Source organism: Lycorma delicatula, chromosome 7 (assembly GCF_047948215.1).
Source record: "Lycorma delicatula isolate Av1 chromosome 7, ASM4794821v1, whole genome shotgun sequence".
In the NCBI taxonomy this organism is placed as follows: Eukaryota; Metazoa; Arthropoda; class Insecta; order Hemiptera; family Fulgoridae; genus Lycorma; species Lycorma delicatula.
In genome coordinates this window covers 143,814,741-143,943,599 of record NC_134461.1, presented here as the reverse complement: position 1 = coordinate 143,943,599, position 128,859 = coordinate 143,814,741, and the positions used below count along the sequence as shown (strand labels likewise).

The following is a 128,859-nucleotide window of genomic DNA, read 5'->3' as shown; positions in this document are numbered from 1 at the left end:
ATGGAATAAAATATTTTACAGTAACATCATGAGAAACTTATATTTTACTCTTTCTCAAGCTCCTTTCAATCATAATTTCTTTTTCTCTAAGAAGAAATTCATCACATAACAATCACTATAGTAAAAAGTCAAATGAATTAATCAAAAATACATTTTATAACACAGATTAAATACATAACATGCATACAAAATATGTAAAATTATCTGAAATATTTTTAAAAGTAACTTTTTTATGAATTAAAAATATATAAGTAATTAAATGGTTTGATGGTTTTTATTACTAACGTTAAAATCAATTTTTTTTAAACTTTAGATAGTAACAATAAAATATAAGAAAATTTAAAAACTATTCTGAGTTTATATAAATTTATGCAGTCTTTAAAATGAATTTGTAATTGTAATGTTTATATAAATGTAATCTAATGTAATGTTTATCTAATGAGGAAACTTTTTTATTATATCAGAAAGTAGTCCAGTCATAAACTCATATAACAATATGTATAAGACTAAAATAATCTTGTTAAAATAAACAATCTATTTACAATTATATTTTGTAACGCTAACTTTGTTTTTAATTTTGTCACGTTTTTTCATAATTATAATGTGTCATTAAAATATTTACAGGAAGGGTGTGGGTTTATCAGAACAGTAATATTTTTATTTTTATATACATTCTCATACAGTTATATGAAATATTATTAATATATTACACGTTTGTTATTCAATTTAACAAACACAATTATGTTTCTTGGTAAATATTCTAATACAAAAACATAATTTAACAGTTATTGAAAGTTTTGATAGAATTATCTATTCACTATAACACCTTATAAAAAAAGTATACTAAAATATGCAATATAAATAAGTTTTTAACAAAATTTTTGTTCATGTTTTCTATGGAATAATGAAATGTGTATTCACACAAATTGAAAGTTCAATAAATATCAAATAATATTTGTATTAGATAAAATATTTCATCAACAAGCTTTATAGTCCAAACACCTAAAATGGATGGATATTAATGTATTAATATACACATCAGATGGATACTAAATAATATTATTTAAATAAACATATCCTTCTTCCTTAAACTACTGATTGCATTTATTAATGGTTACAGCAAACAATACTAGTTATTATATTCAAATAATTTTAAAACACACTCATCAAATTATGTCAACAATTTTAAACTGAATGTAATAAACAATGACAGAATTTATCCCATACTCCTCCCTTTGTGAACTACAATTTTTTCACCTCTGTTTTATGTACATTATTATTTTCACTTGCTGTACTTTATTTAAACTGTTATTTTACGTGAAATATTAGAGTAAAAGAGCTTCTCTGCTCTTTTACACAGCCTCTCTTTACATTATCAAATAAGCTTTCTTTTCCTGTTTAGTCTCTGGAACCAACATAAGGTATTACTTCAGAGGATGATATCTATGAATGTAATTGAGGTGTAGTCTTGTACAGTACCAGACTGATCATTCCTGAGATGTGTGGTTAATTGAAACTCAACCTCCAAAGAAAGGGGATGCTACTGGAAAGCTGGCAGGCAAGATGGTATTGGTTACAGGTGGGTAGGTGAGCCTGGAGGCTAATCCCGGAGTTGAAGTTGTGGCTGACAAGACATGGAGAACTATCATTTGAGCCAACACAATTGTTGTCCAGCCACGGCTGTTTCAATAAATATCAGAGAGGAAGTGGAAGAGGTCAGATCAGTGTGTGCTTCTATTGCAAGAACAGTGACTCTGCAGACCACACCAGCTTCTATTGCGCCAGGTGGACTGAGAATAGAAGGGAGGTTCTTGTGGTAATTGGTGAGGTTATATCTGACAATATCGTAGCAGCTATGCTCCATGGTCCTAGAAATTGGGCCTTGATCCCTGGCATGATTGGTGATATTCTGAAAATGAAGGCTTTTGAAGGACTATAATACAAGGAAGATGGTGGATGAAGAGAGTCTGGAGGGGAAGAGGAGTAATTGGGCAAGGCAGGGGATTGCAAAAGACCATACACCTGGTGGGGGTACTCCCTTCAAAGGCCCCCATTGGAGGCAAGGCAAGGAGAAGACCTAGTCCTGGCGGTGCTGCTGGAAATGGCATGGCCATGCCCACTCAGATGGTTAGAGGCAGCGGCAACTGAAAATACCCCAGACCCGGTGGGGATCCCCTTCCAGGGAGACCATGACTAGAGGTGAGGCATGCAGAAGTTATTCCTGTTTAGATCAAGTAGAATTATTTCATTTTATTTATTAATTAATGAAAACTAGTTTTTTAATTTAAAGTGACACTTTAATAATTTTTGCCATAACCTTGTTTTTTATGAACGTTTTTGAATAAACAAGGTGTCTGTTTTTGCCATGAAACGCTTAAAATTTTTTGTACAACATTTAAATAAACCAGCCGTTGCAAAGATATTAACAATTAAAACGTTTATATGGCCACTGTGATCAAGTTCATTATTTTTATATAAATAAACCTCTAGGTACTTAATAGTATACATTTCAGCTGATATAATTTGTGAGAAATAAATATCTATGTAAAAAATACAAAATGGTGGATAGCAGATAGTGTTTCCAGACATATTATAAAGTTTTTTACCCTGTATATTTGTGTTTCTGAGTGTAAGGAAATTAATTAAGCAGATATACAATTGTCAGAAGGAATCTTTGACAGAAGTTTATATTGCATACAATTAAGAGAATCAATATTATGTAAATTATTGTATTTAAGTAATTTTATAATCTAACTTCACCTGACATTTTACTTATTTGCAATTACATACTGGACATTTTAAATTAATCAATTTATGAACTAAACAAACTAAAAATTTAAAACAGCAAAAAAATTCTGCTGAATAAAACTCAATAATTAACATATAGAAAACAGAGTTAAAAAATTATACATTATATATTTAAGTATAATCACACAAGAGTATATATATATATATATATATATATATTTTCTTGCTATCAACATGAAATTTGGTAAACATATTTTGTACATGGTATACACAAAACCACACAGACTGTCAGCAAATCCACAGTATTTTACTAAATATTAAAATAATCCATGCTTTTTGTTCAATGTAAATTGCGCAGTATAAAAAGGTGAAATATACTTAATACTATCTTTAACAAATCCAAAAGATGCTAAAATGCAACTATTTTTTGAAGCAAGTAAACAATGCCACCAACAAATCTATTGTGGAAGAGTAGGGTATCAAACTCAAGAGTAGGGTATGTACAAATAATATTACATTTCTTTTCTGATCGATGTCACTAAATTATATACATTTATATTCACCTATGTATTTATTACATTCAGATCATCATAATGTGAAATCAAAATATTAAAAATAGTTTTTTTTTATCTTCAGAAACATTTAATTAGAATTTTGAAGAGAAACTTTATTGTACAAAACTTAATAGAAAAGGTACAATTAAAGTTAAAATAAAATTTCAAGAACTATCATTTTACAAAAAAGCAGACTTTTAGTAGCCATTTTCCTAGATTACAACAGAAATAGCTTGAACTCTATGGATGTATTTTATACCAATGTATATTGCATATGTAAAACAATATTTTTGTAATGTCTTCACCTAATAACATTAATGTGTGTAAATTACAGCAAGCAATATTTATATTCTAAATGACTGTAATACAATAAAGAAAAAAAAGATAAATTATGAACATTTACTAAATTATAACAATAAATTATTAAATAGTCAAATATTTAGATACTCAGAAATAATTAATGATAATAATTACAAAAAACATAATTAAATACATCATAGTTTCAGCAAAAAAATGAATTATACATAAATTACAAAATAATCTAATTATATAAATTTGAATAACTACAAAAGGCATCCCATGTGATAATTATAATCACACGCCTTCAAGATGCCATATAAGTATAATGCAGGTCAATAAGGACGCCAATGGGTAAAGGCATGCTGAATAAATTGGTTTTTATATATCCATAAGTAATAAATTTAAAAGTTAAATAATATTGTTAACTTTATGTAGGTAACAGGTTGGTGGAGTTTACTAGCTGTAACCATAGCAAATACAATTACTGAAAGTTAATTACTAAATAAATTAATTTTAGATAAACTGTATTTATTAATCTTGAATACAAATTATTTCCTGATGAATACATATTTCTCATAGTCACATTATGAACTTATCTAAAAACATAAATAAAAATCAAATCTATCCACAAATTATTTAACAAAGCTCCTGTGGTTTGCAAGTGTTAATATGTAAGAAAAAATGGAAAATTCATGCTTTCAAAAAAAAAAAAATTATTTCAAATAAGTTATTTATTCATAAAAATAAAATATTTTTTTATAAGTAAGCATATATTTGCCGATGTAAATGTACCATAATATGAATAGGTAACTTGACTGGCAAACCCATTTCCAAGAATAAAAATATTCTATGCCAGGCTTATAGGGGAAACTGAGGAGTCAAATGGTTTCCTTCACAAGCCAAATATACTATTGTGTACTATATGACAGGCAACACTGAAAAACATGTGATGTTCAACCCTACAAAAGACATTCAATTTATTCATCATAGGACTGACTATATAACAAATATTACAATCAGAGAAAGCAACTCAGACTAATATTTGATTGTATGTCTATCACAGCCATAAGAAGGAATTGTTGAAGTTACTGTTTTACAACAAATACGTCTTTTTCTATTGAAAAAATTAATAAGTTAGAATGAAATAAGTAAATCTAATTTTAATGGATTAAAAATAAACCAAAAAAAATCTTAATGGGAATTTGCAAACTTAATTTTAAAACACAACGCTCAAGAATTTGGCATTATTCTTTTAACACCATTAACACTTTGATTAGTTCTATTGTAAACATTGTTTATGAATTATGGTTTAAAAAAAAATTAATCCTAACTTGAGGGCTAAACGAGTTTTTCAATTTTTTTTTTCCAATTCAGTATGACTGTATTTTTATATTAATATTTGTGCTAACAAAAGTTTTTGCTAGCATAAAATAGAATTTTAGTAAATATCTTTTTTCAACATATTGGCTGAAAATCAAAATTATAAAGGCTTGTATCTATAAATCTTGTGTCCTCCTACAAAGTAGTATTGGTTATATAACATAAATGCTATTTATAATTTAAGCATTTAATGTCTGAGGAATAAAAGTGGAAAAGATTTTACACTCAATGAAAAACGTACTACACTACAAGCTAAAATAAAGTCAGTGTGTACAAAACAATTATGAAAATGGTTCCTATTAATTATTAATAATTTCATTACATTTAGTAGAGGAAATAAAAACATGCAAAAAAATATCAACTTGCATTACAGTGCACAGGTGTAAAATTTTTGTTCAAAATAAAATGTTTAATTATTTAACCAAAAAAATAATTACAAAGATACTAAAGATTAAAAAATTAAAGATGGCTGCCATTTTGAAATCTTCTAAGCTGACATTGTCAAAAAGTTTTATTTTGCAGGCTAAAGACACTAGTCTTAGATTTGCCTAATTTTTTTGTTGAAAAACAAAGCAAAATAGGACTTATGTCGATATTAAACTTTTTGCTAATTTTGGTGCCCTGAATCATTTCTGGAAGTTTGGCTTTTTCCGAAACGCTCCATATTCCTAACATACTATCACTGATGAGTTTTTTTTATTAATTTTAATAAAAAAATATAATTTGACATTGTAATTATCAAGTAATTACATATTCCTTTATTTAATTGTAAAAAAAAAATTAATTACTGTCATTATGTAACTAATATTTGAATATGGTCATTATAACTTAATAAATTATTTCTGCAACTATAATTATAAAAAAAGAAATGAGCACACATACACACCCTAATACATATATGCCAGATAAAATAAACTACTGCATACCACTAGTGGCAGATAATTTTAAAATCTATACAATTACTACTAATATTCTAATATAAATTTATGACATCAAGTTTTAAATATTTAATTATGTATAAAGATAAACAAACCATAACCATTATTGCAATAAAGTGAATATTATATTCATTTAGAAACAGACGATGAGATACACATTAAAAACTCTTACACTAAAAAAATAAAGTAAATTGTAAATAACTCATTTGATAAAAAAATTTGACCAGGTAATTTACAAAATAACAAATAATAGTTAAACAATTTTTTTATGTCAATAAATTGTTGCTGTTTATGTACACTAAATTTATTAACTGAAATATTTATTTTAAAATAAAAATATTTTTATAAAAAGGTAGAAAAAGGGAGTTATGCACTTGAATATATATAAAAAAAGAAAAAAACAAATTAAATGTACATATTAAGTTAATATAATAAATTTTAAACAATGTTGGCTGTATTCATTTTGTTTATATTGTGATGTCTGACCAATATAATCATTTAATGATAGTTCAATAAATGATGAGAAGCATTATTTCCACTTTTTCTCAGATATAATTACTACACAAATAATTACTTATTTTTAATATTTAATGAAAGTTATAATTGTGAATCAAATATGAGTGGGATCTAAACATCAAAGATACTTGGATGACTTCTATTTAACTAAAAATAGTTCACAATTTATAATGATCAATATTACTCATTTTGTCTTTTGTTTAATTTTACCAAAATATTAAGGGTTGGTTGTGAGTAATTTAAAGTGAATAAATAGATAGACGATAATTGAAATTATCAAGTATGAGATTGATTATCTCATCAATCAATACCACATCAATATTTTTTATTGTTAAAAAATATTAGTATTGCTGATCAATTACTTGTAATATATCTGAATTCTACTAAAAATACATATCATTAAAATGACCCATGCATAGTCGGGCAAGCTCTCAAGTGTATAGAACTTGTATTACTGATTATTACACTAGAGGCCAAAATCCAATTGTTACATTGTATAAAGACAAATCATTCACAGTACATCTGCAATTGGTCTGCTCAGTTAACAGATTCAGCCTTGAACTGATTACATCCACAAAGAAAAGAAAGAAAACAGTGGAATTAGATACTGCTTAAATAGTAACAAGTGAAAAGAGAAAATTAATATTCCCTAAAATAACATTAAAAAATTAGTTTTAATAAAATAACAGTACTATTATTATAAAAAAAACATGAAAATTTTCACATTTATCTTATGACTTGCAGAGCATAGTTTACACCTAAGCTAGCATGTGGTTAGTACATCTTTGGGGAAGAATGAAGTTAAGTTAAGTAGTGGGTTTCTGATAAAACAATCATAAACCCTACAAAAGGTTTACCACTTTCTCATTCAGGAGCCTCCAGAAAACCTGAACAATTTCTTTAAAAAAATTGAAGATCTTTTTAAAAAATAACTCTGACTCTATAGTGAAGACTTTGGAAGAATTATGCAAACATTCAATGAGGCTGTTAGGTATCTTTTCCTAAAATGTGAGGGGGGTTTCAATATAAACATTGATATTTCAATATAACATTGATAAACAAATTTGATATTTGCCGTTAAAGATCCTCTTTCCAGTTGATGGATGTGCAGTTTAATTGAGATTCTGCATCTTTTTAAGACATACAGCTAAGGTTGAAGGATCAGAATAGACACATAAAAAATTCTTTTAGGCTGAGGTATTTGAGCTTACTCACTCCTCTAATATAAACTGACAATCTTTGCAATCTATACATAAATTCATCCTTAATGTTTAAATAATACTTTAAAAATTTATGAAATAAAAAAATTGTAAATTGTTATAGTAATTAAAACAAGAATAATATTCATTCAAATAAAATAATCAAAAAAGTAAATAAAAATTCAATATCACAGATTTCAGTGATTTAATCAACAGATTAGTAAACAAAATTTAACAATGAATAACTATAACATAATAAAGAATAGCATTTAAGAATAAATAAATTTATTAAAAATATACTGTCAAAGTAACATAATAAATTTACCATAAGAGTTTTATCATTTTATTAGTCAACTATATTTCAAGTTATTTCATTAACATATTTTAATAATGATCTCTGTTAAGTTGGGTTTCAATCAATGTAATATCATAATTGTTTGCCTGATAATCATATGGCATGTTTTCCAAGTAGATTATATAAACATTAGTAAATGTTTATGCACGCGCACACACACACATTAATATATATATATATATATATATATATATATACTATATATATATAGTGTGGCTTTCAATATAAATATTGAGTTGGCTTAATTAAACACGTGCAAATGAAGTAAAAATGACTCACAAATATGGTACACTATTAATTTGTGATGAGGGATTGATAAAATTATCTGGTTTTCACCATAAATTCCAGATTCCTTTATCTGCTAAATTAGTCTCTTAATAATTAGTATTATGTGTATTTTATAAATAATATAATTAAAACCCACCTGGTTGTCAAAAAATACAATATTAAATGTAAAGTGTAAATAGTCAAAGCAAATTTATATATATATATAAAAATTTGCTTAATGCTAATCTATATATATACACACGCAATAAAAAAATTATGTGAGTTGGTTATTTTTAATTGTCAACCCCTAAGCATCATTATACTAGCATGGGACTGATTCTTGGATCAAATGCAGTTTTTTTCATCCAAGAATGACTCTTCTCAAATTTTTATATCAATCTTAATTTAACTTTTCTTTAACTGGCCTAATGCTATAAAAATATAAAACTTATTTTTTATCAGTATCATATGATTGATATCTATTGTAGATTTCTTATAACATTAACTTTCTAATACTTAACTTAATTCATCTGTCAGTAGTTTTCTAACAATTATCTAATGATTTAATTTCTATTTTATAAAGTTTATATTTTTTAGACACAATGATTCAAATATTCAGACTCAATGATTCAAACCAGGCTATATAAAAAATAATGTAAAGTATGACAAGTCAACAATTAAATTAATTTAATTTGATTACAGTACTGCTCTTATCATTAATACAAAACACTTACCTTACAGCAACAATGTACTGCAGGATAGACCCAATGACTAAAATAAAAATTATGATCCCAAGAGAATGTCCTTGCAGCAAAACAAATACTAAGTATGTTATACTAGTCTTTTATACATAATTACTTCTTCCCTACAAACACTAATACTTTCATGTTTCTTTTTTTTTTTTATTGGCAGCTATAATGAAAAACTTTTAAAGTGTGATAAGTACAGAATATTATTATAAGTTTGTAATACTTCCACCCAGTACACTACCACTGAATTTCTGTATAAATCATGTTATTTTTACATTAAAAAAAATATATATGTATATATAATTTTTACAATAATTTATTCTGTAAAAAAAATTAACATAATTATAATTTATAAGTTGGCCATAATCTTACAGTAAGCAATCCTTAAGAGACTGAATACTAAAAATACTTTTGAATCAAAATATTCAAAAGTATAGTTTAAAAATTTATGATTCTTAAGACATGCCACTAGACAGACTTTAATGAACGTGTGTAGATAGAAATATTTTCATAAATAATTGAATGAGATTTCTAAGTACTGTTTTTACAAGGGACTCTATAATTAACAAGACAAGTTGATGAGAAAAACCTGTTCACTCAGTGACAATGAGAGTCAAGTTGGCAACCTTGGAATACATTTAATCAGCTGTTCGATCATAATTAATCTAACATAACCTCTTTTGTTGATTTCAGAATAACAGCTCCAATTGAAACTTGTTTTATCATTCAGTGATAAAACTTTTGCTATCAGCAGGTATGAAACAGGCAGAAATTTACTCAAGAATGTTGGAAAAAGTGTTTAAACTGCTGTAACGTGTACAAGTGAGTGGAACAGTTTAATTCAGGCAGAACAAGTGTGACAGATCATCGCCCAAGACAACCAGTTGAAGTTTTCGACTGCTGCGTTGCAAAATTGCATAAATGATCTTATTTGCCAAGTCAAGCGAGTCAAAATTTCCCAAATTGCTAGTTTGTGTAAAATTATTGTTGGAACAAAGCATTCAATCATTCATCACATGTTGAATTATCATATGATGAGTTTCAAGACAGTTGACTAACACTCATAAAAGACACCTGGATTTGCATTTGTTCTTAGCTCAAAGAATGGTTTGAAGTGGAAGGTATGACTTTCCATGTAAGAAGAAATGTGGATACATCGTTTTGAGCCTGAATCCAAATGGCAAAGTCTTAAGTGGAAACATCCGGATTTGACCACAAAAAAAATTCAAAACTCATGCGTCAGCCAGTAAAGTGAGTCTTCTGGGACTCGCAAGACCTATGACTATTTAGAAGAACAACATAACATGAGACCCGCAATAGGGTGAAAACATCAGGGTACTCTCTCAAAAGGTGCTGTCTTGCATGACAACACGCACCTTCACATCGCTCATAGAAAGGGAGAAAAATCTGAGAAGTTGGGTTGGGAGGTGTTGTCACATCCTCTTACAGCCCAGACCTCGCCCCATCTGATTTTCATTTGTTCAGCCTGCTCAAAATGTTTTACAGGACAAGATGTTTGATGACAATGAAGCAGTCAAAAAAATGGAACACGAATGGTTCAAACAACTTAGTAAAGACTTCTACGCTGTGAGAATCAGAAAGCTCACAGAATGGTGGATAAGTATCTAAATGTTTCTGGAGACTATGCTGAAAAGTAATGTAAGTTTCATTGTCATTGAATAATCGTTTTTTCTCTACATCAATTTATCTCTTTAATTATCGAATGTCCCTCATACATTCACTTTTAATTTTTTTTTGTAAAACAAAGAAACAAATCAATAAACAAATAAACTGTTAGAATATTAAGACATTTTTACTTAGTACAGTATTATAAACTGAACAACCATTAAGAGAAATATTATATATTACACTCACATTTCAACTGAGAATCTTTTTTTGCAATGTTAAATATTCTTTTTCTTTAAAAAATCACAGTTTACAATATTTTTAATAATGTCAATACTAATCACAATATAGACAGTATAGTTATATTTCTTAAAAACAGGGAAAAAAAGAATTGTGCGTAAAAATTATTTAACAAATCTTGATCATATTTTATTTATTATTTTTTTTGTAATAATTAAAACAAGTTATATACATTTGTAAACAAATAAAAACTTTTACTGAGAAAAATGTACTATAAAAAAAATCAATTAAAAATATAAATAAAACATATTTTTCATTCAAATAAAAACTTATTCATGCTTTTTGCAGTATATATATCCTTTAAAGAAAATATATACGTATTTAAATATTTTGATAAGTTAAATACTATTTTTTTTTCTACAAAATAAAATTGATAACAGTTAATTTGTTACAAACTAATGCGATTAAACTTAATCATTTTACATGTGTATGTATATTTTAATATAAATATATAAAAAACTGTTCCAAAAAAAGTTCACTTAAAACCTGAAAGTATCACACAATCTTTCTTCTTCTGCAGCTCTTCAATGTAATAAAGATATATTATAAAGTACTTGATGTTTTTAACACTTACAACATGTGAAACAGAACAACTTAAATAAATATTAAGTATAAATAGAATTAACTTCCTTTTAAATATAAATAATTTTTTCTTTTTCCTCTTCTAAATTCTTTCTGATCTGATACACACAAATAATAAATTCTACCTACCATTTCTTCTTATGTTCATCCATTGAAACACCACCAGGACCAAGTAAAACGATCATAAGAAGTCCACCCACTACGGATAATGTCTAAAAATATATAAAACAAGGATTATGAAAAAAATAATTATGAAGATATTTTATAGTAGGATTTTAAACATATCACAACATAAACATAAGAAAAATATATACAAGATTAATATTTTCATAAATTTATCAGGACAACATAAAAAACCAGATGGAATATAGCTGGGTAACAGGATATAACTGAAAGTTACATGCTTATTTATTGCAAACTGATATCTCAAATGCACAAAAGTCTAAATGTCGTACTAATTCTTTTAATTGCAGTCTAGACAGTTCCTACACAAACGGGTATCAGTACAAAAATACTAATCATAATAATATTGATATTTTAGGCAAGTTAAAAAAATTAATGAACGGTATGGATATTATACTAACAGTGGTAGTGGGTGTATGTAAGTTAATCTGAATGTAATCTAAATGTAAAAAAAAAAAAAAAAATACCGTAATGAAACAGGAAGGAAACCAATGAGAGATTAAATACTATATATAGAGGAAACTTTTATACCAGATGTCGAAGAATTTGTTACTCAGGTAATAAAACACAAAGAATGTACTAAAAAAAAAAATATCAAAAAAGCAACCAATACAAGGCCTGAAATATTTTAGACAGAAAAGAGATCTGGTGCTATCAAATACAGATTGTGGAATTAAAACCAGAATGCTGAAAAAATATTTATATGGAGTATAGCACACTTTATGGCACTAATCATTCACAACAGGAAAACCAGAAAACAAACAGAAGCTTTGTAGTTTAGAGGTTTAGACAAATATTGAGTAAGTTTATAAAACAATGGACAAGCCTGATAGGAAGGTAAAGAAAATGTAAGATATAAGGTGAGACTGAGCAACAAGAGATTGACACTAAAATAAAAGAATGGGGAAATCCAGCAAACCAGTTAAAAAAAGAGATTAATGTTATAATTTATGTTGATTGTAATTCAGATTTCAACTTTATAATATTTTATATAGATTTATTCGTAAAATAAACCTACTAATCTTGAAGAAAGATTTTTTTATAAAACAGGCTTGGGTATATTCCAGAAATGGAGAAAGAACTGAAAGAGAAAATTTTTGGATTTTGAAAAAATTCATGCGATTAATTTTATAGAAATATGGAATTAAAAAAAATGAAATTTCTTTTTTGGCAGTCTTTTATTATGCAGAATTTCTGCAGTGTATTTCCTACTAATTTCTTGCTATTCCATAGCAAGAGTAGTAGAGAAAACTGTGTGCCACCTTACTCAGTATTGATGGATTCTTGATACAATATACTGAAATTATGTTGAACTGAACTAGGTAAAACGATACAATACAATATAGTGGAATCAAATAATCAATAAACATATAGATTCATTTGTATATGAATGTGAAGAAAATAACCTAAATGTAACTAGTAAACAATAGGCTTCGTTCATTTTACGTAAATAAATTTTGTTCTAAAACAAAACAGTAAAGTATTTTATTTAATAAATAAAATTGATTCTGGAATGTCAAGCCAAAAAAATTTTAATATACTACTACCACTGTATGCATAGTTCTCTCTGGAAAAACTATGACTAGGAGGAACTCCCACTTAACATTTTTTTCTTCTTCAAAACACTTTTAACTATATCTTATCATTATTTAATAAAATACATAATGAAATTAATAAATAAAAACATATAATATACACAAAAACACCAACCAGATGATTGCAACAAATGATAAATAGTTGTAGTTCTCCCTACAGTTATATTGACCCACTTTTTTAAAACTTACAATTTTATGAATAATTGTTACATAAACATGGTTCCACCTAAAAATAACTTTACTTTCATAAAATTGTAAAACACGCTTGACTGTAACTGTTTCAGAACAAACTAATGCCAAAAGGCTGAGTTAAAATGGGTGTTGTTTTGAACTTGCTCGGTCAATAATACATCTCTACAAAACTTGTTTATCAAAAAATTTTTAAAAACATTTATATGTTTTATAAAAGAAATGGTACAAAGGTAATTTGTGCTTTTAATCATAATCACAGCACTTACTAAATATATTTGTAAAATATAAAAACTACCTTGGAGTCTTCTCCAAGGTATACAAGTAGATAACCTGAGCTTTTGGTTTTTTTTTTTTTTACTAAGAAAATAAATAAATTATCGTTTAGAAAATAATATAACAGAAAGGTAGATCAAATTGCTCTTAGTCTATTCATAGACAAAATGTAAGAATTTAACAATTAGAAAATTAAAAATTTTCAAGCAATTACATATCAGTAAATTATACTAATCACGATGTAAATTCCTGGTTTTTAATACAACTGAATCAATATACAGCTTATTTTTTGCCAGTACATGTGTGCATGTGCAACATATTTGAACATATTAAGTAACCAGATACACACATAAGAAAAATAAAAGTGTCTAAATCTGTAAACAATGACAAGTGATATTGAATGTATTATATTCAGAACTAGCATTACTATGAATGATCAGACACCTGTTAACACAGACACAAATCAACTATAAAAATTTATTCAAGTGTGATTAATGATTGTTTTGTTTCGTAATAATATTCGATTTTTATTTTTAAATGTACAACTAAGCAAGTATTGACTAAGTAACCCATGGTTATTAGCATTTCACTTTCTTTTCCCCTTCCACAACAACTTATTTTTCCACAAGTCATTTTTCTCTACTCAAAGCCACAGAGAAGTACCCTAAAAAAGCCACAAAAAAAGATCCTCAATCTTGTGGAACTTAAAACTTCACAGCAATCCCAAAAATCTACAGGGCTCATTGCACACTCCCACTTCCATAGAGGGATTATACTGAACATTTTAAAGAGTTTTATGTGATTCACTTCCACATGTCACTAATTCCAGAAATAGTGAGGCTGTCTTTTAAAGAATGAACTCTGTATCTCTTCTGAAATTGCTCTTAAATTTCTGCACGAAAAGCAATTGGCATTTGAAGCTTTGTAAACAAAAGTTTCAGTAATGCACTACTTACTGTAAAATATATTGCACGGTATATTTACCACAGATGAATAATGTTAAAATATACCATAAATAATGTTGAGATGGATGGGCATATGTAATTAGAGGAGCCTTGAAGGACTGCTATGGAGTCTTGTTGCTATGGAGTCTTGGACTGCTATTTTTTTTGTCTTGTTGACCCATCTGCGAGCAGATGGTTCATCATTAGCCACTCTTTCAGTTTTTCTTTTAACTCTTCGTTCCAAGTTTCTGATAGCCAATCATTGATTCATTTTCAAAATTATGCTCAATTCATAATCCATGTGGTTTTAATTTTTAAGGCTTTAGTGTCTCAGGAAGAGACAACTGAGCTAATATTCCGAGACAAAATAATGTTAAGAAAAAATAAACATAAATTAGAAAATACTACCTTTACAACTGAGTTGGTAGCTCAATTTGCTTCATAAAAAGTAATCTTTAGTTACCCTCACCACATTTACCTTTACAAATAGATTTCAGAATGTATTTTAAGTTCCTATAATTACATGAAAAATATGAAATGCATGGATTCTGCTGATTTATATTTTTCACGCTTAATGATGTCTGCTGAGTTCTCAGTCTGCTTCTCAGAGCACAGACTTATGTTTACACCATAATTCGCCCCATGTCATTTTTCTAACTACTCACTTTCAACAGGGTTTGACAAGTTGTAAGATTCGTCTGTCATTGTTCTCAGATTCGTGTGTATAGCAGTCTGTTTAGAGTAATGTAGCTCTACACAACTCTACAGTCTAGATGTGCAGTGAACTAATATTATTTAAATAAGACAAGTGTTTCAAAGCGAGGTAAGGTAATCCTTTTGGGACTTTGTTTAGGTGCACTTATTTTAGTGATATATTATTAATTAGTTCATTTATTTTTTAGCTGTGAAGCATGAATTCAAAGAAAAGAAAACTAGATGAAAAAAAATTAGGTGATTGTTGGAAAGATGATTATTTCTTCATAAAGCATAATTCCACATTATCATGTTTAATTTGTAAAGAACAGTAGCTGCTTTTAAAGAATCCAACGTTAAATGACATCATGAAAGTAAACATAGCAGCTATTTGAAATTTGATGTGGAAGTGAGAAAATAAAGCTTCCCAGTCTTAAATCTAAATTAAAAGCCTAACAAAGTACATTAATTTCATTGTTACAACTTTTATTTTTAAATATTGTTAAAGCAGGTTATTCTGTTAGATTACCAATTGAAAAAAAAAATGAAGCCATTTTTGGAAGGGGAATTAGTAAACAAGCAAGCCATTGTAAAGGATATTCAAATATAAGTCTGTCATGTAAAACAAGAACTTTCTGCATTAATGATATTTCATAAGAAATAGTTTTAAATTTGCCTTACAATATTAAACGATTTTATAGCATATTCTTTAGCTTTAGATTAAAGCACAAATTATTTCAGACATTTTACAGCTCGCAGTATTTATTTGTGGTGTTACAGGTTACACAAAGATTGTTAAATTCTGCAAGCTTGAATGATACTAAAAAAGTTGAAGATGCAATCCTAACCATAAAAAATGTTGTCTGGTAATGGCTTACATTTTACATTTTACAGCTGTAAGTTGATCAGTGAATTTGAAGGAGAAATTAAGTTATGCCTTAAATTGGCAATGTAGAATTTATTTTACCAGTTTTAGATAGTTGAGTCGCTGTTAGATGAGAATGTTTAAGATGATTTTTTGAGTTATGGAAAGAAATTTAATTTTTTAAGACTAAGGAGAATGTGCCTGTTGCCAAATTAAGTTATTTTATGTTTATTATCATACAAATACATATTTTGTTGTTGGTTCAGTGGGTATTTTCTTTCCATAACTGACAGAACACTTTCAGTTTATCCCTTGCATTCAAATTATTCACTTACAAAACAAAAAAATCTCAATAAGCACTAAATTTGTGTTATAAAGCCAGATTTTGAAAAAAATTGCAATTATTCTTATTTATGTGGTCCTTGGAAAATTTTAGGTCATCAATGCAGCTCATGGTGCAATTTGGGTTGGCCAGGATTGACTAACACAATTACTTCACTTCATTTTCAAATTTTCTCTTGATAAACTGGGGCAAAGATAAGTGCAGAATAACTCACTCTTGTATTCCAAATTACAAAGTAATGACAAATGTGAAGGAAATTACATCTGATAATGCTCATAATAAAGTTTACAGATTCAATTCATAAATGTTCAATGTGGTTTCCTATGGCTGCACAGCACACATCTAAGCGGAGTCTGAACTTGTCCCACACGTTACGAAGAATCTCTTGTGTTACTGAGTTACTAAAGTTAAATCTGAGATGAGATGTATGCTGCACTGCAGTTGCTGACAGATTTACCATACTCAAGAACACAGAAAACCTTACAACTGACATGTAATGGTGGTACAAGTATGCTAGTGGTTGTTTACAAAAATACATGCACTCTAGCAATGTTATTTTAAACTTTCAGACCTACTCTCTCAACTACTACATAGATCAGTCAGATATAATTTATAATTCAGGAAATATAGAATTACTAAATTGAGTCCATCATTTAGAATTGCCCTGTATATTTTTTATCTCAACTTTATGTCAGTGTGAAATACACAAAAGAAAAATCTAAACATTTTTTTCATTATTGATTGAAATGGACATTAATGATTTTTCATTATTGCAAACACTTTATCAAGTTTTTTCAAAACATACAAGTTTTTTTATTATCAAACAAACCATTCCTAATTAACTGCCATTAATTGAATAATGATAAAATTAAGATATACCCTAAATTAGACAAGGGTAATTAGGAGTGATAGTTATATATTATAAAAAATGTCAAAAATGGTACTGCTCTTTTATTTACTTGGCACAATTTCAGAAACTGAATTTGAATGTGTAGGTTAAGAGAACAGTGAATAGAAAATAAAAACCGTATTATTTTCCATTTATTACCAAATGAGTCATTAAGTTTTAAGCTCGACAGTGATAGGAAGTAACTAGTTAGTGGTAAACAAGAAATACCATCAATTATGTTAAACGAGAGGTACTAAGAGAGAACATAGTTTCTAATTATAACAAAATTAAAACTTACCTGGAAGAAATCAATAGATAATTATTTCGGATAACCTTAGCCAGTCTTTTATCTTTTTATATATATATTTTTTTTGAAGTTTTAGGGCCATCAAGTGCTATGGTCATTAGCCCCTTCCACCTCAAAAAGAAAAAAACATACTTTAAATGTGTTTTGTAACGCTTTTTTTATCAAAGTTTTATCCGTCCAAGCAATAGACAATTTATTTTCATCTGTGGAGAAGCAAACCTATCCATTTTCTGACGTGATCTATTTAAGAATTGTTATGTAATGGTCAGAATAAAATATTTAATATATTTTAAATTACGCTATAAAAGCTTATTTACATTAAAAGCGTAAAAAATAAAAAATAGTTTATGCGTTTCTCGATTTCCAAATCACATCATGAGATAAATATTAAGATAATAATAGTAAGTGAAGTTATTTAAGTATGAAGTTATATAATGAAGTTTTTTCAGTATTGAAGTTATTTTTATACAACTATCAAAATTTATCCTCTTAAAAATTAAGGAAGAATATTGCAATGTACATTATATTAAGAAAATAATATTAAAATGTTTTAAAAATTAAATATTGACCCAATACCAAGGATACGAAAGACAAGGATAAGATAATGGACTGGGTTCCTTACTGTGCAGGAAGCAATACACCCACAGCAAGGGATCTGTTATAAATGGGATAATGTGGTTGGAAACATCCATTAATGGATAAGTAGAGAAAGAAAATCCTCTCCTTGACACCCATTTATTAAAAGGAATAAGGTATTTATACTTATTTCTTATTCTTAAACAATAAAAACAAATAAAGAAAAATAAAATTTAGACACAACAGTTTACATATATGTATAAAAAAATTGCAAATTCTTGATAATTGTTAATAACGAGGCTCTGCATTATCCGATATCTTAATAAAAAGCTGGAAAAGGTATTATATGAAATTTCCGTTTCTAAATAATTAAAATTAAAAGAATTAGAGAAAAAAATAGAAATACATTTTTTAGAGATGGGGAAAACTTTAAGAAACATTTTTCTAAAAGATATTCATATATATATATATATATATATATCGGTTAAATTTAACAAATTCGCTTTAGTAAAGAATTTTTTCCTAAATCTAAACATCCTCTTCAATAAAAACTAAACTAAGAAAAATAAATAAATAAAAAAACATTTGTGCAATTTAGATCCGGGGTCGATAATTTAAAAAAAAATTTTAGATATTTTTTGATAAGTCTGTATATATGAAGTATAAGCTATAAAAAAACTTTTGAAGAATATTTAAGTCGTAGGGAGATAGAACAAAAGAACAAAAACTAATATTTCTTCCTTTTAAGAGGTGGCAGTTGATTTTCTGAAGAAAAAAAATTTGGATTATTTATTTATACATTGTAGGTATGTATATTTTGCTACATTTAAAAAACTTTTGTATTTTTTTCTATATGTTATCAACGGTTTCTGCAATAAGCCATTGAACTCAGCTGCAACTTTTTAATAAAATTCATTTTTCTGCTATAAATTTCCAAACCAAGAGGCATCTCTTTTGCATTGTAACTTATTGTGTTGGACATTGTCAATTAACATAGCACAGGAAAATAAATGATGTTGATATATAATATATATGGTTTTAAATATAATATACAAGGCTCAGCTGATAAATTTTGCACACTAGTATGCTACACGGAGACTAAAGGTACTATCGAGTTGGGTGTAGCAGCACATGATAACTAAAATTCCCCTCTACAAACCTGTGATAATCTCTTGAAATCCATTCACCAGTTTGTTTTCAGTAGCAATTAAAATGGAGTCAAGCACAGCCAATATGTCAACACGGTTAAAACAGCGTCCAGTGATCAAATTTTTAAAGGCAGAAAATGTGAATAGAATATTTTTCATCATTTAAAAGCAGTTTACAGTAGTGAAACTGTTGATAGGAGTACTACTGTGAATAGGTGGGCGTTGAAATTTAGCAAAAGTGAAGCTGGTAAAGTGACAATTGAGGGTGCACCTTGCAGCAGACAACCAGTCTATGACTGACGAGAAACATCGAAAGAAGGTGGGCAATTTAAAGTGTGGCGACGCACTTCAAATGCTTCAAAGTGACTGGCGAGTTACCCAGCAATGCATCGCTATTCAGTTAGGCATATCTAAAGAACGAGTAAGCCATATTATCGAGCAATTGGGTTACCGTAAAATCTATGCACAATGAGTAATGCACGAACTCTCTGATGACTCTCCGCAAGCTGAAATTTGAGCCTATTCCCATCCGCCATACTCGCCGGATTTGACTCTGTGCTACTTCTACTTCTTCCCTCATCTCAAGAAGGATCTCAAAAGTAATCATTACACCACCGACGATGAGGTGAAGGAAGCTGTGGTCACTTGGATCTGAGAAAGACCACCAGAATTTTTCTGTGAAAGAATGCAAAAACTTGTCACACGCTGGGAAAAGTTTATCAGTGTAAATGGGGATTATATTGAAAAATAAATACTGCATTTTGTAGCTACGGTATTGTACTTTTACTTATTTTTTATTTTATTTCAATACCTCTTTTCATGTCCATGCTATGTATGTGCAAAATTTATTAGCCGAGCCTCATATAAAAATGAAGCTTATTTAAATTTAAGTAAAATAAATTTATAAAATATAATAAATAATAGAGCAAAGTTGAAAATAACTTTTATAAAATATGTATACCATTGCTGTTATTGCATAATAAATATCCCAGCATTTTACTCATATCAAGAAAACAATGTTGGTTTTGAAAGCTGGTTAATCACCCAGGTTCTTGGTTCATGTAAAGTAGAGGAGTGTATAAGATAATAAGTTATAAGATATAAGATAATGATAAGATATAAGTTATATATGAAACAACACTTTTCAATTAAATTAATTTTATAAGCAAAATGATGTGACAAAAGTAGATAATTCCCTGTCTGGATTCTTAGTTATAATATCTTTATCGGTTTATTTAGAAATGAAAGTTAAAATAATAATTTGTCCACTGACCTGATCCACTAGTAAACTTATTGTCACAAATCAATTGTGTAACAGTTGATTTTCAAAGTTGAAGGTTTTGAAGAGTTCAAATTCTAGTTTACATTTGGTCACTTTTATACGGATTTGAATATTAGACAGTGGATACCAGTGTACTTTGGTGGATGGGGTTCAATTAACCACATGTCTCAAGAGTGATTGACTTGAGTCTATACAAAACTACACTTCATTTACATGCCATACATATCATCCTCATCTCATTGGCCTGGTGAGGGGGTTGCTCATTGTTCAGTTGTTTAAGAACTTGATTGAGTTCCATAAATGATATTTTTGTTATTTATATGTTTTATCACACTAAACATTTTATTAAAAAATTAAACCAAATTGCCAAATCATATCTTTTGAAAGCTATGAGCCATTACAATGAAAATTTATTAACTTGCAGCTATCACAGAGATATGAATTTTAATTTCTTTTAGTTTCATAATTAACATTAGTAATCATGTAATAAAATATTTAAAACAAATTTAGTTTTGTTCAATATTCTAGCCATTCTACTACAATGTGTGTATTTTTACTTTGAAAAATTTATTTGAATGTTTATGAATGTAGTATTCTTTATATAAATATCATGCAAGGAACATCAAATTAAAATGGAAGAAAACTAACTGCAAGAAACATGTTGAAAATTTAAATGCATGGTTTATATGGTCAGATCATCAGAGGTGACTAAATGAGACTATGAATTTGAAATTAAGATTGGTAGATGAAATAGAATAAGAAGTTTTATGTGTGTGTGTGTGTGTGTGTGTGTGCGCTTTTATATTTATGTGTAAATCAGTGTACATTCCTTTTCTGTAAATATCAAAAGTGTTTTTATAATCTTTAGAAATTAATTTTAAATTAGAAAATGGTAACATCTGTTTATTTTCAGTTTCTTATGTGCTTGTGCAAAATTAGAATCATGTGCAATGTCTGTTTAGACTCGCTGGACCCATTTTCAAAGTCTTTTCAAGACATCTTTGTTAAAGACACTACAAACTGTCTGTCCTAAAATTGCAAATTCTTTGTGTATAATGCACAGCTCACATCACTTCCATATTTTCATTGTTTGTTGGCAAGGTTGATCTTCCAGAGTGAGGGTCGTTTTCAATATTTTCTCCGCCCTCTTTGAAAGCTATGTACCACTTAAAAACCATAGTTTTCGATAGAGTGGCATCTCTATAAGTTTTGGTTAAAGAATCAAATATTTCTGTAGCAGACTTGTTGAGTTTCACATAAAAATTGATAGTATAGTGTTGTTCAATGTTTCCTCCATCGCAACCACGTTGAGGTTATAAAACATGACTACACACGAACAGCAGTAATACGCGACTGACTGAACCAATCCAGTTAAAACAAGTATACATGTAGAGCCAAGCTACATGAAGGACGTTTTACATTACCTGTTTGTAGGAAAATCAGTACACTTACTTTTGAGACAAACCTCATAAATCATTATTAATAAATAAATAAATAAATATATATATATATGTTAATAAAAACATTAATACTATGAAGGCCTGAGGATTGTTGTACATAACTCATATACATGATAGTTCTGTAACATACAAGACACTCTAGATTTTCAAAGACCACAAACAGTATCCTGGAAATTGAAAGGTGAGAAAAAAGGATAAAATGCCAATGGCCAGAAAATTTTTAATTAATTAAATCATTGAAGTTAAAAAAAATACACCTAATATCATTTAAATTTAAAAAAAATATATATATAATAAAGTAATCATGATCATTAATTTAATAATATCATTTTTAATACTGGTAAATCATTAAATATGAACATACATTAATTAATCGTTATAATCATTATTTGATTCACTCTTCCAAATTTCAAAGTTTAATAATGTTGGATGCAATTTCTATATGGGTAAGCCCTTTCAGATCAAATGCTGCTGGTATTTACAGACTATTTTGATCATAGCATTTAATGTTACATACTAAAGAAGAAAATAATGGAGAATAAGTACACATAAATTTTATATAAAATGTATTCTATTTCAGATTAGATGCTGTTAAATTTAACTTTTGTGTTAATATGAATCTTTTTCAAGTTCTTTGTTATTTAAATTTCATTATCTGTCACAATAAATTATATTAACAGTTTTCAATTAAAACTTAAATTATTACAACAGCAATCTACTACAACTTTATGAATTCATAAAACTGAGGAATCTTAGTTTTATATTAAACAAAAACCAAAGAAAGCTTATTTAAAATAGCATCAACTTATTACAATATACTTTTTGATTCTAAAATAAATTATATTTTTTATTCAAACATATATAGTCTAAAATTAACTACTAGTAATTTTATATTTCATTTTTTCATAATTTTTTTTAACGTCACATTTCTCTTCTTTTTTTTAAATATGAGAGTATATGACTGAATAAGTTGCATTGATATGGACTTATAAGCTAGTTTATGTATGTTAGAAATATAACTTTTATTACATCTTAAAATTATTTTTGGCCATAATTTAAAGATACAAGCAACAAAAGAATAACTGCAGTACAAAATAAATAAAATCTAAGAATGGAGCTGAGTAACTATAAATTAAAATGTTTGAATTTTAAATAAAAAATAAGAAAAACTATTTAGAAACAGTTGCCTTGATTGATGGATACAAACATTATAAATGGGACTGTGTTAAACAAACTGATACAAACATTGTGACAGTTTATGTTACATTTTAACTTTTCTACTATTCTCTAAAGTATTGTGTACTTAGAAACAATAACATGAAATAATTTCTTTCAATACAACATAATTTTAATAAAATAATCAATTATTATTAAACAGCCTATAATGATTATCAATCAGAGCACCTTAAGTTTACATCATTACCAGAAGAAGTAAGTCAACCTAAAATGAATGCAAGATCTTCAATCTTGAATATTAATTATAAAAATTGTTATTTTAAGCATGGGTTCCATTCAACAGTGTTGTTTTCTGGTGCTTAAAAGTTAATTATTTAATGGAGTAATTATTTACTACCAAATCAGAATTGATGTGGTGTAATGTTATTCAACAAGGCTAAAAGAAAATTATAGCTTACCAGTTAAAAAAATACAGGAACTGTGATACTCCTTGTTCTGTGGGATCAGAAATTAGGCCATAGTTGGGATATAATACACAAATATTTGACGCAAATTTCAAATTTGTAGTCAATGAGTTTTCAAAATATTTGGCAAATAGAAATAATATTGAATATCCCCAGCCCTAAATTTGATCAACTTAAATTAAAACTTTAGAACTTTAAATAATTTATTAAGTATTTTCATCTTAACAAAGCTCGGTTTTCTACAAGCACTATACAAAATTAATGTCAAAAACTACCCCTCCCTCTTTTTAATTTTTTCACAATTTAGCCATCAATGTCCCACAAGTAGAATTTTTTTGAGTCTTTAGAAGAATTTTGTTGAGCCAATCTGGAAATATTAATCAAATCACAAACCAACACACCCATGTAAATACATGTTACAGAAATTTCTACAATTTTTTGTGTTTTCTTTTTGGTAGTCTTGAAAAATTAACGTTTACCAAAAATCTTGATGTAAAAAATTTGGCTATTCATTCCCTTTATATTATGCTACTTCATCAGTAGTAGAGTTATAGTCGGAAAAGTGAAAAAAAAAGTATCAAAATTAAATTGTAGGTATTGTGCTAAATAAAAAAAAAAATTGAATAAACCAAATTTCACATTCAGCTAGAGGTGCATAGATTACATGCACACACTACTCAACATCAGAATTTTCCAACCTTCCCAACTCATAGAAACAGGACACATAACCTGTCTATATAAAAATATTTACCATAACATGTAAAAGTCATAAACTCAACATGATTTAGCAATATGCGATTTACAAATAAACAAAGTTGTATAACAGAAACAACATACTGAATGAATGAACACAACATAAATAAGAAAGAAAAAAAATACAGTATATGACCACATACTGAATAAGTTTCCATCTCTTAACATGCATCATCAGATATTCCTTAAAAGAATCTTATGGAAGCATATTTTCAAGTGACAGAAAGTTGTTTAACTTATCAATTCATTTAATTGTATTTTAATTTGTACATCCAAACATAGGAAATATAGGCACTGCTTCCAATGATCAAGCTTAATCTCTTAAAAGCATTCTACTTCGCAGAATAAAACACACAGGAAGAATTTTTTGTTATTACAAAATATTTTTACCATCAGATTTCAATAAATTAGAGCCTAGGTGAGTGATTAAAAATGTTATTTTCATTCATTGTCAAGTGCTAGTTTTTACAGCTTACTCTATCAAATCTTTTATAATTGTTTGAACATTGCAGAATCAACATGTATGTTATAAATATATTTTTATAACAAATTTCATAGTTATATAAAAGATATTTTTTATTTTATTTTAACTGAATTCTACCCATAAAAACTAGTACAGTTTTCCTTTCCAACTTGTTTCCACCTTTTCTTTTACAACTTGCCTTATTGAGAATTATATGAGTATGATTTGGACATATATTTTAAACTGTAATAGAAAACTGTTCATATTACTTTAAAAAAATTTAATAATTACAAAGTAAATATTTGGAGAAATGCTCAGATCAGAGAAGAAATTTGATCAGATTTTTCAGTTTAAAATTCCTAAAGCAATGTTCATTATAAATAATAAAATTATAATCAAGATACAATATACCAAGATAATAATTATCATCTACTTATACAAATTAAATTCTGTGTCTTTTCCAAAAATAAATTAAAATAAAGATATGTTATTTGTTTCAGGGAGATGTAAATTGTTTGAAATGTTTCCAAGTGATGCTATAATTAAGAGCAATCCTATGTTGGATAATACAATTTTACGTAAGTGTGTATTATGTTTAATTTCTTGACTCACGAAAAAACAAAACAGATAGGTGTAGTGCAGAATTTATAAATTTTAATTGCCTTTTAGAAATACCTTGAACAAGAAACAACAGTAACTCCTTAAAATATCCATATTCTCATTAACATTGTATACATAGCTTCCAATAAATCTGGAAGGGATATACAAAAAAAAAAGATTCAAACAAAGATTGTTACAAAATCAGAGAATTTCGTCTTTAATCAAAATAAATTTTCATCAAATATCCAATGAAGATGTCAAAAAACCTAGTTATATCATAGTCTAGAAATAAAGCAGAGGGTAACAGCATACCATCAAAACTAAATCAACCACCTTTTTTTATCATACCAGCAACATAAGAACATCTAAACTAAACATCTAAATGGATTGAAATTATTAATTTATACGTACAAAGTTGGAAGGAAGAATATAATACATAGCCAGCTACAAGGCAGTTTCCCCAACATGCAAATGTAAATTCTATGACAGGTAGAAAATATTGGTTTAGCAATCAACTGATACATCATTACTTCATGAAGATGATTTTGTTAGGAAGCTGGAGTTTTATGAGGAATTAAATTAATTATTCATTGTAAAATAAATCATCATTTCTTAAGCTCAGTGATAAAGTCTGATGAAGCATATTTTAAGATTGAATGATCAAGTAATCACTCTTAATGTGGAATTACAAAAAATAAATGTTGAGATCTTATTTCTTCAACTGAAACAGAATTCACATCTTAAAATTTTACATGAGTAAGATATTGTTATTGTTATCACAAACATACATCATTATCCCAAACCATTTAACTACTCTATGTTTGGCAGCAAAATAGGGCATCTCCTCACTGTGCTCTTCAACTTAGAAACTACCTCAATCAAACCTTTTCTTGACTGGACCGGATACCAAGGAACAATTAATTAATGAATGGCTACACCATTTTTTGCTCTGAGAAATTTTCATAGACATGGTATTTTCTTCAAATCCAAATGGCTGAACCTCTTCATAATCTCAACTGAAAAACTTGATTTATTTTAAAAATAAGGCTGAAGTCTTATTGGAAAAAATGTGTAATTCAGTGGGTTGTGAATTATGGGTAATCAATGGGTGGTGTAAACACCACTTGTAAATAAATATAAACACCACTTTAACCTGTATATAGTACAGGTTAACTCTAGTTTACAGTGAAATAAATAGCACAGATAGGAATTAAATACCTTTTTATTAACAATTATATATATTTCTTGACAGCAACAGCCAAACAAAAGTTGTATTAGGCAATGTTATTATGTAGTACTTTTCATTAATCTATTACTAACGCTATTATTACTCAAATGTACAGAGTGTGAATTTAAAGTTACGGTGTTGTGCTGTAGCTACTGAAACAACACAGAAGTATGCAATAAGAAAAATTAATACAATAATATGGCCAAATTATCACCCAGCCAATATGGTTACTTTCACGTTAATCTTAAAACGATAAAAATTAAATTGATTCATTTTAAAATTATTCATTCAACATGAATTTTCCTACAGAATGATGTTGGACTTATATGATAGCAATTACAGGTACTATATATCTAACTCCGAGTGCTGACACCTCGGATCAAAAGTATAACTTCAGTATAACAGATGAATGATACACTAATCCATCGGATGAAATTAATGTGGTAATTACCTTTAATTAAAAATCTGAATAAAAAGTAAACATGTTATACCATGAAGATGTTAGTAAAAATTGGAATTCTTGTTAAAGAAAAATGTATTATAATAAACAGATTTAAGATCCCAGGCAAAGTAGTTAACTTTTTCCTTCAGTATTCCAGCCTAGAGTATCTCAGGGAAGGTTTAATTACTGAGCATTAATTAACCTATTACTACCATTTTATTTTTAAGTTCTAATTAACAATACTTCCTAGCCTGGTGATAATGGAATGTAATAATCTACAGGTACACTTACTAACTGGATGCAGGTGCAAGTGGACTCTTTTCCAAAAAGTTATCTGGACACTTATGGAATATCATAAAAATCTATCAATATAAATTACTCAAGTTGAAAAATATTAATGTGTGCCTTACGTAGTTAACTTTATATTGCTAGAAATTGTTAGTAATAATCTAAGGAGTAAATGCATTTTAAGCAGTCCAGATTTTCTCAATTAATAAATGATATTGAATAAGATATAGAAAAAATTGCTTTATTGGCAATTCTACAATGAAGTCTTCAGCCAGAAAATGTCAAGTAAATATTTCAACAATGAAATAGGAATTGTATCCACAGTCATTTAACTAAGAACTGTTTTGTTAAAAGTGACCATAAAATCCTTCTTACTCGACATTCTTTATTTATGATTACCGTTCTTACTTTATGATACATAAATAAATTTATTGATTAAAAAGATTATTTCAATTAATATATTTTGATGCAATACTTGTAACAATATACCGCAATCCACTACTTGCAAAATATTATTTATTATTCCTATTATTGTTGCATTGTTGTTTTTGTTTTCATCTTTTATGTTTCTTTATTCTACTTACAGATTATACAAGGACAGAAATGATATTCTCTGTAATAAGTTTATTATTAATAATGATGGGATTTTTCTTTTCATTCTATACATTTCGCAATCCAAGGTACATGTTTAAACGACTAGCTGGTGGTATTCATTTTATAACTTGTAAGTATTATTTCAACCGGTTTAAAACTATTAATTCTAAAAAACTCTTTTTACAAAAATTTTACATTTAAATTTTATGAATGAATAATATTTTAAATGTGAAATGAAAATTAGCATAATAATCATTTTAAAATTAAAAATTACTCAGTAATACGCTTACTTAAGTAAATAAATAGAAATCTTTTATTTTGATCAGTACATAATACTTTATACAGATCATGTTAAGATGGGTAGATATGTGTAGTATACCATAGATAAAAAAAGTAACTGCCAAAGACTTTACCTGGCGGGATCATAGGAAATAGAGATAAAAACTTGGATCACAGCAGCCCTTCACAAAATACACAATTATAATTTTAAAATAGATATTAATTATTTAAAATCTAAACACATGAAAAAATTTAAACATAAATACATGAAGGTACTCAATATAAAAAAATAAGTATAAAATATTTCATAATTCAAAAGTCATTTATGAAAATTATTTGGATTCATATTTATTTACAAGTTGAACAGAATGCAGATTTAGGTTTTTATATTTTTTATTTAGTATTATTTGAAAATTCATCGACCACGTGTTATGTTTCTGTAAAAGAAAATCTTTTAATTATATTTTAAATATAATGGTGGGAAAATTTTGTAAGTAGTTAAGTAAGTTATTAAAAAATGGTAATGGAAACAGAATAAGGCCCTTTTCTCAAAAGCAGAAGTATTATATTGAGTTAACATGAAAAAATTTATTTTCTCTGGTTTGATTGACATTTTAAGATTAAATGACTATTCTTTTTAACAAAGATTGCGCATCCATAAATACAAACATTTTTAATTTTCTAAATATGGTTTACGTAATTCATACTGATGGGCTCCAGATAATGACCTGACAGCCCATATTTGTATCTTAAAAATTTCTTCAAACTTTTTAAGGAAGCCCGAATAGTTTATGTTAAACTTCACATAATAAATATTAAATAATGTTCATTATATTTAATAATGATAAGTTTAACATTTTATTAAAGCACTTCAAAGGAAAACAGGAAGTTTGATGTTGTTCCAAAAGAAATCAATTTGATCATGTGAGAATTCCAATTAAATCTGTTTTCTAATAAAGCAGCCAGGAAATCCATAATAATAATTAACAAATAATAATAATAATAATAAATAATATACAGTACTAATAATTAATCCATATACAAGGAATTTTTTATTTCTATGTTGTAGCTGCACTGCTTGAACACACCCATAATGCAAGTTGTCTGTCTAATCTGAGATTATTTTTAATTGTTTCTCTTCTGACCATACCGACTCTGTATGACAAATATAAATATAATAGAGCTGTTGTAATGTCTTAAATTATTTCCATGTTTTTATATTGTATATATCATGTTTTTATATATCCATCTTTTTTATATTTAATAATGTCATAATATCTTAAATAATTTCATATTAAATAGTCATAATTAGCTATTTCATGAATGTATCTTGGTAGAATAACAAAATTGTAGAAATGGTTTATTATTCATTATCAAAAACAGTAGAAATAAGGTATCAGGAAGTGTCCTTACTACAAATAAGAACAATCTTCTTTTTTTTTACTGACATTTTAAAACCCCTGATTAAATATTTTACAAACTCCATCATTTATGGGATTGCATAACATTATATTATTGCACCAGTCTGTAAAGGTTATTTGAGGTATAAAAACAACTTATATCCATAACATATTATGTTATTTCTACCTGAATTAAATTATCCCAACAAACACAATATATATATATTAATTTCTTGCTGAATATTACTATTCTGTTAATGGCCCATAAACTGTACCAGTCAGATATTTCAATAATTCTATTTCAACTGCTTCAAATATCAATTTTTCTGACCCATTAATTAAGGCCCAACATTTCAAATCATGTAACAAAACAGATCTAAGAGGGTGTAAAGTTTCAAAATATATCGTTTTACACTTTAGAGACTAATTTTTTCCTTTATATATAGGTCACTTAATTCTTAATGAACAAAGTTTTGGGTATTTATAATCTTTTAACATTTTCATACAAAAAGAATCCACAGTTTTTAGATCCATTTAGAATCATCAAATATGATAGCATGAAATATACTATTAGATCTGTTTCTGACAGAAGTGAATTGGCATACGTCATGCTGAATGTATACTTAAATATTAATGTTACGAAAATATAAAGTGGGGAATTTTTTTGTTTATTTCTATGTTGTGGCTACATTTCTTGACCACACCCATTCTGAAAGTTGTCTCCGTAATTTGTGGTTATTTTTCTTTGGTTATTTATGAGTAGTAATTTTCATGTTATAAATAGTGTTTTGTGTAAGTTTATCCCACTTTTTATTAAAAAATCATATTTTCATAACTTTTGTCCTGTGTGTCTAAAATAATGGACATAACTCCAAGAAAGTGTAAAAAATTGTTTTTCTTCTGAGCATATCAACTCTTTCTATATGACACAACTACAAATAACTACTGAGTGTAGTGTTGCACTTGGAATAGTGAATAGTATCTTAAAATGATTTAAAGACATTGGTTTCTTTTCACCTCAAAGGAAATGTAAATGTGGCTGTAAAAGAAAAACTATTCCCAACACAGGATTGGTTATTAGCAAGAAAAAGTAAACGTGACCCAAAATTATTTGCTGCAGACCAAATTGAGAATTAGCAGCCAGTGGAACAGATTTACACATGACAACTGTTAGATGACGACTTTTGCAGCTGGATGGAAAGCTTGTCAGCTAGCTAAAAAGCAGTTACATTCATATGTTTAGGAGCAAAGAGTTCCATATATTAGAAAAGCATCAGATGAAAATACATTATTGGCTCATACACAACTTTCACTTAAACCTCCCCAGAAAAAAAATGTCTTGGAATTGTTTCACATTTGATTGTCCTTGTTCATTACTTCCAGTAGATGGTATGTTGAAAAGGTTGTGATACAACTTCAAAAAAGAAACTCTCACAAGGTAACAGAATGTTTCAGTAAGATCATACCATACTGCCAAAAAAGCGGACAAATTTATCAAAGAACAAAATTAAAGTGTTTTCATGGCAGGCAACTGGCCAGATATAAACCAGATTGAAAATCTTTGAGTAATAGTAAAAACAATGTCTTTCAAAACTGAATTGTACAACAAAAACTGCCCTCATTAAGCAACAATATTGATATGATTTTATGATGAAGAAATTAAAAAAAAATGAGTAGTGTGCTTGTTGATTCGATGCCAAATTGTGTACATGAAGTGATTAAGAATATAAGAGGAAATATTAATTACTAGATATTCACAAATTCTACAGGTATGATTTTTTTCTAAATAAAGTTATCTTTTATTAAATAATATCTGTGTTTGGATTAATTTGCATGCTAATGAATACTCCTGTTATAATACAGTCTTACACTCTTTAATGCCATCAAATGAAAGTTGAAGAAGTAGCTTAATGAGAAGAATGTGAAAAATATTTGTAACCAACTTATTAAAATATAAAATTTGGTAAATTAATTGATGATTTTAGAATTTTTCGTTTGTACTTCAAATTAAATGTAAATCAGAAATGTTTCTTAACTAACTATCCCACCAAAACTATCCTCTTTTTACATAATTATTATATCTTAAATTAAATTTTTGTTTATTCTCCAATTCACTTATAAGAAACTTTAAAACTAAATCATTAAAGCTGTTTCTATTTTTTTCAGGAAATAGATAGTACACAAGTGCTAATTAAGCAGGCATTACAGCATTCATTTACACTATATTTTAGATTAGTTAAACCTTACTTGTACAAAAATCTTGATATATATTTACCAGGTGAGAAACTTAAAATTGAACCACTACAGACTAAACAAAATTGTAGGCATGTAACATTTTATGAATTAAATGAAAAAATGAAAACATAAATTAAATTCTGTATTTGCATCTACAAAAGTTTACATATTTACCATATTTAAAAAAAAATTCAAAGTAAGCAATATATTTTATGTGCTCAAGTGTTCATATTGAGAGTCAGCTAATGCAAAATATTGTCAATACCCTTTCAACAAAAAATCTACAGATCTCTTTATTTAATGTTTACCTTCATTTCATTGAGAGTGTGGGAATTTGATTCCTAAACTCTATCCTTCAAACAGTCCCAAAGGAAAGAATTGCAACTAGACAAATTTGGAGAACATGGATGCCAAAGCACTCGCCTGACAGTTTGTTCTCTTGTAAAAACCGCATGAATGCATGCTAGTAAATCTTTGTTTGTGACTTGTTACTCTGCACACTTTTAAAATTGTGCAGCACACTTTTAATATCATACACCAATTTTCTCATAGTGAACTGGACACTCAAACATCTGGTGAAGATTTTCAGTCATAAAATACCTAGTGTTGTAAATTAACATGCCCAGATAAAAGAAATCATGCCTCATCTGAATTAAATACAGCATCAGGTCTATCTGTCCTTCAACAATGTTTTTGGGAAGTCAGTCGCATTAAGACATTTTGGTTTGTTTGTTCTCTTAAGTTACTGCAAAGTTGCTCACGATATTGTTTCAAATTTAAATCATGAAGAATCTTTACAACAAGATGTGTATTTTACACCTCTGTTATGATAACTTATATATGAATTTTTTTCAGATCCACAGAAATTCTTTTTCCGTTACAGAATCTGTTGTAGTCTCTGGAACCTGATGGAAGGTTGCCTATTTTCTGTTGCATTTGAAACCAACTCAACATGGCATTTTTTAACCAAATCATGTCTGCTAATCTTTACTGGGATACTGGCATTTAGAAATTTTTCCATAATTTTTTACGGGTTTTTAGAAAGAATCCAGAATTCACATAAGCTTTCATTAGCATTGTTTTCCTCTATCAAATAAAGCATTTTAAAAAAGATAACTGCAGAGAAAGAGACTATATTGAATGGAACATGCATGAACAGTTTACAGCTGACAATAATAGATAAGAGTAGTAACATACACAACTAATAATGGCAGTAGCAGGAACATTAGCATCATTAAAGACAATACTCAAACAACTGCAATTTGGGCCGATTTGGTTCGGTTTTAAATTCTTCACCTGGTATATCAAATTAACTAACTAGTAGTATCAACAAACAATTAACTATTATTTTAATGAAAGTAATGATGAAACATTAAGATTTCCAACATATTTTATTTATCTTTCTGGTAAACATAATCTCCTAATTTCTTTTTTAAGGTAAAAAATAAAATTTATAGCATATGAAAAATGCCAAGCTAACCAAGATTCAAATCTGGAACTTACTGAATAAAAGGTAGACAAATAGACATAACCATTCCTGTATGGAGGTTGTTAATATGTAAATATTATCAAAATTTGTAAATAAATAAATTTTAAAAAAAGTGTTATATATAGTTCTTAAGCCTAACCTACCTTTGTTAATGTCATGAAAGATTATTAATAATTCAAAAATTATTTTTAGGTTTATCAGTAATGGTGGTCATAGAAGTTTTAATGAGTTCAATTGTCTATGAGAAAGAGCATCTTCCAGTGGTACACCCAAAGAAAGCTGATTATTATTATGGCTACTCATTTTACCTAGCATGTTTAGTTTTCATTTGCAATTTATTGGCTGGCATCGTATTCTTTTGGTATTCAAAGAAACGTAAAGGTAATAAAGCACCTACAGATGAAATAGCCATGGCTGATGAACCGACCATAATTGGTCGGTAAATTTAATATTAAATATAACTAATACACTCATTAAAAAAAAAGAAAGAAAAATTTATTGTCATGATACTATAAACCTATGTTAGTAATATAATTGTCAGATGTCCCTCAATATTCCCAGTGTGTTCATTTCTCTTTCACAGATTTTAATTAAGTTTATGTAGTGTAGAATTTTTATAATAATTTAAGAATTCAGAATTCTATTTTTTTCCTCAACTTTTTAATATATCTATAATTATGTAAATGTAAGAAACTATCTTTACTAATTATAAGACCCCCTATTTTTATCTAGGTCCACAATTTGAAAATAATGAAGGTTTCAGGTATAGAATTAACATGAATTATGCTATTCTACTTAGTATTTAATCAGACTTTGGCTGGTAAATGAAAAAAGTAATTGCAAAATAATTGAGAAAAGAAAAGGTGTGCATATAATTTGTATTCTGTATAAAAATACTATTATAAAAGTAATTATTAGTAATTTAATTTAAAGTTTTCAAAGTAAATTTTTGCCAATGAAATCATTGAAGTTTATTTATTAATTATTTTTTGCACTTATTAGTTTTATGATGATTTTGATATCTGGATAAATCATTGATTTATTTTTAAACTGAGCAAAGTTCATATTGCTGGACATTACAAGTCTACAACTAATGTAATCCTTTTTTACTATCAAATATTATATCACCAAGAATTCTAATGTAAATAATGGCCTTAAGTGAATATAGATTAATGTTGAATAGTTTTTATATATAGCCTGTATAGAAAATGTGCATTAGAGGATAATTTATATATCCTCTATAATTCGTCAGATGAAAAATGTTTATGTCTGACTGATCATAGCTACTTTATTTACCAACAATTTGGCTGAAATATTTGAAAGGATATCAAATTAATTCATGTCACATCTTAGGTGCACAGCCCATGCAGGGCCCTGGCCTGAGCCCACTGGACTGCTCTAGTATTTAACTCGTCATCACAGATCAGCTGATTTCATAATCAAGAGTTCAAAGGTTCAAATCCTAGTTACTACTACATCATGGATACCGATGTTCTTTGGTGGTTGGGTTTTAATTAACTACATATATCAAGAATGGTCGACCTGATACTGTATAAGGCAGTATAAGACAGTTATTTACATCATCCTCTGAAGTAATACATTACAGCAGTTCTGGAGGCTAAACAGGAAAAAAGAGGACCCTGGCTTCACCTTTCTTTGAATGTCTCTGCCTGATGTTCATCAATAAAGGTTGTTTTTAATCATTTTCATTACATTTTGACTTTAATTAAGATTCAATGCATTCTAAACCTGTTGTTTGTTCTGCACAAAGCAGCAGTGTATTTTGCAGTCTAGACCCATCAAAATTACACCTTGAGGATCACTTGATTTTATGTACAGGTTTTTCCCCCCCAACCTTCAGAGAAGCAACTCTTATGTACAAGCCAGCCATACCACTTTGGATCAGCCCTGACTATATTATTTCCCCAACCCCACCATAACTGGAAAGTATTTGCCATGTGGAGGGGAGACACCTGATTGAGGACTAGAAACATCTCACAGTACTGTTCTACACTGTTTGCCTTATATTTCTTTCATCTCTCTTTTTTCTGTTTAGCCTCCGAAACCACCGTACGGTATTGCTTCAGAGGATGAATGATATGTATGAATGTAAACATGTAAACGAAGTGTAATCTTGTACAGCCTCTGGTTAATTGAAACCAACCACCCCAAAGAACACCAGTATCACGATCTAGTATTCAAATCTATATAAAAGTGACTGCCTTACTAGGATTTGAATCTTAGAATGCTTGACTTCAAAATCAATTGATATGCAATAACGAGTTCACCACTAGACCAACCTGCTGGGTTATATTTCTTATGTCTGTGTTATATAATACTATCTGCAATAATAATATTTAAAATTGCACATGTCAGTGTTACTTTCTTTAAGAGTAATTATATTCATTATAAAATTAGTTCCAGTAGTGGACAGAAAGATGCTATAATTTGTAAGATTCATTATTATCTGCATTTTAGTAAGCTTAACATCCTGACTTCCAATAGTATGTTCTGTCGATGAGTCTTATATATACATACACACATAGACTAAAATATATATTGTTATTAATTATACTTTCCCAAATAAAACAGCAGTTCAACAATATGCTGAATGGTTACAATCTAAGATATTGACTACATCACAATAAAATATATGATTTTAGTTACCACAGTTCTATTTTCAAAGGTTACTATTTTGTGTATTTTGTAAAAAAAAAAAGACTGATATTATTTGATTATTTGTTTTTTTCTTAGTGTTTTATTTTGTTGTCGACACAAAACTTCAACCAAAACAGTAGGTAAATAAGATAGCTATAGCTAACCAAAGACATTAATCTCTTCTTCATTGAACACACCGAATTAGATAACGCTTAATTTTTTTATTTGAATATTTCAGAGAAATGAGGGGTCTTATATATGAATAAATATGGTAGTTAGTTAGTTAATTTCTTAATTAAATTTTTTTTAACATTAATTAGAACAAAATATTACATCTAATAATTTATTTTATAATTAATCTATAAATATTTTTGCATAAAAGTTTTCTTTATGATTTTATAACCATTTTTCATCTATATTTACATATACTTCATGTATGCATAAGTAACAAAATATTATAGATTTAGAAAATATATTTATTCATAAATGTATATATACAATTATATATGGTTTTTTATTTTAAATATTTATTTTGCTTTTCAGTTAAGATTAAAGTATAGTTTTATAAATCTCAAAAGACATTAATTACTTTTATACATATGATAATTTTAATGTAGAGCATGTACATATTTATTCATAAGAAATGAACACTTCAGAAATTACTTTTCTTGAAAATGTAATACAGTGATACTTTTTGTTTTTAATTTTTTTAAATTATACAACAAAGATCTATAAGCAAAAGTAGATTAATAATGTTACATAGTATGATTATTTTTTATTTATTTTTTTAAGGGGTAAAATAAATTATATAAACATCATTACTCAGTTCAAAGATTATAACTATTTCTTTATTATCTATTTTATTACTGTGGAGTAATACGATTTTACTCCCCCTGCTAATTTGAAAAGTGTATAAAACATACTATTTCAAAACAGAAAGATAATGCATTAATTCGTTGCGTTAAACTATTTGTCTCAGTCTTTCTTGAGGCTGTATTGTATGTAAAGCATTAAAAGGAATCAATAGTAATAGTCATAAGTTCTTTCTCTGACAGTAATGAAATCCACTAAACAGCAATTCTCTGTGGTGAATATATATCATTTGCACTTTGGTGAGCTTGATGGGACTAATGTAAAATCATTTATTTGGCTTGGTCAAGAAGGCAATGGTATCTTGTTACATGGCATAGCAGTAATTCTGGTATGGTAAGGCTATTATTTTTGAGAATAGTACATCATTTTAAAGAATGGCCAGAACTAATTTTTGATTCTGGTCAGGTTGATGATCAGCCGTTATCATTATATTTTTAGTGCTAAACATGCATATTATATACATGGGTTTTAATCATTTATATAATAAAATTATATGTTTACATGCAATGAAGGTAGTGAACATGCAATGAACATTTTACTTATCTTTTTTGTGTACTGCATTAACTACGTATGATACTATAATTACATAAAGCAATGAAATTCATTATATCTAATCGTCATAATTTAACTGCATGTATGAATTTATATATATATATATACATAAATCCTGTTTTTGTGTAAAACAATAAAATTAGATAAAATAAGTTAGCAGAACTAAAGTACATACATAATAATTTAATTATACTGAACAAAATAACAGTAAAAAACTGTCAATAGTTAAAATTAAATTTTATATTGAACTTGAAGACTCAGTTCAATTTTTCACACTGACAAAATAAATTCGTCAAGTTAAGTTTTTAAAATATGAAATACCCTGATGATCTTTGTTTGTAAAATCACAAATAGTTGCCAGTTTCATCCTCTCAGTTTACAGACAGACTGCATGCAAACTAGCCAGCCAGATGTTGGTATGATGAACATGCTGGCTCTAATTCATTTAACCTCAGATTCAAACCCTGGCAACAGTATAATGTTTTTCACCCATCATTTCAAATCATATCAATAATGGAAAAACCCTCACTGTAATAAAAACTGAATAAAGTTTGTAAGTAAAGGCACTTAATACTTTACTAATGCCATTAGTTTTCAGTAAAATAAACTGTGAAATTTTAAGAAGCCAAAATACAGTTACTGCATATTTATTTTTTGTTACATAACTACTGACCAGTGATACCTAATGAATGTATTTGCAAATATATATATATTTGCAAACACGAATTTGTACACAGAGCTTTTTCAGGCTCTCTTAATTAAATAATGGCTGTCCACATCCTGTCAATTTATTAAATGTTGAAAGCATGTTTAATCCAAAATCCAAAATGCGCTGTTAATGCTTAACTCTTCAAGAATAGATATCATACTTTCTATGATTTTATTGTTTTATATATTTTAACAATATTAATATTAATATTCATTGCATCAGCAATGGAAAGAAGCATTTTGACAGTTTCTTTGAGGAACGGTTTTTTCATTTTTTTTCGGAGTAGGTTGCAGGCCTGTTATTACTGGATCTGAGCTAAGCAACAATCTACATATAACATCTAGATTGCAGAATTCTCTGCTGAACTTACAAGCAAAATCTTGATGGTACAAGCGAAAGTGTTTTTTTTTAGCCTCAGCACAGCAGCCTCTTCTGACATCATTGCTATGGGTAATAAAGCTTTTCAATGATGATAGATCCATGGATTAATATTTTATGAAGAGTAGGTATAAAAAAAGTAAGACTTCATGAATATAATTTCACATACAACTTCACCATACCTAAACAAAAGGCTTTGAATTTATCAGTGTCTATTTTATGGTCATTAGATATAGCCTCTAAAATGGTTTTTGACAATGTATAATGTATAATCTATGCCAGTTATTGCCGCTGATAGCTCACAATCCATAAAAGATCTTCTACTCATGTTTCCATCATTGTTATTTCAAAGTCCTGCTTTAGGAACAGTACTATTAAAGCCAATTGTGTTTTAAATTCCTCTTGTATCTCCATTTTTCTTTGTTGAATGATTTGCTTATCACTTTGAGTTCTTATTTGCCATTTTATTACTAGCAATTTATATGTAAGATAAAGCAATCCTTCAAACAATCTTATTTTGGCATGCAGTATCAATAAGCCAAATTTCAAAAAATCTTCATTTATCTGCTTTGTCATTGTTGAATTATTAAAATCCTCGAATGATGTTCCGCAGATGTAGCATTTCATCTCGGCATTGCATACTTTATTGACAACCATTGTCAGCATCATGACATGTTTTACCAAAAATGTTTTGTTTGTTAGTGTGATTCCAACTTGTTAGTGTAAGTTGATTGCAATGAACTTATTTTATTTTCTACATAACTAATTCTTCTTTCATAATATTTGTTTCTTTTACAAATCTTATTCAAATTGGTCTGCAAAATCGTGGAGATGAAGGCAATGATTGATTGCATTGAAACTGTTCTTTCATTATTGTTTCTTAAGATAATGTTATGATTTTTTTCTGTTATTTAACCTACAATCATTGACTTCATTTGAAAATCATAAATACTAAAAATAGAAATTACAAATTTTATGTTAAATTACCATTTAAAATATCCTTTCAAGACTTGATAGCTTTTTTATTTTCTTAATATAAAAGAATATATATATAAATGATTTTCTCAGGCCTATAAAATTAGAAACATATACAACTGTTTGTAACAAGCTTAGTTTGTTTTTTTTTTAAATAAAGATTACAAAAGAATACTGAGAAAGTATAGCTTTTCATGACAATAGACACTAATGAAGAAATTCAATACTAGTTAAGAAAATCAAAAGATAAAAACAGAATTACTGAGTACTTTAAAACAAAAAAAAGTAATATTAAGAAAGATACTGCAATTAAAGGATAACATATAAAGGTGGAGTGGTAAAACCTCAAAAGTAAAGAAGAAAAAATGAGCAATGAAAAGCAAATAAACCCCTTTTGGAAAGGAAAGAACACATGACAAAAAAATTAAATTAAATAAAAGAAATAGAAAGGTAACTAAAAGGAGATAAATAAATGCAGAAATATAATGAACATAGAAAAATAGCCTGATAGTTTTAAGTAACAAAAAAAAATCTAAATAATGCTATAAAAAAGGCTAATGAATACGCGACTAACCCTGAAAAAATTTTAAATCTTAATCCAACGATTTTGAAACCACTAATTTTTTTATATAAATTCTTAGAGCAACGCATAAAAAATTTATATTGGGTTGGCAAGAAGTAATTCCGGTTTTGTAGTGCAAAATAAAACTCAATTTTTTTTAAACAAAGAATGAATGAACTTTTATCAATTATATATTTTCTATTTTGCCCAATAACCTTTTGTTATCTTTCTTTCAACTTCATGATTCTGTCTCTTAAAATTTCTGGTCCATATAAGCAAAAAACTGAATCGAGTGAAATTAAGGGTCATCATTACCAGTGAAAATTGTACCATTCAAAGAGTTTTGCAAACTTCAAAATAAAAATTGTAATCTGATAGTCCAAGATCAGGGCTATACGAGGGATAAGACATTACTTCCTGACCAAGCTCCATTAACTTTCTTTGAGTTATCAAAGCTGTTTGAGGCTTTGCACTGATTTTTCTTTAAAACTTTCAGAACCATTTTTCTTTGATTGCTTCTTTCATTAGTTTCATTAGTTTTTGACAGTAAATATCTCAAATTATTGTTTGGTTCCTTGGAAGCAGTCAAAATACACAACACCTTTGTAATCCCAGGAATTGATATGATGATTTTTTAATGAAATTCAGTTTTTGATTTGGCTTGAACTGGTTCATCATACTTGGACAATGATTGTTTTTGATTTATGTTATTGTAGATGATCCATTTTTATCACTGGTCATAATTAATTAGAAAAAAGGGGTCGACTTCATTGGATTTGTTCATTGATTTTTCACTGTGTTAAATGAATCTCTTTTAATTCGTATGAAATCCGAATATTGATATTCTTATTAAGTCTAAGACATTTGATGTGACTTTCAGTTTGTATGATACATTTAACCTCTCTGCAATCTCTTGCACAGTTACATGACAATCTGATTCAAATATGGCTTAATTTAGCCTTCATCGACTTCTGTAGATCGACCAGATTTGATCATCTTAAAGTGAATCTTTAAATGAAAAATCTCCAGAATGAAGTTTTTTAAACTAATTCTGACACGTGTGTTCTGTTAGGCTTTCAACACAATAAACTTCACATATCTCTTTGTGAGTCTTTATGGATTACTTTAAAAAGTAAAATAAATTTAAAATGTCCATTTTTGCACTCCATACTATAATTGACCATAAACTAAACATTTTGTTTAGTTTAAACAAATGTTTAAACATAATTACACTCAATTTGCTTCTAAATTAAGCTAAAATTGTCAGCTATAAAATGCCAAAAGAGAAAAATCATAACATTGACAGAAGTCATTCAAAACAAACGTAAAGTTAACTATTTGTGAAAACTGATTTTACTTTCTTGCCAACCCTAGTATATATGAGAATGGATATCACATGAGCTGAAAGACATCAGGAACTAAGAAAAAGATTCTTTTCTAAACATTATTGTTTTCATATTACAGTACTATTTTTATATTTTAAAAAAACTGTATAACTTATTTATCTAGATATTTAATTTTAACTTATTTTGATGTATACAAATTTTTATTAAAAAATCTCAACTTACATACAATTTTAAAGTTTGAGATCTAGAACCCATCTACCTTACATAATTACAAATTCTTGTCACAAAAAAAAGAAAACAATATAAAACATTCAATTTTTTTTTAAATTACTCAGAAACTGAAGTTTTATTCTGTGACTAAAAAAAAAAATTAACGCAATATTTTAAATATTCAATCGTAATAAAAGAAAAGTAAACATATAATTCTATTTTATTATTTATTTTTGTAACTTTTTATTTATTAATAACATGCTTTTTTACTTTTATACTTGCTAACACTTCTTTTTTCTAGGTAGAATACTGTCTTGTAATCATCTACAGAGCATTCAAAAATCGCAAAAAGAACAAAGAGTTTTATTGAAAATATTATGTTAAGTAGTTTCTTATTTAATAGCAAAGTAAATATGTTACACTTTCTCTAACAAAACTTTAATTACTAAGAAGTACCAGGGTAAAATTTATCTGATATCTCATATTTTTAATTTTATATGGAGTATAATGTTTGGCAAGTACGTGAATTCTGTGTAAAATAAAAAGAAATTAAAATTACAGTAAACAATTTATTTTCTTTCACATTTATATTACACAGAAACATTTTAAAATGCTGGCACATTTATTGAATAAGTTAGGTTTGATTATAAACATGATATAAATATCTGAAAATGAGTATTTTTCTGTTCTAAAAAAAATTTGGTACTTATTAGAAAAGTACATAAAATATTCTTCAAAAATACACTACATACTCACTCATATACAAAACAGGAATATCAGATTTAATTTTAAAAACTATTAATTCATATGAAAATAATTAAATTTCAGATGGCTATAGAAGCATTAAATATAATGTGCTATATAAAATTAAAAAAAAAAATATTTTTACAATAAAGAATACCATTAGGAAAAAAAATTCATATTTAAATATGTCACTAGTAATCAATAATGTAAACTAATAAACATCAGAATCAGAATCACCTTAGCAATGTTGATACTCGTATTTTCCACATAAATACACAGTAGCTGTTGATATATTTCAGCAAATATAAAACAAATCCAAAAAAAAGAATAATAATATATGGTACTGTGTAATCATAAAACAGCATAAAATATGTAACTTCCTAATAAAATTGGTAGTACTTCAAAAACCTCATCTGGCTGAAATCAGAAACATTAAAATGTGATTTATTTATGTACTTTACACCTTTACATGAGTAACAATCATTGATTTACATAACTTAATAATATTAATGGTTTATGCTTAAACCATTTTATACATGAAATTACCTGTTGTTGTTGTCCATGACAACAATTGTATCACAAATGACTGCTAATAAATAAAAGTAAAGCTATGCCAGTTTTCAAGGTTTTTGAAGACTACCACTATCAAACTAAGGACCTTTTGTGTTCTCCATATTTAAATTTTTTTATGATTAGGCAATCATCAATATTACTTGTGTATTATTCAATTAAACAGAGAATATATCTCAATCTGCCATATAAGGCTGAAAATACCTTGTCGTCCATTTAAAAATTATTACAATTTGAAGAAGCATTAATATGAAAATATGCAAAAATATGAAAATATGCCTACATAATGAATAACAAAGAAAATAACATAAGTTATTACAATTTTTCAACTTACTTCAAATTTAAAGAAAGAGAACCTTTTCTCATACTGTATTTCAAAAATAAGAAATAATGCTTCTGAAACAACATTAAAATATCCATTAGATATATTTTTTTATATTGAATTTGGTGCTCTTTAAAATAAAATAAAAAATTATAACAGAATGCAGATGTAAAACCGAAGTGTTTATTGAAATGATATTACTTTATATCAAAATATCAGATTGCAAATAGTATATTTTCTTCTTATTACATAAATATTTTAATGTGTAATTTTAGGTGATAAGAATTCTAAGCTGTAAGTACGAAAAAAGACATTATTATAAAATTATCATTTAATTAATGTTATGTAATTACTCAAATTAATGTAAAAGGTATGTTTGTATTATTGCTGTAAAAAAAATAAAGAATTATAATTTATATCATTATATATACTACCTGTTAATTTTGTTTTTATTTATTTATCTACTAGGGTTGTCTAATGCCATAAGCAGGCTGTGCCAGTGATTTTAATTCATTTGATATTTATGTATTCAATTTGAATTGAAATGATCAACTTAAGATAAACTTTTGAAAAATATACATAAATTTATAGAAATCACAAATATATAAGATTTTCAAATTGGGATTCATGTATGTAATTTTTATCATAATTTTCAAATTATATTAGTAACATTTAATAACACAAGCCTGCAAAATTTGGGTTGTGGAATGTTTTTTAACTTTAATAGTCGATTCCTACTTATTTTTTAGCGCTGAATCTGAAAAACCTTCACTTTTTTCCATCACATCAGGATTTTTTGCGAATTGTGAATTTCAAAAGCTGTAAAAAGTTGAAAAATTGCAAATATGTAATACTATAAAATAGATATGAAACATTTTTTTATAATAAATTAATATAATATATTCACTTTTTTACTTACACTATGCATACTTATAGCTAAACAGCTGAGTAGTCTGATGAGATGGGTGGTGGGTGGGTTGGGTTGAAAATGACGGTGGAGAGTTGGATCTCCCTTGCTCAGTGAATGCATGAAGTCAACAGCTTGTGACAAGACTTAACAAGATATATGATGTTTACCAGCAGCTTTCTGCACCACTCATGCACCGTGCTACTACTAGCAGTGCCTTTTCAACCATCATCTCCTAAAAAGAAAAAAAATAAATTAAAAAAATAAAAATAAAAAGTCTTCTGGTAAATTGAGTTTTTTCTGTCCTCTGTGATCAGATGCGTTTTTGTCAGTGGAAAATATATTTTTAGGCCATAAATAAAAATTTCTGTTTTCAGAATGGCTTCAAAAGGTTCGCAAAAAATCTGCAGATTCTTTTTTTTACATTTGTGGTGAAAAGGCAAAAAAAATATATTATAACAAGTTTCAATGGACAAGTGTACCTCACATATTTCGGAGTGAAAATAGGAGATCAAGACAAAACGTGGGCACCCACTACTTTTGCTACACATTTGTTGAAGGATTTAGATGGTGAACAAGAAGTGTTCAGATTTGGAGTTCCAATGGTGTGGCGAGAGCCATGAAATCACACCAATGCATGGTGCGATTGTTCAACTGGTGTTCATAGTTACAATTTGAAAAGTAAAAGAAGAATCACTATCCAAATATGCCATCTGCTTTATGCTCAGTTCCTAGTGCATAATCCAGATATACTAGTGCAAATTCCACCAGAATATTTACCTGAAATAGGCGGATTCCAGAAGTGATTTAAATAAAGATAACATCAAGGAGTACGAACCCGGAGGTAGCTGTGGACTAGAGCTTTATTCACAGTCTGAACTAAATGATTTGGTTTGAGACTTACATCTGACCAAAGAAAATTAAACATCGCTTGGTTTAAGGCTTAAAGAGAGGAACCTGCTAGCAGCTGGCACCTCATTTTCATGGTTCAGGTACAGAGAAAAGGATTTTGTTCCATATTTTTTGGAAGAAGGAGAATTAGTCTTCTGTACTGATGTACATGGACTTTTGACTGATTTAACATTCCATATGAAAGTACCAATTGAAGACTTCATAAGTTCATCCAAAAGAAACCTCAAAGTTGTCCTTCTTCACAATGGGAATGTGTAACCATGAATACCTGTCAGACATTCTGTCCATTTAAAAGAGGGTTACGACAATTTTGAATTTGTTGTCGATAAAATTAAATGTCAATCATAAGTGGATTAGATGCAGTGATCTCAAAATAATATCATTGCTCCTGTGACAGCAAGGAGGATACACAAATTTTTCTTGTCTTTTGTGTGAATGTGATAGCAGAGACAGAGAAAACCATTGGATAAGGAAAGATTGGCCAAAAAGAGCGTTATTAGAACCTGAAACCAAAAATGTGCTCCAAAAAGCTCTCAAAGATCCAAATAATGTTTTCTTTCTTCCTCTGCATATCAAGTTAGACATGATCAAGCGATTTTGTCAAAGCCTTACCAAAAGAAGGTAAATGTTTTAAATACATCTGTGACAAATTTCCAGTCTTATCAATCACCACATTAAAAGAGGATGTCTTTACTGGTCATGATATAAGAAAACTTCTCAAAGATGGTAATTTTGAGGAACAAATGTAAGTTGCAGAAAAAGAAACCTGGAAAGCCTTTAAAGACATAGTAATCAAATTTTTTGAGCAATAAGAAGGATCCAAACTTCAAATCAGTTGTTGATAACATTATGACATTAACTTGAACATATGTTTTTAAATCATTACTAAACTAATGACCACAAAAAAAACCAAATAATTTTTTTTAAATTTATGTATTTGGAAAGTAATTTAATAAATCGATTATTTCATAAAAGTCAATATAGCTCTGTAATCAATGTAACTAGTAATACCAGAATTGAATTGTGCAATACTTGAATAGTAAACTCCCGTTTCAGAGGAATTTGTGAACAAAGTTTGCACAAATTTGTTCAAGAAAGATACACCTAATTTCAGCACGCCTCGCTGCTGAATAAATAGTGTATTATAATTATTGATTAATAAAAACCATTTATGAACACCAAAATAATTTACTATAAATTTATCAATCATTATATCATAAGCTTTTTCAATTCATAGATTCATCATAAGTTATAATATTACTTTGAAAAGCTATTTAAAATTAAATCTATTTAAAGCTTGTTATTTTTAAGAGTTGAATGGTGGTGTTTATTAATTATACACATCATTGATAAACATAATTTTTGTTTCCTAACATGCAATACATTATTTTAATCTGATTTTGATGCTGAAAAGGAATATGAATTCAGAATCTTTCTATCACCCACCATTTTAAAAAAACTTTTCAATTTTAATTAAAGGATTTTTCATATTTCAACATATGGTTAGTATTTTAAGCTCCTGTATTGTATTTTGTTAGCTCATTTTTTATTGTTGAAATTTACTAACATAAATTGTAAACTGTAAATAAACAACACTACAAAAAGAATTAAATCATATCATAGTCACATATTATGATATCATATCTAACACCGAAGAGTGAGCCTTAATGGACAAGATTAATCATGACTGTGCAGGTCAAAACATGTAGCTGAAAACAAACCTGTGTTGTTTGTATTAAGCACTGGATTTAGGAATGAATTAATGTTGTTCAGTCTTATTGCTATCTTATGTTTGTTAACAGTGCAGTGTCATAATGCCTCAAAATTGTGTAAATGATGTGGGTGCCTTTTGTTATGTATGTGATGAGTTTACCATAAAATCAAATAGAAAAAACATTACACCTTTAATTAAAAAAGCGTATCATTTGTACTTTCAGTGTAAAATTGGTGATCAGGATAAGACATGAGCTCCTCATATAGTATGCAATATATTAGTATTAGTATTATAGTATACCTATTTTGATAGGCATGCAGTTGCATGCCTATAACAAAAATAGCTATAAGCTATTGACAAATTAATAAATTTGTTAACAATTATTAACAAATATTGTTATTTTGATAGGCATAACTTTAAGCTATGCCTATCAAAATAGCTATAAGTACATGTGTTTTCTTTGCGAATGGGACAGCCGTGGTAGAGATAAACATTATGTTACCAAAAAGTGAAAGAAATGAGACAACTTTTTTTTTCCCATTTGTAATTACAAATGGGAAAAATATGTGCATGAGCCCTTAGTTGAATCCAAAAAAAAATGTTAACCCTCCTCTCCATATCAAGCTAGGACTAATGAAAGATTTTGTAAAAGCAATGAAGAAGGATAGTTCTGGATGTTTTTTAAATCAGGCAGAAATTTCAAAATGTAAGTGAAGGATAAATTAAAGAAGGAATATTTGTTGGTCCTCAAATAAGAAAGCTGATCAAAGATGATGTATTTAACTCAATTTTAAACAAAGTAGAAAGTGCAGCTTAGGCTTCATTTAAAGACGTTTGCAAACAATTTCTCGGCAACAAAAATCCGAAAATTAGCACAATATTTTTAATAAAATTCTTACTTCATACAGAGCTATGGGATGTAATGGCTTAATACATATCCTCCACTCACATCTGAATTTTTTCCTGGCAACCTCACAGACGTAAGTGATGAACACGCTGAACATTTCCACCAAGACATTTTGGTGATGGAAAGCTGCTATAAAAGGAAATGGAATACTAACATTCTAGCTGATTACTGTTGGACATTAATTCGTGATGTGCCTGAGGCTATTTATAAAAGAAAAGCATCATTGAAATCATTCTAACACAGGTATGGCCTTGCAGAATTATAAATTTTACAGATTTTAACTATATTTTCCCTTAATTTTTTTGAATTTAATTTAGTTAAAACTAAGGGTGATAAAAAAATTGTATTTACAGGAAAACAGTAATAATGATAATAATAATAAATGTCAATAATTCAAAAATTATAGTCATAGTAATTTCAACCACAACAATAATAAGAGCAATAATAATAAATGTCAATAGTTATAATAAACAGTGATTACATACAAAACAGAATTTGTAGTAATCGTAAGGATTTATTTACATGTAATTCAGTGCTATTGACAAAATACATTAGCTTGACCGCTACTCTTAGCACTTTTAACCACTAGTCTTGTATTTGGTAGAATAGTAGTACAATACATAAGAAAACCATATTGTTCTTTTACTGCAAATACCTTTTCTGTTCACAAATAAAACTACTACACAAATAAAACTACTCACAAATAAAACTACTCACAATAAAACAATTTATGGATGAAATTTATACATTATCTTTTCCACTAATAGTCTAATATAACTCTCCGAAAAATTTTTTATTTTCATGTACTAGAATTACTTGTTACACAAAATTACTTGTACATCACCCTAATCACGTCAAACTCTCACACTTAGAGAAAGTATTACTCTCACTTAGAGTATCACAGGAGAAACATTAAAAAGTTTTTTGTCAATCACTGTAATCTTAATAAAATTGATGACAGCGTCGAACTCTCATAATAATTCCTAGCTTACAACTCTATCATAGCACTAAATTGCAGACATTCATCGAAATATCATCTTGAAGAGTGATCTCGTAGACACTCCTGGCAGAGCATCAATCTCGCTGACTTACATCATAACGTTTCACTTATGATGTTATGATGTCAACTGATCTTCCCTGGAGTATTTATATTCCTATCTACTTTAACAACAGGACTAGTTTCAACTGCTTGAACAGTTTCAACAATCTAACTGTTTCACTGTTGGATTGTTATCTAAAAAGTACAGTAAAACACTTTTGAAACTACATGTGAAAAACTTTAAATGATGATTATTTTTGTTAGGGTTGTCGTAGTCTGAAGTTTTTACGTTAAATGTTTTTCAATGTCCTTTAAAATGCTGTGTCATAACCCTTTCTTTCCATTTTAACTTTCTAAGTAACTTCTCCGAGAGCTTGGGGTGGTCACATATCGAAAAATACTGGGTTTTGGGGATAGAAGCATTTGCTAAATTTCATTTTTCTGTATTAAAATATAATTATAGCGTTGCCTATTTCGTTAACTCCTGTATATATATATGTAAGAATATTCATATTCGTATTCCTAGTAGACCCTTTAGTAAAGGAGGTAAATTTCTAGTTTTTTTGGGGTCAATTTTCTCAAAATTTTGCTAACATAACTCCACTTTATATCAAACTCAGTATATGTGTACATGCTTATACCACTTAGAAAAAAAATTTCCTAAAAATTAAAATTATCTCCCCATAAAATCAAAAAAAAAAACTATATTTTTATTTATTGCACATTTTTTAACCAATTGTTTTAATGTCTTCCTTAGCATAGCAGCAGGAAAAGCAAAACAATCAGAATTTAAAAATATCGAATTTTTTAATTTTTAAAAATTTTTTTGAGTTTATACTATTCTTTAGTACTTTTTAAACAGTAAACAGAAAAAGTAATCGCAAGCTGAGAGATCAGGCGATCTGGGAGGCCATCTAATGTCACCATTTCGTGAAATGACACGTTGTCCAAACAATCGGCGTACAGCTGCCATCGATATTCGTGTAGTATGTGACGTTGCTCCGTCTTGTTGAAACCAGGCTGTGTTAAGAATTGGTGGAAATTTCTTTTGTTGTTCCACAACAAAGGTTTCAAGCACGGCTACGTAACAAGCCGACGTCACTGTAATCGCAAGACCGTTGTCATCCTCAAAAATATAAGGGCCTATAACACAGTAAGATGACATAGCAAACCACACGGTCACTTTCTGGCTGTGCAACGGACCCTGGTGTAGCTGCGTAGGAATTTCTTGTGCTCAGTATCTGAAATTTTGCTTGTTAACAAATCCACTGAGGTGGAAATGCGCTTCGTCTGATATCCACAGTTCGTGAACAAACTCTTCGTTATCATTTATCTTCTGAAACATTACATTACAGAATTGTGCTCGCACAACTGCATCGTTTGGTTTCAGTTCCTGGACGATCTGCAACTTGTGTGGATGGTATTGCAAGTCCTTCACTAGCATTCTTCGAACACTTGTACTTGCAATTGTAAAGATGCTGATGACCGATGTGGACTTCGTGTGACAGCATCTTGTAAAGCTTGAACATTCTGTAGTGTACGGACGGTTCGCTCACGGCCTGGAGGTTTCTTTTTCATTGCGAACCAGTTTCCTCAAAATTAGATATCCATGTTTTAATTGCATGTGCTGATGGAACACGGTCGTGCCGTCCCAGATTAAAATGATGGCGAAATTCTCTACGCGCTCCCTCCACACTTGTCACTGTCACGACCACTCCAAGGATCCATGACAACTAAATGGCAGGTTAGGTTAGAGAGGACGATTAGTGCCACTTATCAAGTGGTACCAATCGCCCACAGCTACCAACACAACTTTCAAAATTTCCCGTTTCTTTGAATCATCCTGTATTACAATAAAATTTCATCATAATTCCCCTCAACAACACAAAAAAAATAAATTTTGAGTAAATTTTTATTGGCTGAACATTTTTTAGTGGAATTTTTTAAAATTGTTTCCACTTAACAAAGTAAAGTAAGTAAAATCAAAAAATCTTCTTGGAAGATGATTTTAAAGGCGAAGGAGCAGAATAAAATTACTCATTTTTTTTTAAATTTCTGAAGCCTTGGTTTATTTATACAGAAAATAATAATTTCACAATAAAATTCATCATAAATTATCCCCACTCCAAAAAATGAAATCTTGAGTAACTGTTTTCTTGTATAATTTATTTTTTCGCAGTAAATAACCAATACAGGAAGCTATTGCAACTTTGTTGCCACACCTTTTACTTTAACTCTAATTTTAGAATGTTTATATCTGATAATTAAAAAGTTACTCGTTTAACTGTAATTTATAACTACTACTTATTTATTAATAAATAATTTATATTATTATTCCTTTTCTTTATTTAATTTATTTACTTATTATTTTATTTATATTTCTTCTTCCATGTTAATTGTTTAACAATCCAAATGAACACCTAGTTTTACTTTTTTATTTTCCTAATGTGTACGTTGCAATCAACAAAAAAAAATTCAGTTAGTGAACAATAAGCAATCTCCCCTCCCCACGGACCAATGAGGTAAGGATGATATTTGACATGTAAATGAAGTGTATGTAATCTTTTACAGATTCTGGCCGATAATTCCTTAGACGTGGGGTTAATTGAACCCCAACCACCAAAGTACCGTTGTCCCAGTGGAGGATCCCTTTGGAATTCCTCATTTGAGGCGTAGCGTCAAGACCGAAGTCGCAGTGAGAGAATCTCACGAGGTCCCCTCATTAAAGGCATGGCGACTATTTAAAGACCGAGTCCCGGCTGTCTGGGAGAAACGTCAGTTCTCGACTAGGCAGTTTGAGGCGATAGCACCCCCTGGAGACGTGTTCATGCTTGGTTTCGGATCTGGCTGCAGGGGGAGGATAAAACTGATGAACTCAAAAAACCACCAAAGTACAACGGCAAACTTTCTGCATGTTTCTAAAACATAGAAATTATATACTTAACACTAATTACATTAATTTTAGTTTCAATTTTAAAATAAATTATTTTCCTTAATACTTTGTCTTTTCTTCCACATTTGGTACTTAGCCCAATGGGCTAGTCTAGTGGTTAACTTGTCACAAATCAGTTGTTTAACTGTAGCTTTTCAAAGTCAAAGGTTCTGAGATTCAAATAACACTGAAAGTTAGTTGCTTGTATACGGATTTGAATATCAGACAGCGGATTCTGGTGTACCCTGATGGTTCTTTCTTTTTCCTGTTTAACCTCCAGGAATTACCGTTCAGATATTACTTCAGAGGATGATATGTATAAGTGTAAATGAAGTGTAGTCTTGTACAGTCTCAGTTCAACCATTCCCAAGATAATTGAAACCCAACACCAAAGAACACCAGTATCCATGATTTAGTATTCAAATCCATATAAAACTACCTGCCTTTACTAGGACTTGAACACTGGAAGTCTCGACTTCCAAATCAGCTGATTTGGGAAGACGCATTCACCACTAGACCAACCCAGTGGGTTGTACTCTGATGGTTAGATTCAATTAACCACACACCTCAGGAATGGTCAGATGTTCCCAAGGAATACAAAACTACATCTCATTCTCACCTCACTGGACCATGGGAAGATTGCTTATTGCTCACTAATTGATGCAAAAAACACATTTGGAAAAAAAGGATTAGTACTTCACAAAGATTGTTGCCTTAACAGAATGTTTTGTGAAAATTAAATTTAAAATAATGGAAAAATATGTTTAACATCTCAGATCATTAATACAAAATAAATTAACTTCCTGCAATTAAAACTTTAGAAGTTAATGAAATTATTAATTTCAATACCATAATTTGAATATATACAGAGCATTTGTAAAGTTGCTGTGAGTACACTTTAGAATTAAATGATGCATTCTGTCTTTTGGTGTTAGGAATGGAATTCAAGGACAGCAGGAGAATTCTAATCACCCTACAAATTGCAGAACCTGGAAAAAAGCCCCTTGCTGCTTAATCTTTCTTTTATCGAGCGGATAATTATTTATTTAAAGGTGATTATGTTTATTTTGTTTTATTTATGGATGGTATTGTTTGCTGCGTTCCAATCCTTCAGACCAGGGAGTGGGGATTAGGTTGGTGCTCTGTGTTTCTCAGCAATAAACCAATACATCAGTTGTTAAGTTGTGATTGAACATGCTTCGTTTTGTTTATCTTAATCAATAGTTATGAAAAATATAATGCTTCTTTTGGAAGACAAATGCATTTTTCTCGTTGAACACATCTTTAACTGATTTAGTGAAGCACAAGTTTTCGGAAAAGTTTCCAAACACTCCCATTTCTTTCTACAATGCAGTTCAACTCTCATCAAAAGATTCCAGGCAATAGGCTATGTTGTAGATGCTGGCCCAAACTGGAAAATCACCTAAATTAAATGAACAGAAGTTGCTTGATATTTCAAATGCTGTGGCTAAAAGTTCCTCAGTCAACAAGTAAGTTAGCACAGCAGTAAGATATCGGACTTGCTACCGCACATAAATCTTAAAGAAAAGAACTGAAACTATTCCCCCATAAAAAAATGTGTGTTTAAGAACTGAAACTTACAGATTATGCCAAAAGACTAAATTATTGTCAACATTTTAAACATTTTATTGATCAAAATTCCATAGGTATCTTTGACATTATATTTTTAACAGATGAAGCACGGTTTCATCTGGAAGGGTAAATTAATTTAAAAAATACACAACTGTGGTCAACAATTAACTGTCATGAATTACGAGAAAAATCTTTACACAAAACAAAAATTGGAGTCTGGGTTGGTGTGAGAAATTGTGGGTCCAATCTTTTAGAAAATACAGTTTTTACTAGTATTTTCTTTTCTGTTTTTTATTTAGCATAATTTCTTGGGAGTAAGCAATTTAAATTTATTTTTATTGCTATCAAGTATTTGCATGTTTTCTATACTTGAAAGTGCATACAATTCCTATGCGAGAGCATAATTAGATTTTTGTTCATTATAAATATATTCAACTAGATAAATAGGCTAGATTTTTATAGGGCTAGTATTGATAAACTATTACAGTACACAAATTTTAACAGAACGGTGTTTAAATCATCTGGAAATTCTCTCAAAAAGAACTCAGCACAAAATAAATTAATAATAAAAACAAAGAAAGATAGGAATCAGTAGCACAGACATCTATCAATCAATAGTACCATGTCATTAGCATAATTTGAGATATATTTTTTAAAAGTAGTAATTAATTTTTTTACTTTAGAAAACTATAAGGTCTAAATACTTTATTGCAAAATGTTTATTTCCTTCTGCAGTCTAGATTAACCAAAATCCAGATTACCAATATTTTTAATTATATGATTATCATAAAATCTACTTGAGGAACTTCTAAATTACTTTTAGATAAGCATTTGTTCAATGTGCACTCAGTTCACAGATATACTAATACCTCTAAGTTTATTATATATAAAAAGAAACTGCTACAAAACCGCATTGAACCAATCCAGACAGAAAACCTTTAATCTGCCTTCACGTTAACTTTTATAGATATAACAAAAGAAATATTTTATGACAGCGATTCAAAACATCAAATCTAATGAAAAACCCTAAAACTTTATTAAATATAAATAAAAAAATGTTTATATCACAAAGGTTTGCATTCAGTCAATCAACTTACATTAGTTAGTAAAATACAGTATAACTAACAAACAAATAAAAACATTTATTTTATTAACAAAATAAAGAAATAAACTTTATTAAGTTCTTAATTACAAAACAGCCTTGAAATGCAAAGAAAATTACAACAGAACCGTGTTTTTATACAACAATTTAATGTTTTAATTAAAGTAAATTTTATTACTGATTATATGCATACATACATACATGCATATGTTTCTAGATTTATATAATAATTAAAGTTGATTGCAGCCTCCAGAAGCTAAAGTGGGAGAGTAGGTTTCGATGAGAAAGTGTATGTTTAAAAATGTTTTATGTCTGTATATAGCAAGCAATTCCACCAAGCAATCTATGAATAGACAAAGACAAGGACGGAGGAGAGGAGTTAAAAAAAAGAAGAGGTTAAGAAATAAGATGGACTAATAAGTTTTATGATGTACAACAGATGAGCAGGAGGTGTATAAAAAAAAAACAAACCCAACAGGATGAAGAAGTATGATGGAATTTAGAAAAACAAAGTAAAAGAAATAAATAGAAAAAATAAAATATAGAAAATAATTAGCCATAAAATACGTAGTTTTTTTTATTTATTTTTAATAACCAAACCATAATTTATTTTTCTAACTTTAAATTACATACTAATTACTATAATATTAGAAAAATAATGTAATAATAATAATAATAACAAAACTGTCATTAATTTGTAATCAATCTTTTTCAGTAAAACGTATCATAGAGTATAATGATATGGTAATATTAATGTATTAACTACCATCTAACTCATACAAAATCAACAAGGCAGAAATAAATTTTGAGAATTTAAAATTTTTTAACTGCTCCTCAGATTAAACTCTCATATTTCATGGATAAGTTTCTCATTTGAAGAAGAGCAGCAACATATGGTCTGGCAATTAAATAATGAGACAAGTCTTGGAAAAAATAAAACAATCAATTATCTCCATTTTATTCAAAATACTATCCCCAACAAGCATCAATCACTGGTATTACATATCAATGATCAAACTACCTATGTAAGTCATTTATCTGATAAAGCCTTAAGCCTTAGTGTGAATTTCCATTGGATATTTCAAAATCACTAAATAAAACATAAGATATTTAATTTCAATAATAACTTTAATTTTGAATAGAATATATTCACAGGAAAATAAATCTATAGAATAGGGTGCCTGATTGAACAAAGATATTTTCAGGACAAAACAACCTAGATAATTACTGACTGATGAGTTAATGTTTATTGGGAAAAAGGAATCGTCATCTCTCGTGCTAGATACCTTTGTAACAGTTGTTAGTACCCTTCAAATCAAGGTTTTACCATGGTTACACTTGATCTACCCAGGCAAATGCTTTGAGGTAGTTCCTTTTTTCATCTGTGGAGTAGCATATCAACCTAATTCTGATGTTATCTATATAATATATTATGTACCCATCAGAATAAATAAAAAACTTATTTACATATTTCTATTTACTGCCTTTAATTTTGTGGCAATTAAAAAAAAAAATTTAATTAAGCGTAGGTATTTTTAGTTTTTGTTAAAAGTTAACATCAGCTTTTTAAAAAGTTTATTGTGTATGTTTTAGTTTTATTTAAAATATACAAAGTCTACAAACAATGATGCTTCTTTGAAAAAGTTATCCGCTCTTCTTAAAAGACAAAAGGTGAAAAATCAATGTCTTGATTCTTAAAGAAGACAGAAAAACAACAAAAATAGACTCCTACTAGAATAGGCTTTGTAATATAAGATAGGTAAGATAAGATACTTTTTTTATCTAGTATTTCACCAAATTTTATTGAATTTTCTTATGAAAATAATTTGAACATTAGAATGAGCTTAGGGAATACAAGTTATAAGAACGTACCAATAACTAATGATGAGGCCAAATTAACATAATGATCTCAGTGATGGAATGGAAAGTATCCTTGCCTTTCATGTAAGAAGTTTTGGATTCAAATCCTGGTCAAGAATTCATAGAATTGTCATTATTGCTCCTAGCTATTATTTGATATCAGTTTTCTGTTACTGCAATAAATTAATAAATATCAACAAATTGTCTAAGTAAAAAATGTTTTATTTAAAAATATTTCATTTCTGTAATATAGATCTGCACTTAAAAAATAATCGATTGGTAGGTACATATATTGGTAGGTCTATTGGTAGCTTACAATATAGTTTACTGATGCCCCTTTGCAAGGTGATAGGAGAGGAGATCCCTACTTTAAATCAAAATTGGCCTCATTTCTGAGGAAACCCTATTTAAAAAAAAATGAGTTAAAAAGTGATTCAAGTGGCTTATTTGTATATAAACAACCACTTCAGCGGTAGAAGTCAAATAGGGAGCATTTCAGTTTCATAATGAAAAGATCTCGGGTTCAAGTCTTCATGTCAGTTTTTTAACTTTTATTTTTTTTCTTGCATATATACAAGGTTCGGCTGATAAATTTTGCACATATATGCGTAGGATGGGAATGAAAAGAGGTACTGGAGTGAGATAAAAAATGAATAGAAGTATAATACCTTAGCTACAAAATATAATATTTATTTTTCAATATAATCCCAGTTTACATAGATACATTTTTTCCAATGGTTGACAAGTTTTTGCATTCCATCACTGAAAAATTCTTGCAGTCTTTCTCGGATCCAAGAGTGGCCACAGCTTCCTTGAGCTCATCATCGGTGGTGAATTACTTTTGAGAAGAGGAAAGAAGTGGAAGTCGCATGGAGCCAAATCCAGTGAGTATGGTGGGCAGAATAGACTCAAACTTGCAGAGTGCCATCAGAGAGTTTGTGTAGTAACCACTGTGCACAAATTTTAAGGTAACCCAGTTACTTGATAAAATAGCCAACTCATTCTTTAGATATGCCTAACTGAATAGCGATGCATTGCTGAGTGATTCGCCAGTAACTTTGAAACAAATCGTTCACCTCCTTTCAATGTTTCTGGTCAGTCACAGAAACTGGTCGTCCGCTGTGAGGTGTGTTCTCAATTGTTGATTTACCAGCTTCACATTTGTGAAATTTCAACACTCACCTATTCACACCTATCAACAGTTTCACTACTGTAAACAGTTTTTAAACGATGAAACATATTTGTAGGATTTACATTTTCTGCTCTTAAAAATTTTATCACTGCACGCTGTTTTAACCGTGTTGACATATTAGCCGTACTTGACTCCATTTTAACAACTACTGAAAACAAACCAGTAAACGGATTTCAATGCATTATCGCAGGTTTGTAGAGGGGGATTTTAGCTATCATGCCCAACTCGATAGTACCTTTTGTTTCCATGTAGCACACCTGTGTGCAAAATTTATCAGCCGAGCCTCATACATTTAACACAGACTTTTTATTATATAGTATTTATTATAAAAATATTTATAAGCATCTGTAAAAACTGCACTAGTTAATTATTTTATTTGAATATTACAATCAATAACCTAAAAATCTTTATGAAGATGTAATGGAGATATGCACATAAAGAATGAAGGAATAAATAGACAACAAACAGATTTCATTTTATAAAACAAAAAAACAAATTTAAACAACAGTTTATTTCAATTTTCAGTATCACTGTTACAATCAGTAGATTGATCAATATAAAAAACAAATATAAAGAGCAAAACAAATATTTTTGATTGTAACATGCAAGATGAAAATTATAACAGATTTATATATTTACATTTTTTGAAGTTTTATAAAACAAAATCTGTTTGTTAGGTTAAAAAATAATTGTTATACTCAAAAAAATAACAAGCAAACATTAAATTCATAGAATTTTTTTCCAGATTCTTATAAATACTGTTGTTATTATAAATACTATACAATAAAAAATCATCTGCATTAATAAATAGTAAGAAAAAAATTGAAGTAAAAGCGAAAACTTAAACCTAAGACCTTTCAGTTTGAGACTGTAACACTCACCACGGCTGCTTAGGTGAAATGAAACCAAAAAAGATACTTGAACTACTTAAAATCTTTACATAGAAACTGGGTTAAGTTGGAAACTGCCATTTTGGATTTAAAGTAAGGATATTCTCTCCACCCTGAAAACAAGTAAAAATTCACCATCTCTGAACTTTCTGAATAATTCCCACAAATTTCTCGTATGGTTTTGTATGCGACTGTCAATTAGGTCACTGTCACTAATTACGTTACCGGAAGTTCTGTGCTCAGTGGGTTCTAAAAATGCTTAAAGAAATCCATATAACTAAATGAATGGGCTCTGCCTTAGATCCGTTGTAAACTGATTCCTTGCCCTTAAGTTACATGGTAAACACTTATAATGGAATCACCTGAAGAACCTTCTACACAAAACAAAAAATTAATGATTGAAATTAACCCATTTTATGAAGAACAAGTCCTGAACTTATAAAAAAGAAAAGAAATATGTATAAGTTGAATTGAGAAGGTCCATATTTATGATCAACTAAAAACAATTGTTACATCAATTTAAGCTCTATTTTTTGTTTTCTTTTACTTATATCCTTTATAGTTACAGTATTTTAACTATTTCCTTGGGTATCAGGAATAAGAAAGAAATTTGAAAATTTATATGATTTCTAGATGTTAAGATGAGTTGCACAGTTGTTCTTACTACTGATACATCAATATTCTACTAAAAATCAATTCAATCCTAACTATTTCATTGGTTATTTAATTATTATGTTACTACTATTTATAGAACTATGCAGAAAAAAAAGTCAAGTTCAGCAGAACAGGTAGTTTGAATAGTATATTAAATGAAGAAATTTATTACAAAATTGATAAGTGACCTAGAAATACAAGGGCAGTTCAAAAAGTAACCTGTATTGTAGCATAGCGCAAGTAGTAGTGTTAGTGGCACCACCATTGACACATCAGCATACTCTCTGAATCCCTCACCTACCTTTCAAACTGCGTCAGTGAGCTGTGTACTCCCATAAGATTTCTTTAAGCACAAAATGTTTTGGCAGCAGACATCCATCATAAGTTGTGTACTGTGTATGGCCCAAACAATATGAGTGACGGTGTAATATGGTAGTGGGTCTGATTTTTTTAAAAATGGAAGGACAAATATCCATGAAAAACAGAAGAGTGGTAGGCCTTCTTTTGTGAGTGATGATCTTGTCAGTGAAATCGACAAAAAAGAGCATGAAAATCTAAGATTCACCACCTCTGAACATTCCGAACAATTTCTGTAAATTTCTCGTACGGTTTTGTATGAGACTGTCACTGATAAATTGGCTGCCAGAAGTTCTGTGCTCGGTGGGTTCCAAAAATGCTCAAAGGGATCAATAGAACTAAATGAACTTAGTTGGCCTACGTGAATGCAGAAATGAAACAACAGCTGATGGCCTGGGGCCATACCAATTTTCCATGCAAGCCAAAGAAAGTCTGCCAAACTTTGTCAGCAAGGAAGGTTATGGGTACAGTTTTTTGGGATGCCAAGGGAGTTCTTCTAGTCGAATTTATGAACATGGACAACGATTACTTCAGCAGTCTACTGTGAAACTGTAGACTGTCATTCGGCTTGTTTTTTTGAATGATAATGCTCATCGTCAGAGTGCTTGAAGAACTCAAGAACTTTTGAATCAATTTCAATGGTACATTTTTGATCTTCTCTCTTACAACTGACATGGCACCAAGCAATTTTTATCTCTTCACTCCTATGAAGAAATAGCCTGCATCGTAGCACTTTGATGATGATGAGAAACTTCAAAATGCTGTGAAAGGATGGCTAGTTACCCAGTGGCTGAACTTTATGAAGAAGATATTTGTAAATTGGTGAGGCGACTATGTTGAAAAATAGTTAAAAGCTGTATATAATAAAATATTTTTATCTATACATGTTTTTTATTTATAGCCAAATGGAGGTTACTTTCCAAACCGCCCTTGTATTAAGTAACAAATGAAACAGTTTTAGCAAGGATAAATGAGATTATAAACTAACAAACTGAAAAAGAAAAACTAACTCTTTGAGATAGATGCATATTAAATGAAAATGGTATTAAAAGGAAAACTTAACATTAAAAAATGTCAATATAAAAAGATCCACAAGATCTAGATAGAAATGAAAAAGCACCCGAAACTAAAAAAACAAAATGAAATGAAGAGAGAGAACTTTAATTTTTATTTTAATTACTAAATTTATTATCTTATACAATAGCAGAATAATTCAAAATTTAATACACCTAATGTTTTAAAACAATTCAATTAATTTTATTACTATTTTACTTTATCCATGAAAAAGTCATTTGTAGTAAGTCATTGTAAGTAAATCCTGACATTTTTACTTACAATGACTAAAAAACAATTTTACCACATCAAAAGAAAACAAGTTTTTTTTTATATACTATGAAAGAATCCTAAAAAGAATATAAAAAAAAAATAATTCTACTTAAGAAACATACATGGTTTTTCCATAACACGTTCCTTTCAGAATATCAAAAAACTAGACTGTTTGTACAAACTTAACATCAAAGGTGAATTCCTTAAAAGTACTGAGCAATGTGATACAACATGTAAAAAACCAATAAACATCCTCAATATAGTCAGTAAAACAAACAGATACACATGTACAAAAATTCTACATAAGTTTTTCAGTTTTTAACATATAACAGAACTAAATTTAAATTCTATAATATACATTTAAAAAGTTTAATATATTTTAAAAAGTTATTCAATCTGTATAATAGTTGTATGCATTCATTCATTCATAGTGTTCTGCCATTACAGCAGGTTCTGTCACAGCTGCTGCTCACCACCTTGTTCTATTCTTTGCTAACCTCTTTGTTTCTGCATATTTTCCCTTTTCCATAATCCCACCCATCATTGAAATTATTTACAAAAACCATTTCAAGAATTAAGGGGAAGATCCGCCACGATTGAAATACAGACTAAACTTTATATCAATATATAACCGGAAACATTTAGTTTACTGGCATTATCAGTAATTTTGTATTTTTAACAAAAAAATTTATTTCTCCAGAACTGTTATATATCAAGCTGGAATTTTGTTCACTGTACATTTTATACAAAAAATATTTTTAATGTGATATTAGCCTGAAGTTAGTACACAAGGTAAATACAAACACAGTTTTAAATAATTATTTTGGTTACTCTATACTTACAATCCCAGACTAAATTTTTTTTTTTTAAATACAATTAAATTTGTTCTCTTTTTAAAATGACTGAGTGTTATGACCACTGTTATTTGCTCAAGAAAACTTGGATTTCAAATCTCACTGGTATACTTTGGATTAATTATGTCCTATAATGAATTTTTGATGTTACTTGATGACAATTCTTCATCCTATAATGAAAACTCAATGAATAAAATAGTACTAATTAAAAAATGTTAAACTCCCTGAATTTCTTGCATCCCATAAATATGTGCTCAATTACTTTTACTGACACCTCCTGAATGGTGAATGTGTTATATCTGGTATCTTCATGTATTTATCTTAAAATTATTTCCTATCTTAATATTTTAAGGGCTTTAATTATGTCTATTTTTAAAATTATAATTGTGTATTTTTGTATACTGCTCTAATCAAGATTTTACCACAGTTTCCTGCGATATGTCCCAGCAAATCCTTGAGCAGCCCCCTTTTTTTACAACTGTAATAACATATCCACCCATTTCTGATGTGATTTACGATTTACATAATGTATTATTATGTATCGACCAGAATAAAATATTCATTTTATTTAATTAAACCAACACCTGATATAAATAAAAATATCTTATATAAGAATGAAGAGGTCACATAAATATAAATTTAACATTCCCAAACTTATTATAGCAGAAATAAAACTAAATTCAAAGAATCTGGTTTATCCAATTCTTTTTCAAAAGTGTACACATGGAAAAATTCAAAATACTCATTAGCAATTCAATAGTAAATTACAAATTTCAAAATCAGAGAATGTTTTTATAGGTAACAAAACTTTTAGAGCTGAGAGTTTATGACAGGTGTGTCATGTTTCAATAAAGGAAGCGTAAGTAATTACAAGGTACTGTAGAGACAGAGCTAAAACCTGGATAGTCATTTATGGTAATGATTGTGTAGTGACTAAATGCTGAAGAAAAAGAAATTGGATTACAAAAAAACCACAGAGAGGAAATTATGCAAAGTAAAATAAAAGTATATTATTATTATTATTATATTCCTATGTAATAAATATAATCATGTATAATAACTTATATGTATGACTATGATTGTGGAAAATTAATGTTTTCATTAATTGCTTTTATTTTATGAAATTTATTAAAATTCATATTTTTAGGATATTAAGAATATCCTACAGTGTATGTAAAATCTGAAGGTGGGTCCTCCCTATAAGGTGTCTCTACTTGCCTCGCCAACACTACTCTTATAACCTGCATGCAGAACACTTACTACCAGCTGCTACAAAAGTAAGCCCTCCAATGATATTGCTTCATTGATATTTTTTATTAGTGTTTATCCTACCATTCATTTCTTTTTGCTATTATTTATTTAAATTTCTCATTTAATTATTTCATCTGTTATGTATTTATTCTACTGTATTAATTTATTTATTTGTTTGTAAAAAACTATGTATTCATAGTTTTTTTATAATAAATTTAATAATGATTATAATTATATTACTTTTACTAACATTTCTTTAACACTATTTATTTATGTATTTTTTTGTACAATTTAATGTTTTCAGTTTATAGTTTTGTATGCCTACAAATCTCAAAAGAATATTAGTTACTGGTGCGTATATACTATTTAGAAATAATTTTCATAAATAACTATGCCCTGTCAAAGGAAATCATAACTATTATGGCCTATAATAAATAAATAACTCATTTCATACACTTTTGTATTACATTTGTTTCTGTTTCACTTTTGTTTCTGTTTATTTATGACAAAATCTTATTTAAGAAAAAAAACATATACTATCAAGAAATAAATAAATAACTTTATAATATACATCTTGAACAAAAGATTAATCATGGATATGTTGCAAGTGATTGCAAATTAATGGATGTGACTTTTGGAATACACTACTTTGGCTGCTGTTATGAGAAGTCGCTAAGTGATGTTAAGCGAAGTGGAGGGGATGCCACCGTGCACTACTGATCTCCCTTCAGATATTACATACACTATAATAATCTCAAAAATGACTACAGATAATTTGATACTATTTTTATGTATTATTGGTAGTAAGTGCAACACGACGATTTTTTGATTAAACTATATCTAAAAATTTTATAAAATATTAAAAATTATTAAATCTTTGAACAAGCTGTATAAAAAAAAAATTATTTATACTAATATTTTCAAATCTTCAGGCCACATGCTTTAAAAAAGTTCTGATAAACACTAACAGAAGTTGAATGGCAAAATCGTGTATACTAAAATTATGTTCCTAACATTAGTATGGAGAAACACTCCACTTACAGAAATTAATATGTACTGAAACAGACTATAAAAAAAATTTTTAAAGTAAAATAGTTAACATAATATTGTATTTTAAAAAGAAATGGAATAGACTGACAAAACAACCTACAAAAACTTGCAAAAAGATTGCAGATGAAAACAATTAGCATACAAGAAAAGTAGAAGCTTCTATACAGAATATGAAGAGACAACCATGTTGATGAATAAATCTAAAAAAACTGAACCTTATAATATAATAACCAATTATATCATAAAAAGGAAAATGAAGTTGGTGATGGATACAAGATATCCAAGTTTAATTAATTTGGTGAGAGAATGTGTGAGAGGCTCAAAACTACATAAGAAAACAAAAAGTAAATTACTTTTAAACACGTAGTTCCTTCTTTTTATTATATAGATATATATATATATATATATATATATACTACCGTTAAAAAAAAAACAAGACTGCCAATCCATCAAAGTATGTGACAATATCTCTTCCTTTCATCCCAACAAAAAGTTCCAAATTCAAATTAATATAAAAGTTACCAACCATATTGTATTCCATGGACAAGTGTTCAAACTTCTTGAGATAAATTAATAATAATAAAAATTAATATTAATAGATATTTAAGGATAAGTTAAACACAATAATAAAGAGAGAAGGTTACAAATGAAAATCCTTAACATCAATTTTATTATGGTAAATTAAAAAAAAAAAATAACACAATAATTAAGAAAACAAAAAAAATAACAGCACATTTAAAAAATATATTTATTAATAAATACGAATCAGTAAGAAATATAGTAAATTGTAACAAAATGAAATCATAATAAAAAAAGACAATAAGTGTGCAAGTGTTAATAGTATATTTGATAAATAAATAAAAAATCCATTAATAATAAATTTATTGTGCTTGTACTTGCTTCTGAGCAGCAAGCTGAGCTTGAAGTTTTGTATCCATTACATCTATTACAGCCGCAACAAAAAATTAAATACTACAAAATTCATCACAACATAAAGATAATTATCAAATTAGAATAACAACTTGTTTCTAAAGCAGCAAGATTTCAATAATACAACTGCTATTATATCTACTACAGAGTATAATTAATTAATTAACACCTCAAGGTAGGAAATTATTTGAGATGGGTATTCAACCACTTTGGGAATTACCTACCTAGAACAAAGAACTAAGTGCTTTCTTTATGCTTTTATATTAATATCTACGTAAATGGAAATCATCCACAGAATACAGACATGACTAAAACTTAAACGGAAAATGGTTCAAAGAAAAAAGAACATACAGGTCAGTAATAAGAACAGTTAAACTGTATTAGAAATATGCTTCACAAAGAAAACCAAGGAAAAGAAAATCAAATTAGCCGAGACAAAAATCTTAAAAATGAATGCTTGGTGAGAAATTAATAAACAGAATTAAAAAGTAAGTAATGGAAACTATTAAACTGGTTAATTGTCAACAAAACAGATTAAAGAGAGAAAGATGAAAAATATGGACACTTCATAAGAAATAAATTATGCTGTCAAGAACTTATGAAGATGTAGTTTGGGTAAGCAAGAGATAGGCCTAAGAGATGAACAATTATAGTCTCACACCTTCAAATTTGTTCTTATTTGCTTATATTAGCCTCATAATTTTAAAATATAAGGAACCATAAAAAACAAGTAATGCAAAACATATGACTGTCATACGACTTGCATTAATATTATCAACATGATCAATGTTTCATGTTGCTGTGCATAATGCATGCCTACTACATTAAATATCTACTCCAACAGTCCTGAATAAGTAATGTATCCAATCTTAACAACAATTTTAGAATCTTTTCTTTAGAATTTTGCATACTGGATATAAAAACTAACTAATTGGATAGAGATAGTGCTTGCTGTTACTTTATTGCATCACATTTCCACTTCAAAATTTTACCATCACATTTCAATGTGTGTATAAGTGTGTGCACTCCTGCATCACAAAATATAAAGTTGGGAAAATCCTTTGAACTGAAGACTGTTAATTATAATTCTTCCAGTAGTCACATATTACAACTATTACTGCAAGCTTACAACATTTCAGAACAGGAGTCACTTTTACAACCTCATGTTACAGCTAGCACTAGGAAACATTGTTTATGACCAATCCACCAAACACCCAGCTACCTTTAATAATGTGCTTTTCAATTACATTGCTGCTTTTACTATACTCCTCTTTTCAATAGTTTTCTCTCTCCTTCAACACGAAGGAAAGAGAATGCACATGCATTCTCATGCTATTATAATACAATATATATTATCTAAATAACTGCTCCAATCAAATACCATATAATCTGTTATGTCCAATTCACTAAACAGTAATATTCATGTCAAGCCAGGTCCAACAAAACCAATAGAAAAGTAATTTTAAACATGTTTTGTACTTCGAAATGTACTTTAACATTGAACTAGAAATTTCTTTTTACAACTTCTCTTTTCTAACCTATTATATTAAAAAAAAAAAATAGTTGTCTTGCTAACATCCAAAGTATTCTCCATAATGCTTAAGATAGAACTGATTGTCTAATTATGACTCTAAAGATAATGCTACCATGGACTATAACTATCTTATCACCTGCTGTCTGGCCTTGCTGTCAGTTTTGACATCTAATTTTGATATTTTCTTTTCAGTTTAGTTAGTAGCATTACACATCTAAGCATGAAAAGATTTGAAGCCAGCCAGGCTTATAATTATTAGGAGGTGGAATGATTTTTGGAAACTGCCTTACAAAAAGGAGTGAATGGTGAATAGGCAATAGACTACAAAAATTGGAAACTGTGAGCAACAGCAATCACATACAAAAAAAAATTAAAACCCCCATAATATATGTTACTATCACACACACTTAACGACTTCCAACCTTCTTTAGTGAAAACACAAAAATACACTAGATAAAATAAAGTAATAAGAAAATATTCATGCTGCAATGGAAATAATCCCTCCTCAACAAAATTCTTGTAGAATTTAGAATGAATACCTAAAAATAAACTGAATAATTAAAAACAAATTTAAATTTATACAAACAAAAAGTAATATACTCAATAGAATGATATAAAAAAAACAATATTTAAGATTAAATTACCTTCTCTAATTTTACTTTTCTCCATTCCCACAGCTTGGATTTTTTCCATCTGTTCGGTAACAAAAGTAACTTTCCTTTTGAAATAGTCTTTTGCTCCATCAATATCCTGATGAACAGAAAAAAATCAATACACACATATATAGTAAAAAATTAAATAAACTAATAATAATAAAAATGATACATTGATATGAGAAAAATATAATATAAACTAGAGTAATCTTTCACCACTACTTATACACTTGGCTTCGAAACTTTCTGAAATAATTTATTTTATAAATTTACAATATACTGCCCCCTCAGAGTAATTTATTTAAGAGCTAACACTTTAACTAATTTCATAAAAAAATTTAAGACATTCCTGAAGCTATTATTAAATGCCTCTTTCATTTGTTTCATTCTAATATCACCCTTATCTTTTTTTCTTTTGGAATTTATGAATTGTTTCCTTTTATAAACAAGTGAATATAAGATGTCAACTCAGAAGAGAATGTGCTTTAATGCAACACTATGTAATCTTTAATCAGTATTGATCAGAAAATATGATAATGCATTGAAGAAGATAAGATCTAGAACATAAATTGTTTATATATAATTTATTTTATCTTTCTTTCTTGACAATAAAATAACCAGTTTATAAAAATAAGACTTTTTTGTTCTTTGTGGAAAAATTTAATTTTCACAACTACAGAAACAAATCAATAAATACAGTTTTTAAAATTAAATTTAATCATAAATGAGACAGTGTACATAAGAATATTTAAGTTTTAACAAATTTATTGATATATATCAGTCTTTCAATAATTAAACAGTGTTAAAGTTATTTAATAAAATAACTGAAACTACCAGACTTTCAAGTTGGTATTCCTAATATAGGAAATATCAGCTGTTCAAAAAAAATATCCATTATCATAGCCTCTTTTGTTTTAATTTCAAAATGTCGGCTCTGCTTAAAATATGTATTGTGCTGTGATAAGATTTTAAAACAGGCCAAACTTCACTCGCAGATGTTACAACAGTAGGTCAAACAATATATTAATCATTATAAACTGATTGGACAGTTTAAATATAGCAAAACAAGCATCACTGTTTTTTATCACAACAGAAGGCTGGTGGAAGTTTCAACTGATGCTTTGGAAAATGATCTTATTAACAAGGGTAGATACATAAAAAAATTTTAAATTGCTACAATATGTAGTGCAAGTATTGACACTATTCATTCCCTTAACAAAGATAAGTTGAATTAACACAAAACATGTTCAAGGCGAGTTCTAAGATGTTCACTTTAGATAAAAAAAGGTACCTAAATTTACATTAATAAGGAACTAAGTGATGATTTTTTTAACGGAAGGTAATAATACATTTTAAATCACAAAACAACTTGTGTTGAAACTTGGCATTCATAATTTTCAGCAGGAATCCAAACGTTAGACTATGAATATCTGATAGTCATTAAGACTATGATGGAAACATCTGAGTTTACCTACCAGGAAAATAATTCAAAAACCTACATATCAGCAGGTAAAGTGATGCAAACAGTGTTTTTGGGCTATCTAGGCCTTTTTTTTGCAATAACTTGGAAGAACAAGATGTAATTATCAATTATCAATGAATAATAATGTGACATGCTAGAAAATAAAGTGAAAGCCACAATAAGGAGGAAATATCCTGGTTTTCTCTCAAAAGGCATAATTCTTCTGAATGATAATGTTCATTTCTGTACAGTTCAAAAGACAAAGGAAAGCTATAGAATTTTTATATTTCACCAAATTCAATGATAATGAACAAGTAAAGAATGCAATAGAAGAATGGTTCAAATACAAAGGTGAACAGTGTTACAAATACAGTGTTTTTGGACTATCTAGGCCTTTTTTTTGCAATAACTTGGAAGAACAAGATGTAATTATCAATTATCAATGAATAATAGTGTGACATGCTAGAAAATAAAGTGAAAGCCACAATAAGGAGGAAATATCCTGGTTTTCTCTCAAAAGGCATAATTCTTCTGAATGATAATGTTCATTTCTGTACAGTTCAAAAGACAAAGGAAAGCTATAGAATTTTTATATTTCACCAAATTCAATGATAATGAACAAGTAAAGAATGCAATAGAAGAATGGTTCAAATACAAAGGTGAAAACTTCTTTACTACTGGAATAAAGAAAGCATACAGAAAAAGAAAACAAGTGCCCAAATGTCACCTAGGATTATGCTGAAAAGTAGTGTTAGTTTCATTATTTTTGAATACATAATAATTTGTATACAGTCATAAATTAGTCTCTTTAATTACTGAACGACCCCATTAGCGTATAAGGAAAATAATATGTAACATACACACATATATTTTGTCTTTTTTTTTTTGTCTTCAGTCATTTGACTAGTTTGATGCAGCTCTCAAAGCTTCCCTATCTACAGTTTTATATATACATTTTATTTATAATAAATGTATTACATCTGTTTTTAATTTTCCTAGAATTAAAAAAGAAGAAGAAATTTATGAAAAATTAATATGAATATATACACAAAGTTGGGGTAAAACATTCATGAATAATAATTAAGATTACACCTTGTTATATTAACCCTGTTAAAATGAATGTTTTAAATGAAGGAAAACTATTATAAAAGTATCCTTACTTTCTTTTTTCTCAAACACCAGTAAGATTTCTTTTTTGAGTAGTATGTATATAATATACCATAAACAATAGTATTATATTTTAGTGTATTATTTTATTATATTACCTTTTGTAAATAGTAACCAGTTCCAACATCGATAATAACATTTTCACTGTCTGCTATTGTCCCAGGTACATACATCTTAATTTCTTATTCAAGAAAAATAGAGCTTTTAATTCACTTAACATAATTAAACAAGTACAGAAAACAGAACTAGTAATAATAAATTTAAATTATAATATAAATTTTTTTACAAAAAAAATACACTTAGAATAAGAATTTTTTTGTAGTTTTTTTTTTTGTAGAAACTATGATAAAAAACAAGACATAACTTCTGAGTAGATATTTTTTTTAATTACATTACAATAACTGGAAGCCCAATTTTTTGGTGTAATCTCTCATAAGTACAATTCACTCATATTTTGTTTATTCAAATAATTACATGAAATCAGTTTGCAAATTGTAATTAGAGATCAATGATTTTTATTAATATTACTTTTTTTTTATATGCATATATTCAGTCTCATAACAGAATTTTTTTAATATATTTCAGCAGTTAGTTTTGTACCATCTCAGATCAATAATTTATAAGACACTTGCCATTAATTGAACTCATGTGCATATATAACATTGGCATTCAAATTTAATTAAAATAATTCATCCTTTACCTGTTTTTGGTAACTTTTCACCCATTTTTTTCTGCTCCTTTAAAAAAAAATTAACATATTAAGTTCAGTCACGATGACATAAAAATATATAATAGGGATGATATGACTGCATAAGTTATGTACAAAAGCGTAATATTTCTAGTCTCTGTTAGGGAAAAGAATTTTAGGGCTCAAAGCATGTAACACTAAGCATAGAGTAAAGTAACCTTTTAACAGAAGTATAAAACAAATATAATACCACATAGCTACAATGATGGTAGCACAAAATTTACGTGAATATATTTTTGTCCTGTGCAATTAACTAGGCATAGACAATTCAATGTAACTGCTATCAACATATTATTCTCATTTTTAAATAATTTTTTTTTTAATATAATTAAATTTAAAATGTTTTTCTTTGCTGCAACTTTTCTCTTTTGGCATTGGAACAAACAATGCTAGTTTGTAAATGGTTAATTTTTTAATCATTAATGGCTTTCCACATCATGTTCTCAGAAAAACAAACTACCCACAATTGAAGCATATATGAATAGGACATATGCTGATTACAGTATCAGTATTCTTATCTCCCCTTCAGCAAAACACTTTCTCTTATATAAGTAACACAACCAGCTGAACCAGTATTTCCCACTATTCCGGTAAAATCAACACACTAGTGGCATAGTCTGTTAAGAGTTTGGTAACACCAGTACTGTTATACTATGTCAGTTTCTCATACTGACACCTAAAACAAGAAACTGCAATGAAAATGAAATTTGATTTAAGTAAACAGAGAATTTTAAATATGGTATATCACCAAACAAAATCATAATAATAAAATACATGCTACTTCATACATTTATTAAAAAAAACACTGTTTTAACCATAAACGGTCATAACAAAAACATAAATATAAAATTATTAATTTTCTATTAACAAGTAACAGTAATCAATAACCCTATTTCATTTTCACAATTTTTTATTTTTGTGATATTCAGTTCTGCTTTATAATATTCTCATTTTAATGTGGAATTAATCCGATTTAGTTAATGTTGAGCAGCCTACTATAGTTATGGGTACCAAAGTTGGTTTTTATATTTTCTTACATTTTGCATATTTTCATTGTTACTAACAAACATAATGGATGATTATTTTTTTTTAAATTATCAAAAGATAAAATGCTTGAGGAGAATTTGGTGAATATACAGTGAAGACAAAAAATAATTTTGATTGGAATTAACAACTAACAATGAAGACCACCCCAAATTAAAGGTAAGATCGATCCAAACTTGGCAATTTAAATAAAGAGTGCATAAAGAAATAATGGATTCCTCATCATTTATCAAAATATTATTTCTGGTAATGCATCATCATACATTAAAAATGGAAAAATATTTTAAAACTGATGAATCGATGGATTCAAAAGTTTTGGGGTTGTTTCACATTTGAAGGCCCTGTGCTTTGAAGGTAAGTAAGGAACAAGATCTAAAGGTCTTTGTTCATTACTTCCAGTTGATGTTATGGTGCTGGATACTTTAAAATCTGAAGTTAAGGGGTTATGGACACAACTTCAAAATAAATTCCCAAAAGGCTACAGAGTCTTCTAATAAGATCTGGTGCCAGGCCATACAGCCAAAAAAATTGGAAAAAGTTTTCAAAGAACAAAATATTAAAGGTTGAATCCATGTAAAAGTGAGCCTGACTACAAAAAAATAAAAATGTTCTAAGATAAAAGAGTACTCTTTATTATTGTTGTTTATGAGCTATATTTAATTGTCCTGACAAGAATTATATTTAAAATTTTAATTTTAATATTAATATTATTTTGTGGTATTCAAATTAATGAATCATTCCAAGAGTAGTGTTACATATTTTATAATAAAGTTGGAAACAAGTTCTTTTTTTTATCAGCTTACTTCAGACAGCTGATTTTTTGCTTAGATGAAAGTTTAGTAACATTGAAAATATTTAGTAATAATTATTAGTAAGTTTAGTAATACTGGAAACTACAGTAACATCCAGTTGGGGGTAAATATTTAATAAAATACATAATGTATAGAATTGCAGGTATCAGTGTCACACCCATCACAGCAAAAGACAATAAAGTAAATTATATCTACTTTGAGTAAGATAAATATTAAATATGCTTTTATGAAAGTGAGGTTATGTGGATAGGCATTATATCATGTATTAGTTACTTGTTACAAAATCAATATTTACAAGAAAATTAATATATTATTTATGTCATACCCATGACACTTCTATGTTATCATTCCATAAAAATCTCTATCACCCCAATTAAAATAAAATAATTAATACCAGCAATTTTATACATTTACAGAATATTTTTACACTAACCTAAGTCTGATTTTATTAAAGATTTTTCTTTATTTAATGAGGATTTTAACAGAAAAATAAATCTGAATCCAGTTACATAATAATTTTTGGTGATACAGTATACCTTACCATATAAGAATTGGATCATAAAGTAAATCATTTCAGCCTCTTCTGAAAGGTTATTAACTTATTATACACTTTTTAGGCAAAATGAGTTCTACAATCCAGATGAGGAAATTAAGGCAAAAGCTAAAAGGAAGATGAAGAAAGTGCATTTAGTAAAGGAACGGGAGAAGGGCAAGAGAAGATAAAGGAAATTAATTCTAGTACTATCAGCAAGTTAAAATTAAAGTGTTTAAGAGATGCAGAAAGAAAGAGAAGATGTAGGCAAAGAAAATAAGAAGAAAAGGCTAGAAATAAGCACTAAAACTAGGTTCATATCGATGTCCACAGTCACTAGGCAAGACTGTAAAAAATGTGATAGGATCATTACTACACAGTTCTGAGAAAAATTTAGCAGTAATAAGAAAGCTGGTATGTGATACTCCTGAAGTCAAAAAAGATCTTTTCAAGGAGAAAAGTTATCAATAAAGACGGATTTCCCTGAATGAAACCACTCAACAAACAGTAATACAGTTTTATTGTCGTGATGATTTGAGTCACCAGGCTCCTGGGATCAAAGATGTTCAATAAAGGATCCTAAAACAGGTAAACGTTCTTCCTTCCAGAAGAGACATATGACAAAAACAGTCAAAGAAGCATTCAGCTTGTTTCAAATGGAGTTTCCAGAAATTAAAATAAAACGATTAAAGCTCAATGAACTTTGTTCAAAATTATGTTTTTTAAGTTCACAGAACCCTCACAATGTATGCATTTGCATCATTCTAATCTGTTTCATTATTGAATCCCTAAAAAACGGTTGCAACCTTTCCTCCAAGCAGTGGAGAATTACTAAGAACTGTTTGTTGTGATATTTTGAATGAAAACTGCATGATTGGTATGTGTGATTCGTGTATCTGTGATATTAATGTCTTGCTTCCTTCTGAATGTAATCTCTATTCAAACTTGGAAACAGTAGGGTGAATGTGACAATTGTTCAAAACTCTTGGAATTTGAAGGTTCACTAGAGGATGCCATTTATGAATTAAAAGTCCAATTGTTAACATTCAAAGTTCATTCATGTGTGAGAAAGATGCAAGCTAAATCATTTCAAGAGTATAAAACAAATACTGATGAGGACCACATAACTATGCAAATCGACTTGGCTGAAAATTATGTTGCGACCTATCAGGACAAGATACAGAGAGCCCATTGGTCTCAGCACAAGTAAAATTATTTACACGCTGTACCTGGATTAAAAATGAGACTCGCTTTTTTTGTAATTGTAAGTGACAATGTGACACATGACAAATGTGTCTGTCTGGGTGTTCCTGAGGGAAATTATTTCCAGCACTTCAGAAAATTAACTGAGGTTTCAGATGGCTGCGCAGATCAATTTAAAAATAAATTCAAACTCACTAATCTGTGCTTAATGCATTCCAATGTTGGCGTGGAAAGAAACTGTTGGGTAAAATTAACAAAATAATAAAATGAGATAGCTCGTTTTTGCCAAAAGAAATTGGACTTTAATTAAAAAAAAACAATTTAACCTTTTCAATTAAATCATAACCTTAAAAAAATTAAATGAAATTATGAAATAAACTTAACTTAATTCTGTACAAGGAATATCAGCTGAATCAACAAATCAATTATAATATTAAAAGATAAATACATAAATATACATTTTTCAAATAATTATTTTGAAAATCTTTTGCATTAAATACGAGTCTAAAAACAGTTTAAATAACTAAATGCATTATTATTCAAACTAAAAGATGGAATACAAAAGCAATAAATATTACTAGAACAAATCACAATATTAATTACACAGAAGTCCAAAATCATAACTTCACTTCAGGAGTTATTTTCTTTAGATTAATTTAAGAAAAGTAATATGAATTCAGTTCATGAATAAATAATTAATCTCTGCGATTAACAAATTACATTAAATTAAATGATAAGAGTTAATTACAATATAAACAAATTGTAATAAGTAATCATATAAATAGTTCATTAAGTAAGCAAGCTTTCTTGAAAATATTTAAGTTTCTTAGCCATTCTCATGTTAATGACTTCTTTTTTTCTAATTTGTAAAAATAATATAATACTTGAAAGAGCAAAACAATATTTAACACTGATTACAAATATTAACAACAGCAATAATCTAACACATTATAAATTATGTAGAATAGAAGAAGCTCAAATAACAAGTTTTAGTACTTAAATAAAACAAAGAAACAAAATTATAAATAATTATTGTCAAATGACTATAACTGTCTCATTAAAATTGTTATTTTCCAAATGAAATCAAGAGGTTCTGCAGTTACAAGAGTCAATGAAGTACAATAGAAAACATTCCTGGAAGTTGCTAAAAAATGTTATCAACCAACACATTCATGTTCAATAATGTTTGTGTCATACATATTCTTTTATAATCCTGAGGTACTATTTAATTACAAGTCAATTTTATAATAACAATAGTTGGCATTAATAGCACATAAAATATGTTATACATGAAAAATAATAACACAACCGTTATCTAAGCCACCTTTCGTGACTACACTTGAATGAAGAAATGGTTTTATAAGCCAATCTTGAAATTCAAATTCCTAATGTATAATTAGTTGTGTCTTTCACTAATTTTACTAAAAACATAACTGTTTAATATAATAAATGATGAATAATTTGAATTTGCCTTAATCACATATAAATATTTGTAAAAAATGAACTCGTGAAATTAAAGTACACATACATACATACATACAGACTATCCTTGGCGTAGTCTACAATGGCGTATCCAAAATAACAGAGGTAACATTTTGTTACTAGAAATTGAATAATACGGACCATCTCAAAATTGTAATAACCAGCTTGGAGAGATTCTGCATCTATAAAATTGGCTGGTTTGTAGTTACTAAACCACTTTCAATACTAGAGGTTATCTACTGAATTTGAAAATTAACGTATCAAAGAAACAAGGCAAAGCGAACATAGAAATTTGTAAATTCACAAAACACTGACGAGTAGAAACAACAAGAAAATATGGCGACCGAGAATGCTGCACCGTTTATGAATGCACAAAGGCGACGAGAGTAATTAACACACTAAACGAGAGAAAAAGAGACGAGAGCGAAATCGCAGGCAATAACACATCATAAATGTCTGATCTATTCTGTGATAGAGAGAGAAGCAAAAGCTAATCGCAGGCTGGTCCTCCAGGCCGGAGGACCAGCCTGTGCATTCAAACATCGCAAAAGTCTGAACTGGAATGAACAAAAGGTGGCGTGGTGAGAAGTAGGGGAAGCAAACTAGGCAATGGATAGGAGTATGTGTGTGTGTGTGAAAGTGTTAGTATGAGAACGATTAGAGAAAAACATGTGGGAAAGAAATAGCAATAAATAATGCGTGATATGAATACACTGACACTAAAGATGACACAACAGTCAGTCAGACTGGCGCCACGAGTCGAAAACGAAAACAATAGACCAAAACAATCTATTCTATGACAACCCCTATGGAAGTGCACAATAGATTTACCAAGCCTGTAACAACTACAAGATCCAACCCTAACTTTGAATTTATTGGATTAAAAGCTACTTTACGCAATGGCGTAAACAAAGACAATGGATACTCTTTTCTACATCGCATGGACCATAATTTGGTGATAATGAAATGTAGACTGGGGTTTAAAAACCTGAAGAAAAGGTGTCAGATGAATCGTTGGAATTTAGAGAAGCTTGAGGAAGAGGAGGTAAAGAAGATTTTTGAGGAGGACATCGCAAGAGGTCTGAGTAAAAAAGATAAGGTAGAAAATGTAGAAGAAGAATGGGAGAATGTTAAAAAGGAAATTCTTAAATCAGCAGAAGCAAACTTAGGCGGAATAAAGAGAACTGGTAGAAAACCTTGGGTTTCAGACGATATATTGCAGCTGATGGATGAACGTAGAAAATATAAGAATGCTAGTGATGAAGAAAGTAAAAGGAACTATCGGCAATTAAGAAATGCTATAAACAGGAAGTGCAAACTGGCGAAAGAAGAGTGAATTAAAGAAAAGTGTTCAGAAGTGGAAAGAGAAATGAACATTGGTAAAATAGAAGGAGCATACAGGAAAGTTAAGGAAAATTTTGGGGTACATAAATTAAAATCTATTAATGTGTTAAACAAAGATGGTACACCAACATATAATACGAAAGGTAAAGTCGATAGATGGGTGGAATATATTGAAGAGTTATACGGAGGAAATGAATTAGAAAATGGTGTTATAGAGGAAGAAGAGGAAGTTGAGGAGGATGAAATGGGAGAAACAATACTGAGATCTGAATTTAAGAGAGCATTAAAAGATTTAAATGGCAAAAGGCTCCTGGAATAGACGGAATACCTGTAGAATTACTGTGCAGTGCAGGTGAGGAAGCGATTGATAGATTATACAAACTGGTGTATAATATTTATGAAAAAGGAGAATTTCCGTCAGACTTCAAAAAAAGTGTTATAGTCATGATACCAAAGAAAGCAGGGGCAGATAAATGTGAAGAATACAGAACAATTAGTTTAACTAGTCATGCATCAAAAATCTTAACTAGAATTCTATACAGAAGAATTTAGAGGAGAGTGGAGGAAGTGTTAGGAGAAGACCAATTTGGTTTCAGGAAAAGTATAGGGACAAGGGAAGCAATTTTAGGCCTCAGATTAATAGTAGAAGGAAGATTAAAGAAAAACAAACCAACATTCTTGGCGTTTATAGACCTAAAAAAGGGCATTCGATAACGTAGACTGGAATAAAATGTTCAGCATTTTAAAAAAATTAGGGTTCAAATACGGAGATAGAAGAACAATTGCTAACATGTACAGGAACCAAACAGCAACAGTAATAATTGAAGAACATAAGAAAGAAGCAGTTATAAGAAAGGGAGTCCGACAAGGATGTTCCCTATCTCCGTTACTTTTTAATCTTTACATGGAACTTGCAGTTAATGATGTTAAAGAACAATTTAGATTCGGAGTAACAGTAAAAGGTGAAAAGATAAAGATGCTACGATTTTCTGATGATATAGTAATTCTAGCCGAGAGTAAAAAGGATTTAGAAGAAACAATGAACGGCATAGATGAAGTCCTACACAAGAACTATAGCATGAAAATAAACAAGAACAAAACAAAAGTAATGAAATGTAGTAGAAATAACAAAGATGGACCGCTGAATGTGAAAATAGGAGGAGAAAAGATTATGGAGGTAGAAGAATTTTGTTATTTGGGAAGTAGAATTACTAAAGATGGACGAAGCAGGAGCGATATAAAATGCTGAATTGCACAAGCAAAACGAGCCTTCAGTAAGAAATATAATTTGTTTACATCAAAAATTAATTTAAATGTCAGGAAAAGATTTTTGAAAGTATATGTTTGGAGTGTTGCTTTATATAGAAGTGAAACTTGGACAATCGGAGTATCTGAGAAGAAAAGATTAGAAGCTTTTGAAATGTGGTGCTATAGGAGAATGTTAAAAATCAGATGGGTGGATAAAGTGACAAATGAAGAGGTATTGCGACAAATAGATGAAAAAAGAAGCATATGGTAAAATTTAGCCAAAAGAAGAGACAGACTTATAGGCCACATACTAAGGCATCCCGGAATAGTTGCTTTAATATTGGAAGGACAGGTAGAAGGGAAAAATTGTGTAGGCAGGCCACGTTTGGAATATGTAAAACAAATTGTTAGGGATGTAGAATGTAGAGGGTATACTGAAATGAAACGACTTGCACTAGACAGGGAATCTTGGAGAGCTGCATCAAACCAGTCAAATGACTGAAGACAAAAAAAAAAAAGATCGCATGGAAAGAGGGCAGTAGATGGAATTGGCGGGTGCATAGATTGGTGTGGAATGACATAAGGACAAGGGAATTTACTGTGAATTCTGCTGAAGATTTCTTTGAACGTGCTAAATTTGTTGAAAGAGTTCAAGTTGTTTTTGTATCATCAGAAAAAATAACCAAAAGTAGGGAAATGCTGGAAAAGAGGTGGGAAAATGTAAGGCCAATCCCAACTCTGCAGTAAAAGCATGTTTAAAGCATATGTTTAAAGACTCTGACAGTTTAGTTGCTCGGCAAAATAGTAGCTCAAAATTTGAAAGACGCCAAATTTTCAACAGCAAGATGGACATCTACACAGATTCAAATACGAATCTAGAACAAAACTGAATTCTAATAATTCAGATCAAGGAGAATCTAATACATTTTACACATGCAAATTAGAAATCAATGACTTTGTTCTGCTTAAATTTGCAGGTATGAGATCAAAGAAATACTTTGTTGGCCAAATTGTGGGAAAAGAAACTATGATTATCAAATAAATTTCTTACGGAAGAAAAAAGATTCTTAGATTTTCTTCTTTCCACAACAAAAGGACAACAGTCTTGTGTCTGCAAGTGATATTGTTATGAAGCTACCTGAACCATCATTCAGGGCTTCAGGGGTGGTACATTAAGGGCTGCTTCCACCATAACAGTCTGTATGGATCTGTCACAGTATAATGTAGATTGATGTTTCTGTAGTTTTTAAACTAGATCTATGTTATATTTCACAAAATTAAATATAACTACACCTATTTAGCAGTTTTTATTCATTTAATGAAACATATTAATAAATAACTCTCAGCAACTCCTGAAAATAACAAACATTGTTGTTAAAATCGAACAGTGTCACACCTGTGACAAAAATATGTCATACCCATGACAGAAAAGAACCTCTTTTATTTAAAAACCTCTCGTATTTATTTTGGACAGTTAGTTAGTATTCTTTCCATGGAACATGATCACTGTAGAATGATTTTTCACATTATTACTAGTTAACAGATTAAAATCCATTAAATTCACAGATTTTTACAACAGTAAGAATGCAAATGGAGTGAGCTGTCCAGTTTTTGTCACACCCATGACAAAACAGTGTACTTAGGATATCAGGACAATTTAAAAGGAATAACTTTAAAAAAATTAAGTGAATATATTTATACTATTGACTTCTCATGTTCTTCAAATTTCTGAAAGTTGTTAAGTATTGTTATTTAATTCTAGAAAGAGCAAATCCTTGTGAAAATATCACACCCATGACAATGGATTCACCCTAAAGTGCTCCTGTGGCCAGGTAACTCCCTAGACTTAAACTAAATTGAAAATCTTTGGGCAAGTCAAAAATCAATTCTCAAAAATGAATTATACAACAAAAATTGACCTCATTAAAGCAATATCAGTATAGTTTCATGATGAAAAGATTGAAAAGAAAAAGTGTACTACACTTGTTGAATCAATGCCATATCGTGAATGTGAAGTCTCGAACAAATATATTCATAAAATTAATAGAAAAAACTAATAAATGAATTTAACTCAATAACTCACCAAAAGAAATCATTACAAATAAAGGAGATATTAAAAACTAGATATTCACAAATTGTACAGTTATGATCTTTTTTCTAAATAAAATTACTTTTTATTAAATAACATTCTGTTCAAACAATTTACACACTACTGTACCTGGTTTCAACTGTGAATAAGTATAAAGAATCACTGACCTATCTTGCTGCAAAGACTATACCTTAATTAACTCAAATAAAACTATGAACAACAAAGGATACAGATCCTGTTAATGGTACCATAACATCAGATCCTTTTGATTCTGGAGTGACTTTTTCCAAAACTTCTTTAGAGTCCTGAAGTTTATTTTGGGCCATTTTTAAAGACTGAAGTGAATCTTGAAAGAAATAAGCTCCTAAAAAAAAAAAAAAAATTATTATAACATAAGTTCCAGTAAAGATCATCAAACAAGATAAAATTAAATTTACCACAATTAATCTTCTATAGATTAACAAACAGGTTGGTATTCACTATTTAGTCTCCTAAATAAGTAAATAAGTAGTTTTATGAAACAAAGACTATTTTTATATAACAATTACAAAACAAGCTGTTAGTCAGGAATTATTGAAACCAAAGCCCATGGAATATATTCAAATAGAAAAATACAGAATTACAAAAATAGGCAATATCTTAGGAACAAATATATTTAAAATAAGAAGTCGAACTAAATTTGGTTATATTTTTGTTTTTAATAGTGGTATATCATCATACAATTTAGTCTACATCATCTAAACTAAAACTTTTTTATGATCAATCAAAACATTCTTCTAATATTTAAAAAAATAAGTATTTAACATAACTTCTAGGCTGAATAAACTACTTCATCTTAAAAACACATTTAGTAAAAAAAAAAGCCTAGAAGTTATGTTAAAACTTCTAGGCTTAGAAGTTTTAACATAATTCAGATACAATATTCCCAATTTATATTTAAAAATACCAAATTGGCTAAAAGGGTTGCCAAAAATACAATACTTACAATGCTTGTTGAACATTTGAGGGAATTATTTAATATTTGGTTTCTTATTTGCAACAGCAGGTGTATAAGGATGTGAGGTGATAGGTAACATGATCTATAATCTAATCAGTAAAGTTAATGTAATATATTGAATTTGTATTTCGCACCAAAATGCCACACCTGCTAGATACCAATAAGTATGTGCATATGTATAGCATTTATTATTATGATTGTCAATTGGATTATGTCAATGTTTTGATATACACACATACTTAAGCACTTTGTACAACATATTATTATTAAAAGCAATTATTTAAGATATTAACACATATCACACACATATTAAATTAGTATTTATTGAATTCTACAGTCAATAAACTACATATTGAGGATGAGGCAGCAAAATTGATATTTTCGAAGTACATTGCAGTTGAAACTACTGGTAGTAAACAGTGTTCGTGAGGTTAGTTTTTCAAAGGAAATAAGCAAGTTTATCCAAGAAAGGTAAGAAATTTTTTGTTAAAGATTATAAAAATATAATGAAACCTAAATGGCAACCAGCTAAAATTGTTTTGATGAGAGAACTTTCTTGTGCAAACCAGACTTTGAATGTTTTATGTAAATGTCACATGGGTAAAATCTGAAAATCTGATTCTAAATTTGAAGTTTCATCTTTGGAAAATATCTCTAAAAATGATGTGCCAACTTCACTGCTAATTCATACTGTTATTGAAAACACACTAAACTAAAAAAAATCATTCTGAAATCTACGTCATATTCTATTTCAGAGGTGAACAATTCAAAAATTGAATTATCACAAATGTCAGCTCCAAATGTTTCTACTACAGAACAACAATCAGAAATGAAGAAATCTTGTGTTGAAAATGAAATATTTTAAACATTTACTTTACTCTTTTCAAAAAGCCCTTTTTGATGTAAACTAAGAATGCTACAGTTCATGGAAAACGTGATGAAAATGGCTGTTTTTACTTGTTGGCAAGTTAGAAAATAGTCTATTACTCAAGAAAAATTTTTTTAAATATAAAGAAATATTATTTGGCCACTGCAAGATGGGTAGTTATCATACACCAAACATCATCAAAATTAAAAATAGGGATGCAATAAAACTTTTGAAAATCCTTTTCCTGTTTAGCGTCTGGTAATTAACATTCAGATAATACTTCAGAGAATGAATGAGGATGATATGTATGACTGTAAAAGAAGTGTAGTCTTGTACAGTCTCAGTTCAACCATTCCTGAGATGTGTGGTTAATTGAAACCCAGTCACCAAAGAACACCGGTATCCATGATCTAGTATTCAAATCCGTGAAAAAATAACTGACTTTATTAGTACTTGAACACTGGAACTCTCAACTTTCAAATCAGCTGATTTGGGAAGACACGTTCACCACTAGACCAACCCAGATGGCATCATTTATCACTTCACACCCTATGCCATCACAGGTATTTCTCTCATGATACAATGCAAAAATTGCCATTCTACATCAAGTCCAAAATCTGTTTTGTGATAGCTAACATTTAAAAAATTCTTTTTATATATTAGCCCGATCAGAGAAATAGATTGTTTTATAGCAGGATGGTGTTCTTTAATGTAATTTGTTAACTGAAGTTGAAGTGCACGGACTCATGTGGTATTATGTTCTAGATCAGAGGTTGGCAATCATTTGGTCAGTAAGGGCACAAAATAAATTCAAAAGTTATTGGGGGCCCCGCATTATTATTACACAAAATTCAGATACATTTGGGTTTAAAATCAATAAAACAAAATTGTTTTTCACAGTCAACATTAAAACAATAAATTCTCTTTCTTTTTACAATTATTCATGATGGGTTATTTATAATTCCGTTTAATCAGTATGATATGTATTTGATAGTGAAAAACGCGATTATCTTGGGTGATATGGTTACTAATACAACATAAATAATACAATATAATCAAGAACAATAACCCTCAAAATACATAGCACTCTGAATATGGTAAAAAACTACCAAATTTATCAGAAACAAGAAGAGTTAGGCTCTTTTGCATTCAACAACTGACAAGACTTGTTTTTAATTTTTAAAATTTTCCTTGTGATTTTGCAATTAAATGATGAATATTTAGAATTTCAAGTTACAATTCCTTAACCCTACTTATCCCAGACGTCGAAATCAAGTATTTTTTGCTTGAATTCACAATTTTTTTAAAACTAGAAATACCACATAGAGTGGAATACACCAAAATAAAATCTAAAAAAGCAAAAAACATATTAAAGGAATAGAACAAATAGCGTATGGCCGGCCTATTCTTCAATTGCACAATAAATTTTTTGTAACCAACTTAACTAATACAAACTACTACAGTCCTACCTAAAAAGAGCTACTGTAGGAACGAAACAAGACCCCCAAAAAAAGTAATTTGGGCAACCTATAGCACCAAGTGCAAACTGTATATAGTTTTTCTAACTGTTTTTTTTTTCAGAATAATTAGCTCACAGTTAACAGAAAATCATAACATCAAACCAATAATCAAATATCACAACTTCTATTCCTTTAATAAGAATAATCAAATGTGTTCAAGTTGGCTATTTTCTGGTTAATATTTATTACATGTCAGTTGCTAACACAGTTCTGACTAAAGAAATTGTTCTTTTAATTTTGATTTTTTTTTTGCCTATAAAGTGAAAGAGAAAAATAGCTCTCGCAAAGTAGGAGGGAGGGAAAATCAATAATAAACCGTTTAGTTTTACGAAAACACGAACAAAACACACAATTTAGAAAACTGAGGATAGAAGATTTAAAGATATGTCAAAAAATGAATAATTATTCATTTTGTAATAAGATATTTATAACACAAATAAATAATAAAACTTTTTATCATATATTATCTACCTGATCAAGCTGTTGTTTCAATTGATTTAACTGCTGAATATTTAATTTTGATAAGTCTATTTGTTGCATTTCTGGTTTCCCCTCGCTGGAAGCCATTCTCGTAGTAACAAAACTAAATAAATCGAACAGCAGGCGGCTGGTTGATACAGCTACATAAACTAAGGTTAGAAAAACTAGATCACAGAAAAAACATGAGTCTTCGCCAAAGAGATGTTTTTTATCTAACACTTTTTTTTTGACGTGATGAAAAATATTGGGGAACAAAGCCAGAGAAAAGTAATTTTATCATTACATTAATTCGATTTTCCCCTTGAAATGATGACACTTTGATTTTGGAAACCAATTAAGCCCTTTATATTAAAAATACAACATATATAGAGATTCACAATTAAGTTAAATCATTGATTAAAACTTGTTTTTTTTAAATAGAATAAAATAATTCAAAATATTTTCCTACTTAAAGTTTTCTTTACATTATATTGGTACTATATATTTTTAAACGACATAATGTAACCTTAATGATAAAGTTGGGAATTATGTGGTGGGTAGTCGTTTAGTGAATTTTTTTTTTTTTTTGTCTTCAGTCATTTGACTGGTTTGATGCAGCTCTCCAAGATTCCCTATCTAGTGCTAGTCGTTTCACCTCAGTATACCCTCCACATCCCACATCCCTAACAATTTGTTTTACATATTCCAAACGTGGCCTGCCTACACAATTTTTCCCTTCTACCTGTCCTTCCAAAATTAAAGCGACTATTCCAGGATGCCTTAGTATGTGGCCCATAAGTCTGTCTCTTCTTTTAACTATATTTTTCCAAATGCTTCTTTCTTCATCTATTTGCCGCAATACCTCCTCATTTGTCACTTTATCCACCCATCTGATTTTTAACATTCTCCTATAGCACCACATTTCAAAAGCTTCTAACCTTTTCTTCTCAGATACTCCGATTGTCCAAGTTTCACTTCCATATAAAGCGACACTCCAAACATACACTTTCAAAAATCTTTTCCTGACATTTAAATTAATTTTTGATGTAAACAACTTAGTTTAGTGAATGTGATGTTTAAATGAAAACTATCGTTAGCATTCGTATACTGAAATATTTCTTTTCACAGATAATAGCAGGAAATTATGCGATTCTTCCTGTAGGTAAACTTTGATGCAGTGTTAACAGTAACGTTATTCGATTAAGATTAGATTATTTTTTTAAAGGTACAATTGACTGGTGTTTTGGTGTTGTTTTTTTTTTTAAGGTACAGAATTATTATCTTTTAAGCCCAAGTTGTGTGCTTTTACGGCAGTTCCTGAATCACAATTTTAGTAGTTTTACAAGCAGAGCTGAATAGAAACAATCCACAATTTTAAACTTCGATCTTTTTCACTAGTAGAAATTTATTAATTCATAAATAATCTACAAAAAATATTTATATTAGATGGAAAGTTTATAGATCTTATTTAAAAATGATAACTATATCATTGCAGATAATGTTAGTCAAATATAAAGGCATATTTATCTAATTTTTTTGTGGTATGTTTCATTATATATTTTTCGAGTTCATTCAGTGTGGCGGTACTGTAGTGAGCCTAACACCTTTTAAGTAATCTGTTGAAAAAAGTCTTGAGGTAAAGTGTCAAGAAAACTAATTTTACTTGTCAGTAATGCAATAATGATGAGTGACATCAAGCTTGATGTTATTTTTATGTTGTTTGAAGAAACAAATTACATACAGCAGCCAGCTAGTTACTTGTTTGCACTGTGGAGTATTAGTCCATTACTGCTGAAAATTTCATTCTTTTGATTAGAGAATTAATTCAGTTGTATTATTATCATTAAATTTTGGGGAAAAAATTTATTTAAATGTCCATGTAACAATTGGTTTACACATTTCTGTATTTTCTTGGTGATTTCAGAAATAAAGCCCAGTTATGAAGGCAAAACACACAGAACTTTAAAAACTTTGGATAATGCAAAAACTGTTTATAAAGATCACATATTTTCAATTGTTGTCATAATTATTTTAGTTATACTTACCAATTGGATTATAAAATAAAAATGTGCATAAGAACAAAATGAATTCTGTGTCATTTTGTAAGTAGACTATAGCAGCTCTCTTCTCAGTTGTTTTACTTGCCAGTTATTTTATTGTCTGAATGGAAATATAACACTGGCAGTTTATTAAAATGCCTACAAGATTAATTTAAAAGTAAACATACTAGAACTTAATATGAGGAAGCTGACTTTTTTTGTTCTTAAGTATCTTCAAAAAAATTTAATTTAGAATACTGTATTTATTTTTTAAAACTTCATATCAATACTAAATTTTAAAACATTTAACAACTTAAATATCCTGTAAACACTTTACCTTGGTAGGTTCGGATCCACAGCATTATCACTTTGGATCTTCATATAGTCTGGTGATTACATTTAATACTAGTGCAATAATATCTTCTGTTCATTACTTATTTATGAATGTAGTGGTTTTGTATCAACAAGAGAACTTTCATGAAACTAATATCCATATGAATATTTTATAAGAAAGCTTCACATTCATCAGTTTCCCATGATTTTTTCTTTGTCATTTCAGAGAAATGATGGTAAGTTGTTTAGTTATTTATGGAGGCTATTTATCCATTATGTTATATTATATGCAATGTAAATATAAGATTAAGTATTGATTTGTATAAAATATTTATTGTTTCTCACTGATGTAACTTTACAATGTAATATATTAGTGATTACTTTTGTTTTGCAGATATTAATTTTTTTTTACATTCTTGGTACTATAAGTGATTTATATGTAGAAAAATGGGAGATAAACCTTCATCTGGTGTGAAAACGGACTGTGAAAGGTTGTTGAAACACTTTGCAAGTACTGGTAGTTTGTTATATAAAGATTTTGTTAAAGAATGGCAAAAGATTTTAGTTAATTTGATGATGGAGAGAAGTGTATAAAGTAAAAACTGCAGATGAAGGTAAATAATTATATAAAACAGAAATCTGAGGATGTAGGATATAGTAAATAAATCAAGATTAAAAGATTCGTACAGAACGGAAAGGAATTGAGAATTGCAGTAAACCAAGAAATGGGCAAATACTTATACTTACATCATACTGCAATAATACTTTACGTAAGTATAGATATTCAAACAGAATTATAAGTATTTATTCTTAAAATAACGAAATAGATTTAACTTCTAAGAGTATGTATTTCAGGGCAATGATTAACTATGTGTTTCCATGAAAAAGGTTATTAGATTGATATCTTGTTGAAATAATTGCGTTTCAATATTGTTCATTCTCATTCGTGTCTCTTAATTATTATTTGATGTAGATTTCTATACCTGCATGATAAATCGAGGTAATCACAGCTAATATGGACTTCCTTCACTCAGGTGTGAGAGAATGAATTATTGTCATTGCCTCAAAAATTTGCTACATCTATTTACTTTGCTAATCATCTTTTTTTTTACCTACTGTGATATTTTTGTCAGTTGTTTATATTTCCTTGTGAAAGTGTTTACTGAATATCAAGGTAAAGTCATGTTTTACATAATTTCAGCAAAATCTTGTCTAAGTTTGTTCCAAGACATTCCATTTTTCATCCTATAGATTAAAAAAGACATTCCATTTTTCATCCTATAGATTAAAATTTTCCAATCTCTTTTTCATATCAAAAACATCCTCTGGATAGATGGCATCTCAAGTAATAAGCCTGTTACAACACAAATTGATTTGCTATTTTTTCTTATCTTAACTGAATATTGTTTACCTTAAAAGCCATCCATCTATGTTTTATTCTAATTTGCAGACAAGTTCAGACTGAAAACATAATTTTTTTTTTTTAGAATGAAAACAATTCATAAAATATTTTCATTCTTCTGAAATGTAACATAGATGATTTCATCAAAATTCTTATCACTCAAGCTAGTAGTTAAACCTTAATATTCTTTTGACCTTCAGAAAATGTCATTTGATGGCTAGCAGACATGAAAGTTTTTAAAAGCTTAACGAAAAAAAAATTTCATAAAGATGTAAAACTAAAAATAAAAATAATTAAGACAAAAATTAAAAGTTGTTGCATATTTATGCGTTGTTTTGTCAGTTTACAACTAAATAATTTTGTAAAAATAACTATGAAAATTATTATAGCAGGATTTTATTTGTTTTTATGGCTTTACTCCATGAAAAATGACCCAGCTAAATGCCAAAAAGTACAGTTGAAATAGAATCAGTAGATTCAGTCATTAAATGTAGTACTGTAAATCAGCATATTCAGTTAGCAGATATGTCTGTCATTCTTATACTTTGAGAATTGAAATTTATATATTAGATTTATCCACTGTTATTGTTTGTATTTGTGATAAGGTGTTCATTTTATCTCATCTGTCAGGTTTATAGACTTCAGTCTAACACATTAATAAGAGTAAACATTGTTTCTCAATTTTTAGTCATGAATAAGATGGAAAACCACTGAATATAACCTGATGGTCAAACAACATTTAAAATGTCTCGAAGAATACCATCCTGGAAAATGAAGGGTTTGAAGTAAGGCCAAATTTAAATAGCATTAGCCGTATAAAATAAACTGGTTCCTATAGATCATCAGAGTTAACAAAATTTTTGAACTGTTGAGATTTATCGGTGGATAATGATACAATAATATAAAATGTTGCTTTACATTTAAATGTTTAAGTAGTATGAAACTATATCATAGTCATTCATTTGAATTGTACAAAAACATGTGTAAAATCTACTTCTGTAATGCAACACAGTAATGATTTTCATAACATTTCATTCTGATGTGAGAAACCAATAAGTTTTTTTTGGTTGGGTAAAGGAGAACAACTATTTGAATCATTAAAAGCAATTTTCTTCTGACATTTTTGGGCTAGAATGTCCAATATGGGCTTATTTTAAGGCTGATGAAATACTTTCCATACGACATGCATTTTCATTTTTTTTCAATATTTACCATAATAATTTCCAATGATTGGTTTTCACATTATCCACAGCTTCAATTGGTATTAAATTCTATATCTATTACATTAAAACATATATTTTAATAATTTGTCATTTTTATTTGAAGTTATGTTTTCTATTCTGAATGATATTATGAGTGTATGTGTAAGTTTTCCTGTTCAGTACTGGAATTATATACATATATATATTTAAATTACATATATATATATATATATATTTATTGTATAATTTTTTTATTTTTCATAATGTTGGCTGGCAGTCAAAACCTGCTAAATTGTTTCACTAGGAAGCTAAAAGTTATCCTCATTATTAATTCATAATTTTTCAAATATTATTAAGTTGTAGTGGTCTCAAATATTATAAAACCATGATAGTAGCCATATTTTCTTTGTAAATAAAACTTAGCAGATTTTGCAATGGCACCTAAAGCAGACATAACAGTTTTTTCAAATGCTGAAGGAAATTTAGCCAATAAAAGATCATAATAACAGTAAAATTTTTTATTGTTAAAAATTACAAGTTTTATAAAGAAGAAAATTGCATACTCGTATAATAACTTTTTAAACATTTCTTCTTAACTTCACTGTTCGTACCAAAGTTAATATACCAAACGCACATCAAAAACTTCGATTAAACAAAATAAAAAAAATTATAAAAATTAAAGAAAAGAATAATAGAAAAAATACTAAAAACAGAGGTAGCAGAACTTGCAAAAATATGAGAATTTGAACTCCTTGAATATAATTATTACTCATGATTTAAGCTGTCATAAAATGAATTGTAATCGGTTGGAATGAACAATTTAAACTGTTGAAAGATGGTTGTACTTTTGTTCATAACTTTTCTAGTCTTGTGAGTATAATGCTTTCAGAAACTTTGTATTTTCTTCTCCAAATTTGCTGAAATGCCTAGGAAGAGGTTTCCACTCACATATTTTAATTTATAATAAATTCCATCAGAACTGTATCACATAGATCTGATATCAGTTATGTTTGGATCTCCTGCACTACATCCTGGCCAAATAGACAATACATAATTTAATCCTGACCTTTCCCACAAAATTTTTGAATAATTACAATATTCAGCTTTTGACTCTGATGAATAAAAAAACATTAGATAATGTCAAATTCCTATTCTGATAGGGGCAACCATCAGTAAATAAGATGACGGTTTCACCTGATTTTACACAAGTCTTTTAAAAAATAAAATTGCAAACAACAAAAGAAAATTCTTGGGAGATGATACCACCTTCTGATTCATGTCATAAGTAGCAGTCCTTTTTTTGTAACTATAAAATGTAAAATTATCCACACAGAGTTTGTTTGTAATAAATAGCTGAAATTTTAAGGTTTGATTCCATAAGCACTTTTCCTAAATCCATTGTGAACACATTAACCCCTTCATTACTCAATTATCTTGTTCCTTCTCTTTCCTAGCATCCCTTTTATTTTTTATGTAATTATTATAATCCTCTTTAGTTGTGTTTATAACTGGTGTACAGATGACACTGGTCTTTTTTCACAGATACATGACAAATCTAAACTTTTTCAATATTTGTCCAACCGTCTTGAATCTAAAAGTTGTTCTTTCTTGTGAATACATTTCTTTATATTTGAACAATTCCACTTTTGAGTTTCAAACTGTTTCAAAGTATATTTTCTCAGTATCATGACAGCAATAATGGGATTCCATTTTGAAAGGTCATAACTAAAAATCTGAGGGTGATGAAACTGCTTTCAGTTTTAAGATTCAGCATAAAAAATAAATTTTAATTCACCTACTTTTACCTCAATTCCAATTTTTATTTTTAATTATTAAATTAATAATTATTATTTTTATTTTAAATTAAGTTATTCTGTTTTATTTTGAAAAACTGATAAATAATAATGTTTTATGACGAGGGGAAAATTTGTTTTGCCTACAGTAAAAAAAAAAAAATCAGAAACAAGTTGAACATAAATCCCCTTTTGATATTTTGTCAGTGTGTTGGCAATAAATGTTAAAACAGGACCATTTGTTTAAAAAACATTACAGTTTTAACATCAGGATCAAACTTTGTAAATCACCTATTACAGGTTCAAAATTAATGAACAAAGATATTAACCATAACAGGAAATTTAACATATAGCATTTTATTGTAATTGCAAATATGATGGAACAGAATGAAGTTTAAAAATGCACTAAATTTGACTTTGACAAATGCAACATATTATATGAACTGACATAATGCGGACTAAATAAACTATTTGACTACATATTATACTTAAGATAGATAACATCACAATAGTGGTGACTTTTCTTTATTTTTCTTTGACTTTCATTTTTATTATTTAAATTCATTCTATCACCTTCTATGACGTCAAAGATTTATTTTTTGTTTAGAGTTCACTAAGCTCAAAAAAGAAACTAATGTCAACATGCAAATTCTGTATTTATTACCAAGAAAATGATTATTTATTTTACATTCCTGTTATAAATTTTCAACTCTATTTTTCACAAAAACAAGTTTTTTTAAGTGCAGCTAAAACGATTATAATAAAATGTTAAGTGGAATTTGTTTGATTTTTACTGTCTCTTAATAAATTAGCTGAGTTACAAAACTGAATTACTCTTAATCATTCAATCTTGTATTTATCAATGCAAGACAGTCCCAAATTGAATGATGTTAATATATGTTTGATTAAAAGTAAATTTTGTTTTTTTTTAAATGGATTTGAATTAGATGTTTGTTATTTTTTCTTTTGTGATCCCTAGTTCTAATCTTGCCAAGACCTAGCATCCTTTTATCTGTCATTTAAATCCATTTTATCTTTCTTGTCGAATTTGTGTGTAGTATGTCAGCCTATCATAATACAGAACTTTATTAAATGATTCTTCTTAATATTTTATTATTTTTTTTACAGGATTTAAAGGATGTATGATATTCAAGAAGTAACAATTAAAATTCAGCAAATTTTATTGTTTAAAAGCTAATTAAATGTATAAATAATATACAGTGAATGTATCACCAATAGTAAAATATGCCTTTAATACTGCAGCATATTATAGACATAAAACATTGTAAGCTGTTCTGACCAAGGTTTTTCCACGGTTTCCCTTGGTCCAATAGGGTAAATGCCAGAACAGTTAGTTTTATTTTCCGTGGCTTAATGAACTTTATTATATTTGAAACAATAAAAATTATTAAATATTTAAATAATTGTTTTTTGTGTATTTTATTACCTTAATCCGAAACTGTTAGTTGTTAATGTTTATATATTATATATATTTCTGCTGTTTTAATAGAAAAATGAGCTCAAATTATTGTCAGACTGATACAAAATCTTGCTGCTCTGATCAAAATTTTACCGTGGTTTCCCTTGATCTATCCAGCTAAATTGTGTAAGAATTCCTTTTTTATCAGTGTAGTGATATATTAGAAAATAGTTATGGTGCTAGAAAAAAAAAATTTGTGATGTTGCTATAATTATTTTATTTTACATAATCCTAAATCTTCAACTAACTAGTCCATGTATGTCTACAGCCTCGGCATGTTGATATGAACTAGCTCAACTTTTTTTTTTGTCTTCAGTCATTTGACTGGCTTGATGCAGCTCTCCAAGATTCCCTTTCTAGTGCTAGTCGTTTCATTTCAGTATACCCTCTACATCCTACATCCCTAACAATTTGTTTTACATATTCCAAACGTGGCCTGCCTACACAATTTTTTCCTTCTACCTGTCCTTCCAATATTAAAGCGACTATTCCAGGATGCCTTAGTATGTGGCCTATAAGTCTGTCTCTTCTTTTGGCTAAATTTTTCCAAACGCTTCTTTCTTCATCTATTTGCCGCAATACCTCTTCATTTGTCACTTTATCCACCCATCTGATTTTTAACATTCTCCTATAGCACCACATTTCAAAAGCTTCTAATCTTTTCTTCTCAGATACTCCGATCGTCCAAGTTTCACTTCCATATAAAGCGACACTCCAAACATATACTTTCAAAAATCATTTCCTGACATTTAAATTAATTTTTGATGTAAACAAATTATATTTCATGCTGAAGGCTCGTTTAGCTTGTGCTATTCGGCATTTTATATCGCTCCTGCTTCGTCCATCTTTAGTAATTCTACTTCCCAAATAACAAAATTCTTCTACCTCCATAATCTTTTCTCCTCCTATTTTCACATTCAGCGGTCCATCTTTGTTATTTCTACTACATTTCATTACTTTTGTTTTGTTCTTGTTTATTTTCATGCGATAGTTCTTGCGTAGGACTTCATCTATGCCGTATATTGTTTCTTCTAAATCCTTTTTACTCTCGGCTAGAATTACTATATCATCAGCAAATCGTAGCATCTTTATCTTTTCACCTTGTGCTGTTACACCGAATCTAAATTGTTCTTTAACATCATTAACTGCTAGTTCCATGTAAAGATTAAAAAGTAACGGAGATAGGGAACATCCTTGCCGGACTCCCTTTCTTATTACGGCTTCTTTCTTATGTTCTTCAATTATTACTGTTGCTGTTTGATTCCTGTACATGTTAGCAATTGCTCTTCTATCTCTGTATTTTAACCCTAATTTTTTAAAATGCTGAACATTTTATTCCAGTCTACGTTATCAAATGCCTTTTTTAGGTCTATAAACGCCAAGTATGTTGGTTTGTTTTTCTTTAATCTTCCTTCTACTATTAATCTGAGGCCTAAAATTGCTTCCCTTGTCCCTATACTTTTCCCGAAACCAAATCGGTCTTCTCCTAACACTTCTTCCACTCTCCTCTCAATTCTTCTGTATAAAATTCTAGTTAAGATTTTTGATGCATGACTAGTTAAACTAATTGTTCTGTATTCTTCACATTTATCTGCCCCTGCTTTCTTTGGTATCATGACTATAACACTTTTTTTGAAGTCTGACGGAAATTCCCCTTTTTCATAAATATTACACACCAGTTTGTATAATTTATCAATCGCTTCCTCACCTGCACTGCGCAGTAATTCTACAGGTATTCTGTCTATTCCAGGAGCCTTTCTGCCATTTAAATCTTTTAATGCTCTCTTAAATTCAGATCTCAGTATTGTTTCTCCCAGTTCATCCTCCTCAACTTGCTCTTCTTCCTCTATAACACCATTTTCTAATTCATTTCCTCCGTATAACTCTTCAATATATTCCACCCATCTATCGACTTTACCTTTCGTATTATATATTGGTGTACCATCTTTGTTTTAACACATTATTAGATTCATCTGACACCTTTTCTTCAGGTTTTTAAACCCCAATCTACATTTCATTAACACCAAATTATGGTCGCTATCAATGTCTGCTCCTGGGTAAGTTTTGCAGTCAACGAGTGCATTATATATTATTATAATATTTTTAATTCTCATTCAAATGAGAGTTCTCGTGTGTAACATGCAGCTACGTACTGGCTTTTGAATTTGCAGGTATATTTTGTTCACCAGAGTGTATGTTTATTAAATTAGTGCGTTTATAAAGTGTTAATTTTTAAACAATATTATTTATTATAATTTATTATTATATAATATAATAATGCCTTGTAGTTGCATTAATCATCCAAACAATTTCTGCTACTCTGTGGTGAGGTAATGTTGAAGTCTCGGAAAGAAATATAACTTCACTGATAAAAAAGTTGTATGAACTGTACTTTGGATGTAAATTAGTTGATCAGATAAATCTTGGGCTCCTCATATTTGCTGTGCTTCTTTTGGTAACATTGTGGACTGGTTGGCTAAATGGATCTCGTCACATGCCATTTGCATTCCAATGGTTTGGAGAGAACCGAAGGATCACACCACAGACTGTTATTTTTATGTAATAAAGATATCTGGAATAGCAGCTAAAACTAGATGTACTGTTAAATACCCTGTAATTCCCTCTGCCATGCGGCCAGTGCCATATAGCCAAGAGCTTCCAATTCCAGTACCACCAGAATCATGAAACTTAGATCTTGTGCTGACTTATTAGGCAATGAAGAAAGAGTTCCAAACTTTTTAGAAAACAGATTTACTGAGTCCCATTTAATTAATCAGTTAGAATTAAATGATCTGGTTCGTAATCTTAATTTATCAAAGAATCAAGCAGAAATATTGGCATCAAGACTGAATTAATGGCATCTTTTACAACCAAACACTAAAATAACTGCTTTCCATGACAAACGGTCAGAATTTGAACATTTCTTCTCTCAGTATGCAAACTTAATACACTGAATATAATGATGTGGACTCTTTACTGGAAGCTTTGGGAGATATGCACCATCCTGACGAATGACAGCTTTTTATTGACTCATCACAGCTTAGTTTTAAAGCTGTTCTACTTCACATTGGAAATAAATACCTATCAATACCATTAGCATATGCTGCTCACATAAAGGAGTCTTGTGAAAATACGAAACTTCTATTGAGCAGGATTCAGTATGAGAAATATTTATGGCATATTTGTGAAGATCTGAAAGCAATAGCAGTTTTACTTAGATACACTAAGTTCTGTAGCTTTTTGTGCAAGTGGGATAGCAGGGATAGGAAAACCCATTACATAAAAGAGTATTATAAGCCAAAGAGAGAGGTACTGACTGTAGGAAGAATATTGTTAGTCAGGCATTAGTAAAACCAGAAAAATTTCATCTTCCGTCACTACATATTAAGCTAGGTTTATTCAAAAATTTTGTTAACGCAATGGATCATAATGATGCAGGGTTTCAGTTTCTACAAAACAAATTCCCTAATATAAGCGATGATAAAATAAGGAAAGGTACATTTGTTGGACCACAAATAAGAAAACTAATGAGTGATCTGGTGTTTGAAGAATGTTTGAATGACTTGGTGGAGGTTACTGCATGGAAATAATTTCAAAATGTGGTAAACAACTTCCTTGGAAATCATAAGATCAGTAACTACAGAGAACTTGTGAGTGAACTCCTTCAAAGCTACGAAGAACTTGGCTGTAGCATGTCACTCAAAATCCATTTCTTACATTCCCATTTAGATTTTTTCCATTGATAAACTGGATTTTTTTTTATCAGTATGAACAATGAGAACACTTTCACCAGTTGATATCTACAATTGAAACACGATACCAGGGAAAATGGAAACAAAAAATGTTAGCGGACAATTGTTTGAATCTAAAGGGGGATCTACCTACAGCAAATTACAGTAAAAATCCAAAAGAAATAGATTTTAGATAAGCACAATATGCATGTAATTTATTGTCATACTATGTTCACCATACACCTTTTGTTTCAAAAGAAATTTTGATTACAAAAAAAACTGGGCCCAATAGAAAAAATGTATTAACATATCTGAAATCAACATAAAATGTACTATAAGAATCAGTCATTCACTCTCTCATTTAAAAACAAAAAATTAGATTTTGTTGACCAGTTAGTGTTATTTAATACATATGACTACTTTTTATTAATCATACATTGAGCTTTTCTCAAAGCTCAATTAGCTGTTAGTGAAACAGAATGCAGCTTCAAAAAAGAAATACAATGAGCACTTAAAAGTTTTCCACAGCAACTAGAGTTAATAACTTCCAACCATTTCATAGGAGGGGCTATCCTCCTATCCAGTGTGATCAATGAGACTGGTGTTCTGTACAAAACCTGTGAGAGCACCACCTGAGACAAGACCCTCTGTTTCGATGTCCTGCGATCCCGATATTGGTCATTATCTGACCGATGACAGCTACAGTTTTTCAGTCTTAACCAACACTTCTGTTACATATCTCTGAAACTTGGCATTCTTATCTATCCACACCCGTTCACTGCAGGGGTAGGGTGGACTACTGTGGTACTGACTAAATGAAATTGGGGTCAGCGTATGCCAACGAGAATATGACATTCAGATCTTCTTGGGCGAAAACTGAAGCCCAACTTCCGGCAGGCATGAGACAATAATATTTACCACCTTCTTCCTAGTTTCCATCACTGCCCCCATTGACTGTTACATCAACAAGTTCCAAATCATCAGTGAACCTCATCAGTGAATATCAGTCATTATTGATCAATCAATAATTTCTTTGATAGTATTGATCCCATCACTAAGCCCTGTGGAACACCGCAGCTCATTCTGATCTGTACCTCTCCTTTGACGATATTACCCACTGCTGACCTTTTGGAGAGATAACACTGGATTATTCTCCTCAGGTACGGACTGACTAACATAATCTAGAACTTTACAAATGAAAGATGGAAACACTACTCCCATAGAAGTAAGTATATTATAAAAGACCAATAAATGTTTTACTGGTCTTTTAATTTTAAACATTTTTGTAAAATTATTTTTTTAACATTAATGACTAGCTGTATTATTTGACATTTATTTCATCATCAATTTTTGACTATGATCAAAAAGAAGAACTCCAAACAAAATTTCAAAAGATTTTTTTATATAACATTTATTTCAGACTACATTTGCTTAAATTTTTTCCTGTTTAAAATATATCTGCGAGTAAGTTCAAAAATCCTCCTTTGTAAGTTTAAAAGAATTGGATGTTGAAAATGTTGTTACAAATTTAAGTTTTAAATTACGCTTATTTTAATTTAAGCTTTAATTTTTTATCCAAAAAGTTATTAATAATAATAATAAAAATATAACAAAAATAAAATAATAATGAATTTATTTCCAATATCTTCAGATATTTTTACAATCATTTATTATATTATCTAATATTATATATAGCCTATTTAATCGTTTACTCAAAAAGTTATCTGTAAATATTTTAATTAAAATACTGATTCTAAATTTCAGTTAGACAGAACTACTGACTTTTTACAGTTTTACTATGTATTTTACGTTACAGTACACTAATAGTATAGATTTGACTAAAAAAACCAGCCATCCCATACAGAATTTAGCACAGTTTAACTAAAATATATAATTTTCTATAATATATTACTGCAGTTCCTCTGTAATAAATATAAACCAAGCTATAGCAACAGTGTAAAGTTCTACATTAGGCAAACAGGATGTAGTATCAAACAATGAACAATAAAGACCAAAATCTCTTTTACAGTGATATACAGGCAATATTAGCTAGCCACATCATAGAAAAAGTCACAAGTACTATTATAAACAATCTCAGTTCTGTGTATACTCAAAAAAGGATAAACTTAGTTTAGTGAAACATTGTGAATACAATATAAAAAAACACATAAAATTAAACATTAAATTAACAGACCATGTTGATTTAATAGACTATTAAATCATATCCCATGTAACTTCCTAACAAAAAATTATCAATACCTGTGGCTATTGATACATGTGAAATGATACCATTAATACCATTTATAATGTCATATAATAGAGGATGGAAAGTGGCAAAACATGGTTGAGAGAGAGAGAAGGAGGGAGAAATTATGTAAAAAAAATTCAGGCAAAATATCTTCTTTCTCTGTATTTAAAGAAATTGTTCGACGTATAACTCTCACTTTTAATTATCATGGATAACATCACATGTAATCCAATGAAAATTATATAATACAAAACTTCATCCGAAAGGTTTTATAAGTTGGTTTGATTGTTTTTGCACGATCTATAAATGCAAGTAAAGTAATGAGTGAATGCGCTTCATTTGTGCATATAACACATGTTACCGTGACTAGAGTAATCTGAATAATATACTTACTTCATTGTCATCCAAACTTTGACAGTCCTTATTTCCTTATTTCTGTGCTGTGTATGTCATAAGGAGACAAGACTTCGCACGAGCACGGAACTGAAACAACAGTACAGCTGTTTTTTGCACTGCAGTCTAACGTGTGACGAGACATGAATTCATCATTATGAACGGGAATCAAGAAGACAGCATAAAGTAAAAGCGTAAGAATTCACGGGGCAAAAATTTCCGAAACCGAACATCGGAAGAAGAAATCATGATGACAATCTTTTGGTATGCAAACACCTCGTTTTTTGTCGATCATCTAAAAAAATCAACGAATAATAACTACCGCATACTTCTGTGACGTGCTTATTATTAATAAAGTTAAGCCAACAGAGTTGAAAAAACGCCCTGGATCTCAGCGCAAAGGCCATAATTCTACTTCAATATTAACTCTTAATATTGAGTACTTCAATATTAACTCTTAACTTAAGATTATTAGCAGACACTATCTCCCAAAGCGGATTAATGCCTTATCAGTTTACACTATTAATTCAAATAAATTTTTCCGATAACAATTTCAGCAAAAGTATATGACAGTATGAATATTTAAAATTATAAACTTCTAGAAAGAAATATGTGTTAAAAAATTTAATATATTGAATTATGTACAGTTTTTAAAAAAATTGAGTAAATAATATGAATTATATAAATGCTAGAAAACATTGTCAGAAATTTGTTGATCGTTGTACAGAGGAAGTTCAATAGATCGACTAAATACAATAGCATATTCTTTTATGACGACAGTAAGCAGCTAATTACATCGTTTACTCGGGAAGGTGTATTGATGTAAAACAATTACATTCTCAATACAAATTGGAATAATCAAAACAAATAATTAATACATTTTTCAACGTAAACCGTGGCAGTTCTTCGTAGCTACAAAACTTTTCTTTTATTACACTGATGAATTTTAAAAAGATGTGTACTTTAAATAGATGTGTATGAATATCTATGTATCCTACCATCTAATGTATAATATCTATAAAAGTAATTGATTTTTATAAGATTTTCGCCCCTGCCAGCATATAAATGAGATCGTGCAGGGAAATATAATGTTCTCAAAATATTGCTATTGTATAATGAAATATTTTACCTTTTGGTAATTATATAACTACGTGACATCGTATCGTCCCGTAACTCAGAATGAATTAGGAATTACGAATATAAGTTGGCTGTCATTATTTTACTAAATGACTTATGTAAATGAATCGCATACTCTAATGTTAAAGGGCGTCTGTTTGTATGAGAAATTCGTTTTCTCTCTGGATGCGCATTCACTTTATATTTTTACTCTCCAAACAGAAATATTTAAAAACATTAAATATTCGATTACCATACCTTTTTACTTTAAATGAATTTAATGTTTTAACTTTTTTCAAAGTTATTTTATTTTATAAGTAATGAAGTTGATGCACTAGTTTTTCCAATTTGCGTCCGTAAACGGAATATTTCAAAATGTGTCACTGAAGCGAAATATGACACGGGTTATTTCTTTTTGATTAAAATTACAACAATAACCCTAACACAGAACGTCAATAAATTGTACACTCTCCTTATAAGCGTATGGATTTTAAAATAAGTTAATTCCTTTTCTTGTGCTTCTTTTATTTCTTCTCTACTTTCGGGAAAATAAATCCAGTCTGCATCATACGAAATATATTACAATACATTAAATACTGAATTTTAATTTCTTTTAGTAAAAATTAATCTACTTTAGCCAAAAAAAAAAAATTAATATTATGTTCATTAATTTTATATCCAAATACTGTATATATACACAAGTGAATTTATTTAAAATATATATTTTAGATTATAACGGATAAATTAAAAAAAAAAAAAAATTATTTCGGTGTCGAAGGCAGAAAATCATCACTCTACTATTATGATTTGATATTCTACATGATTTACTTTATCTAGAAAAAAAGTTGTACGCTAACAACAAAAATGTATCCTAATTATCACATTTCAAACTATTTTAACTCTTTTTTTTTTTTTTTAATTAAAAAGTAACCGTTTTAAAATGGTTATTATAAAACTTCTTTGGTCACTGATATACTCCAAACTTATCAGCATTTATTATTTTTTTTACTAAAAAATTAATTTAAATTACTATCCGGGATAAAATTTAAAGGTAAATAATATAAAAAAAGAACAACTCATATATATATATATATATATATATAAACCAAAAATAAAAATAATAAATTTAACAAACAAAGAGGATTGTAAAAGGCTCCTTCTCGGATAACAAAAAAATAAAATTTTTTAACGAAATTCGTAACAGTATTAAAAGGTATCTAATATACCAAACTTCTAAGTAATAAAAATACCCGGTCCACAACTTCTTTATCGTTACCCGGGATTCGACGAATGTTCCTGGGCGATTTAAATTTACGACGCAAGGTCGCATAACGGATATAATCCACAAGGATCTGGGGCACAGTCATGAGGCAGTTGCATCGTATGCATATCGGTGCGTTTACTGCCGATATCAGATAACCGTGAGAAACTCTCGTATGTCCTATCCGCAATCGGCAGAGGACCACTTCCTCAGGACGATTTTTCTGCAGAGTCCTATGGCAACACAGAATCCTTAATGTGCCGGAGTTAGTTACCAACGGTAGCCGTCCAGTCTCCTTGCCGCTTTGCTCGAAAAGACTGTTTTATACAATTAATAAAGTCAGAAGCAGCAGCACGAGTGGTGAAGGGAGGTTAATTGCATGCGTCTTTAGTAGCGGAATCTGCACGTTCATTCCCACGTACCAAGGAATCCCAACAGAAACTTCTTTGTTTGTTGCGATGGTTCGACTCACCGATTGCGTTATAGATTTCAACGACCAAGGGATGTTTAGAGTAAACATTTTCTAAAGTTTGGAGTGCACTCACTTCACGACTCGCTACAAATAAGGATATTTCGGTACTTAGGGTTAATGATATTCACAGTATAGCTATTGCGTCAGGGTTTATCTTGGAGAGCATATAATGAAACGTTTGCTGGAAGACGTTAGGTGGTGTTGATTGTTTATTGTAAATCGTAAGGTCAAACGTAAAATTTGTAAGTTTGATTCCCAAAGAATCGTGTCAAAAGCCGGGTGATTTGGCTGTTCTTGAGGCAGGAAAAATAAGAAACCAAAAGCTGGTCCCGTTTATCCCAAAGTGATAGCTCACCACAGTCAGCAAGTAAGCTTGCGACAGGGCTGGATCTAAATGCATTTTTGGCAAGCCGAAGGAAAGCATGAGGTACAGCATCCGGCATTTTAAACACGGTATGACGCGCTGAAGAGTAGGCGACACAACCGTAATATAAAGGATACCGAAATAAGGAATAATAAAAACGTATCGTACATGACCGATCGGCTCCCCAATTAGTGTTGCTAAGAACTCGCGGCATATCTAAAAGTTTGGAACATTTTGTTTCTAATTCTTTCATGTGTTTGACCAAAGTAAGGCGGCTATCAAAAAATAAACCAAAAACTTGATAAATAGTTAGTCGGACTTTTTATTTTTACGTCGGTGAAATCAACTAGAACGATTATACAAGGCTTTTTGAACAGCGTATTCTATTTTTGTTTCGCGTCGATTTCAGCGGCAGTTCGCGGAAAATGGATCCAATCGGGAGCCTTTTCCGTTAACCTTTGCAGAACATAGTCGACTGTTTTACAGACGATCGTTCTATGTAAGCCACAATCTTTGCTGATGCCGCTTTGAAACCCCGGATCAAGAAATATTTTCATCTTCTGATAACAATTTAATCCTTCACCCTTTCCTTTATTTACCTCAGACAGAAACCGATTACATAAATATTCAACCGATTTTGTTTGAAGCAAAGATATTCTTTATATCTGCTAGCGCCGAAAGGATCTAAGCTCTGTGTAAATTTGCGATTACGCATAACTCATCCATTTTACAACGCTCAGCACTTGATTCTACTTTTTAGATCGATCTGATCGATCTGTTAAAATTTTTGTAGTAATTATAAGAAGAAAAAAGCTTTTATTCCCTTCCTTTTTAAGTATTTACAGATACTAAAAAGTATTTATGTGTATTTTACAGAAAATACTCTTCAGGACGGTAAATACTCAAAAATTTATAAAAACCAAAAAATGTTAAATTTTTTTAAATTAGAAGATATGTACTTCATCGGTAGACGTGTACTGCCCGTATTTAATGTAAAAGATGTTACATTGCGTGGAATATTATTTTTAGCATTCCTGATGCTGAGTGTATATATAAAATTTTTAAAACTTTACTGAATGACCGAAAATTACATTTTTGAAAAAATCTTTGTATTCATCACAACTGAATTTTCAAAACATACGTAGTCAGTTTTTCTTAATTTAATAAATATTACTAATACTGATTGTAAATGCCATGTTGTTTCATAAAATATCGATCGTTGACGTTTCCAATAATATTTGATGTAACAATGTACAGCAAATATGATTACGCATTAGTATGTACGATTAAATTCCATAAAAGCATAAATTTTTTAGATGACCTGACATGAATCACGAGTTACTTCTAAAACTGGTAGAGTCATCCTCAAGAATAACAAACATTCCGTGCCGCATTTACTAAGAAATGTGAGGACTGAAATGTTTCCTGTCGCCTTATTCATCGCGTCAAACATATCAGCATGCCGAGTCCGCACAAAATATCAACTAATATTTAGCTGACAATGGACTTTCAACTGTGCTCCGTAGGAGTCGCGGCTGTAGAGCTAGGTCACTTTCAGTATCTGGAGTTTTCGCCTAATTAAGGTCATATGATTGTTAAAAATAATTGTTAACGATTAAAAAATAATATTTAAAAAAATTTTTTTTTTCAAAAATCCACACCAACCTCCAAAAAATTCTGTTTAGTCTTCTGCTATGTTTTGACGACACAGGAGAGCGGTAGAATTAAATAAATGAATAATACTTAAAGTGTAAAAAAGTAACTTGGTGTGCCCCGGTTTCGAACTCGATCAACCGGTCGACTCGGTACCTGGGTTAAGCCTCGAATGTCACTTAATCCCACCCTTCCGCTATCGTTATCGTTCTGCCGTTTCTGGTTTTATGTTTCTTTTACTTATTTTAGTTTTCGTTTACATTATAGTCGGATCAGCTGTTTTAAGTTTTCTTTTGTACTTTGTCTCCTTTGGTTTTTAGTTTCTTCTAAACTTTAAAAATAATGTTTAAACCGGTGGCTTTCTTTCATTTATGTGATACTTTAAGGTTGTTTCTTAGCTCTTTATTTGTGAACCCTCTTTTAGTTTTATAAATGTTCAACTCTGCGGTTCTCAAAAATACATTTTTTAAAGTCTATATTGTTAAACTTTCTTTTTAAAATTTTGATTTTTTTCATTATATCTAACGAAAATTATTCGCAAACTTTGTTAAGTTTGATAGTAAATTAATAATTTCAAGATAAATTTAATACAATTTAGAAATCAAATCTAATAACCCAATAATTTCATTGCAAAATCAATTTTATTTCACCCAAATCGGTTAAAAAAGTTTGGAAATATTTTAATATCTCCATCATAATATTAAAAAGTCCGTCTGACGTGTTTTCTTTTTCTGAACGGGTAGGTACAGAACGCTCTTAATTATTAATTCAAGTGTTAAATACATTTAGAAAAAATAAAGGAGTCAGAACAATCGACTTATAAAATTTTACGATGAGAAAAGATGCTAATCGAAGGATCGAAAACTGAGTTTTAGATTTTTTAAATCTGTTAATCCATATAGCTAATTTTTTTCTGCAATCTTTATGAACGACTAATTTTTGTTAAAAAAAGTGGTCACTTGTACTTTTAAAAATAACAATATCTACCTTTACAAAACCGGACAACGGAACTGTTTTCGTTTATAACTCGATACTATATTTACGAGAAAAGGATCTTCTTATGGTATCGTTTTAATAAATTTCCAAATCGTTTGAAAAATCTTCCAACCGATGTATTTAAAATAGAATAAGAGACTTTTTTTTTACGGGAACGTTAATGAATTTTTAGATAATATTAATTAAAAAAACAACAAAAAAACACGATTTATCTGTTTCCCGTTCAATGTGTACTAAAAGATGCGCTCAAAGTAATCTTTAATACCGAAATTTTAAATCATTTTGTAGTAATCTTTTATATTTAATGTACATTATATTTTAACATTATTTCACGCGTTTGTATTTAAATAATTAATTTGGATTTCAAACACATCTATTTTTTACAGAATTTTCGAAGAAAATTACGGTCCTAGTTTCGGTTACACGGTGAGTGTGGGATTGAAATTGAATTTTCTTTACTTTTTGAGATATCAGGAAATTTAATCGAAAAAGTAGCAGAAGAAAATAAACGTTAGAGAAATTAAAAAGACAGGAATGTACAGATATTCAGGAAAAATATAACAAACTTTCAGGACTTGTTCTAACACTGTAGGCACAAAACAACTCGGCTTACCGGTCTCAAATTAAGAAAAATACACTTATTGTATTTAATATTGTATTTAAAGGAAAACATTCAACGTGGTTCTAGCATTCCACATATCGGTTATCTGTTTAATACAGAGTGATTCACCAAGTATATAACAAATATTTAGGACGTGAAATACCGGTGAAAATAAAATTTATACTAATATATGTTCGGAAACGCTTCGTTAACGAATGTCGGTTGGCGAAAGATTTCGCCCTGCTTTCTGTGCCTTCCATAAAATTAAGGGCAGAACGAAGAGGTCTTCGGAAGTAGAAGAAGGAAGACCAACCACTCGCCTCAACATCACGGACTGGAGTCCGGAACAGAGCCCAGCAGAGATGCGTCCTGAAGGGCAGCCATACCAGAAGCGGATGAAGAGCTTCTACACAACCTCTCCTATTTCAAAACTTACAATAAGACAAAATAACCCAGCAATTGCGACTCCTCCGGAAAAGGGGACGCATTGCTCCCTCCTTATAGCTAGTGCCCCGTTGTGGCGTATTCCTGCTAGCCTATTAAAGAGTTAGCACCGAAAGGACTTCAGTGGACGGTCTGAAGGGGAATTACGTCGGAAGGACAGGCTTTATAAGCCTAGCCTTCCGCGGTCGGCCCATGAAATGGGTTCGATAACGCTGGTTTAACAACGGATTGGAATGCAATTAAATCCGTCTTAAATTCACTAAAATAATAATAGACAAAACTTGAAAAATTAGATCCGAGATTAAAAAAAATAACCTTTTAAAAAAAAAAACAAGCCCGATTAGAATGATCCAGCAGCAAGGGACTCTGTCCAGGTTCTGCGATAAAGTAGGGAGTAATAGACTCCTGCCAACTTTGCATTCCATTCCATTCCTAAAATTAAGCTAGACTGTAATACTGGGATCCAAATTAAGGGAGAAGTTGTAGTTTTATATGAAATCTGACCTGAAAAATTGAAAAACGTAGGTCTTAGAATTGTATTTTTTGAGAAACTGTGTTTTTGAGAAATTTGGTGTAAAAAAACAAAAGATTGTAGTTGAAAAAATAAACGCTATTTTACGTTTGGTTTAAAATAACATTGTTAAACGGGGATAAACACATTAAGGTTTTAAACAAAATCTGTAGAGAATTTGATTTCGAGTAAAACAGTACGAATAAACTGCACAGAAACATAACGCAAACAAAAGAATTTGGAAGTTTATTAAAAAAAATATTTGAAAATGCGATAGATTTTAATCGGTATTAAACGAAACAATATGTTCAAAATTACAAAACAAAAGAATTAAATATTTTAGAAAAATAAACGAAATAGAAAAAAAAATCAATAAAGCAATAAATTAGTTATTTTTAAAGATAATTAATAATTAATTTTATTTAAATTTATTTAGATTCCAACGATTAAGGTTTGCATTTGAATAGTAGTAAATATTTATTGCTGTTAACATTTTGTTTCGTTTAAATGCGTAGTTAAAATCTGCCACATTTTGAAATATTTTGGTTTAAATAAACTTCAAAATTCTTACATTTATTAAAAAATAAAAAATAACTATTAATTTGTACACATCTTTACGTGACACTACATCATCGTCGCTTCTCCTTTAAAACCATATATATATATATATACTCACGAAATTCCCTCTCTTTTCTATTTCACCTCTCCCCCACCATTCCAATTCCATTTCGGTTGTTAATAATACGCTAGTCAATTCAACAAACTGAATATAACTGTCTTTGATTTAGCTTATCCCTTTTATAAAACTTACTAGTAAAACCACTGTCACACGTCGTATTTATTTATAAATAAAAATTCTTGTTCAAGATATGAATATAAATATTTTAGAAGACAATAAACCGACAAATGAATATTTAACCGCCTTACATATAAATGGTTTTAAATCCTAGATAAATAAACACAACACGGTTCAAATTGAAAATATTTCATGTATCGACCGTATTTTCCTTAAAAGTAACAACATAAATACCGTTTTGAAAACGGAAAAAACAGATCGCTTTTCCACTTCAGTGCATACTAATGTCGACAAACCAAACAAGCTTAAAAGTAATTCGACCATCACTAACGTAACTAAACTTAATTATGAAAATTTAAAATCGAATTTAGAACAAGAAATATAGATCAACATTTATTCTAATAACTGGGATAATATAGCCGACTCGGTGAAAACTTTCACTACCACACTGACAGAATACATAAGAGATTACGCTTATACATTTATAATATCCCGTAAAAAGCAACCGCTTAAAAATGGACATCCCCACGCACAGACGATTTCATTAGGAAGAAAGACAGTAGGTTTACCAAAAAAATTAAACAACCGTTTAATGTCAAAATGAAAAAGAACTATAAAAATACATTTATTTCGAATAATGTAATTTCAAAATAAAAAATTGAGTATTTTAATAATAAATCTCTGAACGTATAAGGTAACGCAAAGAAACCTTGCAAATATATTACCCAAATGATAAACCCGATAAACGATGAACGTCAACCGAAAATCGACTCTGAAATCTTAAACGATCACATTGTGAGAAATACGCCAAAAAATTATCGAACGATAATATAAATATTACATCAATGACATCATGTCCTGCAGCTAGATTCGCTACCGAACCGCTGATACTAATGAAATCTATAATACATTATTCGTAATTTAAAAAGTAATTTATTTATCGCCAAGAATAGAGAATTGAACTGGAATCTGTCTGAATAAAATTCAACTTTTATTGTAAATCTATGGGAATCCACACAAATGCTAGACAGTTTTTTTTTTATCCGCAGAGGAGCACATCTGCCATTTCAGTTTAATAAATTTATCAGAATAAAAAATGTATTTAGGAAATTCTTTTTTAATCATAGGTCCTAAGTCATTTTTTTTTTTTAACCGTGTTCCTCAGTCAGATAACGTACATAGGGAAGTGGTGTTTATAATTTCGTTGGCGTGTTAAAATATCAATTTTCTTTTGTTATTTATTAATTTGTTTTTATCCAGATTAATTTTTAACCGTTATTATTATTATTATTATTATTTATTTTTCCATGAAAATAAATCATTACTTTAAATTATCTCAGATAAAAATATTAATTTTATAATTTATCAGAGAACAGAATCAATTTTTCTAAACATTTTTTACAAAAATACTCAGAAAAACATTTTTTCATGAATTTTATACGATCGCTTACTTAGTGATATCGTTAAAAATTAGTCTTATCGCTTGAAACATAGGTATACAGTTTTACAGGTTTGAGAGTAAAGAAATTAGTTTATAGTATCTTCTCTACGTTCTACTGAATGTAGCAAATTAGACGTGCATTAATAACAAAATATAAAGAACACAAAATAGAATAAACCTTTTTAAACCTCCTCGTGGAAACTGAATTATTACGTAAAGTTACGAACCGCACCAAACAAATCCTAACTTAAAATACGGATAAAATTTGCGCGATCCACCGCTCAGGAAGACAAAAATTGCTAATTACGTGAATATTATTCTCATTAATAGTAACATTTCCGTTGTGTACATTACGTAAAAGATTTGGACTTACAATATTAAGTCCAAATGATTGAATTACTTTTAAGATCGTTTTGGTTAATCGATATTAATATGTGAAAAAGCGGTCTGTTGTTCATAGGCCGCTTTTCAGTACAATCAATAACCATTATCTTGTAATTTGAGTTAATAGCCTAATAAAAGTAAATAACAATAAATACTGTAAAAATAATTCATTTTTTATCTGATGTTTTCGTTTCGCACCGACTGAATCGAGGTTATTTATTAATTAATTACACGGCAGCTATATTTTAGGTTATATCGATGCTGACAAACCGCGATAGACAATAACGTATTAAAAAAATACCGGTAAGGAGTAACAAATCGACTCGCCCGGTATATTACTGCACTAATGCAATCGCACACGTTGCAGTAAAACTCACTGCTACAAACAGCAGCTAGGATAGCCCTTATCCCGAACATAATACAACAACGAATTTTTAACCGTTGACCTAACTTGCATTTCGAAACGGAAGCGGTTTATTGCATTGTTTCTCAAGCTGTGGGGCGCGCTTCGTAGGGGGGCCTGATAACATTAAATAAGAGCGCGAGCATATCGAAAAGAAAATATTATTAAAAAAATGTATTAATTTGCCGAAAGGAAAGCAAAATAAAATACATTCTTACATAATAAATAATAAAATATACATTTACACTGATATAATACATTTATAACTAGTTTAATAATTATTAGCGACTCCCTTGGGCCCGTCTGGCAGAGTTAAGTTTTTTAAAGGAAGGTTTAATATTCGAAACAAACACTCTTCTTTTTTCTATATTTAGCCGAGATTTATATTTTGCCTTCAAAGCAGCCACCGCAGAAAATCCGGTTTCGCTAAGGTAGGGTGTTGAAAACGGTAACCGTACACGAAACGCTCTTGTTTTTTGTACAAAATCCATCTACCCCTAACAAAATTCAAACAGCGATTTTTAATAGATTGTCTTTTGCTTACGCCACTTTCTACGAAGACTATGAAGATTTCTTCGGCATTTGAAAGCCCTTAGGTAGTATTTTGGAACGGATCCCTAAGCTACTCGTAACTTGCTATCGAGTTTTCATCAGCAAGAAAAACTTTTTAAAATTCTTTGTCGGCACGGCTAAATGATTTTCAACGGTTACTAAAACAACTTTAAAATTTTTTCTTCGGCCCTGTAAGTTTTAACACGTTCATTCGCATTTACAAATATTTCTAGATCTTTTTACTTTAAATTTCTGCTCCGCTATTCCAATTTTCTACAAAAACATTAAATTTATCACTCGTACCAAACATATGTGTATTTGCTCCGTGGAACTGAAGATTCAAGGTATTTAATTTCTCAAATATATCGACCGAGTAGGTCAGTTCCATCGTAAATAAACCATCTCGAAACTTCTCGGCTTCCGGTCGGTTTTCCTCTTCTACAAAAATAGTGATTTTATCTCTTAATTCATAAACACGTTGAAAAAATTTCCCGTGTGATAAACATATTGACCCGCAATGAAATAGTAACGCTGTGAATGTACTGCGGCCGTGTCTTTACGAAGTGCAGAAAAGATTCTTGATTTTAGGGGTTAGCACAATACACAATATTCAGACCGCGAATCATTTCTTTGGAAACCAGAGCTTCTCTGCGGATCATTCAATATATCCAGACACGCTGTGGAGATTTTGTTTCGTAAGTGCTTTGGAATCTTAGAGACACTGAAGGAGCACCATCGGTGCATATTCCGACGCAATTTTTCTACTCTACGTTTGCCTCGTTTATAATATCATTTAAAATAGCAAATAATGCGAGCGCTGTTGCTTCGAGTTCTATCGGTTTGCATTAAAGGTGTTCTTCTACCGTTGACATACCATCACAAAATCGCAACATAGTCAACGAAATACTTTCTGCTATTTATCGCTATCTGTTGTCTCATCAAGCTGAATTGAAAAACGTTTAGTCACGCGACTTCCCGAAAAGCTGATGCTGTACATCTTCAGCTACATCGCCGATTCGACGGGCAACAGAGTAATTTGATAGAGGTATGGACTGTGATTGTAAGTTTTCACCGATGGTGTGAGGCTTTACATGAAACTTTGTAAGAGGCAAGTACGGCTTTTTTTCACAAGGTATTTTTTACAACGATATTGTTTTTCATGATTTTAATTTTAATCCGAATAATTCTCGGGGTTTGTTACCGTACTCGCTATGAAGCGTTTCCAAATGTCGTTTAAGTTTATTAGGTGTCATGCTGACTGCTGAAAACCATTTGAGCAAATGACACGCACGGCTTTTCTTTTTTATTTACTTCAGTACTAGTAAATCCAAAATTTAAGATTTCTTGAGAATATTTTTTGATTTTATTTTCAGAACCACCCTCCTCTGTGCACCTGTTGATGCTTCAATATCGTCTAATGCTCGCTTACGCCCGCTTAAAAATTTATCCGTGATTCTGTATAAATTTACCGCCGTGAATATTTTATATCGTTAATCGCAATTAATTCGCAAATTACAACATACGCATTCACGATAGATTCGAATAGCGATATAAGGATCGACTCGACCGAGACCGGCTGGAATCGAACGAGGTGCAGCATTTATACACGTTTGCGCAGACGTTCCAGAATTTTCGAGACGAATCGGAACTTATCGCGAAGTCGCGAAAATATCCAATATGGCGGACGTATGACTGAAAGCAATAGAGAGGCATCGATTCTGGTTTTGTCAATGCAGCGGGCGGATCGGAGTCGGCAAATATCAGTAAACTTACTTATTCTTGGCAATTTGGAAGGTTTGTAATTAAGGTCGTGTGTAGCTTTCATGTCAAAATACTCAAAATACATATTTATTGTATGAGAGGGGTGATGAAAATTATGATTGAAATTTGGGTCGCAAATACTGAAAGGTTGAAAAACGCTGTTTAAAGTAGTAAACCGATAACACAAAGAAAATAAATATTTCTTACATCAGTAACCATTTTAGAGCCGTAACAAAATAATAAATACAGTATTGCGAATCACGTACAAACTACTGACGCATCGTTATTTGTAATGTACGACATTATTTGTGATTACGCTTGACATGCCGACACCATCAAACAAGTAACGTAATAACATGTATCAAATTATTTTTAATTTATTTTTTGTTATCAAGATTCATTATAAATTATAAAATATTTAATAAAGATTACGAAATTCAAATAATGTGCAAACTACTTTAAAATCATAAAAATGATTTACTATAATACTTTTAAAAATAATAACTATTAAAAATAAAATAATAATAATAATAATATGTGTGTGTGTGTTATACTGTAAAAATGATTACTATTTTTTCACTGAAATTTCGTTTTTCTTTTATCTTCACTTTCGTGAAGAAATTAAATATATATATATATATATATATATATATATATATATATAAAATATGTATATAAATATGTAAATAATATATATATATATATATATATATATATATATATATATATATATTATTTACATATATATTATTTACATATAAATAATATATATATATTATTTACAAAAACTTTTCGGTGTATATACACCGAAAAGTTTTTGTTGAAATTAAATTAAAAAAATATTCAAAATTAACATCAAAGAATAATAGCTGCATATAATTTTGTATTACGTTTATCAAGTTACTAGGCGATAAACATACCTCGCTAAAATTGTTATAATTTAACTAGTAATGCTTTCTACTATGTATTTCAATTTACTCAATGTATTTCCAAAAAAATATTCGCATCCTGCAAATGTAAACAACGTCGAGGAATACATAAACCGGTAAGTAGAAAATTAAATTTTTTATAAATAATTATGTTTACTGCTAGAACAATTTAGATTCGGAGTAACAGTACAAGGTGAAAAGATAAAGATGCTACGATTTGCTGATGACATAGTAATTCTAGCCGAGAGTAAAAAGGATTTAAAAGAAACAATATACGGCATAGATGAAGTCCTACGCAAGAACTATCGCATGAAAATAAACAAGAACAAAACAAAAGTAATGAAATGTAGTAGAAATAACAAAGTGGACCGCTGAATGTGAAAATAGGAGGAGAAAAGATTATGGAGGTAGAACAATTTTGTTATTTGGGAAGTAGAATTACTAAAGATGGACGAAGCAGAAGCGATATAAAATGCCGAATAGCACAAGCGAAACGAGCCTTCAGTAAGAAATATAATTTGTTTACATCAAAAATTAATTTAAATGTCAGGAAAAAATTTTTGAAAGTATACGTTTGGAGTGTCGCTTTATATGGAAGTGAAACTTGGAAGATCGGAGTATCTGAGAAGAAAAGATTAGAAGCTTTTGAAATGCGGTGCTATAGGAGAATGATATAAATCAGACGGGCGGATAAAATGACAAATGAAGAGGTATTGCGGCAAATAGATGAAGAAAGAAGCGTTTGGAAAAATATAGTTAAAAGAAGAGACAGACTTATAGGCCACATACTAAGGCATCCTGGAACAGTCGCTTTAATATTGGAAGGGCAGGTTGAAGGAAAAAATTATGTAGGCAGGCCACGTTTGGAATATGTAAAACAAATTGTTAGGGATGTAGGATGTAGAGGGTATACTGAAATGAAACGACTAGCACTACATAGGGAATCATGGAGAGCTGCATCAAACCAGTCAAATGACTGAAGACAAAAAAAAAACTGCTAGGATGTAATTCATTAAAAATATTTCACTCACACCCACTGACAGACAGAAACAGGGAGAGACTGAAAGGTTGCTTGGGACTTACGTACTACTAAAAACGCAAAACATCATTTGCACTTTGGCGCAAGGTCAAAGTAGTAGTAAACAACACGTTCACCGCATGAACTGGAATACGAGTGAAAAATATGTTTAAATTATTTTTATTATACTACTAAAAACTTCCTAGAAGCTATATATTTAACGATGAAGATTAAATATATGATATAATTATCATTTATCATTAAGATAAAATGATAAATGAAAAAATGTCAGAACTTGCCGGGAATCGGACAATTATCGAGTAACTATGCTCGTTATAATGATGGAACTATCTTAATTTTTATTTCCGAAATATGTCAGACAAAATTAGATCGTTCTTTGTGTCCTTCATTTACACAGTTGATACAGTTTATACAGACTTCTTTAATCGTAGTCGAAAAGAATCGATTAGCCACCGATGATAATTTTAATTTAATTTTATTTAATTTGAAAAAAAGCCTACACAATTTGTAAGAAATATCAGTGTTTTGTAATTTCTTCCCAGCAACAGTTTGGTCAGCACAGGACCCGAAACTTTAAGCGAGCTGAAGAATGCGGGTTTCAAAATAGTCGGCACCCTCTTAAGCATATTATATTAGTTTATAAAAGGTTTCTATAAGTTATAATTTCCGCTTAACAACAATTATTAGTCGAGATTATATTCTAGCACTTTCCGTAAATATTGTTTCCATCTTCAGGAACATATGTTAATTAAATATATATTTAACAATCATCTGTTAATTAGATGAACAAGAGATTGTTATCTGCTATGAATAGCGGTGTAATGAATGAAAATACAAAACATAATAACAATATAATTCGTAATAATGCAATTAATTGGGAACATAAGTTTTGAGCGGACTTACTCAACACTGCTAATATTGAATTTAATGATAAAGAAAGTAACATTATTAAACACCCGTACAAATTAATCTATCAATTTCAATAATCAATCTTTATAAAACAAATATTTTAGAAAAAATTTCGTATATATTGTAAGCCGTTGCACCCCTTAAAAAATCCCGAAACTGTTTTTTCGATATATATCTGAAAGAGTATTTTGTAAGCCCCAATCTAGCGAATACGTATCTCGTTTAATATAGTCGGAAAGGGGGAAAATTTGCAAGGATTGCTCAAATATGCTTTTTTTACTTTTCTTATTACTTTTACGGCTGATTTTCAAAAAATGAAGAAACTTGTTTTTAAATATTTAAATGAGAATTACATACGCCAAAGACCAAGTTGATATCTTCATTTGTTACTAAAAATAAAAATAAAAAATACTAAGTTTCATTGTTACTCCGTTTTAACTCTATATACTGGGAATTTCAAGAAATTCATTTTACTGAAATGGAACACCGTAAGAAGAACAAAATTCAAATTTTCATCCGTTTTTCAGTACTTTTACTGGACGTTAATGAATCAGTCGATCATTCAGGACATGTTCTTTTCCATATACCGGGTGATATTTCAGTACGGGAATAGCTTTATACTGCGTATCTGAGAGGTATTTGGAAACGGAAAGAAATGGAGTTCTACATAATTTTAAAAAATCTGCCTTAAATTTTGTTTAAGTCTGTTTTAATCTGTTTTTTTTTTGATCTGATTTTGTTTTAATCTGTTTTTAAATTTTGTCCGCCATATTGAATCAAATTTTTTTAAATAGGAAGTTGGACGTATGACGCATGATTTCAATGGTGAAAACCGTTTTTCTGTTAACCTTCATGGTCGAGGTATAAGCAATCATATTTTCCATGACGGAAAAATCGTGTTAACAATAAAACGAGGTAAACGGGCTGCATGAACACTTTTATTGTACTTTACGTTCATAATGCATACAATAATGATTTTTAACCGATGCTACGATACTGATAACAAAAAAAAAATACTGATCGTAAAAAAAATTGCAATAAATAATTATTCATTATTCAACAAAAAAAAAAAAAAAACAAAATGGAAAAATATCGGTAGTTTTGCTGAAATAATATTTTATGTACTTTTCACTTAAAAAAATGTGTATAATATAATTTAATAAGCGTGCAAGGAAGTCAAATGATGTCCATACCAAATTTTTTCTTTTAAGATGATTAGCTATTGAAAACTTTAGTTTAATTGTGGAAAATTGTCCAAATCTCGAATCGAACCCAAGACCTTTGATGTAAGATGTAGTAAGCAAGCACGCTTTCTGTGACACCGACGCAGCGATATTACATTTTTATTGTTAATTACACTTCGATTTTTTAAATTTCTGCTTTAAATTAAAATAATATTTATCAAAGTAAGTAATATTAGTAATATTTATAAAAAAAAATCTAATGTGGACACCACATGACTTCCTTGTACGTTTATTAAATTACATATACACATTTTTAAAAGTACATAAAATATTATTTCACTAATAACTTTTTTATCGTATTTTTTTATTGTTATTATTGAATTATTATTTATTGTATTTTATTTTTTATAATCAGAGGTTAATAATTATTAATAAATTAATATATTTAGACTAAAAAAGTTAAAAAAAGGGAAGAAAATGATGCAAACAAAGAAAGAATAAAAAGATTAAGAGCGGATGATGAATAAAAATGGAAAAAAATTGAAAACTAGAGAACGTGTACGCAAATTAAGATCAGAAGAATTATATCAAACCAAAGAGCGATTAAATGATCGGCAACAAAAAACAAATAAACGAAATGATCGACTCCGACTAAGAGAGAATATTGTCTGACAGTATCAGAGGAGTAATGAAATAAAATATAAGAAAATATTTTGCAATTTATTAAAGATCGGGCATGTATGCTTCAGTTTCTATGTTGTTCTTGTGAGAGTCTATTTTTCAGTCGCTGTAGTTAACTTTAATGTAGATAAAATTAAACAGAAATTCAGAATAATTAAATAAAATTAAACAGAAATTGAAATAGAAAATCCAAAAATAATACGATTCTAAATTATAATTTTCAATTAGTATTAAGAAATCAGATGTTTCACCAAATCTGTTACATATACACATGTGTAATGGTGCCTATTAAATTACACACACATTTTTAAAAGTACTTAAAATTTTATTTCAGTAATAACTTGTGATTTTTTTTTTATTATTGAATAATTATTTATTGTATTTTTTTTTTACAATCACGGGTTAATAATTATTAAAAAAATAATTATAATTAAAAAAAAAAAAATTTTAAACAAAAGGAGATGAAGTCTTATTCAAACCTATGTGCCTTCCTTTATAAGCTCCAAATATTTCATTAATTAAAATTTTATTTGGCTATAACTATGGAACCACTGAAAATAAGTATTCCTTATGATTATTACAGTTGAAAATCTCTTACGATACATCGTTGAGGGCTTATTACTGCAGTTAAGAAAAAGTCCAAAATCAAAATGTTTTTGGATTTTGGACTTTGTTGAATACTTTTGGTTCAGTCGATTGCAGTCAAAAAGGAAGGTGCACAACTAGATTTTACAACAGTCCTGTATCAACATGCTACGTTTTGAGTCGTACATAATCGTTTTTGAGTCGTAATACGTAGGTACGTATTTGTACAGACGTCACGCCGAAACTATCAAAGTGGATTCAGGGATGTTCAAAATGGATATTTCCGTTGAAATCTGAAAACCGAAATTTTTTGCGATCTCAATACTTTACTTCGTGGAAGGAAGTAAAAAGGATTATAAAAACACGCAGGCGAATGTGCTTTTATGTATACGTGCAATCATCACGATATCATGTGCTGTTGAAATTATATATATATAAATTGAATATTAGATAAAATTAAATAACTGAAAGCCTTACCATTACCCGTTCATGTACCGTTGGCGATGTTCTTCAGCTAATACATACAGGTTAATTTTAAAAGTCGCTTTCATTTATTATATTGTACATCGTAAGTTATCACGATTAATAAAAATAAATCACAACAAAAATATCGGCTAAACTTTTTTGTCGAATAAAAAAATTAATAATAAATCTGACCATCTAAAATAAAATCCGACCGTTTTGATCTGCAGAATACATTAATATAAGTTAAAAAAAGTGCCAAAAATTTGTAAACTATTTCGTACTGAACGATACCTTTCTAAAATAGATACCTAATTTATTAATCACGAAATGCAGACAGGCAAAAGATTTCGTTATTAACAGAAACGTAACTTTTAAAAAAGTTAGATTAGAACTTCAATAAATATTGATACACGAAATAATTAATAAGCAGCAATTATTAGAGCACATATAAATAGAAATAAAAAGTTTAGTCTACCAAAGAATCCGCAACCGTCTTCTAGTTATCGGTACTTTTTTGAAAGCAAATCGTTTTTATAAAATAATCTATAATAAATTTTATTTAATTTAAATTAAAATAACAGGAATAAAAATATGTTTGGCTAAGTTAAAAAAAATTATTTTTTAAAGCCTTACAAATCGAGCAAAAATAAAACGTTTAGTTCATTAAACTACCATAATTCCTGCTAATACTTGTAATTAATCGCAATATTTTTCTTAATACAAAATACTGTTATTCAAAGAACTTACCTAGTTACATGTAGAATTCGTCGTTTAGATTCACATAAAATTTGATAGTAAACAAAATTTGATACGGTTTTAAACACGGTACTACATATCGTAAAGAAATACATATTATTACTGTATTTGACAACGTTAATCGTAAATAACACTTACATTAGATTAATAAGTTATCAGAAAGAAAATATCACATAATATGCTATATATAAGTTTTGTTTATTTTCACTATAATCGCCGTATATAATGAAAGGAGCTAATAATATTATAATCAAATATAATTTTTTATCAACGTAGCAAATAGTTTGACACACCAGTTGTTTTGACGAACCAAGTCGAAGGAGGAGAGGTCTAATGCACTCATAGCAACTAACGCTATCTTGTGCCATTTCTACGTACACTCCCTCTCACAATCAAAATTATGAGCAAAGTTATCAGTTAGTAATTTTTTTTTTCACTCTATCTTTGTTAAGAAGCCATCTTTTTATTTAAATTGTTAGGCTTTTTTACTTCCTTGTACGAAATAAAGAAAGTATTGTTTCTGAAAGTATGAAAGAAAGAAAGTATTGTACGAAAAATTCCTGTTTTCAAATTTCAACAGAAATATCCATTTTGACTAGTTCGGCGTGACGTCTGTACGTACGTATGTATGTATCTCGCATAAATCAAATACGATTAGCCATAGGATGTTGAAATTTTGGATTTAGGACTGTTGTAACATCTAGTTGTGCACCTCTCCTTTTGATTGCAATCGACTGAACCAATAAAGTCCAAAAAAATTTGAATTTAAAAATTTTTCTTAACTGCAGTAATAAGCCCTCAATGAGAGATTTTCAACGATATGTCATAAGTGATATTTATTTTCATCGGTTCCAAAATTATAGCCAAAATAAATTTTAATTAATGAAATATTTGGATCTTACAAGGGGAAGGCACATCGGTTCGAATTCGACTTTATTGAATTTTTTTAACTTTTTTTATTTTCATTTACACGGTCTTAATGTGATGAATAAAACTGATAGCCGGATAAGCATAATACGCTACGAACTTTCGCCAAGCTGAGAAATACTCTTAGATTTTCAGCCTAAGGGTAACGTTTTTTTTAATTGATAATACCCAGAAAAACATTAAACATGTCAGCTATCGTTCAAGCCAAGAATCGGACCCAAAACCCTCAGTATATCATTCGGTTTTTCTGTTACGGAGATGACAAAATAGATTAAAAAATCCAACAAAATCCGAAATCCGACTAAATCTAATTCCATATTATTTAATGAACTTTCAGTTTATTTTTTGGATTGTTTCATTCATCGAGAGCCAAGTATTATTTAAGAACGACGAAATATATTTTAAAAGATCTAAATAAAATTAAATTAGGATTTACACGTGTAATAAAGTGTATTAATAAATAGATCTGTGGGTGTACAATATCCATTTGATTTTGATATTGCAGACGGGCTTAACAGTAAAGTACCGAAATCGGCTAGATATGATAACTTTGAAATTTAGATATAATACTAATCATTACCTCTTTACGTACCATTTGTAGTTTTTATAATCTGTCATAACAGATGTGGCTTTGTTATTTTTCTTTTTGAGCTGATAACTATTAAAGTAATTAGAGAATGCGCTATTATAAATTTTCCAGATCCTAACCGAGTAACGAATCCGGAACATTTAGTCTAGCAGGTAAGCAACTACCTCTCTAATATTGTAGAGGTCACGTTACATCTAAAAAAAAATAATACTATTTTTTTTTAATCCCTGATTTCATATTTAGACAAACACAGTAATAGTTAATAATAAAAAATGTACGCGTGGGTGAGGATCCGTATTTACATGTATTTGATTACTTATATAAACTGATTATTAGGTGTAATTAAATAATAAGTGAAAATCTCGTTATAACCCCTTTGTGTCTGGTTGGCTGTTAGAGTAATACGTACATTTATAGTGTAAGTGAAAATTTATTCTCATTAATATAAGTTCCACAAGATTGATAATAAATTTTAAAAATAACAACAGTAATTTAGTATTAGACAACGCATAATGGATGGTCTAATTTTAAAAAAAATTGATGGTGAAAGAAGCAGTTTGCGAACTAAATTTTAGATGGAATAATTTTGTTGTTTAAAAGTGTGGTTGTTGTGTCTTACGGGCGATGGTCGTTAGAGTAGGGGGGGGGGGGAGGAAGACAAACGTCATGATGGTAAACTAAAGAAATACAGGCAGTTGTTTTAGTCTTGCATTATTGGCGGGAAATTGTCGGACATAATTACTCAATTCACCGTACCTTTAAAGCCTCTAGCCAACAGTGTTCTTTAACGTAACCTAATCAACGCATCCATTGTACATCTCTATTGGTATATTCCTTATTACTGATTAAGGTAAGTTTTATTTGCTTTTCTAATATTAGAATTTTTTAAACAATTATTTGCAGTTATTTTATTCTTTGTTTATATTATTCAAATAAAATACGAGTAAATTAAGCAATATTTTTAACAAAAATTCTTTCGTATAAAGATTAGAATTACTGAACAAGAAAGCACTTCAGTATAATGTAAATACACCTTAAATAAAATTTCACATAAACACATACACAAAATATTTTATTAAACCTCCCCTTTGAGATTATTGAGTGCGATGTAACACCCGATAAACCGTCTTTATTCTGTTCGTTATTTACACACAACTACTGTCATTGTATTTACTAAATTAGTATCTACAAAATATTCCATTTTAAAAATATTTATTAATTAAAAATGTTAGAATCCAGTTTACACTTGTTTATTTTTACGAAATAAATTAATAATTATTTATCTTAATAATGTATCTAAATAGCAGTGAAACTGTGTCGAAAAAATAAATAAAACGAATCACGTTATATATTTGTTATATATATTAGGTTATTCGACCATTAATTAAGAAGGAAAGTAAAATATATTGTGTATCAAATTAACTGTCTCATATAAGCAAAATGTATTTCACGAGGAAAAAGAGAGTTTTTAAGTATCGAATTTAATATTTCATTTTAGATATATTAACAAGTTTTAAGTCGGGTAACGAGAATGAAACGTGCTACGCAAGAAAAAATTTGCATCGGTATCGTTATCAAAAATATACTTTGATTTACTGGAGCTCCTTAGTTCGATTCCCAAGTAGCTTACCGTTTGTTCACCGATCTCATTCGTGTCGTTAAATATTCATAAATGAATAGATTTAAGAGGATAGGTAGTTTGACGAACTTATCATTGTTCTGTCACTCAAGAAAATATTTTTAAATAGCGAAGGAAATAGTGAATATTTGTAAATAGTGATATTTTTTGAATAGTGTATTTTCTAAATAGTGCTCTCTCTCAAACATTTGAAAATTTTATCTGATTTAATTTTTGTAATTACAAAGGTTTTGCTATAACAAATTTTGAGTGAGAAAAAAAAATTATATTTATATAGAACAGTATATTTCAGTATTTATATATAATTAAAATTGTGCGCGCGCGCTTCGGTTACTATACAGAGAATACTATTCTTAATAGGGAGGGAGCTTGTATATGAAACAATTCTAACATTTTGTGATTGACAAATGCTATGTTGCCATTTATACTGATTTTTTTCTTCCCCGTTGACTCTTCACCCGCCAAAATCGGCATCTCTTATTTTACTCCGTTGCGTTTGACTTATTCAACACTTTTACATAATAAATCTTCTAACCAGTAAGGAAGATGAAAAAAAAAAAAAAAAAAAAAGTCAGTCTTAAATTCTCATTCAACAATATGGTTGTACTATTAATGATATTGTCGTTTATGTAGTAGTGTTAAAAAGTTTAAAAAAATCATACTTAATAACTTTTTTGTTTATGTTAATTTTTTAATTTGTATAATACAGTTAGTAAAATGATCACTGATCTTATATATCCGATCTCCTGATTAACCGGACCTACATATTTTATTTATCCGTAAAATTTACATAAATCATTGCTTGATTTAAGTACTCGAATTATCAGAGAGATTTTCTTGTAACAAAATTCAGAAATAATTTGTGATTCAAATTAAATATAATCTGAGATTAATATTTATTAAAACGTCGATTATTTGGACCTCCATATCTCAAACATTTTGCGACTTAAAAGCGATGACAAATCTAAGAGAACTTTGATAAATCTTAAATAACGTTTTTGTTTATGGTAATTTTTTAATTTGTATAATACAGTTAGTAAAATGATCACTGATCTTATATATCCGATCTCCTGATTAACCGGACCTACATATTTTATTTATCCGTAAAATTTACATAAATCATTGCTTGATTTAAGTACTCGAATTATCAGAGAGATTTTCTTGTAACAAAATTCAGAAATAATTTGTGATTCAAATTAAATATAATCTGAGATTAATGTTTATTAAAACGTCGATTATTTGGACCTCCATATCTCAAACATTTTGCGACTTAAAAGCGATGACAAATCTAAGAGAACTTTGACAAATCTTAAATAACCTTTTCGTTTATGGTAATTTTTTAATTTCTATAATACAGTTAGTAAAATGATCGTTGTTCTTATACATCCGATCTCCTGATTAACCGGACCTACATATTTTATTTATCCGTAAAATTTACATAAATCATTGCTTGATTTAAGTACTCGAATTATCAGAGAGATTTTCTTGTAACAAAATTCAGAAATAATTTGTGATTCAAATTAAATATAATCTGAGATTAATGTTTATTAAAACGTTTATTATTCGGACCTCCATATCTCAAACATTTTGCTATGAGACGTCCAAGCTGTTATAGGTTAAACTATAACTGCCAACCCGTACACGTATTGCGTAAAGCACATTTTAACTGTAATATTTATTTACGAGTTACAACACACTGAATAAAATAAATCGTTCTGTTCATTTGTTTCTCACGCCCTCAGGTTTTTTGATTTTACTTCTTTATAATTTTTATTCATTTATTTTATATTTTAAATACACGTATAAGCAACATAGATGTAAGCTGGTGTCGAAGCCCATAATATCGAACCTTAGTTATTCAATATATAAGCGATTTCAATATATAAGTGTTTTTTTTTTTTAATTAGGTTTAAATAAATTTTAACCTAATTAGTTGATTAGTTGATATGTGCTGAAGTATTAACTACATTAACTTACTGATAAACTTAAAAGAATAGTAATAAAAAGAACATGTGATTTTTAATAACGATCTAACAAAATAATTAAACAGTTTAGAAATATGTAATTTTAGTTTGTTTTCACCGGCTGATTTTATTTGTTTAATTAGTTTTTTGTTGTCTCATAATAATTATACGTAGATGTAATTATTGAGAAAAATACTAATTCTAAACCGAGAAATGAACCTGAGACCTTTAGTTTACTCTTTTTTTTTTTTTAATATGTGAAACCTGGCTAAAAAAAATTGTGATCCGGTGTCCGAATCGAGAATCAAACTCGTGACTTTCAATATATCACTCGGTTTATCTTTTGCGTTACCGAGGTGACAAAATCCGTTACAAAAATTCAATGAGACGCGAAACATTTTATAAGTTACTTTGTGATCTCTAAGTATAATTTTTGAATTAAATCGGTGCTAAATATGTCTGCGAGTTCGTGTTCGTGCGCGTATTTGTATTATAGACGGGCTGGGATCTACTTTGAAATACGGTAGTCGGCTTCATGTGATAAATTTAGAAATAATCGTTTTATATTTGTATCATAACAAAGAAATAAAAATTACTGCACAACTTAAACGAACTGAACTCGTGGGATAAGTAAAGTACGATTAATGTGTTAAAAACAATTATTTTAGATAATTTAAACTCTTTAATCGCATGTCATCAGTCAGGGGCCGATTCGTTACACACTTCCTGGATCCAAACCGAGAATCGAACTCGAATCTTCGACAAGTACGCCTGTACCATCGATGTGGTGATAAATTAATTTCTAGTTTTACTGATTTCAATCCCGAGCAATATTTACAATTTATAAAATAATATTGCTTTCCTAACCTACAAAATTTTATTCTAAAATCAAGTCAGATTCATGCCACTACAACTTTTTAATTAAACTGTACAATAGTCTAGAGAAATTATTTTTTTTTAGATATTTTTATTTTTTCATTTACAAAGATACTACTAAAAAAAGATCTTAATCAAACCACACTGTTTTCATGTAACCCGACACAACACTTCAAAGGTTGAGAAGCAGCGGTTCATTTTTCTTAGTGTATTACTAATACAGCAATACAAACCTCTTTTTTCCTTGATTTTTTTTTTCTTTCGTTCATTAAAACTAATTTTGTAATTCACAAACAATTTTAAATAAAAAAATCATTATCAAACTGTAAAGAAAAGTTTTTTCTGGAATTACTCGTACGCATTTTACAAGTAATTCACCGTAATAATACTACTTTAAATGTATAATCTTTATTTTTTAACTCGCTAGTTCGATTTTTTCTACAAAACTGTTGTTCGTTTTATGAAAAAAAGATTACGATAACATTTGTTATTAATTTTGTAAAAGTGCTTTTTAAAAAATAAATAATTATTTTGATATAGGCTTAATTACTGTACATTCCACATAGACTGGAGACTGTGTGTAATACATCGTTTCCTGAAGAAAGAGCCCATTAATTTGTCGCATTCTTTCTTATTTATGGTTGTGGTAAATGTAAACCGTCTGCAGTATAGGTATCACTAATAAGAATTACTTTCTTTGATAGTAATGATGCTCGGTATATACAGCCTTCCTTGCGGTGAAAAAAGTGAAGGTGTTATTTGTACGACCTCATATCATTTTCGTTTTCAAAAGGTTAGTACATCAGCTACATAAAGAATCTAACGGGAAACGGCTCCCTCCTAATTCTACTTAGCGAATTCGCTAGCCGTAACTCTATAACAAACTGCTTTCGGACATATGTTTTTAGAACTTCTCTTCTTAATTTCAAGCTCTAGAATCGGTTACCAAATTATTTCTTTTTCTTTCTGTATCATTTTGTGTAGGTATATGTATATATAATTACATAAATTAAAATATAAAATCTATAGTTTACATTTTTTATTGTTGTTTTTAAAAACATCATTTACGGGAAGATATTTTCTTAAATAAAAGTTTATAAATTCAATGCGTCGATGAACTTGAACGTTTAGAAATATCTAGATGGGATTGCTCTCCTGTCGCAGTGAGAAATATAATTTTTTTTATTTTATGAAATAATTTCAAACAATCGGTACACGGTTCATAAAAAATATGTCAGATTAAAATTAAGTTTGATTTGGCTATATTTATTCCTTATAATATTTAACAGAACTACGATCGGTATAAATATGCTGAAGGTCCGATAACGAAATTATTGCTGCAGTGCATTTTTAGTAAGGAATTAAATGATCTTTCGACCCCTCATAATTTTCGGGCACCCACACGCACCAAAGAGAGAGTGAGAGCATGAGCGAGAGAATTCTAGCGCTGTCTGAGGTAGACTACTGTTTAAGACAAGGGGTGATGATACTGACTGTGATTTTACTGTTACTTTCCAAGAGCGACTCTTACTTTTATAATTGTGTTCTCTAAATAAGTATACGTTTTCATACTAAATTTTTACAGTATTTTGTATTTCATTTTATTCGCTAGTGAAATATTAAATCTCACATTTTAAAATATTTAAATGTTAGCAGAGTGATAAATTATAATGTTATTACTTGTATTTACGAGCGTAAACAATAAAAAAAAATTTTTTTTACTGTAGTTAAAATGTAGTACTAAGTACTACCGGGTTCGAATTCCGGTCAGAATTGGCTTTTTTATACGTTTTATTAAAATTTAAAAATAAAAGTAAATGAACTGGATGTCGGTATATTGTCGATTCAAATAAAAAAATAAAAAAAACGTATTAGATATTAATATATATAAGAAGAATTAACAAACATAATATGGACGATTATTAACCGTTGGTAGCCGCTTTATTATGGAGACAACACCGCCCTTCTGTCGCCGGTTTCTCGCCGACAGACTAATCGTAGAGCGTTAGAACAGCCTTCAATAAACACATGCTTTACACGCTACAATATTAACTCATATTTTGATAAATAATTCAACGATTCTATAATATACATTATATTAAATTAAATTAAAAATTCCAACCGCGCCTGAGATTCGAACCCTGACCTTCCGGACGAAAGATCCCATCTAACGAGGTCAGTCGGCACACTATTTAGTTGTCTCGATGCTTGTTGAAGTATTAAATAACATTATATTTTTTGTACTTATAAACATAAAAGGATTACATAAATGTAGGAATGTAGGTTTTTTATAGCGTCTAACGCAATGTTGTATTTATCTGGCCGTCTTACTTCTATGTATTAAAACCTTAAATTTAATCGAGTTAATTACAAGTTTTACCGATTACTTTTTTTATCCTTTAATGCTTTATTTCATTTTATAAATTAGTTTATAACATTCTATCGTATTAAAAACTGGCCGACCAGTCGATATAGTTTAATGTAGTAAGATATAGTTTAAGAATTTGGCTTAATTTTTAAATATCTCATTAATTTCATCAACCTCATATTCCTTAAAATATACGTGTAGGATATTACGAGGTCGTATTGTAAATAAAACCGGAAAAATTTATCTGTTATTATTTAATATTAAAATTTTACTTTACAAAACGGATAAACTATATCGTAATATTTTTAATATGTTTATTAAAATTAAAGGAGATTAATTATAATTTTTATAAAATGTTATTAGTATAAAATAATAGACTAATCTTAATTTAATTTAATTATACCGAATGTCTACATAAGAAATAGGACTACTAACAATGTTTCCCGCATAGCAATATTGACCGTTACACGGTTGTATTTAAATTGTATCGCGTGATGTAGTACTGGCCTACGGTAGCCAATCAGAACGAAGGAAGCCACCTGCGTTTGTAACCCCTCTCTCCCCCTCACAACATCGTCGCATTAGTCACCGACTGACATTTTTTATCTGAGTGTCCAGCTACTAAAAAAAAATTAAACGAAAAAATTATTACCTCTAAAATTCCTCTTTACAAAATAGTCCTCTTTCAGCGTATATCGATACAATTTTACCAATTATATTTATCATCGGCTATTGAACAAATTTTTTATTTATTAAAACATTTGCTACTATAAAAAAAATATTTTATTAATTTATCATTAAACATATCGTTTTAAACTTAATCTGAATTTTTTTAAAAATATAGCGTAAATAATATATTTACAATAAATAAAATAAAATTGTACATTTTAGTATTTTTTTTTTTACTTTTTCAAATAATCACAAAACATAGTATTTTATTTTAGATAGGGTATTCATTCATAAACGTAATAAATGATAACGATGATGCAAGGTTAGCATTTCATTAAAACGCTTGAAAGAAACACAGTGTGATTTGACTCGCTGTAATGAAATCGGTTTAGTCGTCTCATGAAAATTTGCTACTTAATTAGACGGTCCAAACATTTTACATAATGTACTACAGAAATGTTACTATTAATGGGAATAATATTTATGCAATTAGCAATGTTATTTCTTATTGAGAAGTGGATCGTACAAACTTTTTCATATTTAAAGTTTAAAGTTAGGATTTGCACGGCGGGTCGGTAACTTTATGTAAGAATTCAGTTTCCACGAGAATGGTTACAAAGGTTTATTCTGTTTTGTGTTTTTGTTTGTTGATTTATGCACGTCCAAGTCGGTGATACAGTGAAATGTAGAACAGAGACTACAATTTAATTTATACTCAAATTAGTGACAGCGTATATCTAAGTAGATTTTCAAACAATGAGTTATTTTCAATTGCAATATTTGTAATACCACTACGTTAGCAAACGTATCAAAGTTCTGAAAAAAAATTTGTTTTTTTCTTCGTATATTTCTGTAAACTATGTTTGGAAAAATTCTGTTTGTTTTTCGATAAACGGTAAAATTTTTATTTTTTCACGTTAGGCAAGGTAGGCGACTGCCTACGGCGGCAAAATTTATTTTTTAGTAAAAAAATAAACACAACTCACAAAAATATATTTCGATTACTTTTATCTAGACAATAATGTTATTTACTATTTATTAGTAGTTTTGTTTATTTTTTAAAAAGTATATTTAAATTATCTCTGAAAATAATAGGTACTAGTTTTAGTTGTTAACTCGTTAAAAAAGTAATTTTTTTTTCTCGATAAAACAATTTTCCGTAAATCGTATTAGTATTATTGTCTTAATTCAGTTATATGCCATTTTTCTGGCTAACATGGTTTTTTTTATAATTCTGTTTTTTTAATTTTTTTTAAGCTTGGGGGGCGGAATTTTTGGGGTTTGCCTACGGCGGCAAAAACGTTAGGGCTGACCCTGCGTGTTTATCTGTTTTAATTTGACGCGTTAACTTTATTCTCATATAAAATTGAAGAGTAATAATTCAAAATTAATCGAGATAAAAGCTAATTAATAAATAACAAAGGAAAATTTATATTTCAAAAAAGTCGATATTTTAACGCGCCAGCAGGAAGCGTTTACACCGCTTTTAAGGCCGTTATCACAAGATCTGACTGACAAACACTGTGTTAAAAAACTTAGCACTTAATTAAAACCCGGAACCTGTAGGTGAAAGGCAGAGATGCTACCACACCGTCAGGAAAATCTATGATATTGTTTTTTCAAAGAAATCTAACAAATCATATACATCTCCATTTTTACTTTCCCGTTTAGATAGCGCTATAGGTATAGAAGAGAAA

General features: G+C 29.0%; 2 protein-coding genes and 1 long non-coding RNA gene across 12 annotated transcripts; 2 read left to right on the top strand and 1 right to left on the bottom strand.

The window, feature by feature from the left end:
* Window positions 1-11,601: 11,601 nt before the first annotated feature.
* Window positions 11,602-84,366, bottom strand: LOC142327427 (prefoldin subunit 5-like). Of its 10 annotated transcripts, none has more exons than XM_075370484.1 (6): window positions 84,219-84,366; window positions 80,593-80,726; window positions 69,959-70,033; window positions 67,223-67,328; window positions 44,494-44,716; window positions 11,602-11,726 (listed from the first exon to the last, which is right to left on the bottom strand). In XM_075370484.1, exons 2-5 carry the CDS (start codon window positions 80,686-80,688, stop codon window positions 44,703-44,705), a joined length of 291 nt encoding a protein of 96 aa, XP_075226599.1. In that variant the 5' UTR covers window positions 80,689-80,726; window positions 84,219-84,366; the 3' UTR covers window positions 11,602-11,726; window positions 44,494-44,702. The 10 variants fall into 10 exon arrangements, with proteins under 10 accessions (XP_075226599.1, XP_075226601.1, XP_075226596.1 ...); XM_075370486.1 differs by lacking the exon at window positions 44,494-44,716 and adding an exon at window positions 17,790-17,909; XM_075370485.1 differs by lacking the exon at window positions 11,602-11,726 and adding an exon at window positions 17,811-17,909.
* LOC142327827 (uncharacterized) lies at window positions 22,707-42,646 on the top strand. Its single transcript, XM_075371165.1, has 5 exons — window positions 22,707-22,710; window positions 25,621-25,698; window positions 28,265-28,402; window positions 33,868-34,056; window positions 42,240-42,646. The coding sequence occupies exons 1-5, from the start codon at window positions 22,707-22,709 to the stop codon at window positions 42,320-42,322; spliced, it is 492 nt and encodes a 163-aa protein (XP_075227280.1). The 3' UTR covers window positions 42,323-42,646.
* An 833-nt stretch (window positions 84,367-85,199) lies between the features above and the next one.
* LOC142328169 (uncharacterized) lies at window positions 85,200-92,336 on the top strand. The gene is made up of 3 exons (XR_012757209.1): window positions 85,200-85,364; window positions 86,973-87,348; window positions 92,104-92,336. It is a non-coding gene; the product is annotated as an uncharacterized LOC142328169 (long non-coding RNA).
* The last annotated feature ends 36,523 nt before the right edge of the window (window positions 92,337-128,859 follow it).

Coding starts and splice junctions, on each gene's coding strand:
- LOC142327827 (XM_075371165.1), top strand. Junction 25,699..28,264: donor GTTGGATAATACAATTTTAC/GTAAGTGTGTAT, acceptor TTCTACTTACAG/ATTATACAAGGACAGAAATG. Junction 34,057..42,239: donor GTATTCAAAGAAACGTAAAG/GTAATAAAGCAC, acceptor TCTTTTTTCTAG/GTAGAATACTGTCTTGTAAT.
- LOC142327427 (XM_075370477.1), bottom strand. CDS start 80,688: ATGGCCCAAAATAAACTTCAGGACTCTAAAGAAGTTTTGGAAAAAGTC. Junction 70,034..80,592: donor TGGTACCATTAACAGGATCT/GTATCCTTTGTT, acceptor TAAGAAATTAAG/ATGTATGTACCTGGGACAAT. Junction 67,118..67,222: donor GAAAAGTAAAATTAGAGAAG/GTAATTTAATCT, acceptor GTTTATTTTTAG/GTATTCATTCTAAATTCTAC.